The sequence below is a fragment of the Macaca mulatta genome, chromosome 9 (genome assembly GCF_049350105.2).
Source record: "Macaca mulatta isolate MMU2019108-1 chromosome 9, T2T-MMU8v2.0, whole genome shotgun sequence".
In the NCBI taxonomy this organism is placed as follows: domain Eukaryota; kingdom Metazoa; phylum Chordata; class Mammalia; order Primates; family Cercopithecidae; genus Macaca; species Macaca mulatta.
In genome coordinates, this window is record NC_133414.1 from 79,661,565 (window position 1) to 79,803,448 (window position 141,884).

A 141,884-nucleotide genomic window follows, 5' to 3' on the forward strand; every position below is an offset into this window, starting at 1 on the left:
ACCTGTGCAATTTGTTTGCAGCCCCGGACATACTGCTCCTCCCCACGTAATGAGGCTGCTGTTCCTACTTTACAATAAGCACCAAGGGAGGAGAGAGATGAGGTTATCAAGTGAAGATCAGGAGTGTACTTCAACCCACAAGCCTTGTGGGCCAGATACTATGAATGGGAGAAAATACTAAATTTGCTCTAAAGTATTTTCTTTAACCCACCAGGGCCGAGGAAAGATGCTGTTATGAATTTAAAGTCAGAATCCCAAAATTTAAAGTCAAATCACCAGAATGGCCTGGTAACCCTGGCGACCCAGCCTCTCCATCTTAAAATAGTCTCGGGGAAAATTTCCCTCCAAATGTTTGTTTATTCAAGATCTTTCTTTCCTTTGACTGTCCCCTGCCCTTCATTTCTGCCTTCCCCTGGCCTGTCTGTCCTGCCTTCGGTGAGAGTTGTCATTTGTGTTCTGATCATATCCCACTCCCTGAGGTGCATGGAGGTGAGAACAGGGGCATGTTCACCTTTGTTCTCCACACAATGTCCATCTGGCCCTGTGGACACCTGAGGTCACTGGTGAATGGCTGCAGCCACAAGGCACCAGGAGGGACTGAGCTGTTGCCAGAGCTTGGCCTGGAAGGGCTGGAGGATGACGTGGGTATTGGGTCATTGTTACTGTGACCACCTGCTGTTTTGCCAGGTTGACATCTGCTGTCACAGCCTAATGACTACCAGGGCCCCTCTTACTTGCAAAATGTCCTGGATAGAACAAGAAAATATGGTCATTCTGTTCATCGAAGAAGCAGGCAGCAAGGTGGTTTGAGTGTCATGACAAAGGGAGATGTAAGGTGGTTAATTTCCAGTCACTGTCCCTTCAACAATTTTCCTAAAGGAAGAGGGCTTACTTCAGACCCTCCTGAAACTACATAGACTGCTGCCTCCATCCGTGTCGGCTTAGTACTGGCTGGGGCACCTCTGGGCACCGGACTAGATGTGTGAGGCTCCTGGTTCTGAGGACCAGCCCAGGCGCCCAGCATGGCCAGCCGGTCTCGCTCCCGGGCTTCTCTCCTTCGCTATGTTGCGGTTCCGTCCTTTCTAAGACAAACACTCCTTGCTTTTCCAGCTTGGTACATTCGTCCGCTTATGACACTGGAAAGAGCCCAGGAAGTAACAGGGTTGATGGTGGCAGCACCAAAGGAAATTGAAGGAACTCTGTTGAGAAGAGGTGGGAGAGGTGACAGCTGCCTAGCCTGCCTTGGGAGGAGGCTTTCCAAGTCAGAGCAGGATGGTGCTGACATCCCCTTCTGCAGAGAGGTTGCTCACAGAACCACAATTCTTCATGAGCAAGAGGAGTCCGAGAGCCCTCAAAATTGCAGCAACAGCAGAGGGCCCTGGCTGGGGCTGCAGCAGACACCTCAGCAGGCCACAAGAGCTGGAGGTGTGCGGATGCAGGGGCCTTGGCTTTCCTGGCTGAGCTCTAGCCCTAGGAGAGGACAGAGGCCCATCCATGCACTCCTGAGGTCACAACACACTCTGATCATTCCCTCAAACCAGGTATTCCCTGGAAGGATTCGGCCGGCAACCCTCCGTCCGGGGCAGCTTCTCCACCTCCCTCCTCCAAGGCAAGGCGCTTTCCCCAAGGCTCTGGGCTTGCTGGCTTCACTTCTTGGCGACTAACCAAGGACTCTGGCCCTTGAGGAGGTATAGAGAAGGGGCATTTGAGAAGGAAGCTCTCTGGTGATCGGCACATCCGGGGGTGCCTCCCTGACCAGGACATCCCCTGCCCCCAGCCACTGGCTGCCAGACTCCCAGCCCATCAGAGTTGGGAGGTGCTCTCTTTACCCTCTTCCTTCCATCACCATCCCACTTGTCCTCCCCTACCTGAGAAGCGAACATGGCCCAGGCTCGAGCTCACTGGAAGGTTCTATCGAGGAAAGGAGCTTGAGCCCAGGGTGGGGACTGCCTGCATGCAGGACCAGCTCCTCCGTCTCTGCTTTGTAACACCCCTCCCAGCTGACTCGGTCCTCTGCTCATTCTATCCACACTGGCCATCGCAGGAGCTTCTGTCATCAGCAATCCTGCCCTAGCTGGCTGCACCCCTCACTTGGCACACTCGTCCCTGATGGGTGTGCCCCTGGTGGTTCTGGTGAAGCTCCTGGAGGGTGGATGAGTGTGCTCTTTGGTGTGCTCTGGTGAAACTCCTGGAGGAGCTGGGTCTTACAGTCCTAGGGGCCTCTTCCCTCTCCTTCCCAGCCTGGCAGGAAGCACAGTGTCTGCACACAGCAGCTGCTTAATGAAGCTGGCTGATAACTCAGCAGGTGGTAGATGTGTATGAGCCCCCATCGATGGCTGGATTGTAGGGGAAACACTGAGCTAGGTCCCTCCTGAGCCTGGGTGTAAGAAAGTTCCTGCCCTTTAAGAGTTCACTATCAAAAATGGAAGAGCCCCTTTGCACACTCTCACATAAAGTAGAGGAAGAAAAGAACACTGAGTTCCAGACAGTTGCAGGGAGGAGAGACTCCACCAACTCTGGAGCCCAGAACTGTCTTTCCAGGGTCATGGGGTCTGAGCTGGGCCTTGAAAGGAGGCAGATAAGAAGCAATGGCATCTGCAGGTAAGGGTCTGGCTCGGCCAAGCGTGTGGAAGGACAGCAGAGTGCATGCGCAAGGCGAGTGGCAGGCCTTGGAAAGTTGGTGGGCCCGCTGGGGTGCAGGGGGTGCAGGGGGCCGTGGCCTTCTACCTCTCTCTGAGTCTCCTTCCACAGGTGCTTGGCTATTCTCAGAGATGAACTTTTCTAGCAGACAGCGGTCACTTTGCATATGAACTGCACCGAATTCTGCCTGAGTGGCTAAGACATGGCTCCCCTCCCTGCACCATCCTCCTGCTTCCTTCACCGCAGTAAGGGGCACCCTGCTTCAGCGACCCCTTGGGAGTTCTGCTCCTTTGAGAGGTGAGCAGCTGCTCCTGCCCTTGCTTTCCTTCTCTGCTCCACATCTTGGTGTGGTGTCCTCTTTTCTGAATACTCACAGGGAGCCTGCTCTTTTTTTTTGAAATGATGTGGCGTCTTGGGTGCTCGACATCTCAAGCTGGCTGACAATGTGTCCAAGTCCAGGGCAAGAGGAGAGACATGCTGGGGGAGTGTGTGGGGTGGTGCATGGGAGGGACACAGAGGGCCTGAAAGGAGGGAGGTGGGTGGGCCTCCCCATGCCAGTGCAGTGTCCCTGAACGTTTGTGGGGCTTTGGGGATTCCCGCGTGTGTCAGGTGGCCAGTGCTGTATTGCTTTCTCTCTGATGCATCCTCAGTGTTGAGACCAATGTGAGAAACAAGCCCTACAGCTGTTCTTGCCCCAAGGCGAGCTGACCCCACTCACCCTACTCCTGGATGGCACAGGCCTACTCCGAGTTTTGTTATTCGGGGTTACAAAGCACACACATGCCACACACAGTTTTGCAAAACCAATGCCATGCATAATACTGTCACAGCCAAATAACCCTAGGTGGTGGGGGGCACGGAGTACTCCAGCCTCCACAATCCTCCCAGGAGATGACCTGCCTGTGGGGCCAGAGGGCCTCAGGGTGTCGGAGCTGGAAAGTTTTATGGAGGTCACCCATGTCCAACTTCTTCACTTGACGCTTGGGGAAACTGAGACCTGGAGTAAGGTGCCCAAGGCAACACAGCAAGGTAATGGTAGAGAAAGAACTAGAAGCTGAGTCTCTGAACTTGTTGGCCAGTGCCCTCCTCCTCTTGTGGGCTAATGGCAACCCTCCCCAGCTCCATCCTATCCCATTCTGCCAGGTGAAGGCAGGGCTGGGGAAGGGAGGCCAGCATTGGGTGGGGCTGAGATGCGGCGGGGTGGACATGTGTGGAAGGAACCTCCTCTTCCCTCAGGAAGCTGTGGCTTCCCTTGGCCCACATAACCACAACTACATAAATCTCAGCCTTGGGGAGAGGCACCATTTGGGCCCAGACGACCCGGTCACACTGTCACCCATGGGGTACTGGCTCATTCTTTGCAGGTATCCAGGTGGACAATGCTGGGCATGTGTCCTGCTGTGCCAGAGCACAGAGCCACAGGCACTGGAACGAGAGAGGAACCACAGGACACAAACGGCCTTAAGACCCAGTGCCTTACAATTTACAAAGAACTTTCACCAACATGCTCAGTGGGCAGGGCTGGGTGCACCTCTGGCTCCCTGGGCAGGCAGTTTTCACCAGGAGGTGCCGCACATCCCCCAAAACAGAGAGCATGTCTTTCTCCTCTGTGAGCCCTCTGTGGCCCCTGTCCATAAGGCTGGCCTTTCCCTGGTCCCTCCTGCAACTACCTGCATCTCCCATTCCATCACTGGATTGTTCCTTCTTGCCTGGTTGTCCTGGTCTGCTGGGTGTTAGTATGGACTCCCAGCTATGTGCAAACCCTTTGACCACGTGTCTTTTTACTTCTCATCTCCCTGTACTGCATTTGACACACGGCCAAGATTCAAGTGGAGAGGCTTGGGGGCAGAGGCCTGAAGTCAGGATCCCGGGGTGCAGTCCAGTGATAGGGTGGGTGGGGTCCTGGCTGAGTACTATGTCAGCAACAACCGTGTGGGGGGACAATGTGTTTACACACACAGGGCTAAACCTCAGCAGGCTGCAAACCGCTGGGCAGGGCAGTGTAGGCTCTGAAACCAGGCCGAGCCTTTTTTTTTTTTTTTCCTGTGACCACTAGGTAGCCTGAAGTGATGTGTGTGACCCTGCCTCAGTTATGGCCAGGACCTTCTCCATCCCCTGGGCTTCCCAGCCACCGCTGTCTCCTCTCTACTTGTTTTCCTTGACTCTGACTTTTAAACTTCTCTTTACACACATTTCTATTTTATTACATAGATTCTTGTGACTTTGAATCCTTTGTGGCAGTAGCTGAAGTGTCGTAAGTAAATGAATAACCTCAGGACTGTAACAAAAGAGGTTTCTTTGCCCATTTACCCAGGATATTCAGCTAACACCGGATCTCCCCTTTCCAGGTTCCAGAGAATGTTCTGCTCTATTCTGAGATCATCAGTGAGCTGTGATTTCCCTGGCCAGAGCCTGAAAGGGAATCAGGGAGGGGGTTAGAAGAATGGGGTCATACCCTGATTGCTCGGGACCTCGCCTGGGAGGGGAGGAGTGTGGCCTGGAGATGGGGACACCCGCAGTGAGGGTGACTGTGAATTCTAAGGGGCAGAGGATGTGGGCTGGGCTGCATTATGACTTTTGGGGGCCCTGGGCAGTTTTGTCTTCCTCCATCAAAAAAATATAAAAAATTATATTTTACAATTATGTTGGTAGAAAGACAAAAAACAATCCTGGCTGGATTCATTGTTATATATTCACTTTTTTTTTTCTACATTTAAAAAGGTTAAGAATTAAAATATTTTTGTGGCCTCTAAAAGTACTCCGTGGCTGCTGGAGAAGTTGTCCCTGGGCTACAGGGCCATGAGAATCTGGCCCAGGGCAAGAAGCATCCCTGGGTTCACATGAGCCCTCCTTGTGTCCACAGAGATCAACTCTTGTTCACTACTGCATGGCTTCACTTTTCTTTTTTCTTTCCTCCTTCTTCTTCTTCTTTTTTTTTTCTTTTAAGGGAGGGTCTCACTCTGTTGCCCAGGCTGGAGCGCAGTGGTGCGATCATAGCTCACTGCAGCCTCAGACTCCTGGGCTCAAGCAAACTTCCCACCTCAGCCTCCGGAGTAGCTGGGACTACAGGCAAGTGCCACCACACTCAGCTAAATTTTGAAAAATGTTTTTGTAGAGATGAGGGTCTCACTATGTTGCCCAGACTCGCTTCACTTTTCAAATGAGGAACTTGGCCAAGACTTAGAGGAGGAAGTTGTCCAAGTTTTAAGCTAACCTAGTGACGTTTAGAGTAAGAGTGTCAGTATAGGCGTTTGGGGTCTGAGCTGCATGTGATTTCATTACCATGAATGCTTGTGAGTGTGACCTCATCCCCACACATGGCAGGGGCTGTCTAATGACTGTGAAGCCCACTAATTTAGAGTTTTGTGTGACAGCATGTGGACAGAGTCTGAGGTTAAATTTCCCCTTGCGTTGTCTAGGAAGAAAGGATGTATAAAGAAAATGCAAAATGTAAACCAGATGGGGATGTATGTAAACTACTGGAGGAATTTGTTGTTTTCAAGCTTTTAGAAGCATGAATTTATGTTGTCAAACAGTTAACAACAAACCTGTATGCTACACCGTAGGTAAGACTTAACTAGTCACTAAAACTAGTTTCCTGAGACCTTTTCTAAGCAATGCACTAAATATGGAAAGCAATACAACATTATTTCTTAAAAAAATAAAAACAACTTCAGATTGGCCCAGCCCAAGCCCCGATCTAGGCATGTTTTCTGAATGCCGTTTGCTGGAGTGGAACATCATATGAGGCAAAGCTCCTTCAAATGCTAGTTGTGAGTGAACCCACAAACTCATATCAAGTCAACAGCCATGATTAGCAATAGCTGGTACTAGGGACTGTCGCTCAAAACAAAACAAAGCAAAACAAAGCAAAACAAACAAGCAAAAACCTACCATAACCCAACAGCAAGAGCAAATGGCTCCTTTGAAACTCTGGGGGCCCTTAGCACAACTGAACCTAAATGCTCACACAGCAAGCACTGTGATAAACTTGGGATCTGTAACAACATACATTGCTCAATAAAGTCCCCCTCCCTCCCTTTGTTGAACTTCCCATTTCAAAACCTTACTCCATACTTCTGAGAACCCCTACTTCTGGGAATTTCTGCTTTCACAGGAGAGAATGTATTTAATATAATGATTAATCAGGATCATGAATTGCCATGTTTCATTTTTTTTTTAATAATGAAAATGCATAAGGGTTTAAAATACTCTTCGACACACCTAGCTTAGCAAATATCATGGACCTCTACATTTATGTGAATTCACACATGAGCTAGCCAGCACCTCAGTTCTGGCTGGCCCCCTTTGGCACCAGGACACAATAATTTATTAAGCTTCAATACTTAATAAGTGTGCACAAATATCATGCAGACATTACGACCATACTCACAAACAAAAAGTGTATTAGAGACACAGGTTTATACAAAACATCTTGTAAACAAAAGGGAAAAGGGAAGAGGTTGATATTTTCTGTACAAAATATGCAGGTTTTTCTTTCTTTTTTAATAATCTGTAAGATGCATCATCCTTCTGGCATTTTCAAAAAGTGAAAACTGTATAAAAATAAATATTCTATGTACAAACACACACACAGGCCAATCCAAGGTTAGAGGCATCACTGCAAAACAAAAACAAAACAATGTTCTGTTAGTTTCAGTGGGTCTGCAGAGGTTTATTTCCTTTGTGGGAAGGGAGGGAAATCTTGTCCTAGGTTGGGTGGGACTTCTGGACAGGGGAACTGTGGGAACCCTGAGCCCCTAGGTGGAAGAAACTGGTGGCTACCTTAGCTCCCTGAAGGGAGGAAACCAAGTTCACCTCTCTGTGAATCCCCTTTGTGGTCACTAGAGGGCACTCTCTTTCTCTGCTGCCTTTGGAGGCCTGATTGTTGTAACCCCTGCCTTGTCCCAGATTGGACTTAAAGTGTAAATGAGTAGTCTTGAAGCTCTCTGGTTGCTTCTCCAAGACATTGCAGCTCTTGGTAGTGGCTGTTCTTCCCCTGCTAATCTCAACCATTTTTATCTCCTAACCATTGGCAGCAACCTTAAAAAGGAAATTTTTTTTAGGGGGCAAGGGTCCAGAGGTCTTATGACACCTCTGACCTGCTTTTGTGGTGCTTTAACTAGGTCTAGGTGGAGCTTGGCAGGAGGACGAGGCCAGGCTCCAGGGATGGATTCTGGGGAGGCATCTGTCTTGCATGTTGAGCTCTTCCTTCTTGGGTTAGGGGGCGCTTCAGGTATCCGGGCAAGTAGGTGGTCAGCGTTGGCCTGGGGTCTTGGTGATTTCACCACTTTTACCCAACCCAGTGCACTAATGAGATTCTGGCATCTTAGTACAGGGGAGTTTGTTCATCTCATTGTAAGTGTGACTCTGCTGTCACTGGGATAGCACTGGATTCGTTGAGCACAGATTCTTGAACAGGTTGGAGTCTCCAACCCTTTATGAGGATGAACCTTGAGACAATGGTGGTGGGGGTTGGTGAGAAGACTTGGAGTGAGAGGCAGGGTGGAGGGAGACGGTATGGGGCAGCATAGCGACTGCCACCGTTGCTGGGGACCAAGGTGGGGCTTCTGGATTAGTTAGCAAGCAGATGGCCCCTGTCAGCCTGGGCAGCCCTGTGCTCTGGGGAGCCATAGTTGAATGGGGTGATCACAGGCAAGGGCACAGTCCTGTGATGTCAGACTGCTCTAATGATGGCAAATGCTAAGGCCAGTGTGAATCAATGAAAACTCATTGTCGGTAGGAACTCGGGGAGCCCAGGAGAGATTGGGCTGCAGGTCACAGTGTTGTGGCATGAAATTCTGCCAGATTAAATGCAAGGGGAGTGGTAAAGTGGTGAGTAGCACAGCCCCTATGAACTTACACTGTAGCTGCATGTGACCGTAGCCAATGGGAAGCTCACAGTGGCATGTGAATTCAGAGTGTAAGCAACTGAGATGTCCTATATCTAAGACATGTCATCATGTGGCATAAACGACCTCAGAGGAACTCTATGAGTGATGGTCTGGAACTCCTTGGGGAATTTCCTTGGGGGAAAGACACTATGTACATTGAACACACAAAGCATAAAGAAGTCACCTGTGTGGCTGCATGGACATCCCGTGTAGGGTTTGCTGATGTTCTAAGAAGCATTTTTAAATGTTCTTTAACAGCATGCAGTGTATGGGATGTTTAATGGGCACCCTGCCTTTGAGACAGTGACTTTTTGACCTGTGTCTTGCTGCCTCATCTGTAGCAAGGCAGAATGGAAATTGTGGAAGCTTTATGGCACTATTGAGAATGGAGCCCCAATGCAAACCGATGGGAAGCCTTACCTTGTTCCAGCAGCCTTGGACTGGCAAGCCATCTTCGCCCTGCAAGGAGAAAGGAAGGCAGAGGGCTCAGACTCCCTGCAGTGGTCCACCAAGCGGGCAGGACCGGGGTAACGAGGGCCACACACATTTTAGCAGCTGATCAGGATGTGGTCCACCCACTCTTGTCTATTTCTTTGCTCTACTCCAGGTCAGAACCCCAGAAGGAGGTGGAAACAAATCCGTCTATTTTCCTATTGGCTAAGGTCACATGCAGCTACAGTGCAAGGCCAATAGGGGCTGTCCTCTCCTGTGGGACGAGCAAGCAGAGATGTCCTTGTGTGTCATGAAGGAACAGTCTCTGCTGTGGCCCTGTGGAGTGCTGGCTGCTCACAGGCAAGCCACTCAGCACAAGGGAGCCTCAGTTTCCTCCTCCATAAAACCTTGGCAAGGGCAGTTGCTTGAAGTGACCTCTAAGGGCCTTCCCAGCCTTCTCATTCTCTTATTTGTCTCTCTTCCTAAGCAGAGGGAGGAGGACATGTGGACAGTCCTTCTTTGATGATCAATCCTGGGGTGGGGTGAGGGGCATGAAGGGACAGGCAACCTCATGAGTATTGCAGCACGGCTCTGAGATGCCTTTGGCAAGAACACAAGTGTTCCTGGGGAAGCCTTAGACCTTGCTGGGAATTTGGGGGTGAAGTGCAGTAGCAACATGGGAATCAACTGCACACTGTCAGTCTCCTTTGTTGGTAGCAACCATGCAGCCCCTTTAGCCTCAAGATGTTCGTGTTCTGCCCTTGGTGATACAAACCTTCCTGAGTTTTCTTGGGCCCTCATCTCCTCTCCTTGCTGGCATACCCTGTGGGGAATCTAGAAATCTAGAGACCAGGTGGGGAAGGCGAGGCTGGGCCAAGGGCAAAGATCTAGTTTTCAGCCCAAGTCTGCTAGACAGGCAGGGCAGACAAGGAGATGGACACGGGGCTTCAGGAGACCAGAGCAAGTGCTCAGTCCTGAGGCTGCTTGTGGAATGAGAGTCCTCTGCTGTCCTGGTCTAATGACATCCACCCATGCCAGGGGCTGAAACCTCTCATCACCTGGCATTGGGCAGGGATTGGTCCCAATATGGAGGGCCTAGGAAGTCTGGTTATCTTGTAGTAAAAGTCATGAGTAGTAGCTACCCCTGCCCCCCAAGTCCATAATAACACAGAGGAGGAGGCAGAGTGAGAAACAACAAGGGGAAGACACTTCCCCAGTAAACTTAATAGAAAAATGACACATTGATATGGGATGTATAATCAGGGTGACCTTCATTTTCCCCTCTGGGTTGGGGAGGGGATTGCAAGGGGAGGTGGTGCATTCCACAGTTTCAGGGTGACCCTGTGCCCTTCCCCAGCCTGCCACGGTGCGGTATGACACACATCACGTGGATGCTGGGAGGGAGAGGAGCCTCTGCGGGCCAGAGCGGCATTCCCATTGGTGTGTGGATGGTGGCAGCGGGGTATGGAGGGCAGGGCAGGCAGAGAATGAAAAGTAATGTATGATGAGAAACAGAGAGGCCAAGGCAGCTGCTGGCAGAACTAAAGGTGCCCAGATTGCAGGGGGGGGGGATTGTGGCCGAGGGAAGACCTGGCCGGTGCTCGAGGGAAGACCTGGCCGGTGCTCAAAGGAGCCTCTGTGGGCCAGAGCGGCATTCCCATTGTTGTGTGGATGGTGGAAGGTCCCGATTAAGAAAGGTGGCTGTGCAGGCTGCAAGCGCGGGGTTTGGCAGGACCAGCAGGGACAGGAAGCATGCTACCGTCTGCTTGCTCTGCACTCTTCTTCTGTTGCCTATGCTCCTCCTAAAAAGTCCCTACTGCCCTTCAAGGGGCTCTAGGGCCCCCTGTCAGGGTCACACAGCATAATTTCTTATATCTTTTCCTCTTTTGTTCAAAGAGAATTCCTGCGTGACCCCAGGGCGGGGATGTGAGGCCCCAAATTCTCTTATTACTGGTATGATAAAATAGCTCTTGAACTCCAAACCAATTGGGGAAATTTGGGGAGAGCAGTAACCCCTTGAGCCTTGGAGTGAAGTGTTCCCTTCAGCTTCTTTTGCAGTAAGAGGATGGAGGCCTATACTGTCCATGCCTAGAGAGGGACCGGGCAGGCAGGAACAAACTGTTACCACTTCGCCTGGGACGTGCTTGGAAGACGGGCCCTTAGCTGTCTCCCTGCCTCCTCCTTAACTGCACTCTCGACCTTTCCATCTCTCCCAGACTCTTCAGTAAGAAGCCATCCGACCATGAAAGAAAGGGACAAGGAAGGGTCTAGTAATGTCTTTGGAGATTTAAGCAAAAAGGACAAACCCTTTAGGATCCAAAAACCTAATGCTGGACCATCCCTTAGTTCTGATGATGTCACCTGGGCAGTGACACACGACCCAACCTGGAAGAACAGGCAGGTGGCCCCTCCTCCACCTCACTTCTAGCGCTTCTCAGTCTACGCTGTAATCATGCCATTCTGTCCCCCAAATCATGCGATGGAGGGGGCAGGGGACACAGGGCTGACTCAGGCATCTCATTCACATGTTTTGCTACGTGTTCAGCCCGTGCGTTCTGAACTAACTGCACTGCCTGAAGGAAAAGAAGTAAGTCATGGTTCTGAGAACCAGTCCCAGAGGATCCAGTTTCCTAGCTGGTCTCTGGTGGCAGCTTTGTCTGGAATCAGCTTGGAGATGAGTATCAGAGGCAGCAAAGCCAACTTCAGGGTGGGAGGTCTGGCTCGCATCAGGTGGATGTGCTTTAGAAGTAGCTGCAGCAGGAAGCCAGGAAATATCCTGGTAAACTTTGCATGCAAAAGGGTGGCACGGCTGGGAGACCCCGGAGTACTAGCCAAGGCGGGGTGACCCTGGGCATTTACAGAGTGAAGAAGCGAGAAGTGGATACTGGGGGGGATGGAGGAGGAGTGTGGAGGGTGGCTGGGGAGGCACGCAGTATGAATCACACACATGGGGAAGCCCAAATCGGCCATGCAGGCAAGCAAGGGCAATGCCATACCAATGGGCATGGGGCATCCAGTCCGTCCAGCCCTGGTAACCCCGGCTCCCCTTTCTCTCCTTTAAAACCTCGGTGGCCCTGTTCACAAAACCAACCACGATGATTATTCAGGTCTAGGCTGGCCCGCTCCAACCATGGAGTGGAGAGGCCCAGTCCTACCCTGGCCAGGATGCAGGACCCTTGAGGCATCTACAAACAGCGGCTAAATCCCAGGAGATCCCCCACCTCCCAAATCCAGCTTTTGTGCTCTCTTTGTGCTCTGGAGAGTTCAGCTTTGCACACGTACAACCTGCCCCCTCTCCATTGATCCCACTCTCTTTATAGACTCACTTAGTGTAAACACAGACAAACTTCAACTTCAGTGCATCATAATTTTTTAGAACCTTCAAATGGATTGAAAAGCACTTGAGAAACCCAGCAGATGTGCCTCATCATTAATTGTTGGCTGTTTTGAGAAGGCTTCCCATGGGGTGTCTGACTACCGACTCTGGTCTGCAGCTTTACAGGTTTTAGCTGGATGGCTGGTGAGTGTTGGTAGCTTGTGCATTAGAAGCCCCTCATCTGGCTTTGTTCTGCCCAGTTTTGACATCAGTGGCCCTGAGGAGACGCTAACTCTGGTGTCCTGCATCCTGACCAAGTGAGGATTCAGACAGCTTGAACTACTGGCCCACAGAGATGGCCATGAAACGAAGAAGGCAAATCTGTGGCTCACAAATGCTACACTGGCTTCCAAAGCCATCCTGGAGCTAAGAGCTGAGGCCTTCCCTGAAAATCCCTTTCCTAGTGGTTTCTTCACTGCCACACATCAATTGCTCTGCATCTTCAAAGGAAAAGGATTCAAAGGCGAGGGATTTAGCCAGAATTACTTGCAGCTGTGGTTACAAAGCAACTCCAACAGTGGGCAGAATTTCACCGGTCAAATGAACAGATTTTGGTAGCATCAGTGTAGACATTTGGTTCTCATCTTAGTTTATTTGCCTTCTTTGTTTCCAACTTGCAAACCTCAAGGACAAAAACCAGAACAATGCAAGTGATAAACAAAAACATACCAATGGGCAGGGGGCATCTAATCCAGGCGCTCCTTGGTCTCCCTTATCCCCTTTAGGCCCTCTAGAGCCTTTCTTCCCCCTCTCCCCCTGTAAATAATGGTTTAGTCCGGGAAAAAAAAAAACATCAAAACTTTAGGATCATTCATGTGTTAAGGTTAGAGACAGAAAAAGATAAATAAAGTTAAAAAGGGAAAAAGAGGCTTTAAATTAGGATATTCTCCCCCACAGGATTTGGAGTGAATACCCACCTCCTCCCCACCCCGCAGGAACCTGAGAATTTGGCTAAGGTGGGTGGGAGGGGAAGGGAGGACAGGCAGAGGGCTCAGAGCTGCAGGTGGAGGGAACCACAGATGGAAGATTTGTGTGGCCAGTTTTGCTAATACTAAGCCCAGGGTGGGTCTGTGCTGAACACAGTGGCTAGGGACCAACTTCCTTCTCTCTGAGGGTCTATTTTTGAAAGGCTTTGGGGTGACAACTTTTTTTTCCCCCAATTATTGTTTATCCCTTTGACATTCTATTGGGAGGCAAGGTGATTTTGCTTGGAGCCATGGGATATGTGTCAACATAGCGTGTATGAGTGTATGCACATATGTACTTGGGCATGTGTGTGTATATGTATGTACGAGTATGTGGGTATGTGCTTGTGTGTATGTGTGTGTGTGCACGTTTGAGTGTGTGTGGGTATGTGCTTGTGCACGTGTGTGTATATGTATGTATGAGTATATGGGTATGTGCTTGTGTATATGTGTGTGTGCGTGCACGTTTGAGTGTGTGGGTATGTGCTTGTGCACGTGTGTATATGTATGTATGAGTATATATGTATGTGCTTGTGTATATGTGTGTGCACGTTTGAGTGTGTGTGGGTATGTGCTTGTGCAAGTGTGTGTATATGTATGTATGTATGAGTAGACAGGTATGTGCTTGTGTATGTGTGTGTGTACGCACGTTTGAGTATGTGTGGGTATGTGCTTGTGCACGTGTGTGTATATGTATGTATGAGTATACAGGTATGTGCTTGTGTATATGTGTGTGCACGTGCACGTTTGAGTGTGTCTGGGTATGTGCTTGTGCACGTGTGTGTATATGTATGTATGAGTATACGGGTATGTGCTTGTGTATATGTGGGTGTGCACACGTTTGAGTGTGTCTGGGTATGTGCTTGTGCACGTGTGTGTATGTATGAGTATACAGGTATGTGCTTGTGTATATGTTTGTGTGCACGTTTGAGTGTGTGTGGGTATGTGCTTGTGCACGTGTGTGTATACATATGTATGAGTATACGGGTATGTGCTTGTGTATATGTGTGTGTGTGCACGTTTGAGTGTGTCTGGGTATGTGCTTGGGCACATGAACACATGTGTGTGCCTGTACGCATGTGTGTCCATGTGCACATATGTATGTGTGTGTCCAGAGCTCACGGATGGCCCCTGGGTCTCAGCTGGGTTCTCCCGTTCTATGTGTGTCTCTGCTTCATCCTGGTCTGAAGTCAGACGGTTATTTGTATATGAATATGTTGGTTTAAGGAATTCATTTGTTTCTGAAAAGCTACAGTAAACATCATTTTTCTAAATTGAATCCTGTATTGTATGTGTCAGAGTCTATTTAAAGAAGGGCTGTGGGGAATTCTTTTTAAAAGGGAAGCATCACCTCTGTAATGAATTTGCATTTGCATTTTTATATGTGTGTTTCCTAAAAAGGGGGCCCAGTATGCCCCTAGGGAGTCTTCCTGGGACCTCCCCTCCTCTATGGAAGGAGGATTATCTAATGCTTGGGGACTTCAACAGTGTCGCTCCAGGGTGACATTGAAGGCTGGGCAGCATATTAGAACAAAGGCTTGAAGTCAGAGTTGGTTCTGACAGTTAGCTGTGTGACTTTGTGAATCTACTTCTTTGAGCCTTAGTTTCTTTACCTGTAAAATGGATACAGTAATACCTGCCTCAAAAATTTGTTGTGAGGCTGGGCATTGTGGCTCATGTCTGTAATCCTAGCACTTTGGGAGGCCAAGGCAGGAGGATCACTTGAGGCCAGGAGTTTGAGGCCAGCCTGGACAACAAAGCAAGACCTCATTTTTGCAAAGAATAAAAAAATTAGTCGGTTGTGGTGGCATGTCCCTGTAGGCCTAGTTACTCAGGAGTATGAGGCAGGAAGATCACTTGAGCCAAGGACAGGAGTTCGAGGCAGCAGTAAACCATGATTGCACCACTACACTCCAGCCTGGGCAACAGAGCAAGACTCTGTCTGGAAAAAAATGTTGTGAGGTCTTTGTGCACATTAAATGCTTTATAATGGCATATAGTATGTGCAAAGTAAATGACAGCTGCTTCATAATGATAATAATGGTTATGATTTCTTTTTAGCCAGTATAGGAGCCAAAGGTTGGGGTCAGAAGTTGTCATGTGCAGTGTTCCTGCAGTGGAAGGCTGCAGGGTAGATGTTCATTAGAGGAAGGCAGAGGATAGGAATATTTTTGGCTGGGCGAGGTGGCTCATGTCTGTAATCCCAGCACTTTGAGAGGCCAAGGCAGGCAGATCACCAGAGGTCAGGAGTTCGAGACTAGCCTGGCCAACGTGGCGAAACCCTGTCTCTACTGAAAATACAAAAATTAGCTAGATGTGGTGGCACAAGCCTGTAATCCCAGCTACTTGGGAGGCTGAGGCAGGAGAATTGCTTGAACCCAGGAGGCAGAGGTTGCAGTGAGTCGAGATTGTGCCACTGCACTCCAGCCTGGGTGACAGAGCGAGACTCTGTCTCAAGCAAACAAGCAAACAAAATAATATTTTTGATGTTTCTCCAGATCTTCAGAAATTATTCAAATTTCTCTATTTCAGAGGTTGTCTGCAATTGCCAGTGCATTATTCTAAATGAATGTTCTGAAAATGCAAATCGTTACTTAGAAAATGCCATGTGTTTAAATATGTATGCACATACTGGGTATATTCCCATCGGCCTGAAGTTTTGTCTGCCAGCAAGAACATCATGGCACAAATCATCCCCAAATGGTAGATCAGCAAAACCACTAGCTATCTGGGTGTGGAAGCCCCCTGGCAAACTCTCTCAGGAGGGTGGCCCCTCATTCTCTGGGTCATGAGCAATTTCCTAATGAAGAAAGTCGGCAAATCTGCCAGAGTGGGGGATCCCAGGTCCAGGATACCCCGGGTGTAACAGAGGGTTGGCGCGTTCCAGACTTTCACAACAGGTAACGGACACTATGGGACATTGTGTTCTAAGAATCTGCACAATTGCCCCAAATCCGGTGTCCTTTGAGGCTATTAGAGTAGTAACGTCACCTGCATTCTCCCTGCCTGCCACCCCCAGACAGTGACACAAAAGAGACCCATTGCAAAGAGGGAACCCTAGCTGGTAAGGAATAAAGGGGCAAATAAAGTCAAGGGGCAAAGGCTTCTTAAAAACATAAGTAAATGTCTAACAGTGGACTTTGGAGGAGATAAACTGAAAGCTGGTGAGGGGGAGGGGAAAGGATGAAGGACGTGGGATTATTATAATGGAATGAACATATCTGGGGGGTGAAGGAGTAAAGGAAGAGGCCAAAAGAGATAGTGGAGGAGGAAGAGGTGAGGAGACAAGACGGACTTAGGAAGTGAGACATACACACACACATGCACACACACACACACATGCACACACACACGCACACACACACACAAACATGCATGCACCCCCCCACCCCCCAAAGTTGGGCATCTCAGATTGCAGAAGCAGCCTCACTGCATGCACACAGACCTTTTCAGCTGGCTGGTTTGCAGGCAGCTCCACAGTAACACCCAATTTTCCTGAATGATTTTATTGCCAGATTCATGCCACCCTTTATCCTTTGACTGATTTCTTAGCCTAAAGGTGGCTCCTGGGCCAAATTCACAGAGCTACTTAGGGGAAAGGGGAAGCACCCTTAGTGACAAGGTCAGGATATTCTTTCCACTGGCTTGTGTGTCCTTAGAAAGCTCCTGGTCTGGGGCTCTGGGCCTTTGCCCATCATGACAAGGACTTTCCTTCCATGAACAGGAAAGAGGTTCTGAGGCCATCCTTTGGTGGGACATGGAGAAGCATACTTTTAAGGTTGTATCTTGGTTCACTGTAAGATAAAACAAATCTCAGGGCCACGCGTGGTGGTTCATGTCTGTAATTCCAGCACTTTGGGAGGCCGAGGCAGGCAGATCACTTGAGGTCAGGAGTTCGAAACCAGCCTGGCCAACATGGTGAAACCCCGTCTCTACTAAAATCCAAAAAAAAAAAAAAAAAAAAAATTAGCCAGGTGTGGTGGTGCACACCTGTAGTCCCAGCTACTCAGGAGGCTAAGGCAGGGGAATCGCTCGAACCTGGGGGGCGGAGGTTGCAGTGAGCCGAGATCGCGCCACTGTACTCCAGCCTGGTGAAAGAGCAAGACTCCATCTCAAAGAAAAAGAAAAAAAGGTCAGAATGGGGAGGCAAGACTGAGAGGGGACTCTTTCAGGACATTCGGGCATCCTGAGAGCCAAATCCCTGGAATGAAGAGAACAAGCTGCCCTGGAGTTGGAAACCTGCTCTTTGGGAATAAGTCAATTGGCTCTTCATGGTGTGCTCGAAAGAAAGGTGCGTGCCACCTCACTGTTTTCTGAACTTGATTTTTACTAAGGGACACATTCCTAATTTGTAAAGGGGATGGAGGAAAGTGTGTCACACATCAGGAAGGGGAGGGGGAATAGACATACTTTCCCACTGATTCCTGGGGCCTCCACGGATGACTCGATAACCTCAGCTGCTGCAGCATCAGAGCCGCCAGCCCCCTCCCTCCCTCTGTGTGTGACAAGGGTACTTGTCCTGCCTCCACCTGTAGAGCAACATGGTCACCGTCCCTCGAAGGGCCAATTTTGCAGCCTTCAGACGGCTCAGTGTCTCCAGCCAACTGAAAAAGTCTGAAGAAGGAGGTTTAGAAAATACTAATTGAATTTAATAAAGAAAACTAGAACACGTCCGAAAGACATTTGAAAGGAAGTTAGGACGCCAATGAAGAGGTGGAATGATCAAAGATTTTAGAAGCCTAAATCCTTTGATGTCACACTAAGGAAAGTCCTTCACAGCGTGCCTTAGAGCATCTGGAAGCAGGTCTGTTTATTCTGGCGGTTTCCAGACCTGGTCTTGCCATGGGCAGGGGTGGCGTTGCTGCTCCCTCTTGTTTATAGAAGATGAGGGACAAACTGAGTTGCTTTTGACCAGCTGCCAGTGGAGAGCACTTAGGAAAATGGGAGTGCTCAGTAAATAGATCTTGAATTGAAGAGAATGGAATTCACTCGTCAGATGAGCATAGGCATTTGCGCACTTTCTGTGCATGAACATGGTGTCAGTGTGCAAAGATCAGCCAAAAGACCTGGGTTCTGGAGACCGTGTGCTCTGCCTCTAACTCTCCATGGGAACCCAGAACACATGATCATCGTCTGGGCCTTGTTTCTCCATCTGTTCCTTCTCCTCTAAGCGCCTGGGATTTTAGGACCCGCTAGAAGACATACTTGGCTTGTAGGGGGTGTGCCCCCAACTCCAGGAAGCCCCACGATGTGGCAGCAGATGAGACCCTCCAGAGGGGAACCCAAAGGCCATCTCTTGGTCAAATGTAGTGAAATTCTCCCTGCTGGGCCCAAATGCTGAAGGTCGTGGCAGGTGACATAGCCCATTACGTGGCTGTGGGTGCCACGGGCATTTGGTAAGTGTGTCCTGGCGACGATGGCAGAAACCAAAGGGACAGCAAGAGTCTGAGAAGGCACATGTCCTTTCAGAGCCCTGCCGACTCTTTCCAAGAGAAATAGTGGCTGTAATATTTTTAAAAACGGTTGGCTGCTTCCAACAGCTGTCTGCTTGTTCTTGGAGCTGGAATTTATTTTCTCTCACCAGTGGCCCGGAATGCCTGGCAAAACCAAGTTTCAGAAGGCGAGGACAAGGTAGCAATGGATATAAAGTGATCATATAGGGGGCCACGATCAGGGCAACCTAGAAAGAGCTGGACACATGGCTCTTGTTACTGGATAGCAATGCTAAGCTGTGGCTGCCGTGGGATTCAGTCTCTCCTTGCTGTGTGGAAAAATATGTGCTTCCATGTGAGGATCAGGCCCTGGGCTCCATACATGCCACGGGTTAAGGCCCTGCTTGTAAAGCCTTTCAATTTAGCATGACTTATCAGGAAAAACTGTTTGCTATGTTGGTCAGGAATCACCGATTGATCATTCCACCCCAGCATGAAGACATTAGTAACCAGAGTGCGAGTGCGGGGGCTCAGACTCACCCGGTTTCCCTTGTCCCCGGGTGGTCCATGTAAACCCTGCAAGAGATCGGAGGAACAAAGGCATGTTAATGAGGACACACAGGCCGGCTGTACAGTGCTTTCTTCCAGGTTCATCAAACTCCCGATGCCTCACTCACTGGAGACAGGTTTAATTATTCCCATTATACAGAAAGGGGACAGAAGCAAATCTCTCAGAAAACTTGACCTAGAGGCAAATGATGAGTTCTGGGCAAAGCCAAGAACACACTTCAGGCCGGGCGCGGTGGCTCACGCCTATAATCCCAGCACTTTGGGAGGCTGAGGCAGGAGGATCACGAGGTCAAGAGATTGAAACCATTCTGACCAACAAGGTGAAAGCCTGTCTCTACGAAAAATACAAAAAAAATTAGCTGGGCATGGTGGTGGGCACCTGTAGTCTGAGCTACTCTGGAGGCTGAGGCAGGAGAATCGCTTGAACCTGGGAGGCAGAGTTTGCAGTGAACCGAGATCATGCCACTGCACTCCAGCCTGGTGACAGAGTGAGACTCCATCTCAAAAAAAAAGAGAGAACACAGTTCTGGTTTTCTCGCCTCTCCAGCCCAGGTCCTGGACTGTGACTGGGTTCTCCCGAGGTCACTACCTCGGGTGAGGGGTCAGTTCTGAGGATGCACTTGCAGGGGGCCAGGAACGCTCTTGGCAGAGGGGAGTTCCCAAGGCATTCCTGCCAGGCTCTTGCTAGACCCTCTTTTCAAGGTGCAAAATGCTCTTCATTCTATAGCTAGGGGAATTTAGCATGAGGCAAGCCTGGCCCAGAAGTGTGTACCTGGCCAACACACACAGCCTCCAGTGGATGGGAAACTAAGGTATGGGCTCTTGCAGGCAGACACCCAACTTCTGTAACATAGTGGTAGGAAAGCATGCTGCGATGGAAAGCCAGGTGTCCCCTGCAAGGCCCAGCTCCCCTGGGAAGCTGCTCCGCTCATGAAGCCTCTCCTATCACAGGGGTCTGGATTTGATTCTGCCCCTCCTGAGGGCAGGGGCCGTGACACACTCATTACTGAGGCCAGGCTGCACTTAACACAGTGGGAGAGGCTCACATCCCATTACAGGGTCCACGTGGCAGAGCCCTGGTCCTCTCACAGCACAGTGCCCAGCAGGGCATGCTAGCCCTTCACCAGTTGCCTCTTGGCAGCTTCCTCTGTCATGGAAATGAGAGTTCTCCCTCGGCCCTGGATTTGTGCTGCTCCAGGCCCTGGGTGTTTGTTTTTTTTGGTCTGTGTGTTTGCTTTTTTGAGGTGGAGTCTTGGTCGTTCACCCAGGCTGGAGTGCAATGGTGCGATCTTGGCTTACTGCAACCTCCAGCTCCTGGGTTCAAGCGATTCTCCTGCCTCAGCCTTCCGAGTAGCTGGGATTACAGGCGTGCACCACCACACCTGGCTAATTTTTGTATTTTTAGTAGAGACGGGGTTTCACCATGTTGGCCAGGATAATCTCTATCTCCTGACCTTGTGATCCGCCTGCCTCAGCCCCCAAAGAGCTGGGATTACAGGCATGAGCCACTGCGCCCAACCGCCGCTGGGTGTTTCTAATGGGGGCAGGGGTGGGAGGAGAGGAACCTCTGATCCCAAGAGACTCACAGGAAGCCCAGCTGCTCCCGTTGGTCCTGTCATCCCAGGGTCTCCTTTGCTGCCCTGAAATGGGAGAAAGAAATGCATGAATCCTCCCAGACATGGTAACAATCTTTCTTGCCATTTTCTACTTTGGTATGAAACACAAGAAACCTCTCCAGTCCCCTCAAGAGCCCTCCAGGAAGCAAGGGCTGTGGGAAAGGTGGGGCGATGCTGATGCGAACACTGCCTTGGGGAGGGGGCTCAGAAGCCCCCCTCACTCTCCCTCCAGCACAGCCTATCCCCTAAGGCCCCCCAGAATGACCAGTGGGGTCCTGGGCCTGGCTGGCCTGAGGCAGAAGCAGGGGAGAAGAAAGCCGAGCAGGAAGGCAGGGGAAGAGAAAGGGAAGAGAAAGAGAGCTTTGCTTCTTCTCCGGAGCCTCAAGGGTCAGAGCAGCCTCCTGATTTCCCCAAGCTAGTGGTCACAGAGAAGCTTGCGCCCTCTGCAGAAGCTCCTGCCCTCACCATCTGAGACACAGCCAGCAAGATGGGCAGATGGGGAGTGCAGGGAACTGCCCATGCAGGCAGAGAACTCGACGGATGTCCACGCAGGGACCTCTGAGCCCTGAGTGTGTAGAACCCAGGGGCTGGCTGGGAAGAGCTGATATAGAAAGACACACAACTCCCCTGCCTCCACTCAGCCGACGCCTTCCACCCTCATCCTTGGGCATGCCCATTTCAGCAGGACAGGCCTGGAACTGCAAGTCCTATGACATGGCCAATGTCCCTTGACAGCGACCATGGGAGCCTGGCCTATGGCTCTGGCCTCCTGACTTCTTGCTGTCCTCCAGGAATGATCTAAACACCACCTGGCCCTCTGTTCCATGCTGTTTCTCTAAATCATTACAAAGTTGAGGCATGTCCAGTGACAATGGCACCCAGGGCCTTGCCAGACTGAACCTGAAATGGACACAAGGTGGCTAGAAGCCAAAGTGGAGGAAGTTCTCCAATTCCTTTTTTTTCTTTTCCTCTTTTTTCTTTTTCTTTTTTTTTTTTAAATAGAGATAGGACCTTGCTCTGTCTCCTAGGCCGGAGTGCAGTAATACAATAATGGTTCACTGCAACCTCCACTTCCTGCGCTCAACTGATCCTCCTGCCTCAGCCTCCTAAGTAGCTAGGACTAGAGGTGCGCACCATCATGCCTGGCTAATTAAAAAAAATTTTTTATAGAGTCAGGGTCTCACTATGTTGTCCAGGCTGCTTTCAGACTCCTGAGCTCAAGTGATCCTCCCACCCTGGCCTCCCAGAGTGTTGGGATCACCGGTGTGAGCCAACATGCCCGGCCTCTCCACCTCCTTTATCCCTCCAAGTCTAATTGACTCATAACTACACAACCAGCCCCCCTGTCCCAGGCTGCTGTGAGGATGACAGAAGAAGAGATGTAAGAAGGAAGGCATGAGGGCTGAGACCCCTGGTGTTGGGTCCCAGACCTGCCCCTCCCTACTGGCCGCCTGGGCCCCTGGCTCACTGCCCCTCCCTCCTGGCCGCCTGGGCCCCTGTGGTTCACTAACACTCACCCTCTCGCCCTTTGGTCCTGCTGGGCCTGGAACTCCAATTGGTCCTGGAGTACCCTGGGGAGGGGAAAGAAAGCAGAGGTGAGGGTCCCCACATGCTGGGGAGCCCTGGGTGCCCCACCCAATGCCTGGAGATGAGCAAGGTCCAAGGCCCAGTTTTCAGGGTTGGCGAGGCCAGGCTCGTTCAGGGCAGTCATTCGACTGGGCCGTGATCCTCTTTGGGTTCAGGGGCTGTTGGGGAGAGAGCACCTCCCCATGCCTCAGAGCCAGATTCGTGGACTGAAACCCTTTTGCTTCACAACCAAGCTTGCCAAGGCTGAAAACGGTGGGAGAATGGTTGCTTAGTTTTGCTCCCAGAAGCACTTGGGAGGGAGTGGACCCATCCCGGGGCAGGGGCCGGGGACTGGCACCCTCTTTGCTGTTGCAGCTCCACATGCAGCGGGAGGGTCTTCATGCCACAGAGATGGATGCAGACGCACACACAGGGGCAGACGATAGAGGGTGGTTCAGCCAACGCCCACCCCGCCCACCCACCGCAGACCCACAGCCCTGGCCTCAGCCTCTGGCCGGGGCCTTCTCGCCCCACTCGCAGGCCTGCGGAACTGGCTGGATTGGGGGTGAATTAGGATGCCTCAATGTCTGCACCGACACTGGCCTGGCAGGGGGGTGTGTCATGAGCTCTGCCAGCCCGGGGCTGGGGGCGCTGGAGTCATTGGAGCACATGGCTTAGACATGGAGCATCAGGGCTTGCTCTGGCCTCATCCAACATCTTCTCAGGTACCCAATTCACAGCCTGGCCAGACCAAGTCTTTAGTTCAGCATCTCCTATTGGCCTCAGATGAGGACAGGAGGAATGGGTTGGGCTGTGGGCAGTTTCCGGTGCTCTGAATGCATCTGCGAATGGTGGGGCATGACTTACTTCACAGGAGACAAAGAGTGGAGTAAGACGACCTCAGGGCCCTCTTTCCAACCACAAGGGAGGAAGGAAGGCTGTAGGCATCCATAATGGCACAGCAGAAAGTAAAAGGAGGCCGGGCGCGGTGGCTCATGCCTGTAATCCCAGCACTTTGGGAGGCTGAGATGGGCGGATCACCTGAGGTCAGGAGTTCAAGACCAGTCTGGCCAACATAGCGAAACCCCGACTCTACTAAAAATACAAAAATTAGCCAGGCATGGTGGTGGGTGCCTGTAATCCCAGCTACTTGGGAGGCTGAGGTAGGAGAATTGCTTGAACCCTGGAGGTGGAGGTTGCAGTGAGCTGAGATTGCGCCACTGCGCTCCAGCCTGGGGAACAAAGCGAGACTCTGTCTCAAAAACAACAAGGAGTCAGCTCAAGCCAGCTGTTCAGCGCAGCACCACGGAGTCACCTGGCTGGCCTTGCCTCGGAGGCCTACAAATTCCTGGGTATTGGAGAAGCTCCTTAGCCTTGCCGAATGTCAGTTTCCCCGTCTGTACCACATGTGTCTGCCTCCTCGACTGTGCCAGGTTTCCATGCATGAATGCATAGCAAGCATTTGGTGCTGAGCCTGACGTGTAGGAAGTGCCCAGTAAATGTTAATATTGGCAGGGAAGGCTTATTTTTCCCTCACATTTTCCCTTAAAGTTAGGATACTGATTTTATGAGGAAAATAAAGCCTCAGTTCCAAAGGGATGGAGTGTGTGAATTTGTACTTCTTCCCTCAGTCTAACGTAAATGGGAGAAGCCATTGAGAGGAAAGTGTTGGTTTCTCTGATTGCAACCACAGATCATCCCCAAGCCCTGCCCCACACCTGAGACAGGCGTGCTAGGTGGGGGAAGAATGGAGACGGAGGGACTGTGGCGAAGGAGCAAAGCCACAATAACGCCTGGAAGCTGGGGCATGCTCTCCGCATGTAAGGGTTTAGGGTGTGAACTCCATCAGTGCAGGGAGGTGGGGGGCTCTGAAGAAGTCTGTCATCTTAGGCAAGCTATGCACCTCCTATGTATGAGGGCACAGAATAGGCTTCAGTAAGACGGGGCTCTCACGGGGGTCACTCTTGACCCCCCTACCTCTAAAAGCTCTGGGCTTCTCTTGGTGCTAGTTGCAAGTGCCCCCGGCCCCCTGGGAAGACCCGTGAGCCTGTGCTTCAGCGCATCCCCTATGCTCCACACACGAACCCTGGCAAGGTCTCGCCTCCCCTGAGGGTGGCTCTAGCCAGCTAACTACAACTGCATGCAGGCCATGGGCAGACATGGCCTTGAAAGCCCTCTGTAGGACAGAGCAAGATCTCCCTGGCTGGAAGCAAGTGGCTGGGTACACAGAGCTCTCGTGATGGTGCCCGAGCAGGGACTCGAGACTTGAGGGCGAGTGAGCTCAACACCCTGCGAAGGTTGACCTCAGAGGGCGCTCAGGGGAGGGACCCGAAGGTGGACAGGAGGGATGTTTCCTCCGATCCTTCAGTTGTTAGTCATAAGCAGAAGGGCCAGGTGCTTTCTGGTCAAGAGTAAATGATACCTGTTTTCTGGAATAAGAAAGAATGGAGGAAGAGAGGACCCAAGTGTGCCTCACTTGCTCTGTAATGAACCACCTTGTTGGGTTGCAGGGCGGCTGTGGTGTCATAGGCAGTGCAAGAGTGGTCAGAATGTGCATAAGACACAGAGCTGGGCCTGGCTTCTGTGCACCTACAGGCTACTTCTGTCCTCAGCCTTCAAAGCTGTCCTACCCCACAAATACCAGACTGGTGGCTGCACAAAACTAGGAGGCCCTCGTGGGAAGACAGGAGATGGACAGAGCTCACAGCATGAAGACAACACAGCATGACGGGCACACACAGACACTGGTGTGTTTGGTGAGGAGAGGCCATGGCTCAAACCTCCAGGGCTGGGCACCCAGGCTGGACTCAGCATTCCTTTGGAATCAGGAGCGGTGCTGCTGGAGTGGCCTCCCACCCCACACCTGGCAGGTTTGAGGTCCCTGGGTGTATTCTGTGGACTGGGGCATTCAGATGAAGGCCAGCCATATTTGGTCAAGAGGTCGGAAAAGGCCCTTCAGAGCATCGATGGCACCTTTCTGGTGTCGGAGGTGGGACAAGGTATGATTCACTGGGAAAATGAGGTCACAGTGGGACAGACAAAAGGGATCACAGGCCAGGTGTGGAGTGGGGTGGGGTGAGGGGTGATGGAGAAGTGACACTCACCGGTGGCCCAGGCCTGCCGTCCAAACCTGAAGCTCCCTGGACGAAGGGCACAGTTTGACCAAAAGAAGGGGAAGAGAGGATTGGGAGGGAGAAAAAGGGAACAATGGGGAGGGAAGAGGTGAGTAAAGCAGTGACTCTGGACAGACATAAATGCTGGTAATCAAACACAACTGGAGAAATAAGCTTGGGAGGACAGGGGATGGTATTCACATGGAAACCAACGAAAACATGGAGACACTGAATGCAGTGGCCGGCTGCTGAGCAGGCTGGGTGGAGGTCGGTGCGGATGGCCACCTGCTCCTCCCACTCCCACCTCTCCTTTCTCCCTTTTTTCCCTCTCAGGAACCCCTCTCCCTTCAGTGTTATGGGGAAAGGGATGCAGAAAGGAATGCTTGGAGAGATGTCTTGGAATCAGAGCTGTGCACCCTTCCCAGGACAGGTTTCACTGGGGAGGGGCCCCAGGTGAGGACGGCTCTCCCATCCTCTTTGCGTTCCTGTTTGGATCAGGCCATGCTGTGGTGCCCCTGAGGGTCTCAACCCTGGGTGACAGCACCCAGTTGTGAAATCTGGGTAGGAGTTGGTCTGCTTATCCTTCAGCCTGGGGAAATGAGTTGGCTCTTAGATGATATTACAAATGACACTTGACATTTCGCTGGCACTTTACAATCTGAGACGCTCAACCCAAACTCGATCCATTCATATGCTCCCAGACAAGGGCTCTTGTGTAGGCAAAGGCTTTGGAGGCAGCGGACTGGGACAGAGGTCTAAGGCCATGCATTTCCCGGAGCAAATGGGCAGCAGGTGGGAAGCTAGGAGACCAACCTGCTATCAGCACCCTCACTCGCTCTTGTCCGGTGAAACACATGGTTGGTGGTGGTGCCAGGGGGCGGGGGGCACTCCTGTTCCAACCCTGGGTTATGAAGCTGCCTCTGAAACCCACCCAGGAAAACCCAGGGACCCTTTTCTAATGATTTCAATGTGACAAGTCAGGGAGAAAGCAGCGGCAATACTCTGGCCCAGTAAGGACTGAGTGCTTGAAAACTGCTTCCAACTGAGTCTCAGCCTCAGAATTTCAAATGAAAAGGAAGTCCCTAGAAGAGGGAGGCAACGAGCTGCTTCTTCATGGAAAAGGTGTTGGGTAGGACTCTGCAGGGACTCTTCTCACATTTAGGACCACACGATTCTGGGACCGACCTTGACTCACTGGGCTAGAGAGCTGTGGTTCTCAGCCCTGGCAGCACATTAGAATCTCTTGGGGGCAATGTTAAGTAAAACATGCCTGGGTCCCACCCCATCCCAGCCCGATCCAATTCAAAATCTCCAAGAGCGAAGCCCGGGGTGATGGTAAGTTTGAAAAGCTCTCAGGGGATTCCAGTGTGCAGCCAGCATTGAGAACTGCTTCTGCAGGGCAAATGGGGGAACACTCCAGGATATGCCTGGAGAAGCAGGCTGCTACTACGTGGAATAAAACATTCAGGTGAAACCTGGAAACAGAATGGTAGCTACATATCCATGTACTTTAAAAAAATGCAGCATTAAAACTCAGTTGTCTTGTAGGTCTGGAGCAGAAGGCACAAATTGGAGGCTTTCAGGGCATATGTGGGCCACTGACATATTTTGTATGGTCTGCAGTGTTGCAAATAATTTTGGTCTAATGTTAGAAATGGAAAGATTTCACATAAAACACCAGATGTTTAGCTTCCTTTGAAAAATAGGAAGATCCAGAAATACCAGCTCCGCCTTCCTCCAAGGCAACAGTCAGCTGAGCTGAGAAGGGACGGTTCCCCTTAAAAAGGGATAAACGGTCTCTAGTGTACCACAATCCCCTCCATTCCCTAGTGTCTCCCTCAGGTTTGTGTTAGTTGTCTTGTATGAATATGCTTGTTCTGTTGTTTACTTAAACTAAAAAAAAAAAAAAATACTTCTTTGTACCCATGCCTCTATCAAAAGTGAGAAAATTAATGATAGAGTAGGTACTTTGTCTTTCATCTGGCACTTTCCTTGTTTATATTAATATTACTTGCTTGGTCTCCGTGCCTTTTGCATTTCAACCCCTGACTGAATTCTCCAGTGTTCATCAAGGGCGTCGGGGCCGTGAATGTGGATAAGGAGAGGTGTGGTTGAGTGGGGCAGGAGGCTCTTTAATAGTAAAGAGCACTTAATCATTCCAGACACAGCGTAAGACATGGGAAAATGCCTGCTAAAGTCATCAGTTTTCTGTAGTCTGTCAAGCAAATTGGCTTCTTAAATATTCCTACGTCGAATGCATTCATGAGGGTATAATTATACCTCCTGCATTTGCTGTTTGGTTGCTGTGATTGTATTAACCAGGCCTTCAAGCTCTGCCAGGTGGGGGTAACTGGGCTTTCCATTGTTTCTCTGCTCGTTATGGCTACCTGGGGTGGGAACTGGCCTTGAGCCCAGGACAGAGGAAGCCTGAGTGGTTGGAAGGAGTTGCTTTGCAAGGCCATGGCCTCAGAGCAGCCTCTGGCTTGGCCACCAACTTTGTATGTGACCCCCAGTGACCCACTTTGTTCTCTGGGACCATCAGTGAAATGATGAGATGGATTGCTAACATCCCTTCCAGCTCTTGGAAGAATGCCAGAAGAATGCCAGCCTCAGGGGAGGGTTAGGGGGCATGGAGCCCCGGCTCCAGGGAGGGTGGTGGGATGCGCTCACCTGCACACAGGTGAGGCAGTGAAGAGGCCATCAGCCCTAACCAGCCCAGCCCCATATCATGACATGTGGACACCTTCCGAGCAGCTCCCCACCTCTGACCTGGGGCCTCTGGCTCTGGGCAGGCTGATATCAGAGATCTCCAGGAACCCAGGAGATGAATGGCCTGGGCCTGCTGGGACCACAAAGTCTGACTTTGTCTGTGCCTTTCTGCCATGACCAGTGCTTAAGAGGGGAGAGCAGGAGTTCTCTTGGGGTCCCTCTGGGAAAATGACTGTAATGGAGACTATCTCCTTGTCCTACTACTTCCAAACCCTCCAAGCTTGGTTCCCATAAAGGCAGCAGGCTTTGATTGCTTCTGAACCAGTCTCAAGCAGGGCCTGAAGCTGCCCTACCAGCTCAGTGTCCCTTGGGGTGGGGGAGCCTGTCCTCTTCAGCATCGCCTTTCCCCAGCACCAAGGTGGGGCCTGGGCCCACAGGAGGAAGAGAATCAGAGCCTGCGGTCTTGCCCAGGTGGGAAAACCAAAGCATGTGGAGCTCTGCATGCTCAGACTCTAGAAACTTAGCTTTCCAGTGGCTGTCTCCTGGTTCCAGCCCACACCCCTGCTGGCCCGTCGAACCCACCAGTCTTGCTGGGTCCAAGGTACTTACGGGTAGTCCCAGGGGACCACGGTCTCCTTTTTCTCCCTGGATGCCTTTCTCTCCTTTTGCTCCATCTAGTCCTGCTTCCCCCTGGAGGAAAGGGAGAGGGGATGAGATCACACAAGGGCATGTCCTATACAATTCATTCTTGCATTCTGGGGTCCTGGAGACTGGGGTGGCATTTGTAGAGGAGGGAGGAGTCAGGGGTGGCGGGCTGAGGATACCAAGAATCCCTGAATTCTTAGCCTACTCCCGCCTCAGTGTGTAGCCCATGTATCCTGTGGGAGCTTTGAGAGCCCCATAGAGAAAAGGACTAGGTGGTGGGGGGATAAACCCACAGGTCAGGCCTTGGCACAGGTGCCCAACTGCATGGTAGGAAAGCGGGAACCTTACAGAGATTTGCTTAGTTGCCTGAGATGCTACCTCCAGATCCCTGAGGCCCACAGCCTAGTCGGGAGAACAAACTGCCCCAAAGTCTCTTGAATACTGGGGCACGAGGAAAGGGCCATTGTCACACCAACAGCCTCCAGCCCCCTCATCCATTTGAAATGCTTGAGGGGAGGCCAGGAGAGCCCAGTGCAGAGTCCCCCCAAGCTTGACCCGGGGAGGGGTCCCACCCTATGTTGCTATCTGTCTCCCACCTCTACTCAGCATGAGTGAAGGGGCTGGGGCAGGTTTGATAGGAAAAGGATTTTAACCATTGGCTAAGAATCTAACCTGTCACTTTGTGGGGTGGTGGATGGGAAGCTTCTGAAGCCAAAGCATGCCAGGTGTCAATGATGGATGCTAAAGGGAACCTAGGACTTCCCCCTGCCCTGACTGGACCCCCTTGGCTGGAGTGTCACATAATGCCTTCTAGGAAAAAGGGTCAGCTGGTCTCGGGTGCATTTTCCCTCTTTTCTACTAGCACTGACATAGCGCCTGTCATGTGACTTCTCCTTACCTTTGGTCCAGGAACACCTTGGAGCCCCTGCATTTGGAATAAAACAAGGTGCATTAGAACTGCATCTCTAGTTAACACAACTGCCTTGTCCACAAATGGAACACAGAAGAGCAAGGGTTTTGGGTGCAGAGTGTGGTTTGGGGTCCCTGCCCATAAGAGGTAGAAGGAAATGCTAAGTGGAGGTCATGCTTGGGGCTTCCTAGGGAATAGTCTGAGCCAGTCTTTTCCAGCCAGGACTCACAGAAAATCTCTCTGTGGTCCTCATGGTTGACCCAGAGTCTCATGAAAGAAAGATGCAGAGGTAACACAGCAAACATTAAATTAATACATGCAAAGTGCTTGGAACAGTGTCTGGCATCCAGTAAGTTTCAATAAACATTGGCTACTATCATTATTCCTACTGCTACTTCTACCATCCACAACAGAGGACACCAGTGCCTTGGGGACCACGAACCACACAGAGGCATGGACCAGCATCTGTTGCTTCAGGGTGCTTGGGGACCCTCTAGGGGCAATGCACAGGGGTCCAGTGGTTATATTTCTGTAGCCAAGGAAAGTCAATCCAGTGGGGCTGGGTTTCTTTCCTTCCTTCCTTCCTTCCTTCCTTCCTTCCTTCCTTCCTTCCTTCCTTCCTTCCTTCCTTCCTTCCTTCCCTCCTTCCTTCCTTCCTTTCCTCCATCCCTCCCTCTCTCCTTCCCTCCTTCCTCTCTTTCTTTCTTTTTTTTTGAGACAGGGTCTCACTCTGGTTGCCCAGGTTGGAGTGCACTGGTGTGAACTTGGCTCACTGCAGCCTCGACCTCTGGGGCCCAGGTGATTCTCCCACCTTAGCCTCCTGAGTAGCTGGGATTACAGATGCGTGACACCACACCCAGCTAATTTTTTGTATTTTTAGTAGAGACAGCATTTCACTATATTGCCCAGGCTGGTCTCAAATTTCTGGACTCAAGTGATCCACCTGCCTCAGCCTCCCAGAGTGCCAGACTGGTATCACGGGCATAAGCCACTGTGCCAGACCGATGGGTCACTTTCAAATGAGGATTGAGAGAAGCAGACGTTTGATGGCAAAGGGTGAGGTAAATGTTGGGCGGAGCTTATAGACAAGGGATCCTGGGGCTGCCCTACCAGTCAGCTATTTCCAGGAAACCAAGCAATGTGGTGCCCCCAGGATGGTGCTGTTTAACATGGGAGGGAAAAGGAGTGGGGAGCGGGGTTTGTAGACTAGGAAATCCCTCCCTGGGAGGAGGAGGTGATAATGACTAAGGATCAGGTTGAGCCCAGTGACTGCCATGGAGAAGGGACATTAGTGGACTGGCCACTGACAAGCCCTCTAAACTTTCTGGAGGTCCGGGAGGCCCCTCTGGCCCCGGCGGCCCAGGAACCTAAAAGCCAAAGGGGAGCCCTGTTACACTTGAAGTGGCCCTCCCTCCTGACAGGGACTAGGGCCCAGCTGGAGACTGCAAGGCCGGAGGAGGACATGGTTGCCCACTGGAGGTCAGCTAGTGACTGCCCAGCACAATATCCCCCGAAAAAGGCTCAGAATAGGTCAAAAACTCATAGCAACCCAGTGGCCTGCTCAATGTTGAAAAAAAATTTCCAGGTAATCTAAAGATCTATTCTTGATTTTTCTTGGAAGTAAAAAAGACAGCAAAACACCAGAAGATCTAGCAGCACTAGGTTCTTGTTCATGCATGGCAACAATTGCCTGGAGTGGAATAAGAGTTTTCCCCTCTAGGTGGGGCATGACATCTTCAGTTTACTCCAGTCCCCACCACTCCCTATTGTCTTTGACCCAGAGCTCTTGCAGTCATTTTTTTGCATGCCTGGCCCTTGTAGATATTTGAGTTTGAGACCCTTGGCTTAGAGGAGCAGAGATTGGTTATCTGGAATGTGGGGAGACTGAGCTGTTCCTGAAGATTGCTCCTCAAGTCCCCAAGGTTTGTTACAGTCAGGATGGGGACTGCTGGTCTCTGTTTCCCTTGAGAGCAGATGCAGATTGTGGTAGAGGAGATTCTGACTGGACAGTGAAGATGGAGGAGCTCAGGGCTATCTCCTCTATGGAGGGTGGTGCCCATTGCAGCTTCTGTCTCTGATGAACACAGACATCCTTTTGTCCACAGGCAGCCATTGCTGGGTCCTTCTGAGCTTCTCACCCCGCCTCGGCTTCGGGGCTCTCCTCAGGTGCCTTGTCTTCCCGTGGGCAGAATTCCCTGGAGCATGGCCAGGGGAGTGACTCCTGTGCCAGGCCACGACAGAGGGCACCCCTACACTGGGCAGAAAGGAGGTCACTATTGTTTCCTGGACCTGTGGACTTTGTCGCTCCATCACAGTCTCCTTGCAGGGAACACAATCTTTGGAAACTCTGCCTTCTTAAAAAAAGTTTCTCATTTTTAATAAAAGTTTACCATTTTAATTCTTATTATAAATAAGTGGTTTATGTATCCTAATCATGGTATTGATTATACAAATATCTACATGCATTAACATTCACAGAACTGGACATATTCCTGAAGTAAATTTTGCCTGTGTGGTAATTTTAAAAACAATAAAAAGGTTTCAAAAATTTAAACACTTTCTTGATATATCAGATGTGCTTGAATATATGTGTATACTTTTGATATTTATATATAATAAGCATATAATTGTATATACATATATGTATATGCTTATGATTTCATATATATATAAAATTTGGTTTTCTACTCTTTTTCACTTAATGTGAAACTGATTTTTCCATTTTTTATATGTTCCCCACCAGCTTCCTGGTATTAGTGCTGTGCTATTCATTGAGCGTAGTGAAAATGAGTTGTTACATACCCAGGGCTTAGTGCAGTGCTTGGCACGAGGAAAGCACTCAGACGTGGTGACTATTACTACTATTAGTATTATTACCATAAGTTATTTAATCCTTTCCTTCTTGATAGAAATTTAGGCTGTTTCCAATGTTTAGTTTAAATACTTCCGGGAGGGACAGTGGGCGTATAATGCTTTTCCTGAATTAGGATCATTTCTTTAGGAGGCTCTCCATTTCGAAACAAGTACCATGCACATTGTACAATCAGGTCTGTTTCACTACATTCAGATGGGGCTTGGCAAGGTGAACCCACCCTGATGGGGAGTAAGAAGGCTTGGTGGTCCCTCCCATGGGTCTGAGGTGCTATTTGGGTTGCCCAGACTCTGCCACCAAACATCCTGTCTCTCACACATCCTTGATCTCTGTTGCTTTCCTGGTTCTTGCCCCTGAGTCTACAAATATGCCTGATTTTCCGCTGTCTTTTGAAAACCTTGCCTCCATCCTGACTACTTCTCACTCAGTTGTTCTGTCTTCTCCTCCTTTCACCATCTCACTTCTCAAAAGAATAATGCCTCTATCTGGAAAGCCTACCTCTGAAACTTTGTGGCAAACTCCTACAAAGCCATCAAGATTCTGCCCAAATAGCACGTCTTTGGGGATGCTTGCCTGATTCCCTAAGTTGCTCCCATGCTAGTGCCCATTATGGGGTACTGTGAACGGCGAAGGGACGGTTCTGTTTATTTTCTTCCTTTTTTTTTGTTTTGTTTTTGTTTTGTTTTGAGGCAGAGTCTCACTCTGTTGCCCAGGCTGGAGTGCAGTGGTGCAATCCTGGCTCACTGCAACCTCTGCCTCCTGGATTCAAGTGATTCTCCTGCCTCAGCCTCCCAAATAGCTGGGATTACAGGCGCCTGCCACCACTCCTGGCTAATTTTGTATTTTTAGGAGAGACGGGGTTTCACCATGTTGGCCAGGCTGATCTCGAACTCCTGAACTCAAATGATTCGCCCGTCTCGGCCCCCCAAATTGCTGGGATTACAGGCATGAGCCACTGTGCCTGGCAAGTTCTGTTTACTTTCATATCTCCAGACTCTAGCACCAGGACGGAAGCACAGGAGGTGCTCTGTGAAGGTTGCTGAGAGATGTGGTTTGAGAAGACTGGAGCAGTCCAGAGGCTCAGTGCCTGACCCACGGTGGTGCTCAGTAAACGTAAACGTCAGGCAGTTGCAAGCTTCATTCTAAAGCATAGAAACACTGTGCATTCTGCAGAGACTGTCGTTTGATGGGTCTCTATCAGATTATCTCTCATGTACCTCTGCTCCTGGATCGCCCTTCTCCCCGGCTTCTCCTTTCTCTCCCTGTGGGCACAGAACACCACTGCATGAATGCCAGCCCTTGGGAAAGGCTGGGACAGGCGTACCCTCACATCCGTGACAAACTAGACTGGGACGCGACTAGTCTAGGGGTCAGCAAGGAACACTGTGGAGGATGTGGAGGTGTCAGCCTGCAGGACAGAAGACTGGGCAGGGACTGTCATCACTGTCTTGAAGAATCTGAGGCTCTAGTACAGGAAGGAGAGGCTGATACTCTCTATGGACTGTGCAGCAGACAGGCCTTAGGGTGACCTGTGACTTTTTTCTTAGCCATGGAGTAAGGCACATGGCAAAGGTGATGGAACCTCACTTCTATGATTACGTTGCAGATTATAACATACATGCCATACAGATGGTGACATATAACATATGTTAAGATTATGTTACAAATATGTTACATGAACACACAAACACACATGCACACAGCTCTGTCTTGCTAGCACTAGACACTAGGGAGACCCTACTGCTGGCCTTGGCCTTGAAGATGCCAGTGGCTATAATGTGAACTGTCTACTGTGCAGGGGGTGGGGAGGGCGGGGGCGCAGGTGGCAGGAACTGTAGGTGGCCTCTAGGAGCTGAGTTCTGTTCCAGCAAGGAACTGGATTCTGCCAATACCAGTGAGCTTGGAAGGGGATCCCTAGCTCCAGATGAGAATGCAGTTGGCTGACACATTAATTGCAGCCGCATGAGACCACGGGCAGGGGACCCAACTAGGATGTGCCTGAACTCCTGACCCACAGAAACTATGTGCCAATACATGTGTATTGTCTTAGGCCACTACCTTTGCAGTGATCAGTTACGCAGCAATAGATAATAAATATGGCTCCAGAGGCTCTGAGGGGTCACCCGGGGGAGGCTGACGAGGGAGCTTCCACACCATATCCAGGAGTGCTCCCTCCATCCTGGGGCTGCCCCATGGCGCAGTGGACAGGTCTGGAGGCAGTGAGCTGCCCGCCTGTGCCAGCTGAGTGAGGAGTCCTGTACTGGGTCAGACTTGGGACTGGTTGACCTCTGAGGCTCTTTCCACTTCCTAGAGGAGAGTTCTGAGACCAAGCTTCTAGAACCTTCAAACTAGGTTGGTGCTTCTAGAGGCCATCATACTGTGAGCCGAGGAAGTTGCAACTCCTGTTTACACTCAAATGCGGTAGCCACTTGTTAAGAGGACCCCCTCTGCCTGCTCCCAGGCTGGGTAGGCAGGCTTGGGGTTAGGGCAGCCTCATCACAGTGCCAGGCGCCCGCTAGGCTGGTGGCCGCAGGGAGGACCCTCGTCTGTGGCTGCCTGCAGACAACCTTGACACCCAGCCCTCTGGCCTCACTGTAAACCTCAGAAGCCCAGCTGGACTAGGCAATCCTGCCACTCTGGTCTGCTGTGGCCACCAGGTTCTCCTTCTCTCCCCAGTTGGGCTGTCTAGACCCTACAAAATGACAACGATTTCTGTTAGTGGAGCTCAAGGTGGTCTTGCTGAGTGTGACCAACTGTGGCATGCACAAGATGTGGCTCCCTTGCTTCAAGGGTAGGTGCCTAGGATGGCACCCATTTCACAGATGGAAACCCCTGAGACCCAGAGAAGGCTCCCAAGTCAAGTTGGCAGCCTAGTGGACTGGGCGAAGGCCCCGTTTCTGTACATGCAGCCTCTCCTGGGTATAGGGCTTCTGTACACTTTCCAAAGAGGCAACTCTAAACCATGACTTCATCTCCTTCCCAGCAATCCAGTGAGGTATCCAGGGAAGACATTGTTATTGCCATTTTAGAGATGAGGAGATGGAGGCTCTGCAAGGCTCAGTGGCTTTCCCAAGGATACAGCTGACAGAGCAGGACTTAGGTCTCCTGAGTTGGGAAATTGGCCTTCGTAAAGTGAGTGACTTGAGGGGAAGCTGAGTGAATCCCCCACCCCTAAGTCCTGGCCCCAGGTTTCTAGCCCAGGCAGCAGCTGGCACCATGCAAAGTGCAAAGAAGCTCGCATCATGCTTGGGAGTGGCGTATGCACGGAAGGGCAGCCAGCCGTGCCACTCACCGGCGAGCCTGCTTGTCCTGTCTCTCCTTTCTCTCCCTTTTCTCCTGGGCTCCCTGGGTGCCCGTTTTCTCCTTTCATTCCTGGAGGTCCATCCTTTCCTGGGGGGCCTTGGGGACCAGGAGGGCCCATGTCTCCTGGTTTACCGCGAGGTCCCTTTAGAAAATACAAACAACGCTTCTTAGACACATTAATGGAGAAAAGAGAAGAGAGGGAGAGAGAACAGAAAAGTCCAAAGGCCTTGGCTCGTTGGTGCTTGACTGGGGCAGGCAGAGAGAGCCCAGCCTGGGTCTGCCTGGCTCCTCCTGGGGCTTGCAGGGTGGGTCCCTCTCCCTGCCCCTCCCCATCTCCCCTTGCCCACTGGGCTCACAGCAGGGCCAGTTCTAGCGCCATCCTGCCCCGCCTCCTGCCCCCAGGGCCAAGACTGTCTTCAGAGGTTTGATTGGAGGATGTCTGTTCATACCTTCTCCCCATCGTGTCCTGGAGGGCCTGGCAGACCAATCTCCCCCTGTAGCCAGAACAACTAAAGGTGACTCTCAGGGCAGAGACCATAGCAGCCATCAATTACACATTGCTTAGTGCACCCGGCATCCCTCTCCACACTTTCCCATAGAGTTTGCTCATTTAATTCTCACTGTGTTGCTGGGAGGTATGCACTTGCAGCCGCTCTTCAGTAGACAAGACTCCAAAGCACAGAGTTGTGTGCCTGAGGCCCACAGTCAGTGAACTGGGGACCAGGATCCCAGTCTGGACACTCTGGCTCCATGTCCATGTTTTAGCCACAACCTCCCACTGCTACCTCTGAGAGCCCTAGGTGCCCTTAGCTCCCTTGCAGAAGGGTTCTTGCCTTCCTGTTTTCCCTGAGTGCAGAACCCCTGCCCTGGCTGCTCCACAGGGTGCTCCTTTCATCTTCACACAAGCCAAGCCCCTTCTTTGGGTCAGGTAGGGAGTTAAGGGAGGTGGGAAAAAGATGTAGGTCCTACCCAGAGGAAAGGGCAGGGAATTCTGCCTGACAGATCAGGGGAGGCGTCAAAGAGGAGGTGGTCTTTGAATTGGGCTTGAAAGATGAGAAGGGCTTTGAAAGAAAGGGAAGAGGGAAAGAGACTTGCAGGGGAGAGGACATCATGAGTGGGAGACAGAGGGGCAGACCTTCTGAGAAAAACACAGGTGGGTGGAGTGTAAAAGGAAAGCAAGGGCAGGGACTGAGGTGGGAGGATTGGGGAGGGGCTCAAATGCGGAGGTCCCTGATGGGGTCCTCATTCCTGCTGTGGGTCTGGGTGGGGCAAGGGCAGGGGTGTGTCTAGACCCAGACCCCACCGCATCAGAAAGCTCTGTGAATTACAGGAGCCCAAGCAGATGGCAAGGGGAGGACAGAAGAGCAACAGCGGCTGGGAGGTGGGTGGGTGGGGCCCTTGGTGCTTTGGAGCAGCAGGAGGGTATGGCGGTGGTGCTGGGAAGATGAGAGGGTCACAGGAGGAGGGGAAGCCCTGGGGTCGCTGCCCTTGCAAGGTCTTCACCCCCTTTGTCAAGACAAGATTTACCTTCTGGCCTGGAATCCCTGGAGCTCCAGGTGGGCCAATTTGCCCAGGAAGACCAGGAGGCCCCTAGGAAAGAAAGGAAAGACACATGGAGAACTATCCCACTGAGGAGGGTAGCCTGTCTCCTCGAGGGCTGTATGTGGAGGCTGGCTTGTAGAGATAAGTTGTTTTCAAACCTTTCTCCAGTGATAGAAGCACATTTGTTTGCAAAGAAAATAACATGGGGAACCCAAAATGCAAAACATATAAGCACCAAGTGTGACTGGGTTGAAGTGGAGGTGGGGTTTGGAGAGCCACGTCCAATACCCTCTCCTCCTTCTCTGTAGGGCACCTCTGGCGACCCTTTGGGTTCCAAGAAACTAAGTCTGACCTTCCCCAATAATGACTTAAAAACGTCTCCAGGAAACAACCCAAATGCCCATCAACAGGGGAATGCATAGTATGTCCATACAATGAAATACTACTCAGCAGGGAAAAAGAACCAAGTGCTGATGGCGAGAGTGCATCTCAAACACATTTTGCTGAGCAAAAGCAACCAGACACAGATGCTGTGTGATTCCATTTACACGAAACTGTAGAAGAGGCAAAAGACACATCTAATCTACAGTGACAGAAGTGACAGCAGAGCAGTGGCGGCCTGGGGCTGGGAGTGACTCCCAAGGTACATGAAGAAATTTTCTAGAGTGATTGGGTGGTGGATACCTGGGTATATGTACTTATCAAAATTCATCAAACTCTACACCTAAAATGAGTACCTTTTATTATGTGTTAAGTTACACTTCAAGGTTGATTTTAAAAGAAAAAAAAAAGTTTCTGGAAAAGTTTTATTTCCAATAGCTATTTCACATTATTATTATTATTATTATTATTATTATTATTATTAAGACAGAGTCTCACTCTGTCACCCAGGCTGGAGTGCAGTGGTGCCATCTCGACTCACTGCAACCTCCACCTCCCGGGTTCATGGGATTCTTGTGCCTCAGCCTACTGAGTAGCTGGGATTATAGGCACCTGCCACCATGCCTGGCTAAGTTTTGTATTTTTAGTAAAGACAGGGTTTCACCATCTTGGCCAGGCTGGTCTTGAACTCCTGACCTCAAGTGATCTGCCCACCTCAGCATCCCAAAGTGCTGGGATTACAGGCATAAGCCACTGTGCCCTGCCAAATAATATATGTTAATGTCTCCAAATGAAACTCATTGATTCCAGAACCACGTCATTGATAGCAATTTCTGGGATTGGGACGTCACAGAAGTGGTGTTTGATTTTGAGTTTGTGCCATCCCTAAGTGTGTTCTGTGTCTCATAGCCATGAAAAAATATTAGGTGAATTGAAATTTCAGTAGTCAGAGAACCACATGATTTCTCCTCCTTAGAAGTTAAACTTGGTGGTAGTCATTTTAACTACAAATATTTACCAACAGCCTGTCACCAGTAGGCACCTGTACAAAACCCAGGCTTGAAATTCCCTGGTTTTCCAAGTGCAGATAATGAAACTGATTTCTAGGAAAGGGGGATATGTGGGAGGTTGCTACTAGTTTTTCAGGGTAATGGATTTAATTAGCTAAAAGTTGGGAAAAAAGAGAAACATTAGAAACATCCTCCTCAGTACTGCTATTTCCTTGACATAGCTGTAAATAGAATCCAGCATTTGTATTGTCACCAGAGAGCACAGCTGTATTGGTGAAGAGCCTCTACATGGAGGACAGCCATGACCCAGGGCATGGGCAACTCTCGAGGCCCACCTATCAGTCCTGACCCATCACCTCCAGCTCAGATCATCGTCTGCCCCAGCCCTGTTGGGTTAACCCTAATCTGCAGCCCAGGGCCTTCTTTCTGGAGGGGAGAAATCAAGTCCTTGCTTCCAGGCTGCCGTCCCCAGCCCCCAGCCCAGTGCCCAAGGAAAGCCAGGAGGAGCAAGACTTACCATCAAGGCCAGTGTCCGGATCTCCTAAAAAACCAACACCAGGCAATCAGTTGAAGAGCAAACCAAGAGCCAACTGGAAGGTTCTCACTGCACAGTCATGGAAACAGGGGATCTGGGCCCCTCAAAGGAGCATGGGTGGAGGGGGACCCTCGCAGGTGGGCTCCATGGTCCCCAGACTCACACCACCCCCACCCCCACCTCTCGATGAGGTTTGTAATCACTGGACAGAGAATATGCAGCATCTCCTAAGCATGATTATACTCTAAGGTTGTCCTACAATGGACTCAGGCACACCCTGAATGGACTGCAACCTCTACTTCACTTTACTGAAAGGGAAGGAAGCACCACCTCTTATTCTTTCTAGTCACCATCTGAGGACCCTCCTGTGTTCTTTCCTCTTCTCCCAGGACCCAGATTTCCAAGTTGCCACGCACCTCCCTTTAAACAGGCACAGGATAGCAAAATATGGAACCACTCAAAAAACAGATCAGAGAGATGACTTTTGGCTTTAAAAGAGGATTTTACACCTTGTAAATGGAGTCACACATGGACACAGACTCCTTTGAAGAAGTGATTCTTAAGCAGGGGCAATTTCTTCCCCCAAGGGATAATTGGTCATGTCTGGAGACATAGTTTGGTTATCACAGCTGAGGCTGGGGTGCTACTGGCATCTAGCAGGTAGAGACTGGGGACGCTGCTGCACATCCTACAACACACAGGACCGCCTCTCCCCCCACCACAAAGATTCTCCAGCCCCAAATGTCAACAGTACCAAGGCCGAGAAACCCTGCTTTAAAGGGTGGGGAGCGGGAGCTCATGAACTGGAAACAGGATTAAACTGACATGAAAGGAGATGCGTTCCAGGAAGATTTTCTGCTGTGTGAAAGGGGGTTATGCATACGTTAAAGAAATGGGGCCCCAGTACCCTGGATGGGCCATACCTTGTGGGGTGCCAGGATAATTCCACTGTGGCACTCAGGGGCCCAGAGGCAGGATAAATGGCCAGCTGGGCCCAGACAGACAACCCGGCCACCTGGATGCCAGTAATGGGGCCATTTGCCAGGAGGCTACACAGCGGGAGGTCGAAGGAGAGAAAGTGAGGAAGCAGCTCTCCTGGAAGCGCTGCCTGAGGGCCTGAGGGCAGGGCTCCTACTCAGCTGTGTGGAAGGGCCCCCTGATCAGGGCATGGTGCAGAGCCCTGAGGTCCATGAGGATCCTGGCCTCTGGGCTGGACCCTGCTCACCTGGAGAGCCTCATTGATGTTTCCATTGTAATCCACCATCTCTCCTTTCCCTGGTTCTCCCTTGGAGCCCTAGAAGGCAAATGAGATCTCAACCCAGGGCCTGGACCAGGAGGGCCTGGACGAGGAGGGCCTGGAGAGCGACTGTGGCCTGCTCTCTATCCGCCCACACTGGCTGCACCTGGCTGCACACACGTGGACCCAGAACAGCCAGCGGGGCCCTGGGGATTCCGAACACTCTCAGAGGATGCTCAGGGATTGCAGAACAAATGGAGGACTCCATGTGAGAAGTCTGGGCTAGGCCGAACTGGGAAGGTTGGGTCCACCTGTCCTGCCAGTCAGACCTCCCACCTGAGGGCCAGAATGCTCTTCCCCTCCTTCCCTGTCAAGACCCCAAGGTCAAGCCTGTGAAAGGAAGATTAAAAACTTGGGACCCCAGTTCACTCGGCCAAAAGAAAAAAAAAGTTAAGCTGAAAGCTGAGTCATGCAAGAAGCTGCCTTTCCTTTTGTTCCGAAGCAGAGAGCTACAGATAAAAGGTTCAATATCCCTACAGGTAGCTGCTCCACGTTCACCTTAGCTTACGTAAAGTGCCGATTTACTGAGCGTGAGACTAATACATAATCAACTATTCTGCTACTTGCTCCTTTTTCCTTGCAATGTGCGAATTACCATACCCTTCCTCTTTCCCCTCCAGCCTGCTTTTCCCCTTTAAATATCGAAGCCCTCAAAATCATCTTTGGCAAAAGGCACAGACATGTCTCTTGGGCATGTGCCCTTAACCTTGGCAAAATAAACTTCTAAATATTAATTGAGACCTGTCTCAGATGCTTTTTGATTTACCAGCTGCTTCACACTGTGACTCCAGGCGAGAGAGGCACGTACCTTGGGGCCAGCTGGTCCCTGTTCTCCAGCTGCTCCAGGCTCCCCCTGTTGCATGACAAAATTGGAGCGAAGTGGGGATGAAGTTGGTACAGAGAGCCTGATGTCCCTAGATGGGCCATGTAATAAGGGCCAGGAGGCTCCTCTTAGTTCTTAGTTCATAGAAGTGCAGGTTCCGCCCTTTCAGGAAACATCCAGGGAACACCCACCCACACTCCTCTGTCCCTCTGAGTCCCTCTGGGACTCGGTTCTGAGTTCTGGGTCTGAGTTGCTCCCACTTCAGACTCAGTGGCATTCTTTCTGCCGCTGAGTCTGTTCATTGTTAGTGACTCCCCTTGGTCTCTCTCGCACCTTTTCCCCAGTCCCCTGAGTCAGTTGCCTCCATGGGAACAGGGACATTTGCTTCTCTTTAATTCTATTCTGCTCAGGTATCCAGGGCTCAGCAACTTTTTGCCAATTATCTGGGTGTCAGTTGCCATCGAGAGCCCAAACGGTTCTTTTGCTGCCCACTCTACTCGTGAAAGACCCAGAATGCCGAGTGAAACGTGGAGGGCCAGGAGGGTCTCAGGAGGACATGGGTGTATGAGCACCCACCTCCCAGAGTGGGCAGGTAGAAGGATTTGTTCCTGTTGCAAACAGGACAGAGCCATGGGGAATAGATGAAAAAGCGGTGTAACTTGTGAAAAACCAAGCGCAGTTTCAATTTTTCTGGGATAATGAAAGACAATTGAAAAAACCAAGATAGATAGAAAGTAAAAATAAAGGAAACAAGAACCCTTTGGTGTGACTCCTGATGACCCTGCTCATGGGACGTGGAGCCACTGCTGCCTCTGGGTAACCCGCTGTCTTTCTCCTCCACTGCCACAGCACTTTAGCCACTGTGAACTCATGAGGGACGCAGCAGCCTTTCATAGGGAGTAGCTGGAGAGAAGCAAGAGCCCCTCATTTACCAGTGGCTTGGGAAGCTCTGTGTCACTCCCTGGTCAAGCGTCCCATCCCTAGACTGGCTTTTGCATGACTGCTGTCTCAGTGGATGACTCTCTAAAGCCCAAGCCAACCAGGAAATAGGGAAGCCAGGGGTCATGGCCAGTCAGCCATGGGCCCTGAGGGATACCCTGAGGGCTGGCTGGGACGATTCTTGACCTCCCAAGCTGACCCTCATCTTGCAGCTCTGGGATGTGAGGGTCTCTGTACCTTGTCTCCTTGCCGCCCTGGGGGGCCGACCTGGCCATCGACACCCGCTTCTCCCTGGGGAAGAGGAGAGAGTTGGGATGAGGGCATGCTGGGCACCTGGACAGCTGCTTCTGGGGGAAAAGATGGTCTTGCCGCTCATGCCCTGGGTGTTGCCTTTGGGCCTCTCTTTCCCCGATGGCTTCAGCACCTCCCACTGTTCCACCTCCCTGACTCCTACCCACCCTTGGGCCCAGCCCAGGTCTTGCTTCCTCTGGAAGCCCATCCCTGCTTTCCTCCCCTGCATTCTGTACCCTTTACTGGTGTCCACTCTGCCCTGCCAGGCCCTCCTAGGCCCACGCAGAGCCCAGCCCGTGGCAGGTGGATGCGGGCGGAATGAATGAGTGTATTGCCCCAGGTCATGTAGAGTAATTCACGCTTTCCTTCTGAGCTAAGAAAGAGACCCCCTTCATTTCTCAGGGCTGCTAAAGTAAACCAAGCAACACAGGAGGCATCTGCTTTGGGAAACCCAAATCTTACCATTGCACTTTTCAAGCAGCAAAAGGAAAGTGAGGGCAGTTTCCATTTGCAGCTGCCTCCACTGCTGCCACCTACCAGATGTGCTGGTACCAGGTGGGGCCCAGCTGATAGTTGACCTGCAACCTACTCAGAGCCAAGGTGGGGGGCCTCTTGGCTGTCCTGAGGCCCTGAAGCCATCGGTCCCTCGCTCAGTTACAGCACAGCCATTGAGGTCCTGCAGCCATTGCGCCCTGACTCAGTTACATCAGAGTCATCTGAGTCACTGGGACTATCCATCTGCCCCAGGGAAGACCTCTCCTCTGAAAGGTCCAACTGTTATCTGCTTGGAAGCAGGCGCTGGGTCCAAATGACCTTTTTGGAATCCATGGGGAAAACCACACATCTGGAGCAGGGGAAGGCTAGAGAAGGCGGGATGTCCGGGATGTAGAGTCCCCGAGAACGGGCTGAAGACAAAGTCCCCAGGTAAATGCCTCCCCGACACTGATTCCAGGGAACACTCACCTTTGGCCCTGGGGGTCCAGGGAGCCCTGGAGGGCCAGGTTCCCCTCTGCCTCCTCCAATGGAGTTGCCAGCATCGCCTTTCTCTCCCTGAGGGTGGAAGGTGGAGTTAGCGTCCCTGGTGTGGAGGAAGGTCTAGGCTGAGCACTGGAGGGACACTATGGAGTGTGGGCCCCAGGATGTCTGGGGACCGACCAGGGGCCTTCAGAACCCCAGACTGGTCTGATCCAGCCGTGGGATTTGAAGAGAGATTGGAAGTGTGTACTGAAGGGCAACAGGTTTAGAGCTGACACAAGGGACCCTTCGAAACTGGGTCTGGAGCAGTGTTTCTCAAAGCGTATTCCATGGAACACTGCTCAGTGGGTTGAGAATATTCAAAATGGGGAATAACATTGTTATTGGTGGCCAAACTATGTTAAGCAATGCAGCATTAAATAAGGCTTTGCAGACCCCGCCACTGCAGGGTGCTCCAGCCTCTAACAGGCTGAGGAGCACTGCGACTCTCCAGGAGCCCATCTGATTATGCACACCTCCCCTAACTTATTTTGGCCTCATCTTTTTTTTTTTTTTTTTAAATTTTTAAATTAAATATCTTACAGAGCTCATGAACTGTGGGATGCATTTGCAGAGCTGGTACAAAGAAATCTGACCGGGTCATCGCTACCGAATTCTTTACATTTAGACATTTTATTTTTGCCAATCAGGGCCTGCCTATGGCCCCTCTCCCCCAACAAACAGAATCTGTCTGTGTTCCAGCTGCCTTTCCTGCAGTCTGGGAGACAGACACATCCAATGCTGGGGCCCGTGTGGATGTGCAGGGCTGGGTATGGGATGTGGGTGACAAAGGACCTGAACCCTCATTCAGAGTAACACCTACCTTCTGCCCCAGGAGGCCAGGAAGCCCAGGGGAGCCTTCAGCCCCCTTCTCACCCTGCAGGGAGATGCAGACAGTGGGGGGGTTAGGAACTGTCTCTGCAGCAGGTTTGGGAAGCCACCAGCCCCACAGCTTAGGGCCTTGCCTTCCCTTGCTCCTGCCTCCCTGCTTCTGCCCCCGGCTGGCTTTCCGAAGGGCTCCACTTCCTCCTGGCCCCCATCCAGGCTGGCTACTTCCATGGGCTACTTCGCATTGGTGACATCTGCATGACTGCTTTCCTTATTCCCATGTGACCCGGGCCCTTGTCATTCATGCTGGGGAGAAGTCACACGGGCCACAGATCATAACAAAGGTCAGAAGCATCTAGTCTATCCTGGGGATCTCCTGGGAGAGGTGAGCAGTTCAGAACACCAGTGGTTGGGCAAGCAATTCCTTTTCACCACTCTGCTCTTCTTCAGATTCTTAATGCTTAGCAACTAAGGCCCCCGCGTCTTTTCTAACACCCCCTCTCTGCCTCTAGCTATAACCAGCTCATCTTATTTGGACATAGGGTCATCGCAAATGTAATGAGTTAGGATGAGGTCCCACTGGAGTAGGGTGAGCCCCTATCCAATGTGCTGATGTCCTTATAAAAGGGAGAAATTTGGGCACAGACATGCACATAGGGAAATGCCATGTGGAGATGGAGGCAGAGATTGGGGTGATGCGTCTATAAGCCAAGGAATGCCAAAGATTGCCAGCAAGCTCCAGAAGCCGGGAGAGAGGCCTGGAGCAGATTCACCCCCTTGGCCCTCAGATGGAACCCACCCTGCTAACACCTTGCTTTTGGACTTCCAGCTTCCAGAACTGTGGGACAATGAATTTCTTCTGCTCAAGCCACCCAGCCTGTAGTACTTTGTTACCACAGCCCTAGCAAAATAATACACTTACCTACTCAGCTTCTTCCAGTACAGAAGAACTCCTTTCTCCCCCATGACATGAATCATAGAGCCCCTTAGAGATACTGAACCCCATTGTCATTTCACAGATTTGGCGGGGGAAGCCCCAGGAGGTTACGTGACTGGTGGCCAACCCCTTACTAAGTCAGTGGCAGAGGCGGCTTGAGCCCCTGTCTCCCAGTTGCTCTGCCTTTTGGGACACAAAGGCTTCACAGAGCAGCTGTCTTGGTCAGCTCAGGCGGCTATAACAAAGTCTGGGTGGCTTTGACAGCAGAAATGTATTTTCTTACAGTTCTGGAAGCTGGAAGTCTGAGATCAGGGTGCCAGTATGGCCAGGTTCTGGTGAGAGCCCTCTTCCTGCCTTGAAGATGATGGCCTTCTTGCTGTGTTCTCACAAGGCAGAGAGGGAGAAAGGTCTCTCAAAGCTCTCTCTCTCTCTTCCCTTTCTTCTAGGGTCACCAATCCTATTGGATTAGGGCCTCAACCTTATGGTCTTATTTAACCTTACTGACCTCCCCAAGGCCAAGGCCCTGTCAAAATACAGCCACACTGGAGGCTTCAACATATGAGTCTGGGAGGGACATATTCAGTGCATAGCAGTGTCCAATATCAGGTGAGCTTCCAAGAGCACCCCACCAGCAGGGCTGGGGTATCAGGTCAGCACAAGAAGCTTTGCTACCCAAGGCCCAGGGGAGAGGCAGTTCTCATGTGTAATAATGTGAGCTCAGGGCTCTGGGCTTATAATTTGGTCAGATGTCTCAATGAACATTCATTCCAGCTGGAGCCACAAAAGGTACCACACCAAGTCTTTGGGTGTCTTCTCCTTGGCACCTGCCCCAGGGTAGCAGCTGAATGGTAAAGTGGCCTGAGGCTGGCCAAGAGGGGTTGTGGAGGGCCAGGCAGAGGCCCTGGCAGTGGGAGGGAGTCCCCGCTGCCCTGTCTTGCCTGGGCTGCTCCTGCAGATGTGCTTAGTCTGGGCATCCTTCAGAAGCAGGCCAGGTGGAAAAGGAAAGGATGTGGGTCCTGACCTATGGAGATCCTCAGGGAGCAGAGGTGGAGGGAGGCAGGTTCCTCCTTCTGCTGGGCTTTCTGTTGGGTAATCAAGGCTGCCCAGGAGAGTGGGTGTGCTCTTGAGGTGGGTTTCTGAAGCTTGGCCAGGCCATCCTGCCACTCCCCTCATCTTGGGACACATGCACCAACAGCACGCTGCAGGCGACACACCAGCCACGGAGGAAGGCCAGGGAGCAGGGGACTGGTGAGGCCAGGACGAGGGGGCACACGCTCAAATACACGATATCCTACCCTCTGCCCCCTCTTTCCCAGCAAACCTGGGGGCCCCGGCTTCCCTTCTGCTCCTGGATCTCCCTTTGGGGTAAGAAGAGAAAGTCACTGATAAGAAGATGGGGCAGGGAGTGAGGGGTAGGATGGGCAGTGATCATTGACCAGCATTTCCAGAATACTTGTCCCTTAAGCTCTTCCTCTTTAAAAAAGGGTGTTCTGGTCAAAAAAGTTTTGAAAATGCCACATAAGATATTTCCTTTTGAGAGCTCCTCAATGCACATTTAGCAAATTAAAGGTTCTGAGAAGGTCTGCAGCAAAGAAACCTGTGTAATATTTCTAACCTAGTATTTCTCAACTTTTTTTCTTGTCACATCTCTTATTGTCATACAAGAGGGAAAGAGAACCCTGTAGGTGCAGGGGACAATAGTCACTGCCTGCTGCCGCTGGCATGCCTGCAGGCCAGGACCCAGGGAGGGGGAGGCATTTGCAGTGTGCTCCTGACCAGTGGGCCCTTCTCTGCTCAGCCAGGTCCCCAGCCCCAGGCCAGCCTCAGGGGGACCAAGAGCAAAACAGCAGCAGCGCCTCCCACCTCTGCCCATGACCAATGCTCTGTGCAGCCCAGAACATTCTCTCTGTATCAGTACCTTGGTTCCTGGGATCCCTGGCTCGCCCTGTGTGGAAAAAGAGAAACAAATGTGAGACACAGAAAAAGCAGAAACAAATGAGCAAGGCACCTGTTGGTGGAGGTGGGGTGGGGGGCAGTCGGGGTGGGATTAGTGAAACATCTGGCCAGCCCCGGCTCTTCTCTGTTCAGGCATCAGGTCCCAGGCCAAAGGAGGCCTATCAGGCTACTGACCCTTAGAAGGTTCGGCCGGGCGCGGTGGCTCAAGCCTGTAATCCCAGCACTTTGGGAGGCCGAGATGGGCGGATCACGAGGTCGGGAGATCGAGACCATCCTGGCTAACATGGTGAAACCCCGTCTCTACTAAAAAATACAAAAAACTAGCCGGGCGAGGTGGCGGGCGCCTGTAGTCCCAGCTACTGGGGAGGCTGAGGCAGGAGAATGGCGTAAACCCGGGAGGCGGAGTTTGCAGTGAGCTGAGATCCGGCCACTGCACTCCAGCCTGGGCGGCAGAGCAAGACTCCGTCTCAAAAAAAAAAAAAAAAAAAAAAAAGAAGGTTCTGTTCTTCCCCAGGTGAGGGGCGTGGCAGGTGGGAGCATAAGTGAGGCAGCCCAGGAGGAAGGAGAGGAAGGAATGGGCATTTGGTTTGGACATGGTGCCCCCTGGAAGTGCACCTGCTGTGAAGATTGAATTTGAGCACTTGTTTTTCCAGGCTATCCTCGCATCTGCCTGCCAACCAAATGGGCAGTCAGGGTGGGGGTTCTGGAGATGAACTCCTGCTCTCTCTGAAGCTTTGGAAGCATATAGCTACTGAATTACAGAGCATAAAGGAAAGATCTGGGCTGCCTTCCTGCTGCCTTGGTGCCTTGGCAGGCTAGTGAGTTGAGGCAGGAAACCTTCGCTATTTACTTGCAAGGCTTAGTCACACATCTGTGGCTCAAGGTTATGCACCTGGCACAAATGTTACTTTGAGAAAAATGTTTCCAAATCCTGTATGCCCCCTCATTGGTCTGCCAGCCACCCCACTGAGCCTAAGATACCCAGCTCTGCCCGCTCACATCTCTCCCACCCTGTCCCTGATGTGTTGGTTGCAAAAGTCCACTGACCTTCATCCCAGCCACGGCAATTCCAGGAGTGCCCTGGCAGAGAGAGACAAAAAAAGGTCCAAAGACATTCTGCAGCGAGGGGGCAGCGGCGGAGGGTAGGGGGGGGCGGTGCAGTGGACAGCCTCCCCATGGTGCGATGGGAAGGAGGACCGCTCATTCCTCCCAACCCCACAACCACCAACCCCCGCTGGGAGGTGGGGGTGCTGAGCTGATGCCATGAGAATGGACCCTGAGGAAGGGGCTTTGTGCAGCTTAGTCTGCAGGGCTCCCTGGGCTTCCCAACCACCTGCGTGGCTCCTGGCCTCTCCTAGGAGGCACAGTGGGGACTGTGGGGCACCAGATGGGGCTGGGAGGGGGTCCCTGGGGTGGAAGGGGGAGCTTCATTGGAATATGAAAGGAGGAGGAGATGGGAGGGGAGAGGGCAGGAGGATGGAAAGCCACAGGAGAGGGGGGCAGAGTAGATGACAAAGTAAAGGGGCTGATTTCACCAGGACAGTCGTCCCCAGTGTCTGATTGACATGACCCTCACAGTCAGCTCTGCGCATCTCTGCCCTCACAGACTGGGGAGTGGCTGGAGTGAACCCTGTTTTCGTATCAGCCCAAGGCCACCTACTTGGAGAGATATATGATGCCCAAAGTGCCCCTTAGTAAATCTCAAGTGGAGGTGATTTTTGGGGGTCCCTACTCTCCACTTGGGTCTTAGGACTGCAGTGGAGCTAGGGGTACCTGAAATGGCTTTTTATGACCCAGAGATACCCAGGAGGAGGCCGCCCACATCAGGGCGCACTGATGAGAGACCACAGTGCTGCAGCTGGGAGAGCCAGGGCAGGCAGAAGGAGGCCCAAAGAACTGGGACTCCAGAGTGTCCCTGGAGCTGGGGAGAGAGGGATGGGCGCTGGGGGAGGGGCCTTGGGGCTGCTTGGGATGCGGGGAAGGGGGAGGTACCTTGGCTCCATGCTTGCCGGGCATCCCTGGCATGCCCCGTTCTCCCTGGAGGAAGAAATGAGAAAGCATGAGGAGAGGACCAGACTCGGGGCCTGTCAGCCTGCAAAGACATTGGTGAGAATGGCTTGTCTGGAGGCTGGGATGGCTGTCCCGCTCATGTTGAGCTCTGAGGACCCTGCTGGTGGCAGCTGTGTGGGCCCCTGCCCTCAGCTATGTGAACTTCCAGGAGGGCCCAAGTTACAGGTCACAGAGCAGGAAAGGCCCCCAGAGAGAGAGGCTCACTTAGTGGAATGCAAGTTCAGCAAGGGAAGCGACTGGCCCAAGATCTACCTACCACTCCGTGGTTGAGCTGTACCTGGAACTTGGGCTGTGGGACGGGAGCAGGGGCAGGAGCCACCCATTGGCCGCTTACCTACTGCACACCTTCCCTCCGGTCCCTGCCTGGGACTTCTTGCCTCGTTTTCACTCCAGCAGCTTTGCTAGGATGGTACCTTCTGGCTGAGCCAGACAGGAGCTCTCTTCTCTTTTCATCTGGGGTTCCTTTCCCTTCCAAGTCCTCTGGGTCTAACTCTTCCCAAGGACATGTGTCGCTGCCCATTTATCCGCACCCATTTCTGACCCTACCCGTCTGGAGGCACAGGTAGGGTCACCTGTCCATTGTTGCTTCTCTGGGAGAGCATAGGGCTGCTCTACCATCTTGGCACTGCCCTACCTTTATGTTCAACATCTTTACTTCCCCAGGAAAATGCCAAATCTGTGAGAGTAGGGTGAGATCAGGATGAACGACACACCGCAAGGAGGTGGAGTTGGAGATGACAGCCAGGGACAAATGGGAGGCCAAGAGCAGGTAAGTCAGGACTATCATTGGCTACATCAGGGGATGGGGGGAGGGCAATGCCTGGTTCCAGTTGAATCCTATGTAGTGCCTGAGCACGAAGCCCCAGCTGGGGCCCGGGATGGTGTCCAGCAACAGGTGACTGCAGCCAGCCTGCTGCCACTTCCTCCATCTGAAGGCCAGCACTGTGGACGGGCAACACAGAGTGTGACAATCCTGCTCCCGGCCCAGCTGCCCCATTGGGTGTGACTGCTGTGGCTGCCAGGCCAGGCTGCAGTTCCCATAGGCTTAAAGGCAGAGGGGATCTGGTGTTCCCTGGCTTCCTTCTCAGCTGTCCACACTCTCCCTTTCCTGCCATCTTACAGGAGGTCCTGGTCCCTCCTTCTCCTTACCAAGGCTAGAGTACTTTCATCCTCTTCCTCGGTGATGGGTCTTCCATGCAAGTGTCCAGTTAAGCTCCCTAACACACAGGCTGGATAGCGAGACCCCTGCCTTAAAACATCCCTGGCCTGCTCTTGACAGTAGGAAAAGGACCAGGTTCCTGAGCATGACGTTTTGACCCCCGCTTCCTTCCTAGCCTCATCACCTGATATCATGGGGTGCATCAACTAGTTTCTGTGTCCCTGAAAACACCAACTGTTTCCACAGTTGTGTCTTTCTGCCATTTCTTCAACTGAAAACCCCTGCATCGTTTGGATTCTTGGTTGACAGAGCAGCCAGTGCTTGAGAACCCTGGGCTGCGCTGCCCTCGCACACTGACTCCTGCACCCTTAGGGGCCACAGACCCGAGGGCCTCTGAGTAGAGAGAGGCTCTGCCCTGTTTTCAGCCTGAAGAGGCTGTTTGATGGGAGTGGGGCCCTTTTATCTCTTCTATGAAGCTTTTCGCTATCCCCTATTACCCAGCACTGCATCCTCAATGCGGCAGGGACCACTTAGCGTTTGTAATCTGCACACACAAATTTACGTCTGCCTGAGATAGCTTTGCTTTTATCCTCTTTGGGCCAAGTCTCTAAATTCTACAAAAGGCCTAGAATCTTTAGTTCCCAATGCCAGAGCCCTCTCTCAGCATGACTCCACCAGTGACCCCTGAACCACAGGTGGGATGGCAGAGCTAAACTCAGGAAGTTACCACAGCTGAAAATCCAGAGCCCAAGGCCTGCCCTAGACATTAACTTCCTTCTTGTGGGACTGAGAGAGAAGGGCACAGCCACTTACTGCAGCTGCCATGTGTCTGCCCTGGACTGAAAAGCTTTACAACCTTCCTCTATTCCACCTCCAACAATCCCTTCCAGTGTGGGAGTGGATGTTATTCTCGTTTCACAGGTAAGCTAACCGTGGCTCACAGAGGCCAGGTAAGATTGCCAAGGTCGTGCAGCCTAGGGCTTTGGATAGTTTGTTGTCCGTATGCCAAGGTGCTCACTTCTCTTGGCCAACCCAAATATCAGATGGACTGATGTTCTGTCTGCTTCCATCAAACAGCCTTAAAGCAGAGCAGAGCCCCTCTTTGCTTGGGGAAGGGGGGTCCTTAGGTCTGTGGCCCATCAGAGTGCAGGGGTCGGTGTGTGGGGGCAGCTCAGCGCAGGATGCCCAGAAAAGCTCACTGCCTGTGTGCACAGCTGCTCTGCGGCCGGCAGAGGGCGCGACAGTACCTCATCTGAAGTCTGGCTACTCAGGCCACAGCGGTCTCCAAGCCCTCTCAGTAGTACCAGCTGAGGGCTCCTGTCATTCTTTCCTTTGGAGGGCCCCCTGCTAACATTCTGAATGACTAAACCAGTTTGACTCAGTACAGAGGCCTCCACAGTCCTCTGGTGTGGGTGCAGGTGGGAGGTCAGCTTGGGAGTCCTTGACTATTCCGAGGCCCCCGTCATCCCTCTCTTCCACTTTCTCTATCTTTTCTCTTGCTTTCCCACCAATGCCCCTGCCCTCTTCTTCCCACCTCCAATTCGGGGAGCTGGGCTGGGAGTGCAAGTGACCACGGATAAGCCACTTTCTCCCATTGGTCCAGCGTTCTTGGTTGCAAAGTGCGGTTAGATCAGATATCTCCTATCCACTGGCGCTCCTGTCTCTTCCCACCCACCCCAGCCCTGTCTCTGCTCCCCTGCACGCCCTTTGGAAGGAGAGAGGCCAAAGCTGGAGAGGTGCCATTTGGCTTGGTTGGTAGCTCCAGAAAAAGGATCTGTGGAGTGGGAAGGGACTCTTAGCTTTGGTTAAAAATGCAGCTCTAGGAGCGGTCTCAGTGGGTCTCTGCTCTCCCCTCCTCCTACCCACAGGGGTGCTCCTGCAGGGAGGAGGTGGCGTCTGCTTCAAGCTTGTCTCTGGGCTTCTGTCTCCAGTCCCAGAAGAAACTGTGCAGAGCAAAACCCCGGAGCGTGAGAGTCTCCAGGCTAATTGGGGTTGTCCTCAGCCCCTGTTGATGTGAGTGTGTAAAGACACAATCAGGCACTCGGGGAAATCAGAGCCCCGGGAGCCTCCTCGGGAGGCAGCCCTCCTTGTTAGGGTGGCTGACCTTCGCCCCTTCCCTCCTTTCTGGGTCAATTCTCTTAATTCTGCAAATGACCCAGGCTTCCTTGATCCCCATCGCAGGGCCTCCGTCCCTCCCACCCCCTTGCTTGGCAGGAAGCAGGGGCGCCCCCACTGGCCTCCCCCAGCTGACCTCGCTCTGCTGCTCACTCCACTCTCATTAGGCTCACTCCCCAGGGCTTGTCTCTAGGGACCTGCCCCTGCCTGACCTCTGAACTGGGGAACGGGGCTTCTCCTAAAGCCAAAAACATTGGTTCCTGGAAGACGGTGAGGTGAGAGTCATTATCAAGGACTCCAGCATCGCTGTGGCCGGGGCCCATGTGCAGGAGGCAGGAGGCAGGGGGAGGAAGTGGGGGTGGTTGTTGCCCGAGGAGGATGGTGGCTCACCTCTGTTCAGAGGGCTGTTCCTTGGGGCATGTCTTTGTGCAAGCCTGTCTAGGGGCTCCTTCTTTTCTAATTCCCCTCCTAGGTTTTCCTGTTTAAAAAGTGTCTTAGTAACTGTGCTCAGTTTCCATCCACTTACTCATCACTGTCTTGGTTTTCGGAGGGCCTGGCTCACTCAGTCCAGCAAAGCCCACAGGCCTCGATTCACCTCCTCTACCTCTGCCTCCTCTTGTCTCCCCAGAAGGGACTCAGAGGTTCCTCTGGGGGCTCTCAGCCGCCTTACTTGGGCTGGAGAAGTGGGTGCTCTGAGCCTTACAAAAGGTCTCAGCCATGTGCATGGTGTGATGGCAGAAGCTGTGACTCCCGGGCCAACATCCAGCCACCCCACTGCAAGGCTGGCTTTTTAACCTCAGTGCCAAGAACCAATGCAGGAAGGGGTAGATTGTAGTCACTGTGCCTGAGAAGGCTCTAGGGGAGCACAAGTGGGTAGAGAGGCATTTGCTTTGAATGGCCTTGAAGGCCTGTCCCATCCCTGATTTTGAGGCTGCCACTCAGACTCCCCAGCTGGGCCCTGCCCCTGAGCACCACACAGCATTGATAGGTCCTCTGTTCTGGTCCCAGATTCCAGGTGGGAGGATGCGTCCTTTACAGGGATGATGGAACGGAAGGGAGCTCCTTGGAGCATAAACCAGCCGTGCTCTGCTCCTGTGGGAGTAGCCTCTCAATTGGCGATTTACTGTTTGTTGAACAAGCTGGGCAGGGACTTGGCAAGAAAGCACAGTCTAGAGGAAGGAAGGGGGCTTTAAGGTCAGCTCCCAGCCAAAGTCAGGCCAGGGAAGCACGGGGAAGTAAACGAAGTTCTCTAAGATTAGGCCTGGGTTCTGCTGCAGCCAGGTCTGGGTTGGAAGGCCCTGAGCAAATGCATCTGGTGGCACAGGCTCTTTGTTCTCTGTAACGGAGGAGGAAGGCCTGCCTGAGAGTGTGGGGAGTTTGCAGGGAGGGGGTGGAGGGATGGTGGTCGGTGGACGGCTCAAGCCTGAAGCCTGGACCAGGGTCTTTTCCCCAGGCCAGAAAAGCCAGGTGTGGAGGGCTAATGGTTTTCTCCCTGTAAAGAGTTCCCAGGTCTTCCTTCCGGGAAAAAGGCAGCTCAGTTCCCGCTTCCCTGCTCCAGCCAGCTTCCACACCAGAGAGGACCAGAACTGCGGAAATTCCAGGTCCTCTGGTAATTAGGGCCGGCAGGAAGTGATCCGGGGAATTACCGGGGTTGGGTGCCCCATTGAAGGCCAGGGCTTTGGAAGGGCGGCTGGCTTGTAATCTCAATTTGAGATCGGTTGATTTTGTAGTTAGTTCCAAAAAGAAAAGTCAGCTCTAATTAATCTTGGACTTTGGAGTGCATGAAAAACAGAGCCCAGAGTGCTCAGGGTGGGGGCTGGGGTCGCTTTAGTCTCCACAAGGTCTCGGATCAGAGGCCCAGATCTTAGTTTTCTTATCTTTTATGCGAATAGTCTGGATGTCCCCACTAGGATTTCATAGCTTTCAAAGAAAATGCTGTCCCCGCACTAGCAGGCTCCTGCATCTATGGCTTCCATCTGCACGGAGCACTCAGTGGGAGTGGGAACGGCATGGGCTACTCAGGTCCTACAAGAGCAGGAGGGGTGCAGGAAGGTTTCAGGAATAGCTGTCGTGGAAGGTTGGGGCAAACTGCCTCCTCCAGGCTTTACTGGAGTCCTGAAACCATTCCAACTCCCTGGGGGACTCATTTGGGTGGAGTCAGTGCCAATGGGTAAAGCACTCCACTTCCTTAATTCTTTGGCAAGAGCAACACACCAAGTACACCCCGTTCTCTGCCGCGGACTCTGCAGACACTGCTCCCAGAGAGCCTGGAGGCTCAGAGAAAGACCTGAATCCAGCCTTCTCTTACAAGAACGAAAACAGCTCAACTGCTACATCCTTTCCTTCCATTCATGGAGGGGTCTGGGGGAAGGTCTACTGGAAATCACCATGGCGTCCCTAAGGGTTGCTAAGAGGCAGATAGTAAAGTCATTAGAGCAAGGCTTTGGGATCACACAGACCTGGCTTCTCTATTTCCTAGCTGTGGACCTTGGGGAAAATGGTCTCTGTGAACCTCAGTATGCTGGTCCATAAGTTGGGAATTGAGTGAAACCTACCTCACAGGGTCATTACAAGGATTCAATAAGTTCATGCATGCAAAGTGCCTAGTACATAGCCTGGCTTGTTGAAGAGGCCAGTAAGGTAGTTACAATTGCACGAGTTATCATTCTACAGAAATGTGTCCACCACACGGGCCCTTGCTCTGGCTGGCAGATCAGAATCCTCATGCCCTTTGGCTGAAGGATTGAGAAGGGGCAAGGAGAAGGGCCAGCACGGCCACAGAATGAAGGCTGAGATGGCCGGGTGGATGGGCTTCTGTCCCCGTGCCCTTCCCCAGCCCTCTAGCCATCTCATCAGAGGGCCCATCCCATCTCCTCCCCAGGGCATCCCTGTTTCTGGAGAGCCCCATTGGCCTCCAGGAGGGGTAGCGGCAGTTGCAAGCAGCTCTAGCTTGAAGCCCTCATGTTCCTCCTCTGGTCTGAAACCCACAGCCTGAAAGAGGGGAATGTGTGTTTCAGCCATGGTCCTTCATGCAAACCCTGAGGCTTAACATCCAGACCACCACAGACATCAAACGCGCCCCCAAAGTGAGACAAACAGACCAGCTCTGATGTACTTAGAGATAAGCGCTCACCAGGTTTTGTGATCCACATACAATCTGACAATACTCGTCAATCCTCTTGACAGAGAGCCAAGGTTGTAATGTTTTAAACACGCTTTGCATCTTGCAACGTATTTAAAGTAGATCAGTGTCATAAATTTGGATCAAATAGATACCACATGGGTGCACAACAATACTCACAGTGTCTAGGCGGGAGGGTTGGCCCCGACTGGGGCATGGGGGCAGCACAGGGGCCACTGACCACACTGGGCTTTTATCTCAAGGAACTGGTGGAGAAGCCTGCCTTGTGGGTCTGGCTGGCCTTTGAGAGGATGCCAGGCCCAGTCCAGCTGCTGGGGGTGGTGGTGGACATTAGCAAACTTCATAGGCTGAGAGGCTATGGTGTCAGAAAGGTGTCCGTCCCTCCAAGTGGGTCAGATCTCTGGGGTGAAGCAAGGAAGCTCATGTTGGGGGCCCATCAGCTACCCCACAGGTCCCGCTCACATCCTGACCTCAAGAGGCAGTCACATGCCCCCTGTCTCAGCTTGGCATCCCCAGCTGCTGGCACTGTTCCTCCCCAGGGTAGTGAGGGAGGGCAAACTCATCTTCCCAGTCTCTGAGACCAAGCCACCCTTCATGTTAGTGCCTCCTCCCTGGGCCTTACTCCAAGCAGAGAGCACAGCATGGAGGAAAGAATTAAAGTGAGGACTGATGGGCAAAAGAAGGGAGGTGGGGGAACATTCCTCCACATCCCAGAGAAACCATTAGTAGGCGGAGGTTGGGAGGGTTGGTCTGTGCAGTTAGCTTAGCCTGGGGTGAGTCCCCTGAGCAGACATTTAACTTCTGCACCAGGGTGCAAAGACAGACTGGCCACAAGGCTTGGACTGATGAGGCCTGGTTTCTAATTCCAGAATGGCTGTTTACCAGCTGTGCAACCTTGGGCAAAGTATTAACCTCTCTCATTTATACAATCAGGATAATGATTGTATCCTGTAACCACTGAGCCATGGTAAGAACTGAGTAAGTTTGAAAAAATGAACTTTCTAAAGTAGAGATGTGAAATATTGCTGCACTGCCCAAAGATGAAAAGTCGCTTCATCTCAAGATTCAGAGGGGAACAAACTTCTGCCTGACCATGGTGATCACTGGCGTCAAGACATTTGCCATCCCGGTGAGGCTGGGGCAATGGGAGAGGCACTTGTAGCCTCCCAAGGAATGACCTCAAGTCCTTGGTGACGGGCCATCTGCTGCTGGTCATAGTTCCCAGTGCCAGCCCTCTGTCCTTTGGTGGACTTGGAGGCAGTGGAGAGTTGGTGGCAAGATAAGAGTCCCAGCAGATAAAGGCCAGCACAGAGGAAAGGGTGCCCAGACCAGCCATGGGCTGTTGGCTTTGCAAGGCTAGTGGCTCCAGTGGCACCTACTGAAAAGACTCAGTGATAGGCTGGGAGAGGTGGAGGCAATGGGAACCTTCCAGTGACCCAGAGAGGTGGTGATGGGGCATGATGGCCTCACAGCCCCTCCAGATTCCATGAGAAGAGGCCACTGGAGAAAAGCAGAGAGGGTGGTTTGGCAGAGAAAGAAGGGTTGGGAGGCAAGAGTCCAGCACGAAGGGGAAGGGTCTTCTCCTCAGTGCCTCGTGAGACCTAGGAGTGGGGATGCTTCTGACAAGCCCTGGATGTGGACGGAGAAAAGGCGTGGACGAAGGTTCAAGGAGACAGAGCCTCCTCTCAAGGTCAGGGCACAAGGCTCAGAGCGGCTCCTCTCTTAAGGGTATGGAGCCGACTCTGTCTCCATGAAGCTATGACTTCCCTGAGCTGGAAGGGATTTTAATCCAGTCTCCCAGCTGATGCAGAGACTTCTCTAAACACATCCTGGACCAGTCATTATCTAGCCTCTAACTGAACACCTCTGGTGACCAGAACTCCCTCCCACCTTCCCAAGGCATCTGGCGATTAGAAAGCTCCCTCTTCTGGAGCTGGAATTGCCCTTCTCGTAGAGTTTATTTATTGGCACTTGCTCTACTTCTAGTCATGCAAAAGAAGTATGATCCTTCTTCCGCACAAGAGCAGGGAGGCTCTGAGCAAATCTCCCACGTCCTGGGGACAGGAAGTGCTCCCCCATCAGCAGGGCTACGCTGGTCTTCTCTGCAAATTCAATGTAGCCTGGGTTAAATGTTTCTTCCTACAATTTGAGTCTAGGATCGCCACTCTCCCGGGACAGGCCCTCTAGCATCAGGACACCCTAACCCCAAGCAGAGGATTCTCCGTACTCAGGACAGCAGACCCCATGCCCCTTTCTGGATGAATCAGTCTTGCAGTTTGCAGCAGAATGCAGACACCTGTCATGGTATAATGCCAGCCAAGGGCATCGCCGTGATGCCTGGAGACCCTCTGCTGCCCTGCAACTCCTTCACAACTCTTTCAAGCAAGAGCTGGCCTGGCTGCTAATGAAAAACCGACCCCGCGTTGCACCAGGAGGCAGTAAATTTTATGAGTCTGTGTGAGTGGATAGAGGCAACTGCGGGGGCTGATTTCCACTTCCTGATACAATACAAATGTCTTAGTTTATGTAGAACTAATTAAAGATCTCTCAGGTCTTGCCATTTCATTCACCAGGCACCCATAAAGCCATGTGGTTATGGCAACCTCCTGACTGCAGCGTGCGAGGAATGTGCTTTGCAGGGAGTGATTCTTCCCCTTCCAACATTTCTGCCCCTCTCCTGCTGCTGCCTTTCCTTCCTGCCTCTTTTCTCCTCTTGGAAGGCTCTAGCAGCTTCCCAGCCAGGGTCTGGAGGGCAGGGTTGTGCTCTTTACAGCAGGTGGTACCATGGGAAGGACCCAGACCTGGAACTGAACTCCTGCTCTGCCACTTATGAGCCAGGAGACTTTGGACAAGCTCCAGTGCTGTAGTTTGAATGTGTCCCCTATAACTCTTGTGTTGGAAACTTAATCCCCAGTGCAACAGTGTTGAGAGGTGGGACCTTTAGGAGGTGATTAGATTATGACAGTTCTGTCCTCGTGAATAAATTAATGTTGCTGTCGTGGGAGTGGGAGTTATCACGGGTTAGTTATTGTGGGAGTGAATTAGTTATTGTAAGAGTGGGTTATTGTGGGAGTGGATTAGTTATCGTGGGAGTGGGTTTGTCATTGCAGGAGTGGGCTAGTTATCATGGGAGTGGTTTAGTTATTGTGAGAGTGGGTTAGTTATTGTGGGAGTGGGTTGGTTATCATGGAAGTGGGTTAGTTATTGTGGGAGTGGGTTGGTTATCATGGAATTGGGTTAGTTATTGTGGGAGTGGGTTGGTTATCATGGAATTGGGTTAGTTATTGTGGGAGTGGGTTAGTTATTGTGGAAGTGGGTTAGTTATTATGGGAGTGGGTTGGTTATCATGGAAATGGGTTAGTTATTGTGGGAGAGGGTTAGTTATCATGGAAGTGGGTTAGTTATTGTGGGAGTGGGTTAGTTATCGTGGAAGTGGGTTAGTTATTGTGGGAGTGGGTTAGTTATCATGGAAGTGGGTTAGTTATTGTGGAAGTGGGTTAGTTATTATGGGAGTGGGTTGGTTATCATGGACATGGGTTAGTTATTGTGGGAGAGGGTTAGTTATCTTGGAAGTGGGTTAGTTATTGTGGGAGTGGGTATGTGATTGCGAGAGTGGGCTTGTTGTAAAAGCAAGCCCAGCCTTCTCTTGCTCGTATTCTCTCGCCCTCTCCTGCCCTTCTACTGTCCACCACGGGATGACACAACAAGAAGGTCCTCACCAGATATGGGCTCCTTGACCGTGGGCTTCCCAGCCTCCACAATGGTAAGAAATAAGTTTCTTGTCTTTATAAATTACCCAGTCTGTGGTGTTCTGTTATAGCAACATTAAATGGACCAAGACACACAGTTTTCTCATTTTTAAAATAGGAGAATAGTCATACCAGCCTCACAGAGTGCTTTTAGGGCTAAAAATAATGCAGTTTGTGTTGAAAGACAGTGCCTGGACCATAGTATGTGTTCAGTAAGTAGTGACTACCATAACATTATTATTGCTATTATAGTTGTTGTAATGACTGCTTCTGGGTCTTTGCTCAAATTGTTTACCTATCTAAAATATTGTTTCCATTCATATTTTCTGGTTGAAGGCCAAAGTGGTAGATTAAAAATGGCCACAACCGGGCGTGTTGGCTCACGCCTGTAATCCCAGCATTTTGGGAGGCTGAGGTGGGCGGATCACAAGGTCAAGAGATTGAGACCATCCTGGCCAACATGGTGAAACCCCGTCTCTACCAAAAATACAAAATTTAATTGGGCGTGGTGGTACGCACCCGTAGTCCCAGCTACTCAGGAGGCTGAGGCAGGAGAATCACTTGAACCTGGGAGGCAGGTTTTGCAGTGAGCTGAGATCGCGCCACTGCACTCCAACCTGGTGACAGAGTGAGACTCTGTCTCAAAAAACAAAAAACATAAAACAAAAAAACAAGGCCACAAATGCTTTCTACTCCTCCAATGAAGAAGTAGAGCCTAAGACTCTTCCCACACCAATAAGACATTAGAAAATGTGATACAAGCAGATATGTGACAAGTCTTTTTGCACTGGGACCTGCCCATTTTGAATGCTGTCCTGGATCTGCTGTGCTGTAAGGAAGTCTGTCTAGCTTCCTGGAGGATAAGAGGCCATGTGGAGAACAGGGGCCCCCAGCCCACAGCCAGCATTGACCACCAGACATGTGAATGGTGCCATCTCGTCCCCTCCCACCCTTCTATCTGTCATTTGGTGTGACTGCATGAGTGAGCCCAGGTGAGAATAGCAGAATTCCCAGACTGTCAAGCCACAGAATTGTGACAGAGAGTCAGTAAACTTGGAATGGTTTGTTATGCGGCAATAGATAACTGATACATCCACCCATTCATCAAGGTTGAGTTCTCAGGCTGTCTTCTCCCAGAATATTTCCCAAACTTCTCTCAATCTGAAATTTGTCTCTTTACCTCCTTTAATCACGCCATGCCTTGTGACAGTAGCACTTAATAAAGTCTGCCTTCACTGGGGTTATTTGTGCAGGAGTGCTTCTGACTCTCTGGCCCGTGAGAGCTGGACCCCTTCATGTCCTACATCCTTGCTCAGCACAGAAAGAACTCTGCCTAGCTGGATCCCAGTAATCTGGCTCCCACTTATCAGGCCCTCCAGGGGCCAGTGAGAACCTGGCCTGCCTCTGTACAGGCACAGCCATCTAGGTTGGAAGGGAGAGACCCTCTTGGGTCTGAGGTCCAGTAGGCCACTGCTTTGTCCAAAGTCCTGCCCCACTTGGATCCTTCTCCTCCGTCTTACCTTCCGGCCATGGTAGCCCTGGATCCCTGGGTCTCCCTGGGGAAATAAAGAGAAGGCCATTAAAGAGGTTTTCCCACTGCCAAACTTTGACTTGTGCCGTTCCCCACGCAATACCATCTCTCTTCCTCTCAATGACTCCAAGCCCCACTGCCCCTTCAACACTCATCTCCAGGTTTCCTAGGAGCAACAGCTCTTAGCTTCCTCTGAGGCCAACATAGATTGTTCTACTCTTGAGAACCAGCTCCACTTTGCAGAGGCTGAGGAATGGTGGGAAGAGTCACTTGGGTAGGGACCCAGGAGACCTGATTCCACTGAACATGGACAAGCCACTTTCCCCCAGGGCTCTCAGCTTCTGCATGTATAAAATAGTTGGGCACAATTAGTGCTTGGCATCTTCTTGTCCCCAGAGCCCCAGGGCCCCCAGCTTCAAAGGGAGAGCCTGTTTGACATTGTGGGCTTCTGGGTGAGGGTTCTCTGGAGACTGGATGACCCTAGAGGTCTCTTTCCATTCTGACTCCTTATAAAACACTATTTTATTTGGATATTGTGACGGTGTTCTGGGCATGAGCTTAGAGTTTCCAGCTAGACACTATGCTCCTCAGATGGTGGACTGTGCCTTCAATGCAGGCCCGTAGCACTTGCTTCATTGGCCTGGGCACACAAGAAGTGAAATTCTTGTTGGAATCAAATTAGTTCGTAAGAGGAGGGTGGTGTTTTGGAAGTGGGTCAAGCTTGATCCATCTCTCAGCTGAGATCCCTCTCTGCTCCTGCCTCAGTCAGGGAATTCTCCCACCTGTTCAACACATCACCCAGAAGGACACTCACCTTTGGTCCAGGAGGCCCAGGTAAGCCCTGTGAAAGAAAAAAAAAAAAAAAAAAAAGGTGAGTAGAGCTGGTTTCCACTGGTAAATGGTTGGGGCTAGCCATACTTACAGTGGACCCTAGGGGCAGAGTAGCCCCCAGTAGCTATGGCAAGAGAATAGGCATGCTAGCCAACAGCGGTAGCGGACCCCAGAAAGGGCTCTGAAACCTGCTGAGGGCACGTGGGGATAACAGGCTTATGTCCCTCTTTGCAGCCATGTGGGCGCCGTGGGCAACTCTGCTGTGCTCGCCCATGGAAAGTAGGTCAGCGGCATCATGCTAAATTGACAGTGTGGTTTGGTCCAGATCCTCATTCACCCACCTCCTAATTGGAACCCCTCCCTAGAAAGCTGGCCTTGCCCAGCAGAGCCTTGGTTTTGCCCTTGGTCCTGCCTGCCGGCGGAGGAGCCCTCTGTCTCCTTCTGCCCAGGGTGCTGTGGGCATGGCAGCTGGCCACAGTGAGGTGGTGTGAGTCGAGGGAGAGGCCAGGGAAGGCTGGCTCCACCGCAGCCTTGGGTGTAGGTGTGGACAGCAAATGTGGGGCTGGAGAAAGCCATGATGCCTGAGTCTGGTCTGTTGCAATTGGTTTAAGAAACATGCTCTCTGGTTTTCTTTTTTTGGTTGTTGTTGTTGTTATAAACAATCTAATAAAGAAAACCACATGGCTTGGGTTCAGTGAGTGACAGCCCAAAGTGTTAGCAGGGGGGTGGGTGGAAAGGGCAGTGGTCGGCAAAAAGTGAATTCTGAGCGCTTTTTGGTTTTCTTGCCTTAGTTTGGTTCCATTTCCTAAGTTTCCCTTCCTTTCAGGTTTTCCCATCTGAAAACTGGTAGAAATAAGACTAATCCCCCTCTGTGGGGTGCTGGGGAGAAATTGTGGAAAAATTAAAAATTCATTGTAGGGGTCAAGCGTTGCAGGGGTCATTGTGCTGGCCTTCCCAGCCAAGGTGGGTGCCCTGTTCGGCCATAGCTATGGCCCAGCCCAGGGAGACCCTATAACAAGCTTCGAGATTGAAAGCTGGGCAGCCAAGGGGCCCAGACATGCAACCAGGCCATCTAGAATGTGGCCGTACACACGGAGTGCTATTTGTTGGGGACATCTGGCCTCTGGGATTCCACCTCTGGGACTCTATTCCAGCAAAACTATCAGAGATGCGCACAAACATTATGTTTCTTTGTCTATGTTCCATTCTTTTCACAATGAATTTATGGTGCTTTTGTCATAAGAAGGAAAAACAGGTTTTGTTTTGGTTTTTCTACCACATGGGAAAAACATTATTTAAAAAGCATTTTGCCCTTTACCTGCCTCTCCAATAACATTAGTCTTATGGGTGGGAGGAAGACCCGTTTTCTCTGAAGTCCAGGTATCCACTGAATTATTCTGTCCTGGGGCTTTGTTGTATAAATTGGGCTGAGAAAGAGTGGAATCTTAGCCAGGGCTTGAACATGGCTGACTTGGTGACCACTGGGCTTGACCTGTCACTTGAATGTGGTCCAGCCTGGAGGGGTGCCAGTTGGCCTCTCTGGAGTCCTCCAGGCAGTGGCCCTGCAGGCCCGGCAGGCTTGATGCATCCTCAGGCTTGGCACAGGGCTCTTGGCTGACTGGGCTTTCAGCTCAGCTGGCAGGTGGCCCAGCAGTGTGAAACCTGCACACACCCCTGGAAGTCTTGTTCATTGGGGTGCCAGGTAGTTGGATGACCCCTCGCTACCTCCTTCAAAACCCACTGCCCCTGACTCAGGTTTTCCTAAGGGGCTCAGGGATAGCCATCAGAAGTGCCCTTGGGAATTCTCTTTCCAAATTCCTCTCTGCTGGGGCTGGGAACGGGGCAGGTCGTTGGCGGTCTCCTCCCTGGAAGGCAGCGGGCATGGCCCAGGCTGTGTTTCAGAGCCAGAGTGCAACGGGTGGTGAGTGTGCTGGGGATGAATAGCCCCTTGCATGGTTCACCCACATCCAATGGCCCTGCCAAGGCATTTCTGCTTTTTGTAGGGGACCCACTGCCTATTCAAGGTTTGGAGGTTTCCAGAGAGTTCTTGGGACAAGTCTTGAAGGAGAGAGGAAGGGAATACTTACGGGTGGCCCCACGGGCCCTGGCAGTCCTGGGTGCCCCAGAGGTCCACTTGGTCCAGGGGGGCCTGGGGGCCCTGGTGGACCTTGGATGCTGGCTTGGCTCTGTTCACCCTGAGGTTCATGGAAACAAATGTTAGAGGGAAGGCCCCCAGAGCTGCAGAGCGGCCCCCACCCTCAGGCCATGCACCCGGTGAAGGCCTGCTGTGATTTCTGCTGGGAAGGCAGTGGTGGTGGGGGGAGGGGTGGCATGTTGGTGATGATGCTGTGGTAGTGGTGATGACATGCAGCGGCTGGTGGCAGTGAGAAGAACGCCAAGATGTTAGATCCCTGAAGGTGGGGCTTCCAAAGAGGACTGGCTGTGGAGAGACACTCTGTGGGGGCAGAAGCAGAGGAGCGAGTGGGAGACAGCCCCTGGCCCAACCAAAGGCCTGCTCCCAGCCTGGCCAGATAGCCTGAATCTTCAGTTTGGGCCTGCCTGTGTCACCATCCCTGTGTGGCGAGGCACAGGTCCCCCTAAGCCCCAGCCTCTCAGCCGTAGAATGGAAACAATAGCCCCCGTTTCCTGTCTCAGCTTTTTGCTGTCTTTGACTGTCTGACCCAGAGGATCAAATGGGATCCTTAGGTCAAAGCCCAGGGAATTTTGTTTGGCTCACTAAACAACGGAGCAAGAGACTTTACGTACAAAATTTGAATTGGTGGCTTCTGATGAAACACTGGGAACCCTGGCTGTGCTGGGCCCACATTCCTACCTCCAAGGAGTGGCTGCCCGTTAAGTGGGGCCTGAGTTCTCTGGCTGCTTTTGTCCTCTCCCTCCTAGCCCTTCTCACACACAGCCTGCTTCTGTTACTTAGGTGATCTGCCTGGCCTCGGAGGGCAGTTGAGCCTGCAATCTTTGGTTTCATTGAAAGAGTTTAGAAGTTGTGTGGAAATGCTTTATGCTATGTGGGGAGGCTGTTCTGAGCCCAGCCTTCCCACCATACCTGTCCCCAGGATGGACTGTGAGCCCAGGGAGGTAGGGATAGCATCATGATCCCCTCCTCCAGGAGGAGGAGACGGCCTAGTGCACGTGACCCAGATCTCAGGGCTGGGGCAACACAAAGTCATCTTAGATCTAAACCAACCCTGGCTCCTTGGTTTGTTATTTTCTAAATGACCTCTCTGGGATCAATCTGGGCTTAGCTCTTGTGAGGAGGGGCCCATCCCTGCAGATGGGCTGAAGCAGAACCTCCTGGCAGGTGTGGGAGCTCCAGGGTAGAGGCTGGGGGATGCAGGCGGCAGAGTTCCAGGCCGGCCCACCTTTCTCAGAGGATCTCAGCAAGCCCCTGTGACACACCGGGACTCCTGCTTCCCCATGTGAGGAAGGCAGCTGATGACGCTTGCTGCAAACTCTAGAGGGAAGTGGTGGTCCTAAATAGGAGAGCACAACCTGGGAATGAGAAACGTAAACTTTCAGCAAGACCTGCTTGCACCATCTTTTGACTGGAAAACCTGTGGGCGGATGGCATCTCGCAGTGTCACTCTGGGGCCTGGGCCCTATCCTGCCACACCCTCTGAGAAGCCACTTTAGGGCTCAGGGTGTCCATGGCAGAGGAGGCAGGTGCTGAAATCACTTTGGCGGCTGCCGTGACTGCAGGTCCCCCACCCAGCTGCATGTTGGTTGTTGATAAGTCTCAGGTGTCAGTGTTTCTTTTGAACCGAGAAAGGCTTCACTAAGCCTCAGGCCTTAAGAGGGGACCAGTGCAGCCTCCTTTTCAACCACATTAAATCTGGTTCCGCTGCTTGGGTCCCAGAACCTCCTCGGAATCCTGTACTTTGTGTGTTTATATTTTTCATGGGTTTTCTACATTCACAAGATGGGGGAAGCTTAGTCTCAAGAAAACTCCTGAGGTCCTTTCTGACTGTGAAATTCTAGAATCTTCACAACGTCAGAAGTCTTATGTTACAGAAGAGAAAACTGAGACTCCAAGAAGTTGAATTCCCTGATCAAAGTCACATGGGAATTCAGGGTGGCGCCAGGACCCAAAGTTGGAACAGCAGACTCTTCCTATTCTTTCTAAGTAAGCCCCCAGCAAAAAGGGCTCACTGTCTACTCTTTCTGCATGTTGGAAATGACCTCCAGCACCATCTGCCAAGCACATCGTATCTCATATAAAGCTTCCTTTTTCAATGACTCTTAGTCCCAATGTTTAAGCGGCTTGCAGAGTCTGTAAAATCAATACTGGCTTATTGATAGAAAATGGACAAGCATTTTTATGTCCCATAGTGGCTGAGAGCATATAAAAACCTGATTCTGAAGGCAGTATCTGCAGCAGGCAGCTCAGAGGTGCCTCCTCTTCTTTCTCTACTTTGGAAACCAGGTCAGGGTAGCACAAAAAGTTCTGGCTTAACCACCTCTTGCTCCTGAAAAGGAGGCAGTAACATGCAGTGGCCTGGATGGGATCCTGCACCCCTCTCGATTTCTGCCTTTGCAAAGCGGGGGATAATGAGGTGGCTCTTGTGGGGAATGCATGAGATAATTTGCATAGAATTCTCACAACAATGCCTGGAACCTAGCGAGGGCTCAACAAAGAACAGCTGATACAACTAAGGCGGGGAGGGAGGTCACTGCTGGGGTCCAGGAGAATGGCTATTCTGAGAGTGTGGACCCAGCTCTCCCGGAATGGGGTCCGGCACAGGCTGGGGTGGGTGACAGAGGTGGGCCTGGTGCTTCGGAGCTGCCAGTGGGCCTCCTGAGTAGCCAGGCTCCGGTGAGTGCTCGGGCACACGGAGGCTCTCGAGGATTTGGCCAGGCGTAATGTGATATGTGGCCTATAGGCTTGGGTGGCATGGAGTCACGTGTCCCTCTGTATTTTTAGCTGTTAATTGGAGGGATTTTTCAGCCTTGTTCAATCAGGTGCCTGAACATCCAGGACCTTGGGCTCCTGACTCCTGAGTCAGGCCGGATGGTTGCTTAAGGCTCTACAGTCAGGCTTGTAGACAGCAGCTCAGAGCCCTGCCACTGCTAACATCCCTGTGCTGGGCGGGGGACCCAGCGCAGCATGAGAAAGGTGAGGAGCACGGGGGCAGCCACGGGCCACCTGGCCTGGAATCAAGCTGTGATCTCTTGAAGAGCAGAGGCCAGATGGCTTTGTTCTTTGTGATCTGCTCCTATCCCAGCCCCCTTGGGTTAGAAGGCAGAAAGAAGGAAGCACTTGCTCACCATGTGGGTTGTGGACTACATTCCCTCCACAAATGCCCTTGCTCCCCAAACTCAGGTTACGAGGGATCAGATGCTAAGCAGTCTGCATTTCTAAGCAGAGAGGAGGTAGGTCCAGCTGAGAGAGCCCTGGATGTGGGGTCTGAAGACCTGACTTCAATTTCAATTCTGCTTCAAGGCCAGTTTCAATTCTGCCTCTTACTGTTAGTATAACCTTGGGCAAATCAATTCACTTCTCCGAGCCTCATCCTTGTCTCCAAAATATGGATAATAGTAATAATAACGGCTAACAATTATATCTCTTAAACTGTGCCAGGAACTATTCCAAGTGCTTTACATATCAACAACAGCCCTGTGAAATAGACACTGTTATTATTCTTATTTTATAGATGAGAAAGCTGGGACACAGAGAGGTCAAGTGACTTTCCCCAAATCACACAGCTAGTAACAGGCAGAGAGACTGGGTACAAATTCCTGCTCTGCAATGTACTGGCTGTGTGACCTTGGCAACTTGGTTAACCTCTCTGAGCCTTGATTTCCTCATCTATGAAATAAGGATGATCATGCCTAATTCATAAAACTGTTGGTGAATGAAATATAAACAGGCCTGCGAACTGGGTAACAGGGTGCCTGGCACACACTGACAGCTTTTGTTGGTGGCTGTTGTGAGTAATCATTGTGTGGTGATAGTTGTGGGTCTTCTGGGTCCTGTGTGTTGTGTATTTCCATGTCTATGGTATACGTGGGCCTATTTTTGTCTAATTTAATTTTGCTGAATTAGAGTGAGGTTCTGGCTTTGTCTGCAGCCCCAGCAGGCTTGCCAGGCCCCTTGGGAAAGCCACACATGGTCTGGACAAACGGGAGGTGTCTACCTGGAATGTCCGCCTTTTTATGACCGGGGGTGGAGCCAGTCGCACTGAATTGAGGAGAGGCAGCAGCTGAGGAGAAAGATGAGTTGGAGGGCCAGAGGGCAAAGGCCAAAGATCACAGGTATTCAGATCGATGCCAAAAGTCACCAGGAGGGCAGGGCGGCCAAGAGGGACCGGAGCAGAGGAAGAGAGAAGAGAGATTAGCGTGCACATGAGGAGTGGGAGGGAAGGAGTGGACAGGGCACTCTCATGGCTTGAGGGTGCAGAGCGGAGCTTGCCCTTGGATGGCACAGCCGTCCCTTGGGAGGAGTTGTGGCCCTCAGTCCACACCCGGCCTCGGCCTCCAGGTCAGAGTTTGGGGTGTTGACCAGCCGCCCCCGGAATGGGACAATGGCCCCCCATGGCCAGGCTTGCCCTCCGTGGCCATGCTGGGCTGCAGAGGCTGCTGGACATGCAGCCCAAAATTGCACTGCCAGCCCCACCCATCCCTGCTTGGTGGACAGAAGGGAGCCAACTCAGAGGGTCTGGCCAGGGAACCACTGGGCCCGTGAAATTGGTACTTGAAGTTGGGCTGGTGTGCGGCTGGTGGGTTCTTTTTTTGGTTGAGCAAGAAAGGCTGGTGTCAGCGCATCTGGGGAGGGTGGTCAAGGACAGTGCCAAGCCCAGCTCCCCGGGAGTTGAGCTGGCTGAGGGTGCGGCCAGTATGGGCACATGCTAAGTGCTGCTGAGGGCTCACCCTGGGGCTGCAGGGCCTGGAAAATAGAGGCTGGGCAAAGATATCTCCAGAACGCTCAACCATGTTTTTGCGGGAGGCAAATTGCAGTCATATTATCTAATGTGATTTTCATTTCTGGAAATTCTTGCAGCTTCTAGTCCCTCTACCCATTGAAGCTGAGCAACCCATGGTTTTAGGAGGCCCTTAGAGCCCATGTGAAAACAAAGATGGCATATACTGTCATCAGCCGCTTGTTTTTGAAAGTACTTAAATCACACAAGACTCCTGGGATGAGTGTTAAGAACCAGGAGCTGTTTGGGCTGTGAATGTGCCCAGCTGGGGATCGAGAGCCCAAGTGTGGCCTTTCCAGGTCACAGCTGCTGCCTTCTTGGACAGTAGTTGCACGCAGACCTCCACCCGCTCCCGCTGCCGGGGCCTGGGGATGTGCAATGTTGGGCTGTATGTTCAGGAAGCCTCTCAGTGGAGAGCAGCCCGGAGACCTTCCAGAACCTACAAACCTTCAGGGCAATTATCTGGCTGGAGCGCAGAGCTGCTGGCATGCTGCTTAGGCACTCCTAGTTTGGGAGGGGATGGAGGTGGCAGAGACAGGGCGACAGGGACCGTGATGGGAGAGCCCACAGACACCAGCTCCCCTCCTCCCCACCCCTCTCCTCTCCCTCCCTGGGGAAGCCACAGGCTGGAGTGGAGGAGGGGCCACCTGGATCTCTTGGTGTCTTCCAGGCCTCAAGACCTGCCACCCCAACCCTGCCTGCAGACCCCTTGGAAAGCCAACAGATCTCTAGAAGCCCCCTGATTTTCTACCCTCTTCTAAATAAACTTGCTCTCCACCTCAGCTGGGACCCCAAATCTACTCCCCCACCCCATGCCTGACATGTTCCCCAGAATGCCACCGTCATGAGGCCAGGCTTCACTGTACCCTGTGGCCAGGGGTCTTCTGCAGCCTTCTGTCACTGTGCCCTTCCCTTTCCTTGTGTTGGGCTGAGAAGCAGAGACCCCTGCTCCCACCCCACCCCAAGCGCTCACTGAGGACGGGTGACACACTACCAAAGCGTCTGCAGTTGTGTTGTCTTTTGTGCTGGGGGATGTTGTCTTTCTTTCGGGTAACATAACAATCCTGTGAGCCTATCGTTTCAAATAAACACAGCTGACCTTCTATTATTGTATCAGGATCAAGCTGGCCGGAACACAAGGGCCCCTGCATCCCTGGAGCACATGCCACTGACGGGCTGGCTCTGACTGCGCTGCTGCTGGCCTGCCTTCCTCAGCCCGGGCCTAGCACCGCCGCAGCCTTAAACCCATCCCAGCCTCTCACGTACCAGACTCGCAGTGGTTCCCTGGCCCAGGAACCCAGACCTCAGGTCTGCCTTCCAGCCTCCTGAGGGTCTGGGCAGAGGCCGGGCCCTGCTAGCATGGCCCTCCTGACGCCCTTCTAGAGTCAAGCTGACGCTGAGCTCCGGCTTATGTCTGTCTCCACTCCCCAAATCCCACCAGCCGGACCTGCGTGGCAGGGGTGGGCAGCCAGGGAAGCTGAGCACCATGGGGCACGTGACATAGGGGAGAGAGGCCTAAAGATGCTCATCCTCCATCCCTGCTGTCCAGGTCTGGGAGCAACGAGGCCAATCCACAAAATGAGGGGCTTTTTTTTTTTTTTTTTCTGGGCCTAGCTCACTGGGGCTCCTGCTGGAGGAAGCTGTGCGTATCTTGCTCTCCCCTGTCCCAAGATCGACCCTGCTGCTGGAACACAAGTTTGAATATTCCTAACAGGACAACAGCAGTCTTTTGGGTTCTGTTTCTTGGGGTGGAGCAAGGAAAAGGAAGGAGGAGGCAGGGGTGGGCAGAGGAAGCATCTCAGCCGGAAATCCCCAGCCTGCTTGGAGAAGGGCTTCCTCTGTTCTCAAACAGGCCAAGGAGAGACTTTATCCTTCAATTGCTACAGTCAGTCCCCGATTATCTCCATCATCGAGGTTTGGATGTGAAACACCATCATCTGATACAATGACTAATCGAAAAGTCCCACTTTTTTGGCCATGGCTAGGCTGCCGGACATCACCCCCCACCGCCACACACACACACACACACACTTGCACACACATGCTGGATGGGTGGGGAGTCGGACTCACACAAGCCACGCTGCCATAGAGGGCCATGTGCAGAGGAGCCACAGAGCTCCACACGAAGCAAGAGACTCCAACATACTGAGTCGGCCGTACGTACAAAGGGGCAGATGTACAGACACGCACGGATGATGAACAGCTCCATACAGCCCATGGCCAGAGAGACACATCAGCTGCTCCCACCAGACGCACTGCCACCCCACACCCTTCTTTCTGACTGCTGCGTGCAGAGGGCACTGGGGGCTCCTGTTCCCCCACGATCCGTTAGGAACTGGAGACCCCAGGGAGATGAGGCTGAGCTGGGGGCTGTGCCCCAGGGATGGATCAAAGGGCCTTGCTCAATTTTAGGGGTTCACTTACCCGGTGTGGGTACTCTCCACACTGACCCTGGGAAGGAGAGAGAAGGGAAAGGGGGTGTTAGGCACTTGTTGGGGGTACCTGTCTCTCAGGGCACCCCCAGAACTTCAGGACATGTCACACATCTCACCACTCACCAGCCCTCCTGCTCTAGCTTTCATTTGAGCCCTCTGAGGCAGGAGAACTAAGTCCCTCCCTTGCCCCTGGCTAGCAGCAGGGAAGAAACTTCCAGGGCCTGTCTGGAAGTTGCCCCATGGAGCCTAGGGGCGGAGCTTCGCCTTACACCACTTGCCATAATGGCAGAGTCGGGAGTTATGCCCCATGCCTGGCTAAAGGTTGACCCTCTAGACAGGCCCACCAGACAGCCCTGAACAGAAGCCACTGGATGGGAGCAGCTGGCACCATGGGGGCCCCCAAGCCACCTTCTCTGAGCTGGGAGCACCAGGCCCCTGTACCAGTGGCCCAAAAGCAAGCACAGCAGAGTCTCTATCAGAAATTCAACAAGACAGAGAGGGCAGGAGGCCAGGCCAGTGGTTGACAGATTGATGCCTCAGAATCCCAGAGGCTCACAGAGGCATCAGGGAACACCATGGGGTGACAGCTGGGAGGGACCCAGAAACAGGCTGAAGAGGGCCAGGCTCCAGGAGGACCCCTGGAAAAGGATGTCACCCAGGCCAGGCTCCAGGAGGACCCTTCACTCCAAGAAAAGGATGTCACCTGGAGCGGCGTCAACTGAATCTATTATGCGACACCTCGGGGGCTTTCCTGGTTCTGTCAATTAAAACTAAAGTTTGAAAATAACCACTATTGACCCCTTTCTACCAACTGGGGGACCGTTTCCTGAGATGGAGACTCTAGGAAACCTCCACTGCTCTTACCTTTTCTCCTTTTTGTCCCTGAGGTCCCTACAAAGAGACGGAGATGAGAGAGTTAGAAACCGAAGCTGAGGTCACAACCACCTGAAGCTTCTCTGCTGGGAAATAGAAGGATGAGGTACCAACCGGCTGTCCTGGGGGACCCGTCAGACCCTGTGGGAAGCAAACATACACAGATCAGTGGGCAGACAGAAGACGGGCAATCAGGGACACCTGCCTAGGTGGAGATTGGGGCTGAATCCTGAAGGCTGGGCCAGCCATGTCCAGGTCTTCCCATGCCCACCACATTCAAGGTGGTGTGGTCTCATCCACAGAGTCTCAGCTTCTTCTCCCCGCAGTGGGCCGGACGAGGGTTGTGATGAAGAACAGATGGCATCTTTCATCCATTCCTCCAACCACCAGCATGTCATGGGCCAGCTATGGAGGGGCTGCACCTAGAGGTCAGGGAGTTTTCTGCTCCATGGGACCCCCTGCCTCACAGGCACCAAGCCTCTGGGAGACACTAGCACATTCCACCTCCTGCCTCCCAGGCTGCAGTGAAGCCCACTGAACCAGAAGAGCTTCTGGCCTGGGGGGCTGGGCCGGTGCCTCAGACAATGGGGGCCTTGGAGAAACCTTCGGCAAAAGAGAGCGAGCAGGAAGTTGGCAACTGAAGCCATGTTCCGGAGTTCTCTAAGAAATATGAGGGATCTTGAGGTTTCCTTCAAGGTTGTCTTGTCCATGCAGGGCTAGGAAAGGAGCTGGGGTCAGGAGGGACCCTTGCTGTCTGAGGAGGGCCCAGCATGCTCTGGCTCTCTTAGGAGGCTGCACCAAGGCTGGTGCAGGGAAGAGGAAAAAACAAATGCCTTATGAGCTGAGGCTCTTCAGGTGTGTGCCTGTGAGGGACATGCTCGTATCCACTCCAGCTCCTGAGCGAGGTGACAGAGACATGGCCCCGTGGCTCAGTGAATGGTGGCACTGGGACAGGAGCCCAGGTTTGTCTGATGGCCAAGGTCCAGCTGTTTCCACTCTGCCGAATGCTGAGAACTGGGCCAGACCTTGGGAGTCAGGGCTTCTAGACTTGGCTAGAGCCATTCTCTTTGGGGCCTGAAGCATCGTGGATCCCCATGGGTGGGTCCATCCGGGAGGTGGCGGCAGCATGCCGTGATGTGCAAGAGCCTTGGTCCTGCTCCCGACTTGCCAACAGGGCCACCTCCAAACTGGGAAACTCCCAAGAGCATCACTGGAAGGGAGAAGTGGCCTTTGGGACCATCCATGTGGCCCTCCCAGCCCATGTGGCTGGCCAAGTGTTTATTTATCTTTTATTGTTTTATTGAGACAGGATCTCACTCTGTTGCCCAGGCTGGAGTGCAATGGTGTGATCTCAGCTCACTGCAGCCTCAGCCTCCTGGGTTCAGGTGATCCTCCCACCTCTGCCTCACAATTAGCTGGGTCTACAGGCACACACTACCATGCTTGGCTAATTCTTCTATTTTTTTTTCTGTAGAGACAGGGTTTTGTTATGTTGCCCAGGCTGCTCTCAAACTCCCAGACTCAAGCAACCTGCCCACGTTGGCCTCCCAAAGTGCTGGGATTACAGGTGTGAGCCACCACGCTTGGCCTGGCAGAGTGTTTAGAATGAAGTTCAGCAGCACATGATTCACCCAGCAGGGAACCCGGGCCCAGCCCACAGGTGACCAGGTCACCCTCTGTCAGGACAGAGATATAAGTGTGATGGGGGAGGGGCAGGCGGAGTTTCAGGACTGCAGAGACTTGGACAATTGAGACCAGACATCCCAAATGGTGGCCCAGGGGACAGTCGTGGTCTTCATAGGGATTTCGTGTATCCCACATGGTTTTATTTCAACTAGTTACCAACACTTAAGAGCAAGCAGAGTGCAAATAAAAATCTGGATTTCAAGTTTCTCTTAATTATGTCGAGGCCCAACAACACATGGTACCAGTTCTCTCCAGCCGGGCAGCGCCTGCCCCTTTAAGGGCCATGGCCCCGGGTGATGTGCTCAGCACTTGCCACCAGCCCTCTGCTAACTGCTACTGAAGCATAGCTAAGGTGCCTGTCCGCTTCTTGTGTGCTAGGCGTGTTGTGAGTGCCTGGCGCTCCTCACTCTTCCGACAGCCCTGTGGGTGGTGGGTGAGATTTGGACTCAGTCCAGGTCTTGCTTTACAGCCCTTATGTCATTCCTGAGTCTCAGAACCCCCAATCTTGTCCACCCCCCAACTGCACTATTGTACAACTGTGTCCTCCCAACACTTCAACACCTTATTTCAGGTTATTGGGAATAATGTGAAGTGGGTGGGGCAGAGGTGACCCCCTTTTGAAGGTAAGGATGCAGGTTAAACAATGAGGGTGAGTGCCAGTGCCCCAGTAGGACGCCAGCAGAGGGGACAGCATCTGGGGCGGGAGACAGACAGATGAAGAGCGGGCCAAGGTAATGATGCTGGACAGCGGTTGGCAACTAACAGCTCGGGTACCCATGCCAAGGCAAACAGGAATCGGATGGCTCTGTGGCCTGCCGGATTTGATGAGGCAGATAGGTGATCTATCCTACTGATGTGGGCTCACGAGAGAGGGGGTGGGCCTGCCTTTTCTGTTGAATTAGCTCTCATCCCTGAACAGACAGGCGGTCAAGTGTGTGGGACAGAGGGATGGTGTGGGCAGAGTGAGGGCAGGAAGAGGGGCCCCATGGAAGGGTCCCTTTCCTCTAGGACAAAGTGCTGGCAGCTGAGAGGAGGTGTGATCCAGGGGTAAGACCCCATAGTATGGGTCTGAATCTCAGCTCTGGTATTTAGGAGCTTTGTGGCCTCAGGCAATGTACTTAGCCACTCTGTGCCTCAATTTCCCCTCTCATGAAGTGGGGATGATAAGCTGTTATGAGGATGCCAGAGTGCTGCCTAGAAGATGACCATTATTATTACTTCTGGGGGGCCATGGGCTACCTTATGGTAGCATAAGGCTGCCAGAGAGGAAAAGAAGCTGGGACTGAAGGGATGAGCACCCCAAACCCTTTATGCCTCTCTAACAATGCAGCATGGCAGTTTATTCCTGTCTCAGTTTCCACTATTCCATACATGTGCACAGCACGCCTAGGAACGGGGTAGGGGCGGGAGGAAATGCATTTGCAGCGGAGGCAGCTGTGATGGAGAGGAAACCTTGCTGGGGGACCTGGATTCCAGCACCAGCTCTTCTGCCACTGCCTCAGGGGCCTTCTGCCGCCAGTGCCCTTCCTCCAGTTCTGCAGACATGTCAAGGATTTTCCTACCTCAGGACCTTTGCACATGCTGTTCTCCCATGTCCAGAAAGCACATTCTCATCCCTCTTTCTATTTTCTCTCGGTTGAATCCTCGTTCTTCAGGCATTAGTTCAAAAGTCTCTTTCTCAGAAAAGCCATCTCCGACCCTTGGCCTGGGTGAGGTTTTTGTTATACCAAGGTTTCCAGGGCACTAAGGATTATCTTTTTATAGCACTCATTGCAAAGCAACTTGTTAGTTACATGAGTGATGATTTAAAAGGATGTCTCCCTGGTCGACTGTGAGCTACAGATGGCAAAGACAGCCTCTCTTGCTCCCGTCTGTATCCCTAGCACCTGAAGGAGTGCGCAGCACATTTTAGATACTCCATAAAAAATGCATTAAAAGAAGGAAGGTGGCAGGAAGGCTGACAAAGAGTGAGGGAAACAGAAAGGGAGGAAGGTAATAAAACGTGGAGGGAAGGAATTTGAGAACTGTGTTTTGATCTTGTTTTGGACACTCAGCTGTGTGACTTCAGGCAAGTTACCTAGACTCTCTGAGACTTGGCTTCCACACCCGCCAAAAGGGATTCTTGTAAGACCTGGAGCACAGTTACGCTGAGGATTGAGACAGTCATGCAAAGTGCTTAGCCCGGTGCCGACCACACGGCAAACCCTCAATAAATGTTAGTTGGATCTGAGTCAAGAGGACAGGTTGGGGCCCAGAGGGAGCTGGCAAGTTAGGAAGAGCTAGGCTGGAGCCCAGGCCTTGCAGCCAACACTCCGCCATCCCCCTTTCCATCCACGAGATTGCCTGCCTCCCTCGGTGCCCTGGCAGTGCCCCAGTCATGGGTCAAGGGTTGTCTTCATACCAGCGCTTGGAGCAAGGCATGAGCCAGACCCCTGCCTGGCCCACTGACCTGTGGAGCAGGAGGTGGTCCCTCGCAGTGTAGGTGTGACCTGGGACTTAGGAGGCAGAAATTGCATCCCAGCCCAGGGCTTTTTTTTTTTTTTTTTTTTTTTTTTTTTTTTTTTTTTTTTTAGCAGGGCTTTATTGAAAACCAAAGTACACTCTACAGTGTGGGAGCAGGGGCCCATTTGCTCTTAATGGCCCATCAGTTCCTGCTGAGACCTGGCCCACTGTGAGAGTGGGCAGCCCTTCATTGCCTTCTGGAAGGGATGGTCTGTGGAGACGGCAAATTTATTTCCAAAGCTCTGCAGAAGGTAGGGGCCAGGAGAAAGGTGGGGCAAAGCTTGTCTCTCCACCTTTTCGGGGCCTGAGGCACTCCAATTCCCCTGGGCAGATCCATCTGGGGGGCGGCCACAGGATGCTGTGACACGGAAGAGAAGGCCTCGTTCCCGCTCTCGACTTGCCAAGTGGCCCAACATCCAAACAGAAACTCCCAGGAAGGCGTGGGGAGAGGAGAAGGGGTCTTTGGGATGGTGCATGTGGCACCCCCAGCTGAGATGATCCACTGGGCACCACCAGCCCCAGTGGGGCAGGAACCCCTGGAGTCCTGGGGTGGCTCAGGGCACAGCCAGCACTGGGAAGGGGTTATGAGGCCTTGAGGGACCTCAGGCTCAGTAGAAATGGTGTCTCCTACAGAAAGTGTCCCCTGTGAGTGCGGATGAAACCTTGTCTCCCAAGGCCCACGCGAGTGTGGTTTGAGAGCACTAAGCTGGACACCGACTTCTGTGTGCCACCGACCAGGTATGCGCTCTCTCTGGATCTCCCAGCCTCATGCTTCAGATGGAGAAGCCCCTGCCCATTTTGCCTCCCTGCATATTGATGTGAGGATCCAGGGCATTTGGTTTACACAGCTGGGGCGTGACCAGCACGGGCAGCCACTCCTGTTGTCCCTGCGGGGCCCACTTTGCAGTGCTTGGCTGTGCCTGTGAGGCTAGGCCAACCCCTACCCATCTTGGGAAGGCAGGAAAGCTGGGCTCTTACCATGTCGCCCTTTGGTCCTGGGTGGCCCTGGAAGGAGAAGAGGGTGAGTACCAGGTGCACTGTTTGCAGCCCAGAAGTTCCACCCCCTTCCCTCGTGCTCCTCCCTGCCCCCCGTGCTCCTCCCTGTCCCCTGTGCTCCATCTGCACCTTCTGGCTTGTGCACTCCTTCACCCAGTCCCTAAGGCAAGGTCATTTGCTCACTGCCCCTTGCTGGGCCTCACTAGCAGCTGCCTGCCCTTCAGAGAGCAGGGGTGGGGGTAGTCTCCCTAGACCCTGACTCTCACCTCATCCACATGTCCACGGTAGCTTCGGGGGATTGGTCCCATGATATGAGTGGAAATGATTGCTGGCGCCCCTGAGCTGCACTTAGCTCGCTGGCCTGAAGCTGGGGAGTGACTGGGTGGTGCTAGGGTCCCTCAACTGAGAGAGGCGAGTGGTGGGGCCGGGCGTGGCTGTGAGTGGGGCTGCATTCCATCCACCCTGAGGGCTTTGGGTGGGGCATGCTCCCTTCCAGCTGACTTGTTCCTAGGACTGGGGAGGGGACTTCTTTCCCCCAAGAACATTTGTGTCAGGGAACCAAGTCCAAAGGATTGAAATGAACGAAGAGAGGCGCTATGGTAGGAAGCAGTCTCCATGTGGCCTTGAGCACACGTGTCGGGTCTCAATCGGGGAGGGAGACCCTGACCTCGAGGACAGGGCCATGGGAGACACAGGTGCTGAGGAGCAGGGGCAATCGTGTGCACAAGTGGCCAGGCTCTTCAGACCAGCTATTTGACCTCCATACCCTCCACTCTCCACACTGCCTACTGACCTCACCCCCACCCCACCCAGAATCACCCAGGGATGCGTCTTGCTTGGATTCTGAAAGCCAGGCTGGGCAGCTGGCGACCTGTGCCCTGGGGAAGGCCACTGGGGTCAGGGGTGACTCAAATGGCCCCCTCCACTTCCCAGTAGTGACAACCTTCAGCCCCAGGACTTTTCCTTCTAAGTAAAGCATTTTCCAAGGAGTCAGGGTCTCGCAGAAGGACCAAGAGATCCAGGATCACTGATCTGTAGTGAGAGGGAGGAGCCCTCCCCTGACAGCGGGTCCACTTACCGGTTTGCCATCCAGCCCAATGGGACCCTGAAAAAAGAAAGGCCAAATGTAAAGACTGAGCATCACAAGCCTCCTGCCAAAGAGGCTGCCTGGGCAGTGGGGAAAAGCATAGATTCTGGATTCTGATAAGTTGGAGCTCAAGGCCCTGCTTGACCACGTACTTGTTAATGTGACCATGGGTAAGCCTAGGCCTCAACTTCCCATCTTGAAATGGGGTTCAGCATAATACAATGTTGTATGCCAGGTACACAGCACAAGAGAAAACCCAATGGGTGGCCTCCCCATTAATGTCAAAGACTTCACCCTTGCCCTGAGTGCAGAGTGGGTGGTGTGTTCCTGGAAATCAGGGGCTGGCCTGCATTGAGGCTGGGAGAAAAGGGAACTTCTCCCTCTGCTCTGCCTGTCAGAACCTGTCTTAGGCCCCATAGGCAGAGGTCAAGGACACCCAGGTGGTCATCCCTCTGCCTTCCCCATGCTGGATCTCCTCTCAAAGCCCGGGCACAGTCTGAGCTGCAGGTATTCTCCCACAGGGCATCGTCCATTCCATATTCCCAGGTCATGCTGGGGTTTATCAGCCTGTGACTTCACTCACCTGGGGCCTGTCCTGCTGCCCCTTAATTTGTGGATTTGCTTCCCTGTATTTATTCCTTGCACTGTGACCTGACTGCTGAGCTACTGTCCTGAGTTGGTGTCCATGAATGGCTGTAGAAGCAAGTCCTTAATGACCAGGGTTTGGGAGAGAAAGAGTGGAACCAGGGCTGACCTCAGATGAAGTTTAACCCAATCAGGCCTACAGACCACCTGGGACATAGCTAACTTCAGCCTTCTCCACTTACCGGAAATCCAGGAAAACCTCGAGTGCCTGGTTGACCCTGAAAAAAAAAAGAAAAAAAAAAAAAAAAAAAAAAAAGAGACAAGTGAGATTGAGCAAGGAGGAGATGCAGCCAATCCCTAGCCCTCTGGTTCGTTTTTGCTTCCATGACTCTCACTCTGTGTGATCGTCCTTGGGGGACACTCACTGTGGTTAGTGGGCTGGGAGGGAGGATGGAGAAAGATGAAATGGAACATCATAGGAAATCTCCTGCGGGTGCTGGGGGTGGGAATGGAACAGGAAGGGGCCAACGTCCTTTGGGTCTACTTCTGGGAAGCGGCCCCTGGAGAGCTCCTCACCACTGTGTATGTGTGGCTTGTAAACAGACGCATGGGACAGTGGGGCGAGCGGAGACTCAGCCCGTAGCACATGGAACTCCTGGACTGCGATCCTCTAAGCCCTTTTTTATTTACACAGTCATTGCTCATGGCCACTTATCTAAGGATGGCTTGGATATCAGAATCTGACCTTCAAAATGTGTATTTTCAGGCTAGACTAGGTCAGGTTGCTCCTGTTCCTCTCACCCTGGCCAGCAGGCTTCTCCTAGCAGTTGGGCAATCTCTGAGCATTCCTTAATCTTTGTGGGATGCAGAGCAATCTATGCCTATTTTCCTGGAGGTGCAGAGTGCAACACAAATAAATATTTAGGGTGGAGACTAGAAGCAGGTTCACTGGCCACAGTGATTTATGATCCAGTGGTTTATGATCAAGATTCAGGACAAAGGGGATGTGATGAGATTAGAAGAAGCACAAGGCTGTGATGATGCAGGGCTGAGGAGGGATGGCCAGGTGGTCAAGGGTGATGGGGAGCTAAGAAATGTAAGTCTTGTCACTCTCCTTCTCAAGAACCAGCAAGGGCTCCTTTCTACCATGTTCAAGGCCAGCCCTCAATCCCATCCCCATCAACCACGTTAGTTTCCTTTCCCGCCACATCTTTCCATCTATTCTATGCTGAGACACACTGGCTCACCCGCCGTTCACCAAACAAATATGCCCAGTTCTCAGCTTGGGGTCTCCTTTGGCTGACGCAGCCAGAATCTCTTCCCAAGCATGGGCTTTCTAGACTGGCAAACTAAATTCAAACCCTGCCTCCAACTATGGCTGTGTGACCCTGAGCAAGTTGTCTAACCTCCCAGAGCCTCAGTTTCCTCATCTATAGAATCGAGATAACAGTATAACCTCATAGGATCATCAAATTACATTTAATTATGTTTGTAAAGCCTATTGAAATGGTAGCTGCCATCATCAGACACTTGTTGAATTGAACTGAACAGGGAAGCTCCAGAATAGAGCAAGGTTACTTTTGAGCCCAATATGTCTTGTGATCAATGAAAGTTTGTCCTTGTCAAGCAGCAGTTTTAGAATCAGACCTCTCCAGAAGATTTCTCTTTGTTATACAACGCAGCAGGCTCCCCCATCCCTGTTCAGCGGGCGTCTGGCTCATGCCTTGCTCCAAGCGCTGGTGTGAGGATTCATATGCTATGACCCTAAAGCATCTCCAGGCTGCCAGGGTCCTCCTTGAAGCCACGAACATAAGTGCCCAGTGGCCTGTGCTCAGGGAACACGTCAGCTGGGTAGGATGGGCACCCTGCCATCAGGGTGGGTGCGCTGGTTCAACAGCGAGTGAGTTGAAGTCTGCCGCAGGCTTAGGATGGGCTTGTGGCAGCCATCCAAAAGGGCATGAGGGAGGAGATTCCACTCATCTATCGGAAGGGCCCCTGGCTTTTTTCCTCTCAAGGATAAGCGATGCTAAGAATAAACCAAGGAGAAAACCCGGAAACCATCCAATGTCATCTCTGAAACCTCCCAGTGTAAACTTTCTGTAAACTACTCTGCACACCAAGAGGACTGAAGCAAAGGTCAGGAGGAGAGGATTCCAAGAAACATCTTCAATCCTGCTAGGGACAATGTTTACGTGGTAGGGATAATCATACAGTTTGTTAATTACAGAGCCTGCCCTGGTAGGAAGATGCATCTCTCCAACCAGGACCAAATCCGGGGCTAACCAAGGCTTTTTCAGAGATCTGGGGAAGAATGTTGTCATGGACCAAGTGGAAACTGGGACGCCACTTTGTGGAGAGGCTGGGCCTGGGGAAGGCATGTGGGGAGACTTGGAACTGGACTTTAATTTATATCTCTTCAATTATATCCTGAGGTTAGACATCTCTTCCAATATTTCTCTGCCCGTTTCTCTTTACCAATGTTTTCTAGTAGGTTGTTTATTTTTTCCCTGCTGATTTGAATGAAGCACTTTGTCAAGAAAAATAACTCTTTGATAGTCATGCATCAAAGAGTTGGGGCACTTTGACTTTAAGGGAGCCTCATTAAATCCAGGGGGAGGCTGGATCCCCAAGATGCTGGCTGGCCCAGCAGGCCCTGGGCAGCGGATCTGCCAGTCCTAGGAAATGCCCCATCTCAAAGTGTGCCCATTCCCTCTCTGAGTTGCCCAGCTTCTCTTCTGGGGCCAGGAGATATCCGAATATTCAATAGTCATGAATAGTGATGACTATTCTTTCTAATTTGGCATTTGTCATTTATTTTGTTTCTGGTATGTTTTATATTTATATAGACAAACTTAATCTTCTCCTATGGCTGTTGGATTTTGTGTGATGTTTAAAAGGGCCTTCCCCAGTTTCAGAATTATAAAATGTTCACTCATGCTTTGTCCTTGTATTTTATGGTTTCAGGTTTTATATCTAAGTATTTTGTTCATTTGGAATTTATTCTGATATAATGAATAAATTGGTTTTAATAATAAAAAACCAAACAACCGTCTTTCATTTTACCTTTTACTAAGTGGCTTATCGGTTGCCCCAGCATCATTTCTTGAACAATTGATCTTTCTCTTGCTATTGTGAAATGAAGCCTTGATCATGTACCAAATTGACACATGCATTTGGCTTTATTCCTGGCCTCCCCATTCTGTTCTGTTCATATGTTTCTTAGATTGTCCTGTTTTTATAATACATTTTTGTATCTAGTAGAATTTTGTTGGATTCCCAGCCTCATAAAAAACGCACAGGGATTAGGACCACATTAAATGTATAAAAAATAGATGTATTTGTACATTAATTCATGGATTAATATTACATCCTTCTGAACCAGAACCAAGGAAATAATCTTTACATTGATCTCTGAAACCTTCTCCCTTAGTTCAAGGTCAGAGTGAAAAGGGAGCTGAAGGAGGTCCCCACTTCTGAAAGCAGACCCCTGTGTCTACTCCTCCCTGTCTTTCTCCTACTTGCAAATACACAGACAGAAGGTTCTTGCTGGGAAAAGCCTACCAGGAAGTCTCCCTTCTCTTATTTGACCGTCAAGAGATGGTCAGTTGTGTCTCTGCCCACGGGCCGCCTCATTCTGCCTCCCTCACCAACAAGACTCCATGCTGGCAAATGTTTAACCATTAGCTGAGTGGGAGAGGGTGGAGAGGAGAACCCTGCCTCGTACAGCATCTGCCAATATCTGTGGTATAAATACACCCACCATTGCTGATTTCAAGCTACCAACATGAGGTCACTGAACGCAGCTGGGAGGAGGCAAGGTGTGCATGGTCCACTCTTGCCAGCCGTCCAAGCTGGCTCCAGCCGACCACTTGCTCTGACCTCCAGCAGCGGATCACAGTTCCCGTTGGACATTACGGCATCTCTAATGCATCACGCTCAAATTCAACTCATCTCCCCTGGCAAAATCTGTTCTTCCTTCTGGGAAAGGGTACTGTGTTACTCAAGTCAGAAATGTGGTGTCATCTTGAGCTCCTGCTTCTCCCTCAATCCTCATTTTTTATCATCACTAAATCCTTCAATTCCACCTCTAAAATAGCTTGCAAGTCCAGCCCTCCTGGCCAGCCCTACCGATTCTGCTCCAGTCCAGGCCTTGGTTGTTGCAAGTGCCTTCCAGCCAGCCTCCCACTGCAGCCTCTTCTAAACATGCTACATGCTGGACCTTCTAAAACCTTTCAAACTGCAAATCTGGTCATGTCCCACATCAGCCTAACACAGCCTACAAGCTCTTCACACCCTCAGGACAAAGCCCAACCCCTGACCATAATGTAAGGGCTTCTCACGGGTCCTTGACTGCAGTTATTATCCCCTTCTCCAGGAAACCTTCCCTGCCTGCCCTCCTTCCCCAAGGCTGGTGCCTCCTCCTTGTCCCACAACTCTCTAACCATCCCCTGGTTTAGCACTTGCTGTCTGCATTGTCATGGATTATGTGATCGCTGGTCTCTCCCACTAGCTCATGTGCCCAGAGGGCAAGCTGACAGAGGTCGGGTTTCTAGGCAGCACCTAGCAGGCACTGGGCTCTTAACAAATATGAACGGAGTGAATTGAGACACACTTAGTAGGTGTGTCTACCTGGTGTGGGGTGGCTCCTAGTGGATGAGGACTGGAAGTTCAGATATCTCCTGGCCCCAGAAGAGAAGCTGGGGAGCTCAGAGAGGGAATGGGCACACTTTGAGATGGGGCATTTCCTAGGACTGGCAGATCCGCTGCCCAGGGCCTCCTGGGCCAGCCAGCATTTTGGGGATCCAGCCTCCCCCTGGATTTCATGAGGCTCCCTTAAAGTCAAAGTGCCCCAACACTGTATTCCAGCGTGCTTCATTAGAAAGTGAACCCTCCTCCGAAGTGTTTGGAGGGGGTCCCTCTTTGCTTGGACCATTTATCAAGCTCCAAGAGGGGAGGCAGGTGGCCCCTGAGAGTGGCAAGGCTGGTTCTTATTAGCAGCATCTCTGCTGGACCCTTCCTGGCTGAGTGGAAAGTCACATGTTCTCCATCATCCCTGGATGCCACCAAGGGTGCGCACTTGACCTCTACCACTTAATGACAAATGGACCCTTTGTCTTCCCCCACCCCTGCTCCCAGTAGCTCAGGGCAGCTTCCTGGGAGGAGCTGAGTGGGCTGCCCCTGCTGTCCAGTGGGGACTCAGCAGGGATGGCTTGAGCCACTGGGTGATTGGGGCCAAAGTTAGAGGATGCTGGGCTTGGTTAAGACTCCTGGTACGATAAAACCTTTCCTGGTGCCAATGTAGGCACCCACCTGGAGGATTTTTTTCTCCTGCAGTAAATATCATTTTAAACAGTAGCATTTCAAACATGGAGCAGGGTGTTGAGGCAAGAATGCAGGCTTTGGGATGAGGCTGACCTGGCCAAACCCAAGCTCTAGAACTTACTAGCTGGGCAACCACAGGCGAGTTAGGAAACTGTTTTCTCCTCTGTAAAATGGGCTGGTGGAGCCTGCCTCACAGCTGTGAAGGAGACCTATTTTGTGACGGGTGCCTGGGAGACAAAAGCTCTCATTGTTACCTGAACAGAAGGTGCTTTTCACTATTGGAGTCAAATCCGGTGCAGTAGGTATGTTTCTGATTAGGTTATCTGTGCTGGGCTGAGGCCAGGAGGGGCAGAGGCTCTACTGCCCTGAACACATCTCCAGCAGTGGAGCTTTTCAATAACTTTTTGGTAGCCTGTTGACATAATTTGCTGAAAGGGTGTTAGAGGACCACCAGGATCCGTGCAATAGAACATCTGTAGCCAGACCAGAAGACAGACAGAGATGGCGGCCTAGGGTAGGCCCTGTATGCTGTGTTACTCCCCTGTCCTCTTAACACACGAGGCTCGGTCCCTGATGTTAGAACCTGGAGGACTGTCTTCTGTTTCTATGACCTTCCCATCACCACCTTCATCAGGACCAATTCGGCCAGGGCATTGGCGCTGCACCTCCTCCAGTACACAGGAGGCTGGAAGCCCATCGGGGCAGCCACCATGTAAGCCCAGGAGCACATGTGACAGTGACATCAGGCCTGTCCTGTCCATGACAGCAGCAGGAATCAGAAGCAGACTGCAGCCAGATGGCCTGGCTGAATGATCTGTTACCAGTGTGGCCACATGCCAGCCCTATGGCCTTGGGCAAGTCACTCAGCCTCTCAGTGCCTCAGTTTCCTCATCTGTAAAATGGAGGTGATCACAGTCCCTACATCATGGGGTTCTTGTGAGGATTAAGTGAGTGAATACATGTAAAAGTCTTAAGATGAGACCACCATAGAGGAAGTGTGAAGCGTGGTCAATGTGGTCTGAGCCCAGAAGAAAACCTTGCTGTAAAGGCCATGTCTACTCAGTCCAGGGCTGCTCAAGTGCTGCCTCCGAACCGGCCCCTGACCTGCCTGCCAGCCTGGCTCTCCTGCCCCTGCTCTCTGCTCTCCTTCCCAAACTGGCTCCACCTCTCAGCTCCCCACACTCACCACAACCCCTCGCTTGGCTGTTCAGCTCAATGCGGCTTGGATGTAACTTAGCCATTTGTTCTCCAGCCCCTCTCCCTCCGATGTGGGTCTCAGTCCTCCAGAGGCTAGCCCTCTGCTCCCATCCCTCACGGAGCATGGCGGGTCAGGAAAAGTGCAGAAGGTGGAGCTGGCAGCCTGCTGCTGTGGTGAGGCCGGGGCTCCTCGGTTCTAATCCTGCCAAGCCTCTACATGGGAGGCCCCTCCTCCTCTCTGAGCCTCAGTTTCCCCTTCTGAGAGGGCTGTATGAGACCATCCCTGGGATCCTTTCCACCCTGACATGTGGTGATTTTATTAAAGCCCCGTGGTTCAGGGCTCTAGGAAAATAACAAGCCTTCCTCCCACAGCCTCGATATCTTGCTGGCTTCATCACCCGCACCCCCGTTTTGGTCCCTAAGGAAGCACATGTGAGGGGAACCTCGCTGGTTTTCTCAAGCTGCCAGCCACGGGTTGGAGGGTGCTAGTGAACACACAGGAACCCGCACTGCACACAGACGCATCTGTGAGGGTGAGTGTGGGCTGGGCTTCTGGCAAGACCAGGACTGCGTGCCTGGGTCAGTGAACCCGGACTCGTATCTGCTCCATGGGCTTCCAGAAACAAAGGCTGGTTCCCGGGAAAGCCGGATCACCCCATCCGGAGGAGAGCAAACTCTTTCTCCCTTCTGTCTGTAAACAGCAGGGCCGCCTCGCAGCTGCTGTAGTTTCGTGGCTAGAGGGCAGGTCCCTCAGAACCCTCCCAAGGGGCTGTAATTTAGGTATATTTAGCCAGGCCACTTTCCTTAACATCAACATCGGCACCCGAGGCCTGGTTGGGCTGACCACATCACATGCAGTGGCCTCCCCACCCAGGGGCACAGCTGCCCTCGCTGCCCCCTCATCCCCAGCCTGAAAGCCCTTTTCATCAACTCACCCATACCCCCCACACCCCGAGGAACAGCAAAAACAACTTACAGGGGGGCCGCGGGGGCCGATGATGGACAGCCCAGCATCTCCGGGGGACCCCTGTGGGGAGAGATGAAGGGGGAGAGGGAGCGAGGGGCAGGGAGGTGTGGAGAAGAGGAGCGGGAAAGAGAGGAGCCAAAGGGAAGGAGCTGGCAGGGGGCCGGGAGCAGGACGCCGGCCCCATGGGACAGGAGAGGGAGGCCGGGGACGTGGAGGGCCACGAAGGGATCAGCAGAGGCAACAGAGAGGGCACAGGGACAAGGAGGGAGCATTTGGGACGGGTTGGGAAGGGCCGGTAGTAGGGGGAAGCAGCAGGAGGGAAAGGAGAAGAGGTGTCAGCGAGAACACAGGACATGGGGTTCCGGGGAGACAAGGTGGTGGGACCCCAGGCCGGGGAAGCAAGAAGAACCGGATCCATTGGAGTGGCAGGAAACAGGGAGACACAGGGAGAGAGGGGAGACTTAGCAAGCCTGCCCAGGCCTGAGTCTCTCCCCCGTCCAGCCCAGGGTGCTTTCCAGCCCCCTCCGCAAATACCCATCTGGTTGCACACCCTGCAACTGCTGAACCTGCCCGAGAACGGGGCTGTGCAAACAGAGGGTGGGGACACAAGCAACATGCGTGCTGTGTGAACTTAGCATCCCTGACCCTGAAAGGCTGAGCTGCCTCAAATTCCCTAGTCCCGGTTTCAGAACGACACGGAGGGGTGAAGCCTGGAGCAGAATTGTCAGCTCTGAGAGGAAGGCAGTTGCTGCTGAATGAGGAGCTCGAAGTGCTGTCAAGGGTGGCTAAGCTAGTTAGACAAGCGCTGTGTGTGTGTGTGTGTGTGTGTGTGTGTGTGTGTGTGTCCCCAAGTTCAAGGTCTTACTCTGCCAGGAAAAGTTACAAAACCTCTCCGAGCCCACATACCTCCTCTGTGAACAGGGATTCTGAGAGCGGCTCTGCTGCCCTTATGGGAAACGCATTTTGGAAAATGTCATACCTCACAGGTAGGCGAGGGGTGATTTCAAATTAGTAACTGTTTATGTCATGGAAATGATACAATAATTTTTATACAAGGAGGTGTAGTGTCACGGTTAAGAGCCAGAATGCTTGGGTTTGAAGTCCAGCTCTGCTACCCACCAGCTGTGTGACCTTGGGCAAGCGACTTAATGTCCCCGTGCCTGTTTTCTCGTCTGTAAGGATACAGATAGCGCCTGTCTCATAGGATGGATGAGAAGATGTCACGTGATAATGTAAAGTACTTAAAACAATGCCTGGTCCATGGAAAGGGTCATGTGTCTTTCTCCTAGGCAGTTTAGCCTCATGCCAATGTGGAGCTGACAGTCTGGTTCCATTTTGGGGACAGAATAGTATGGTAGCTAGGGCCCCAGCCTTGGAGTCAGACCACTGGGGCGTCTCTCTAGCTCCGCCACATTCTAGCTGTGTGACCTGGGGCATGTGACTTGGCCTCTCTGTGCCTCATGTGAATGAGAATATTAAACTTCCCTGAAAAGGTTACGTCGGTGCTAGTTGGGAAAACAGACAAAATATTTAAAACTGCACCTGACACAGTTTGTGTTTAATACATGGCAGCTGTATTACAATTGTTGAGATTGTTATTTTGGAGACAGAAAACTATTGCAGAAATACTGCATTACAGACAGGGAAGTACAGAGCTGGGCACTGGGAGGTCTGGCTTAGAACCCCCGCTCATCACTATTGCTGTGCGATCTTGGGCCAGCCCTGCTCCTTCCTTGGGCATCAGATGAGTTTCCTCATCTGCAGAGTGAGCTCCTTAGAAGTGTTGTGCTTGGCCAGGCATGGTGGCTCACGCCTGTAATCCCAGCACTTTGGGAGGACAAGGTGGGCGGATCGCCTGAGGTCAGGAATTCGAGACCAGCCTGGCCAACATGGTGAAACTCCGTCTCTACTAAAACTGCAAAAATTAGCTGGGTGTAGTGGCATGCACCTGCAATCCCAGCTATTTGGGAGGCTGAGGTAGGAGAATTGCTTGAACCCAGGAGACAGAGGTTGCAGTGAGCCAAGATCTCGCCACTGCACTCCAGCCTGGGTGACAGAGGGAGACTCCATCTCAAAAAAAAAAAAAAAAAAAAAAGAAGTGTTGCTCTCAGAAATCTCTCCAGAACCCCGCAGGGCTGATGTTCCAGGATGGCTTCGGGGTTTCTGACTTCCCAGGGTCTATTCCATAACCTTGGGGGTCCCCCTGGGCAGTTCCAGCTACACAAAAGAGCAGTTGGCCAGAGTGATGCGGCCTCATGCTGTCAGGGCAGGGCAGGGCAGGGGAGACCTGCTCAGCCGGGAAAGCTGGGACCGCCGCCCAGGAATCCCAAGACTGCTGCCCGATGGTATGGAAGCTGTTAGGAAACTGGGCTGTGAGAGGCTGTGAGGGCAGCAGGCCCAGCCAGCACCCTCTGCTGAGGCTTTCATCGGGGGAGGAGGGCTAAGAGTCTCCCTGTCAAGAGTCCACCTGGAGGAGGAGGCTGGGTGCAGGGCAGAAGGGGAAAGCGTGGACTCACCTTCTCGCCTGGTTGGCCCTTTACTCCCTGGGGCAGCCACATGCAACACAGGGTGCAAGAAGGGAAAGGGAGGGAGAGAAAAAAGAGGGGATGAGAAAGAGGCACCCACACGAGAATCCATGTTTGTGGCACAACAACCAAACAGAAGAAATCACTGTGAAATAAGAAACAAAGCAAAACACAGATGCTGACACATGACAGGTCCACGTCCAACAAGCACAGCATGTGGCATGTGGAAGGCAGCGGCTGCAATGTGCAGCTGCTCCAGATAACTGAGGAACAGAGGCTGGGGCTGTGAGAGGCCCTCTTGAGGCACGTGTGTGTGTGTGTGTGTGTGTGTGTGACAGAGAGAGAGAGAGAGAGAGAGAGAGAGAGAGAGAGAAAGCCAGATAATTGGAGAGAGACAGAGAGAGAGAAAAGATAACAAGATCCCACCTAAGTCAGGAAGTCTTCCCCAGAAGCCATGGCCCCAGCTGGCCAGGACACTCTGAGGTTGGGGTGGGGATGGGGGGAATTGCCCCAGGACTGTGTTGTGATGCTGGTGTCTAGGAGGTTTGCAGGTCCAGCTGAACACCAAGAACAAAGCTTTGCCAAGCTAGACAAGCCTGGAGTCCTTGGGCCTGGCCAGGCAAGGTGGAGGGAGGGGGCATGGAGAACCACAGGAGGCCAGAAGGCAGGACACACATCTCTGGAAGGATGGAGCACGGGTCAGTGATGCAGAGGAGGCTGGTTAGGCGGCCAAGGATCCCTTGCAACCACAGTGACCAGTAGATGGGCAGTCCCAATCCACCCTGCTCTGGACAAGCCAGTGGGGCCACCTCTGGTAAACCCCAGGGATGACCCAGGCATGTCACACCTACTGGCCACCTCACTGCTTATCAGGTGGCTCCTGCCAGGACCCCTACTGGGCAAACAAATGGGCCCATTGTCACATTTAAAATAGCACCAGCAGCCAGAGTGGCTTCCTTCCTAAGAAGGAAGTGGGGAGACCTCCTGCAGCTCCCCTCCTTCTTCCTCCACTGCTATGGGGGAGAAGTGTGGACGCTTCCTGGGGGAAGGTGTCCACAAGGTCCAAGAAGGAGGACAGTACGGACAGGGCGGGGAGGCCCAGAGCTGCCACTTTGCATTTTGCAGCCTTCCCTGTGGCCGGTCTCTGCACTCGGGAGAGGCTCCTGAAGCTTCCCTGGGAGCAGGGACTTTGGGGTCCCACAGTTGGCTTGGGTACAAAGCCCAACTCCACCCTATCTCAGGTGCAGTGAGTCTTAACATCTTCATTTGGAAGACAGGGGCTCAGAGGGCTATGGTAACGCAGGTGACTGGCTCAGGTCCACATGCTCAGGCCCTCGGGAAAGGATGGCTGAATCATGTTTCCCCGCTCTGTTCAGAGCCTGTGACGGCTTGGGTGGACTCAGGATCTGGAGTTAGAAAATGGAAGAAAAGAGACAGAGCCAGGCAGCAATTCCACCATGCTCTGCTCTGGGAAGTGGTGGGAGATTCACGTGGGGCAGCCCAGTGCTCCCAGCCTCCATGCCTCCATAGACAGGCCTTGGGTGGGCCCTGGAGAGAGCAAAGCTCCGTGACATGGAACTTTCCCTGAACTCTGAAATATCCCAGGCCTCGGGGGCTTCATTCTAAGGATCAGACCCTCCTCAGAGCTGCAAGGCCAGGAGGGGTGGGTGGTGAGCGGGGAGTAGTAATAATGTCAGGATCAAGAGTGCAGGTTTGGAGTTGGGCTGTCTGAGTTCAGATTTCTGCTCAGCCACTTCCTGACTGTGTGAGCTTGGGAAGGACATTTAGCTTCTGAGCCTCAGTTTTCTCATCGGAAAAGTAGGGGTGGAAACCGTTGTTTACCTCATGCAGTTCTTGTGAAGTCTGAGTAAGCTAATACAAGGCTCTTAGCACAACACCAGCAAGCAGTTAGAACTAGCAGGGGTCAGCTTCCATTTGGATGCCTTTTCTCAGCCTCCGAGCACTGGCAGGCTTACACCAGGCATGCAAATTCACACAAGGATGTGTGACCCACTCCTACAGCCAATCCCATGAGATTCTGAGGCAAAGCTGAGAATGACATGGGGGTGGTCAGGGGTCTTGGGAAGCCAGGGGAGGCAGGGGCTGATGGCAAGTTAGGAGTCACATGGGGAGAGCGGCTGAGGCCCTGTCCCAGCCCAGGCTGGGGAGTGGTGAGGGTGGGGCATGGCCATCACTGCCTTAGGCTACTGCCTTTCTAGCCCTTTGTAGACACTCAAGGGCTGCTGCTGGCCTTCCCATTTCTGGGAAACACCCTCTCCATCAAACATTCTCATCTACCCTTCTCCATCCTCATTTTCCAGCAGGAAACAGGGAATGTTTTAACTCTCGGCCTCCTAGTGAGGACTTGGAGGTGCCACCCGGGGCCAAGCCCTGTCTTCACCATCTCTTAGTGCATCTCTGTCTACAGAGAAGGCCTCTGGGAACCCTGGCTCCCCCGAGGGGTTTGCAGGAGCAGCTGTGAATCTGAGGGTGAGCTGCCAGCTTTGGAGGGTGGAGTGGGAGTCCTTCTGATGTCGAGGCTCAGTTTGTTCCTCCCATTCCCAGCAGGTAACTGGCAAAGGGCTTTGTTCATGCAACTTTGTTGGGTTTTTCCTTTGCTGTGGCAGCTCTCTGGAGAGTAAAGCCATATTGTGAGGTCTGAAGGACTGGAATACAACTTCCCTTCTCCTTCCTTGTCCCTCCCTGAAGCATACTGGGGCCTGGGGAAGGGAAAGAGCTGACCCTCTCCTTGAACCTGGGGCAGACAGCACATTGCCATGGTTTAGAGGACAGGCCAGCACGGAGAAGCAAGCAATGGCCACCTGAGCAGGTGCAAATGGGCCAACTCACCACACGTCCAGGCATCCCAATGGCACCTTTGTCCCCCTGATGATGAAGGAGGCAGAAACAGTCAGATGTGGTTGGAACCAGGCTAGCATGTGAAGGACCCTATAGGCAAGCTGTGCACCTGATTTAGGGCACAGCTAACCCGGTTTGCAGTGGGGACAACATCCTGTATGATGCCCAAGCATCACATAGGTGCACTCCCTATGCACCTCCCAAGGACTATTCAGCAAGCAGCCACCGCTATGGCACTGAAGGAGTCTGGTCCCAGGCTGGGCCTCAGTTTCCCTATGCCTTTCCAAGGCCTTTACTCCCTTAGATTTCACTGTTGCATCGATTCCAGCAATGGCCAGGATGTGCCTCATCTTTATCATGCACAACTTCAAGGCACAGAGCAGGGTGACTGGCAGCTCCCATGTGACAGATGGGTGAATCACTTTCCTCGGTCTGTCTCTGCCAGGGCTGGAGAGCAGTGCTCCACCCTAGCCCCTGGTTTGAGAAAGCAACCTCTGGAGTCTTTCTCCACTCCTCCCTCCTCTCGGCCACCTCCAGTACTGACAGGAAGGACCATGAGCCATGTGGATTCAGCCGAATCACGAGTTGCAGATGCTCCAAGGGAAATGCTTTGTTTTGTAGCCAGGGGTTACATCTTCTCACTCTGGAAATCTGCTTATTAAGTTTTGTTCCTCCCCCTTTTGGTAGAAAATATTTTTTTGCCATCATATGCATGCAGACATCATAAAACCTGGGGTGGGGCCTAAAGTTTGCTAGGAGCCTGGACGGATGGAAAGCAATAGGGTGCGGAGACTCAGGTGGTTTTCCAGCCTGCTGGACAGGAGGGGACTGCAGGGGCTTTTCTGGGGTGACTCTGCATCTGCTAACCCCACTGAGGCACAATGCCTCGAGGAACAATGCGCATCCACAATGTATGTGGGGCACACCTGAAAGAAGTGACTATTTCTGAAGTTAGGCTCTTAAAATTAACGCATAAGGTCAAGACCAATGGTGGCTTTGAGTAAAATGTTCCACTTTTGCTAAAGAATGGCAGGGTAGCAGTGCAGATTAGAAGCACTGACTCTTCCTTTAACCTCCCTGAGCATCAGTTCTGTGGAGTGGGGGTGATAAGAGCTTCTTTCTCATGAGGTTGCTGGGAGGATGGCACATGATGCTGTCTCTGAGAAGCATGTGGCCAGTGCCTGGCCTTTGGTGTTGAGTAAATGGCATCTGCTCGTGTAAAGCCTACCACAGCCGCAGGCAGGTGAATTTCATCAGCATGTTTGTACTCCACACCTTTTGCTTTGTACACCAGGGGCTCACATCCATAGTCTCTTTGAGGGTTATTCCTAGGTCTCTTCACATGGAAGCGTCAACAGGACCATGACCTGTGGATCCAAAATTGGCTCTGCCTGCGAAGGACCCCGGGCCAGGGCTGGTCGTCGGCTGTGGCAGCCCCATGGTCCACTCACTCTTGGGCTTTTGAATGATATTTCAGGATGTTTGTTTTGGTTTCTTTTTCATTTCTTTTTTAAAACTAATGCTCTTTGCAGTCCTGGCCATAAAATGCTTGGGTTAGGGATGGGTGTGGAATGGCCAGGGACTGGAAACTATGTGCAGCAGCCCCTGCTCTGTCAATTGCCCCCTAAATGCTTTTTAAAGGTGGATGTTGTAAGAAAAAAACAAAGTCTGCCCACATTCCCCTCGGTCATCTGATGTTTCCCCTCCTTGGATTTCATGGGACCGATCCACTCGTCTTCCTTTGCGCTGGGGCTCTTACTGGGAGAGTTTCCATTTGCAAGTCTGAACATTCCCCCACATGCATTTCATTAAGAAAGCCACTGCTAGGCATGAATTTTAGAAGCTGTTGGATTAGTCCAAAGGTTACAGTATAATCCATGTCTAAAAGGGGAGTCATTAGGTAAGAGGGAGGCACATAAGGGTCTGGAATCTCATAGATGTGACCTTTGGTACGGGGAGACAGGGCAGACTGGTGCCAGCCCCAGGCCAGGGTGCTCTCCATACCTGATTCCGGCCCCCTGACAGGTTGCAGCATCTTGCCTGGGTCACTCCCCATCTGAGGGTCCATGGAACACAGACCCAGTATTCCATTCATCCATGCCCTGGGCTAGACTCCACAGAGCAATGTCTTAGAATACTTTAAAGATGGGTTTTGAAGGTGGAGCACAGACCACAAGCAACAGCAGTCCGGAATGGTGTGTGATGATATGGGCCTCTAATAGGTCCCCACCTGAAGCTTGGACAGATGGACAAACTATTTCACCTTCCTGACTCTCATGTATAAAACAGGTTTATAATCATCCCCATTTCACTGAGGTGTTGAACAAGCCGAATGTGTGAAAGGTGATCAATGCAGTACCTGGCTCCTCTAATGGTTTCAATAAGAGATGGCTATCTTTTTTGTCCCAAAGTCCCCGTGGTTATTTGGCACAGTAACTCTCTAGAATTGGGACATGGTAATTGGGGGAAAACAAAGTTTCTGAGTCTGCTCTCTCACCAGCAGGCATAGGAAAACAGTGGTTTGAATGTCAGCTGGTATGCAGGGGGATGGTCAGTGTGCCAGTGGGCTGCCCATCCCTGCAGCTGACCATGGTAGGGTCATCAGTCTGGAAGTCAGCCACAGTTTTGGAAGGATCTGCATGCTGTAATTTGTCTGCCTCGGGCAAAGGGGCACCAAGGGCTGCAGCTAAAGATGCCCCAGCAGGGTCCTCTCTAGATCTCAAAGGAGGAGGGAGCTGAGGTGACTTCACCCTAAGCTATAGATCGGGGACTCTGGAGAGTGGCCTGTACCCAGATACACGTGGAGAAAAACCAGCCACCCAGCCTAGCCAGTCTTCACTGAGAAACAGCATGTAAAAGAGATGCAAAGGAAAGAAGAAACAAAAGTTACTTACTGGGAGTCCAGGTCTTCCAGTGGGACCCTAAATGAAGAGTGAAGTTTCCATAGGTCAGGCAGGGTATTGTAACACCTAACTGTTGAGCACTGTCCCAACCAGCTGTGTGACCCTGGCAAGCCACTTGGGTGGGCCTTTGTTATTTTATGAACAAAATGAAGGGGGAGGCTTGATCACTAAGGCTCATGAAGCTTCCTTCCAGTTCTGGCCCTGAAGACAGCCCACCTGTGTTCACCGCTTGGCTCTGCCACTTACTACTTGGGTACCCTTCAGCAAGTGCCTTGGTCTCCCTGTGCCTCAATGTTCTCATCTTGAAAATGGAAGAATAATCATTACCTATCTGTTAGGATCAAACGAGAGAATGTATGTAAAGCACTGAGCACAGCGGCTGGCATATAGCAAGTCCTAAATAAATGCAGCTATTACCATGATTATTAGAAGAGAAGAGGACAGGCCAGAGACGGCCATGGGGCTGGCCTTGGTTTCTCCCTCCAGAGACCCTGCTGTCACATACAGTTCCTCTCTTTCCAGACGTCCTGCTCTTCCCATAAACTGAAGGCAGAACCAGGAGTGGGTCTTGGGGTGTTCCCTGGGAGACAAGTCCCTGTAGGGCTGCTGAGAAAAGTTCAGGCAGCACCAGGAGTAAGTCACCCCTTCTAACCTCTGTTCCTGAGGACATCCGCTCCGTGGTGGTGCAGTGACGCCCGCCAGTCACGGGGGAGGGGGGTCCTTGGGGAACGTGGGGCTACAGACTTCATGGGGACAGGACTTGTCGCCATCCCGTCATGTTGCTGGTTTTGCCCCATAGCACTAAAATGTGAGCTCCTGAGGTAGGGACTTTCCTGTTTCATTCACGAATGTGTCCCCAGTGCCTCAGCAATGTGGAGCTCACAGTAGTCCTTAAGACACATTTACGAATGAATGAATCTGCCTGCGGATACCAGGAACCTGGCAACAGCCCTGCTTTCCCAGGCCCCCACAAGGACAGACCAGGCACTGCGTCCCTTAAACCAGAGCTTTAGTGCTGAACCAATGCCCTCTTCCTCGTGCTTCTAAACTGCCTGTCCCCTAATGTCACAGAGTGGGCTGAGAAGTGGGGCAGTGACCTCCCATCCCAGGGAAGGGAAGGGGCCCAGGTGAGGAGGGTCCCAACCTCATGCAGTGGGTTTACTCTGAATAGGAACAGAAGGGGCAATTTGCTTGCTGTGTCCTTACAACCGACACCATCCATATCGTGCCACCCTTACGAGGACACATGAGGGAAACTGATTTCAGGCCCCATTCTCAGGAAAAGCTGTGCCTTGCCCAAGCATCAGGCACGCTCCTACCTTACTGCACTCCGACCCTTGCCAAAGCTCTGCTTTCCTCTTTGCTCTGACCACCGAGAAGCTCAGAGCCGAGTGTGTGGCTCATCTGCACAGGATGCTGCGGTACCATGGCTCTGGATTCCCCTTGCTTTCCTGCCTCTGTTCTCCACCCCTTACCTCCTGTTTCCTTAGATAGCTTGTAAATCCTCCTAAAATGTTTCTTGGAATGGGATGGGGTAGAAATAAATAAAATAATAAACTCATTAACAAAAATTCACAAAATCATAATTTCTTCCTTAAAATGTAAGGTTTACCCAGCCACTTGGGAGGCTGAGGCAGGAGGATGGCTTGAGGTCAGGAGTTCATGACCAGCCTGGGCAACATAGCAAAACCCTGTCTCTAAAAACAAAATTAAAAAAATTAGCCAGGTGTGGGGGCACACGCCTGTAGAACTAGCTACTTGGGAGGATGAGGCAGGAGGGTCACTTGAGCCCATGAGATTGAAGCTTCAGTGAGCTATGATCACACCACTGCACCCCAACCTGGGTGAGAGTGAGACCCTGCCTCTAAAAAAAAAAAAAAAAAAATTAAAGGTTTGCAAAAAATCTTTGGGCATCATTGAGGGAAGCCTTATGCTTTTAGGATTAAATGAATTAATATGTCCTAAGTAAAAAAAAAAAAAAATATATATATATATATATATATATGTGTGTGTGTGTGTGTGTGTGTGTGTGTATATATATAGATATATAGTACACACATACATATTCCTTACAACACCCATATGAAGCAGATATCATTACTGTTCTAATTTTACAGATGAGGGGACTGAGGCAGAGAGAGGTTAAGTAACTTGCTAAGGTCACAAAGCAAAAAGTGGCAGTGCCAGGATTTGACTGCAGTTGGTCCGGCCCCAGAGCCCTTGCTCATAATCACTATGTTACACTGCCTCCATAAAAACATAACAGTGTCTAACACACAGTAAGTGTTAGCTACTATTTCAGCAAGGATCATATTCAGCAAGGCCTGGCAGCTGCTGGCAAATATTTCGCTGTATTCCTTCAGAGAAAGATACATCCCTACTTCCCTTGGTCATCTGTTTTCAGTCTCACAGTTCCCAGTATTAAGAAATTCTCCCTTAAATCGAATCCAGGGATGGCCAATAGATGTCAGCTCGAGCACTGACACCAATGGATTGGGAGTAACAGACTAATGGGTTATGTTAAAAAAGCCTCCTAATTGATTAGCAATGTCTGCCAAGGGCATGATGGGTGGGGCAGTGGTGGCTGCAAATTTGCTTCCTCCTAAATGGTTCCTGCTGCAGCTTTAATCCATTCTGCATGGTTGTGTTCTCAGGCACTGGCTGACCTTGTGCCCATAGGAACCTGGGTCTTCCTGTTGGAGGACAGAGCCAGCCCCCAGGATACACCCAGAGGGCAGCAGACAGGCATCTCAGAGCCCTTCTCTCTGGCCACCAGCATTCTTCTTTTGCAGGAAGCAGAGATAACAGGGCTGAGGAGATGATTCCTGCCCTGGTCAGCTTCCCATTTCCTCCTCCTCTTGCCTTGTGGTTTCAGCCAGCACTGGGCAAAGGTTCAGGGCTCCTCTTCTGCGCTGGGCTCAGAATGTGGGGAAAGCTACCTGGGCCTTTCTCCTTCACTCTGTGGACAGAGACTGAGTGGAGACTCACCCCTTCCACCTCATGGGCTCCTTCAGCACAGACCCAAAGGGGTCTGGGAACAGTCCCTGGGTTGGGCCAGCACCAGCTCTCAGAATGCAAAATTACTATTGAGGGAAGGACCCTCAAGTCAGGCAGGGACTCAGAGCTGTCCTGGCATCCCAGCCCTGGGGGTGAGGTGTGTGCAGGAGGCCCCAAGGCAGGGTGGGAGCAGTTGAAGGCTCTTGTGGCTTCCTCGGAATAAGACAGGGAAAAGCAGCACATTTCCAACAGGTGAAAGCTCTCTATGGCAGAGTTTATTTTGGAAGATGGATGAAGGGAATTAAGATCTGACACACCAAACACGCCTTAATAAATTATCCTTCCTTTCAAGCAATGACATGACAGATCCTGCTTCACTGTGATGTGTCAGGGGGCATGGGATCCTCAGCATGGGTGCAAGGGCCTTTCAGGGCACAAATGGAGTCTTCAGTAATGGCCTTTACTAAAAATTAAGCAGGCAGCTCCCACAGGTACACATTAAGAGGAAAACAACTATGGAAATGACTTCTCCAAGGAAGGGGTGATGATAGGGTTGATTTCAGCAACCTTGAGAAAGATCTGATGTGAGGGCTGGGCCCTTTCAACTCCTATCTCCAGCTCCCCCAGCGCCCTCTGGTCTTTTGTTGGGATATCAAAGACTGGTGCTCCTGTTCTCTGGATCCATTACTTCAGGGAGGCAGTCTCCTTGGGCTCTTCTCAGGTTCTCTGGAAGTGGCTCCACCCCGCGCCCCACCCTGGGCTTCCTAGCAAGGCCAGGAAGGAGTGCGGTGTGCTGCCTATAACTTATGTACTGTCTCCCAGTCTAACCGGCTGACACCGCTCTCCCTCACATAACCACTGCCACCACCACCACCACCACCTGCCCAAAGTGACTTGGCCAGAATAGAGCTGCCCACTCAGGGGTGTGGACATGAGTCCTCTGGAGCAGACCACGCTTGGAGCCAGCTCGATGGCCTGTTTTCTGAGACTTTTCAAGGACAACTGAGGAGAGATGATCTCTTTTCTTCTTTCTAATGCCTGGTGCTTTTTCTTTTTTTGACTCCAATAGCTTCTTTGGGGGACAAAAGAACTGAGCTAATTAGAGAGAAAGCCATTCTTTTCGATTGAAACTTGGGGCCTGTTTTGCCCTGGGGGCAGCCATTGTCTTGCCCTGGAGGGGTGCAGAGGTGGGTGAAAAGCAAAATGGTAGCCTCCCCCTTATAAGAAGCCTTCTGGAGGGACCCCTCGGGAGCCCGCATAGGCCCTCCCCAAGACAGCAGGGGCCCAGCTTGCAGTGTCCCCACCCAGAACCCCATTACCAGCAAGTGACACAGGCCTTTCAGATGCATGAGACCCTCGGCTTGAGTACTTACAGGAGGTCCTGAAAGAGAGAGAGAAAATGCCTGGGTCAGTGTCATTGCTGCAGGGGCGGTGGGGAGGCTGCCTTGGGAGCAGCGTCCAAGGATTCCTCAGCGGAGGGGTTTCCATCTGGTCTTCGAAGTTTGTCTTTTCCTGGCCCATTTTCACCAATATAGTCTCTTCCCCCTTTATTTCATCTCCATATTTTCATAACTGGATGAGAAATCCAGAGATCTGGGCCCCAGGCTCAGCCCTGCTGGCGACCTGCTGGTGGCCCTTCTGCCTCAGCTTCCCACCCCACAAAATGGGCTTTTCGTGACCTGCCTGAACTTGTGTACAAGGCTGCTTTGCAGAACACGGGACAGTGGGCACACTGAGAAAGGTGGAAATAACAGATCCTGCAGAGATGAGGATTGTTAGCATGCCGGTGTCCTCACTGGGCCATGGCAGGGAGGGCCAGCAGGCAGGCAGGGGTGGGCATGGATGGCCACTGTGCACCCTGCCTGAGGCCCATCGGCCCATCGGCCCACCCTGGTTTCTGTTTAACAGTGAGTTAGGCACTTCACCCCTCCAGGGTCTGCCACCCACAGCCTGTTTCTCAAAGTCCCCTCTCAGGCTCCAGCCCCACCTCCTCCATGCCTCTCTGTTCCTTTCTCTTTCTGGTGTCCACTCCCCACCTCCCTCCCACGGCCGCAGCAGCAGCCCTATCTCATTACTAGCAACAGCCAAGAATGACAAATTCAAGTGTTCCGAGAGGGAGAAAAAAGGAGTAGGGTTGGGGAGCGGGAGGGAAGGTTTAGAAAAGCAGCCCCGAAGGATAGGGAAGGAAAGGCACTTCTGCGAACATGAGCCACGAAACCCCGCCCTCCCGGCAATTCCCAGCTGGGCCCGGTGCGTCTGCCCGGCCCCTAGTGCCCTGGCCACGTTAACTCAGCTGCGACTCCTGTTGCTTCTTTTATGCTCAGCCAATAAAGGCGCCTATGTTTCCCCGTGCTCCTCCCGTTCCCAGAGCCGGCTTCCTTCTTTCCTCCTTCATCTGTCCGCTTCTCTGCCCTGGTCACCATCCAGGAAGAAACAGCCTCTTTCATGCTGGCCTCTGTCAAGCCATCATGTTAAGCAGGACAAAATGTTTTAGATTAAAAGCAACAGAAAAAGTCAAGAGGTGTAGAGCCTGGGTGAGCAAGCCCCAGGCCCGGGCCTTGCATGCACGGCCCAGAACAAGCGGGAGGGAGCACGGGGCAGGGGGAGCATCTGGGAGCCATTAGGCTGAGTGGCAGAGGAATGTCACCCAGAATCTGAAAATATCCCCTGAGCCCAGCCAGCCAGAGGGACCAGCCCAGCTGGGAAATCTGTTCCTCCTGGCTGGGGGAGATGTCCTCTGCATGAGAAGCAGGCTGGTGACAAAATTCAGCCTGTGGCAATTTTGGGATGCTTCAGCCACATGGAGGGCAGATGCCTTGCGCCTGCCAGGCCTGATGGGGCCCTGGCTCCCACTGTGGCAGGCTCTGGTGAGGCCCCCAGTGACACAGGCTGGAGCTCTGAGGGCAGCCCTGCCTGTTGTTAGCAGTCTCAGCTGCATAGCTGTCACCAGATGCAGCCAGGTAGCTGGGACAAGACTCGACACTCAGCCGGATGGCAGGAGGAGCAGTTTGCTGGGTCTACCCCTGGGAGATGTAAATTCTACTGAAGATTTTGAGGGTTTTTACATCACCACACTGCCACCACCATTGTCACTGCATAGTCCTCTATGGTCCTTATCAGGTGCCAGGCACAATTTGAGGGATTTTCCATTATGCAGTAGGTTCTATCGTTCCCACCTTACAGATGAAGAAACTGAGGCACGGGAAGGTTGAGTGACTCCCCAGGCCCATGCAGCTAGTAAATGGTAGAGCTCTGGACCCTTCTCTACAGTGCCTCTCTCTCTGTCTCTCACTCAGAAAGCAACCTACCCCCGACACCCCTATTGCCTGCAGACCAAGTCCTCTCCAGGCCTCCCCCTGGGATGCCTGTCATGGTCAGCCTCCAGTCCCCTTCTCTAGACTCAACCCTCTCTTCTGTCTTTCACAGGCACCTTTGTCCTATGGAAGGGAATCTGGCTCTGCCAAGCTCAGTCAGGCTGCCACTCCCCATACCTGTCCCTTACAGGAACTTCAGAAACAGGAAAATCCTCTTTGTGAGCTAATGCTGTGCCATAGGAAGGGGAAGAGATATACGGGTGCTATAACATAAGGCTTTCTCTCTCACAAACCATTTTTTCCCCTGTTAAGGATGGTCTTCATGTGTCCCCCTGGAAAATCTTCAGGTGCCTTGGAAAACCCAACTGCCATCCTGCCCCTGCCAACTTTCATCAAACAGGCCTGCACTGGGACAGCCCCGGGTTTCCAAGCAGATGCTTCCCCTGATGCTGTGTTCAATGCCTGGCAGCTCTAAGATGCTGGGGAGCTGATGGCTTTGCAAAATATAGCAGTGCCTGGATGTCACTAGTTGCTCTCCCATGTGGGCCACTTGGCTGTTCCCATTACCCTGGCTGGGCACCAAAGGATGGAGTCACTCCAAGGCATTACCAAGTCCCCACAGTACAGATGGAGGAAGAGAGGCCCAGGGAGATTCGTGACCATCCAGGGCCACGTTGTGGGCGGGTAATGGCGGTGGGACGTTCAATCTCCTGACTCCCCATCCTGGGGTCTTCCTAACAGAGCACACCATATCTCATGCTGATCCTGCTGAGCTACAGCCCACACTACCACATCTTGAGAGAGGAGGAAGACACCCGGACTCTGACCATGCACCTGCTGCTTCGTCAGGAGGACACCTGTTTCTTGCAGCAGGGAGAACTATGAAGATTGTCCCTGCCCCCTCAGGTGGGCTGAGCAGCCTGCAAGTAGGGCTGTCAGGGGAGGATCACAGCAGCCATCCAAGGTGGAGACATTCTGCCTGAGACCTCCCTGCTAATGTCTGTCACCCATTGCTTCAGCTTCCTGCTAAGGCCACTACCGTTCTCCCCCGGGGTTTGACCCACCTCCTCTGAGCAAGCCGGCCATGCTCCCCCAAAATGGACACACAGGGATGGACCCCCATGAAGAATTCTGGGGTAGCATTCTGGGTCGTGCCTTTTTTTCCAGCCACTTTTTGTATGTTCGTTCATTCAACAAACACTTAACAATGCCTACTGTGTGTGAGTCACTGTGCTGGGCTATGGCTCTCTAAACATGAATAAAGTATACTCATTGTCCTCTGAGGAAGGAAAACTTCATTTTTTAAGCACTTATTATCTACCAGGCCTGATGCAAAGCTCTGATGATACAGAGATGAATAACTCATTTCCTCCTGCTGAGAAGTCAACAGTTTCCTATGTTAGAAAGCTGGAGAAATTCCAGAGATGAGAACTAAAACAAACATGAGGGTTTAAGTGAGAAAGGTTTGCTGTAGGAAGGTTCACGTTTTCATTCCTTCATTCATTCAATCAACATGTCCTGAGTGCTCATTATGCGGCAGACATAGACACGGTGCTAAGTATGGGAACTATAACCCCGCACTTGGTCTTTACGACAACCTTGTGAGGTTGGCATTGTCACCCCTTCCATAGACTTGGAACCTGAGGCTTAGAGGTTACGCAACCTGCCTAAGGTGGTCACCTTGCTCTTAGATGATGGCATCTGATTCTTAAAGTTTTAAAAATTTAATTATTATTATTTTTTGAGATAGGATCTCACTCCATTGCCCAGGCTGGAGTACAGTGGTGCAGTCACGGCTCACTGCAGCCTCAACCTCCCTGGGCTCAGGCAATCTTCCCACCTCAGCCTCCTGAGTAGCTGAGACCACACACCTTCTTCACTGAGGGCAGCCCTGCCTGTTGTTAGCAGTCTCAGCTGCATAGCTGTCACCAGATGCAGCCAGGTAGCTGGGACAAGACTCGACACTCAGCTGGATGGCAGGAGGAGCAGTTTGCTGGGTCTACCCCTGGGAGATATAAATTCTACTGAAGATTTTGAGGGTTTTTACATCACCACCACTGCCACCACCATTGTCACTGCATAGTCCTCTATGGTCCTTATCAGGTGCCAGGCACAATTCGAGGGGTTTTCCTAACAGAGCTACTGGCTCTGTTAGGAGCCAGTAGGCTCTGTCTACTAGCTCTAACAGAGCACTGGCTAATTTCTGTATTTTTCGTAAGGACGGAGTTTCACTATGTTGCCCAGGCTGGTCTCAAACTCCTGAGCTCAAGCTATCTGCCTGCCTCGGGCTACCAGAGTGCTGGGATTATACGCATGAGTCACCATGCCTGGCCTAATTTTATTGTTTAGCTTTTACTTCCATATAGTAGGGCCTGGATTTGAACCTGGTCTCTCTTGCTGCAAAGCCTGTGTTCTCCTGGTTGGAGGTCATGAAGTTCTCACGGGTGGAAGGGGCAGCTGGGCCCTCAGCCCCTTCTAAAGTGGGCAGGTAAGTCCCCTCCCCCTCGACCCTGGACTTGGTCCCATCCAGTCTCTGGATCCAGTCCTGGTCCTGGACATGCGACATCAAGAGTGACAGGGTGCCCTCTGAGCCATCTGAGCCATCTTCTGACCCTGCTTGACTGCTGGGCTCCCAGAAGCTGGGGTCCTAGCCCCCACCTATGCCTCCTGGTGCCTGCAGCTGACCACCTGCCACCAGCTCTGCGACATGCCCGACCCACCCATCTCTGCCAGGACAGGTGCTCTGCATCATGGGCTCCCCTCAGACCTTGGGTGACTAATGATATTGGTTACACTCTGCCTGCTGGAGCAGGGGTTCTCAGCTAGGGGGGATTTGGCTCCCCAGGGGATAGTTGACAATGTCTGGAGACATTTTGATTTCACAACTGGGAAGCTTCTACTGGTCTGTAGTGGGTACTGGCCAGGGATGCTGCTAAAAAGACAGCGCACAGAGCCTCCTGCCACAAAGACTCATCTAGGCCCACATGTGAAGAGTGCTGAGGATGAGAAACCCACGCTGGACTAATGGCACCAGACCTGCCTCGGGGCTCTCCCTGTGCCTCAGGCCCCACAATGCACACCCTCACCCATGGCCCAGCCCTCACCGACCTGTGGTTTGCCAACTCTTCAGCTCCCATTCTTCTACAGTTTGGCCTGTTCCACCTCCACCCAAGACCTCATCAGGACAAATAGTAATTTGTCTGTTATTCATCTATTGAACATGTACTCTGTGCCGAACACTATGCTAACACGCTTATTTCACTCGGTCTGCCCAACAACCCAGTGACGTATCGATGGTTATTGTTCCCACTCTGCAGATGGAAAAGCTGAGGCCCAGAGAGTTTATGGTGTGTTCAGGCTGCAGAACACATGCACTACTGGGCTGGTACTTGGCCCCAGGTCTGCCTGCCTCCCAGGACCATGGGCCCCCGAAGCTTGCAGGAGGCACATGGAGAAATAAAAGGAACAGCCTCTGCCTCAAAGAGCAGTGAAGAAGGGAAACACAAGTAGCTTTAAAAACCATGAAAAGCAATTTGTCAGGGGCAGGCATGATGGCCTGTGAAGGGACACTGGTGACCTTTAAGGCAGCCTCTGTCTTCTGGGGTTAACCTCAAAGAGAACACCCAAGCCCTGTCTCGTACAGCCCCACAGCCCAAACCCTGACTTTCTAGGGAGGCCTGAGGCAGATTTCTGGGGTAGACCATCTGAATTTATTTGATGTTCCGGGAGCATGGCTGACAAATCATGCTTTGTGACTGATAAAGCACTTCATTATATCACAGTTCACCACAACCCAACTCCCATTTTATAGATGAGAAAACTGAGGCTCTGAGAAGGATGTAACTTGCCTATTATTCATGGCTGGTAAATGATCCTGAATCCTGGTCTAGTGCTTTTCCCAGAACAGCCCACCATTAGCAAAGCTTTGAGAAGCTTTACATTTCTTAGGAAAAATGTCTGACTATTCAGACAGAGCCAGTTTGTGCAGTCTTGCAAAAGCCAACTGTGCACATCTCTTCCTATCTTGGCGCCCAGTGACTTCACACTGGCGCTGGAAATTGGCCGTGGTGGGAGTATTCACACCACAGAAATTGGCAAAAGCTACACAGCAGCCCCACCTTACCCCGAGAGCCACTTATTAAATGTTTGCCAGCACGCCACAGCTCACATCTGTCCTGTAATGACGTCTCTCAGCCACAAGACACCCCCAGACCTTTCCAGTCCAAGTTGATGGGGTGTAACAGGTTCTGGGAGAAGTAGGCAGCAGTTTAAGTCACACACACCTACAGTCTCTCTTCCGGCACTCATGGCTGACATTGATAATCAATCACAGCTCCTTAATGAGCCTAGACAAGGTTTCACAATTCTTTGCAACACAGCCACTATCAATCAGCAGAAATTGGCACATGATATGGAACCTATTAGTCATCCTGGAAACTAGAGCCATCTGGAGGTGAGACTCGGGAAGCAAGTAGGTGAAGCAGGAGGACCCTTTTCTAACTAATCAGGCAGGACTGGGTCTAGCCTTGGGGAGTGGCAGAGACAGAGGTGGAGAGGCTGGGTGTCCTGGACTCCCCAGACACATCTCATACCAGGCGTGGGGACTAGCACTGACTGCAGCCCTCTCTGCCATCCCTGTTCAGCTGCTAAGGTTGGCAGAGAGACTAGAAGGTACGAGCAAGGAAGGGACAGGAGCCAGTAAGATCCCCTCCAGCTTAGTTCATGCCCTGGCCCCAGGAGGTCCTCAGAGGACCCCACACTACTAGCTGTGCCACTGCCACCCCTGGAGCCACCCGAGGGCAACCTGAGTGGCCACCTTCCTGTAAACTCCATGGAAGTGGACTTCATGCCTGGCAACCTGGTGGGGCACTTGGTCCGGCTCCATGGTCTTCTGGTCCGGCTCCAGGGTCTTCTTGACACTCTTTCCTTGGCTAACCCCTGCTTTCAATCTGGAGGTGCCCCCTTCACTTCCTTGCTCCTTGCACTGTTTGGCAAGTGCCTGAGGGCCGGTGGGACGGGGGAGGCTCAGATGCCCAACACCTGGGGCGACTCCTCTCTGTGGACACAGGAGGGTGTGCCTGGGTAGCAGACGTTCTTGGTTACCTCCTCTGCATCCATTCTCCCTTTCTCCTCCCATCAGAACCTTAAAGTCCCTCCGGCCTCCTCTCCTTCCTGATGCAGTCCTGTGTTTCCAGGGAAGCTGTTCCCCAGCCTAGCTAGCAACGGGTGAGGGTACATGCCTGGGGCCAGGAGGCCTCATGGAGATGGCTCTGGTGAGAGATGGTTTGAGCAGGCAGAGGGACAGGAGGTCCCCTTACCACCCCTGCAGCTCCCTTGATGCCAGAGTCCCACATCCCTTGGAATGGGGGCTAGCAGCCCTGGGGCTCAGGAAAATGGCCGCAGAAGGCCACAGGCAAGGAGGGCATGGGGGACCTGGCTGCAGGGTTCTGCCCAGGAGGATGGAGGCTGATGCCCAGCCCCTGGAAAGAGGAAGGACAACCCAGACAGAAGATGGCGCCAGGCCACCCCCGTGCCCCTCCTGAGCTGGTCCCCTCCCCCACCCAGCTGTAATTCTGGGTGAATAAAAGGGAGAGAGGGGAATGGTGTCTCGACAGCTGATGAGAACCTGAAAGGCTAAGGGTTGAGCAGGAAGTGGCTGAGTTACCCAGGATTATTTTTCTCATTCTTCAGCAGAAGGCAGGCGCTTGGAAGCATGGCTCAGTGCAGTATGAAGGGGTAAAGAAGATTGTGTCCTGGCACACTGGAGCTGTATCTCCCTCCTGCCCGTTCTCAACACCTGCTCAACACCAGCTATGCATGGCTGCTGTGCAGGAGGCTGTAAAGGTCACCCATTGACCCTGACCTTGGGGGCTTCTTTTCTAGCTCAGGAGATCGCCCCATCTGAGTCCCCTGACACGTCATCCTGGGGGACTGTGGCAGCTTTTCCCCGGAGCATGGCTCATCTGCTGGTCACCATGCCTACTGCTTCCTGCAGACTGAGGCCAGGAACCCCAGAGTGAGACTGCAGCCCCCAAGTTGCCCACGAGGTGCAGGCCCCCTGACTCTGCCTTCCATCCAGCTTAGAGCCGGGAGTGCAGCTGGTTCTGGGGTGAGGCTGGCCCCATGTTGGTCTCCACTCCCAAGCAAGCTCCTGCCTGGGGGCACTCTGTGGCTGACATTCAGTCCTTCTTCCTTCTCAGGGCTTTGTTGTACCTTTTCTCATTTGAGTCACAAAACAGCCCTGAAAGGCTGGGGCAGGAGTCAGCAGCCCCATTTTCTGAGTGAGGGACTGAGATGCAGAAAGGAAATGTGCTGTCTGGAATTCCCAAACTCCAGTCTCCTCTGGCTGCAGCCCTCTGGGCAGCTCCCCTGCCTGTGGCTCTGGGCCTTGTGACCAGTGACTGGACTGGGAGGGGCAAGTGGTCCTTTACAAGACCCTTGACCGCCAGCCCCAGCCCTTGAGTCCCAAGTCAGGGCTGCTTTCTTCCACTGAGGTGTCACTCAGGTCCCTGAAGGGAAGACAAGTCTCTGGGCATCACACCTCTGACCCGGGACTTCTTCCTGACACCGGATCTCGCCAGTGTTCCTGTGCAAGGACCTGACTGGGGAAGCTCAAACGTCACATCATGGCTCTGCTGGCCAGGGCCCTGCCAGGCGACTGCCGGAGGAGCAGAGAGGAGGGGCTGGCGAAGGGTCACAGCTCAGGTCAGACTCAGGCCGAACACCACCCCTCAGAGGCCTAGGAGGGGCTGCAGGCTTCATAGGTCTTGCTTTGACAACCAGGCCTGTATCTCTGAAGGACGAGCTTTCTGATTTTAAAGTCACATTTATTATGTTGCTATTAAAAGGAATGGCAAAACCCGCAATTACTTTTGCATCAACCTAATATTAATAACCCATTTTGGTTTGGCATCATGCTAACCTCTAACCAGCGCCAAGCTCCTTACACATCATATAATTTTCTCTTCACAGTAGCCCTATAAGGTAACTATACAAGGTGTGCTATTGTCCACACTTAACGGAGGAGGAAACCGAGCCACAGAGAGGTCAAAGTTCTGGCCCATAGTCATACAATTGAAATCCAGGCATGCCCTTAGCCCCAAAGACATGCATCATCTCACTGCCCTGACAGGCAGGTTTAGTACTATTATGCGCCATTTTGCAGATGGGGCTCTTGTGGCTGCGCAGAGAAGTTAAGTAATTTGTCCAAGATCACACAGTTAGTAAATTGGCAGAGCCACATTTGTAATCAGCTACACCCTAAAGTTTTCTTTCTTAACCTTTACATTTATTGCTTCAGCTGCAAAAGCAAATTAAGAGTCAACAAGACTTAGTGGTGGGGGGAGATGGTTAGACTGCTGAGAAGGAAAACTTGCAATGAGTCCTTTCAAGTTCCTTTGAGGACCATGTGACCTCATTCCTGGGCAAAGTTCAGACCACGCTCGTCTCTTGCCTGAAGTTGGCTCCCAGAGTCCCCCATTGAGGACTGATCACGAACCCCATCCGGACACTGACCATCTTAGGAGGAACTTCAACCAGACACATGCACACAGTCTCAGTTTCACTGTTCTTCCTTTTACTTAGAAGGAATGGGGAACTGCCCAGAATCCTGGACAAGAACACAGGTTTTGCAGCCAAACAGCCAGAGGTTCGAATTTCTACTTTACTACTTACTAGCTGTGTTACCTTGGGCAAGCTGCTTAACCTCTCTGAGCCCAGTATCCTCTGTAAAATGGGGGTAATAAGAGTATCTACCTCACTGGATTTGGGTGATAAATGAAAGAATACAAGTAAGATATTTAGCACCGTCCCTGGCTTAGAGTAAGCACTCAATAAACATAACTATGACAATTGTTATGGTTATGAGGTCAGAAATAACGGCATCCAATCCCAGAAGCATATGATACTGCCCTCTGTGTTCTAACCAGAAGAATGGCTAATAAGAGCTCTTCTCATGTGCCAGGCACCAATTTTTTTTTTTTTTTTTTGAGACAGAGTCTTGCTCTGTCGCCCAGGCTGGAGTGCAGTGGCACGATCTCAGCTCACTGCAACCTCTGCCTCCCGGGTTCAAGCAATTCTTCTGTCTCAGCCTCTTGAGTAGCTGCGACTACAGGCATGCACCACCATGCCTGGCTATATTTTGTATTTTTAGTAGAGACAGGGTTTTACCATATTGGCCAGGCGGGTCTCGAACTCCTGACCTCATGATCTGCCTGCCTTGGCCTCCCAAAGTGCTGGGATTACAGGCGTGAGCCACTGCGCCCAGTCAACCAGGCGTCAATCTTAATGCTTCACAGGTATTACCATATGTAACGCTTATAAGCCTTTTAAGGTGAACATCAGGAGGCTGAGACAGAGAGAGGCAGCATCTCCTGCCTTGCATCCCAAGCTGGTGAGGGGCAGGCTGACTCTAGGGCAGCAGTCCCTAACCTTTTTGGCACCAGGGACTGGCTTCCTAGAAGACAATTTTTTGGGGTGGCAGGGATGGGTTCAGGATGAAACTGTTCCACCTTGGCCCATAAGGATTGTGCAACCTAGATCCCTCATATACACAGTTCACAATAGTGTTCTCACTCCTGTGAGGATCTAACGCCTCCCCTGATCCGACCGGGAGCACAGCTCAGGTCATAATGTGAACAATGTGGGAGCAGCTGTCAATTCAGAGGAAGCTTCGCTTGCTTGTCCGCCGCTCACCTCCTGCTGTGTGGCCCGGTTCCTACCAGGCCTTTAATCACCCTGTTGCCCTGCCTCTCAGATGAGCCCTTAAAATCCTGGAACCCGCAAAGAACACAGGCAGGGCTCAGGGTGTGCTGAGCAAAGCAGAGCAGGCTGGACGGGGCTGGGTGACCATGTGAGTGAAATAGTACAGATTTAAACCATCGGCTTTGACCTGTTGGGACAAATTGCACATTTTCTTACTTCCTTGGGCCCCTGTCGCTTCCAGGTTGGGGTCAGAATCATTAAGTCCTGAGTGTGGAAACCTTGGGGGTAGGTCTTGCTGGTAGAGACTGCAGTCCCAATTTTGCAGATTCAGGCCAAGGGCAGGCATTGTTCTCAGGCTGAACAGTTTCCTGGCCAGGCCTCCAGCACAGGGCAGAGGGGCTGGGCTGCCACACACAGATAGGGACGGTGGGCCCAGGGAAGGTGGAAAGGTTCTCTCTCAAGTCAGCCCTTGTGTGGGCGAGGTGGAAATCAATCAGAGGCGGGCCTCGCCCATTGCACTGTGCTGGCTCTGACCCCTCAACTCTATTTTGATAACAATCTGGAGTCTCCATACTTGAACTTGTCATCCTTGACTGAGTCTCCCAGAAACAGTGAGATCCTCCCACAGGACCTAGAGATATCTTCTTAAGGGGAGGGACTTCCTGCTCCACCCCCAGCCTCTCACCTCAGGCCTTTCCCAGGAAATCAGTGTTTATGCAAGCCTTGCTCCCTTTTCCACATCCAAAAGGCATCCACAGTTCTCCAGCAGAGGTTGCAGTATGCACATCACGGCTTAACATCCTCTTCCTCACTCAGCTGGCTTTGATTTACCACAACCCCATGACATCAAAATATTCAGTGAATTATTCTCATTTCTATGTGTAGATCTCAGTTCTATGTTCCATGTCCATGTTTTTCTACCTTGTCTGTTGTTAAACTGTAAGACTTATCATGGGCACAGTCCTTAATTCTTTAGTCACTACTCTAAGAAGAGTTGAGGGAGATTAGGTGCCACAAACTCCAATGCCTACAAGGAGCCAGGCAGGTCACATAAATGAATGAAGTAGGCCAGATGTCGTGCAATAGGGCATGGTGGAGACTGGCAAAGTGCTAAGGGCTTGCCTGTGTGCCTACAATGGATTGGATACCCCTCAGCTGCAACCAAGTATTGCCAGTTGAGGATGTAGACCTACTATTGGCAGATCTTGAAACTATTCAAGAAAAGTTGAGAATCAGATATTTTCTGCAAAATCTTATTTCTAAATGCTGATACTAATTTAAGAACATTTAAAAACCACTCTGCAGGCCAAACAAAACCTGTGAAAGAGCTGCATTTGGTCCTCAAGCTGCTAATTTGCAATACACAATCTCTGGGGACCTTCCAGGCCTGAATTGCTCCAATTCCACAGCCCAGAACTTCTGGCCCAGAGGGTGGGCTCAGTCAATCCTTGCTGAATGCATGACTGAGTAATTAAATGAACAGATGGGTGGGCCCACTGGTTATCATCTGACTCCAGATCTGTGAAGGAGCAATGTCATAACAGTGTTTGGACACTGAACTAGTACGTGTGAGTTAGTTTGACCAAGAGTGGAATTGTTTGGGTACACCACCTTCAAGCGTGCTTGCATCCCTCCCTCTTGCCTCCCTCCTTCTACTGGGCATGGGGCCCAGAGCTGAAGACAAGCCCCACACAAGTCCCCCGCCCCAGGATGCCAGGTGAGTTAGGAGGCTGCTTTCCTCAGGCCCGGAGGTAAAGCAGGACTCCGTGAAGCAGGGACAGGGCATAATTAACAATTAGTAAGGTACTTAATCACACCTGGATATCTATTTTTCTTAAACCTTACTTTAAATTGCACACAATTAAAAACATACACAGCAATTAGGAATTAGCAAATGTTATAAGTTCATTATAATATGGAGTGTTTAACTTATAATAGCACAATCAAGTGAAACATCATTTTTGTCCCTGTCTCTCAATGAATCCTGTCTCAGGCAGCTGCGTCATTAGTCCGGGAGGGCATGGTGAAGGCGTGCATGTGTAACTGTGGGCCAGGAAGAAATAAAGAAACACACAGCCTCATGGGTGGCAGCCTGGCAGCCCCATGGCCTGCTTCCACGCCACCTGGCTGAACAGCACCACCAACCCCTCTGAATGTCACAAGTGGCCAGGATAACAGCTATCCTAACACCTACTGTGTGCCAGCAGTAGACTGGGCACTGTGTCTATTTACTATTTCTAATCTTTATAACTCGGCCTATCTTGGTAAACACCCAGGCTCCCTCGGTTACACAGATTGCCCAAGGTCAAATCGCGAGTAAACGGTGGAGCTGGGATTCTTGCCCGGGTCTATGAGACTGCAGAGTCCATCCTCTTTCCAGACCAGCACACGGCCTGGAGAACGGGGAGCCTCCGCTTTTCCTTACGCACATGACAAAGCTGTACAGTACCCAAGGTTCTCCAGGAAAGCACTGGCAGGGTTGAGATGAAAGCCCAGAAGTCCGAGCCCTGCGTTGAGTACCTGTCTATTCTGGAATGGCAGATACCACGGGACATATACCATTCCTCTATCTAGGGCCCATGGCAGACATAACTAATCTATTTCAGCGCTGTTTCTTGTACTTCTTGGCAACCGCAACCAATCACAGCTGGTCCCTGTGAGGAAACGTAGTTGGTATCCTCAGCAGGTCTCAGTACAACTGCAAATGAAAGAATTTTCATAACTGAGGATGTAGAACCTCTAACCAGAGTCTGGTGACTTTTTTTTTTTTTTTTTTTTTTGAGACAGGGTTTCAAAAGACTGGAGGGCAGTCGCGTGATCTCAGTTCCCTGCAGCCTCAACCTCCCAGGCTCAAGCGACCCTCCCACCTCAGCCTCCCGAGTAGCTGGGACTGCTGGCACACACCACCACGCCCGGCTAATTTACTGTTTTAAAATTTTTTGTAGGGATGGGGTTTCGCCGTGTTGCCTAGGCTGGTCTTGAACTCCTGAACTCCAGCGATCTACCAGCCTCGACTTCCCAGATTGTTGGGATTACAAGCGCCAGCCACAGCACCGGGCTGAAACCACTGTCTTTTGAACAGAAAGGGCCTTAAGCATGTGGCACGAGAAGGGGCAAAGGGAAAACGAAAGGATGAAGCCAAGTTCTGATGTCTCACACGCCAGACCATGTAGGCTGAAGACTGAGGCCCGGGCTGCACAGTGAGCTGCATGGCCTCCTGTGTACCTGCTGGGGATGTGGGGTGCTCAGGAGGCCAAGAAGTCCAGAAACTGGATCCATCTAAGCTGAGAAGAGTGGAAACACTTTGGATTTTACATTTGGCTTTGCTTTAAAAATTTTTTTGGTTTGTTTTTCTGACATATATTTATTGTTCAAACAGCTCTGTAAGAACATTAAAGGACATTTTGTGAAAGAAAAGCCATCATCCCTAATCCCCCACCTCCACTCTCACACAACTGTTTCCATTTTCTCTTCCCCCCTGTGATCCTCATCCACACGCATACCTATGTTCACAGAGCAGAAATCGGTATGCACGGAATACGGTCCGCTGCTTCCTTCATTTACCATGACAAGGCAGACACATTCCTGCATCAGGGCAGCCTTGGAAATGACACCTTTAACATGGCTGCGTTTAAAGATCACATACCATAATTTACCTTTGAGTTGCTTACTAGATCATGAAGTTTCTGTGTTTTTTATATTCTATGCTGCAGTGAATATCTTTGTGCATCTAGCAGTTTTCCTTTGATAAATTGTTTTCTGAGCGTAAGGGAGTGAGCCTATACGAAACTTTTGTATGAACATTGTTATGGTTTTTTATACTTGCATTAACCTCACATGTATAAAGTCTTGAAAGTTGAGAGCATCGTACTTCCCTAGATCCTATGGCAATCATAGAGGGGCACATGTGTTCCCTCACAGGAATGAGGAATTGGAGGCTAGAAGGTTAAGAAGCTGAGTCTGGGTCACCCAGCAGATAAGGGGCCTCATTGGAAATGGCAGTTGTGTTTCAGGCTCCTTGTGCAAAGCTCTCTCACACCTAGAAGCCTGGGGTGCCGGGTAGGGGATGGGACATGGGGGGTGCAGTATCCATAGGAAATGGAAACAGCAGGACCAAGAGGAGGGTGAGACCTCTCTGGTGGCTTCCCCTCCTCATGGAATGTCCCTTCCAGACAGAAGGCCCTGTCTGACTTTTTAATTAAGAGAAGATGCTTTTTAGAGGAGGCAGGGGCACCCTGGGGAGACCAGACCGTGTTATCAGATGCTGATCGCTAGGAAGATATCTCCCCACTGCTGGGCTGCACAGAACTCCTTCCACGCCCCCCTGCAGCTGGACAGCCCCAGGCGAGGGCTCTGCTGGGGAGGCCAGGCGGATGTCAGAACTCTCTGCAGACGAAAAGTCTGGGTGGTCTCCGTAGCTCTGGTCCCTTTCTGTCAAGGCACCGGGAAAGCCGCAGCCCCAGCCCCAGCAATGGGCCGAGTCCACCATGGCCACTAGCAGCATTCACTGCCTAGGAGAAGGGTTTGCCAGTTTTGCCCAGCGAGGTCCGTTCCTCTTCCCTCCCAGCCCAGTGGGCTCTCCCAAAATGGGACAAGTGATCGGCAGGCCACACTCAGCACCGCCCTTGTCCTTGCCCCCAGCCTACCATCCCAACCAGGGGTTCCATGGGGCTGCAAGGCTGATGCCCACGCCCAAGATCAGAGGGTTTCCTGGGTCCACACCAGCCCAGCCACCCCACCCTGCTGAGTCTTAGCCAGACCGGCAGTCAAGGGCCACGTACTGAGCCGTTGCTCGCTATGTCTGGCTCTGCTCTGTGTTGGTGCTGGGACTACAGAGGTAGAAAAGACATCTTCTAGCAGGTGGCCTTGGGCAAGCCCACCTCTGAGCTTTACTGTCCCCGTCTGCAAAATGGGGACAAAGCAGCAACTCTCCTGTCTCACAGGAGAGTTAAAGGAATTAGATGAGATAATACACGTGAAGCGATAAACCAGTACCTGACACACAATAAGCACCATACAAATATTGGCTTATATATTATTATTATTTCTAGCTGTAGGTGATAGACAATAAACAGAAATAAATAAATGGGAAAATGTACACACTGATGACTGCTATAGAGTGGAGGGGGCTGGAATTTGGGAAAATGCTTTAGCCTGGATGACTGAGGAAGGCCTTTCCGAGGAGGTGGTGTTGGAGTCGAAACCTAGATAATGAGGAGGTGGCACGAGAGAGTCCAAGGGATGGTCACTGCACACCAGCACAGCAAGTGCAAAGGCCCTGGGGTGGGAAACTGAAAAAAATCCTCTGTGGTTGGAGCTGTGATGTCTATTAAGTACCTGCCAGCCACCTGTGGCCCTTCAATAAAATTGAAGTAGGCCAGGAACGGTGGCTCACACCTATAATCCCAGCACTTTGGGAGGCCTGGGTGGGTGGATCACTTGAGATCAGAAGTTCGAGACCAGCCTGGCCAACGTGACAAAACCCCACCTCTACTAAAAATACAAAAATTAGGTGGGGATGGTGGTGCAAGCCTGTAATCCCATCTACTTGGGAGACTGAGACAGGAGAATCGCTTGAACCAGGGAGGCGGAGGTTGCAGTGAGCTGAGATTGCACTGCTGCACTCCAGACTGGACAACAGAGTGAGATTCCGTCTCAAAACAAAAACAAAAACAAAACCACAATAAAATTAAAATAAGATAAAAAATTCAGTTCAGTTCCTCAGCCTCACTAACCACATTTCAAGTGCTGAATAGCCACACGTAGCTGTGGCTACTGTATTAGAGAGCGCAGGTAGAAAATATTATCCTTGCAGAAAGTTCTATTAAGCAGCTCTGCCCTAGAGTTTCAGGAGAAGAAAAGAAACGGACATGAAATGAAGCAGGAAAGGCAGGCAGGGGCCAGACCTTAGGGAATCTTGAAGGCCAGGGCAGGGAGGAGCTTGGCATTTTTCCCAACGGCACTGGGAGACCTTTGGGGTGTCCAGACTTTGGCAAAATTATTTTGGTTCAGGGGTGGAGGGGGAGCTCCCTTCCTGATTTCCCTGATTCTCCCACTTCTCTGAACCTGAGAAATCTTCAGAAATCAGAGCCAAAGTTGAACAGATGTCTTCATTGAGCCCAACACTCCCATTTTCTCAAACCTACAGTTGTGAAGTATACGCAGGAATGCGACAGAAACTCCTAGGACCTCGATTCTCCTGAGGGGTGCATGGCTCCCCTTAGTGAAGGCGGAGATGGAGCCCTGCTCTCAGGACCCCCGGCCCATGTGCTGGTCCCTGTAGAAAGGCCCCTGTAGTGCCTGCTGTGCCGTGCCATCCAGGTTCCCGTTTAGGGAATGAAGGACTTGTCCCTTCATGTGCTAGGGTGCTGCCTGCAGTAGCTCTCGGGCATCAGTCCTCTGCAGGAGCGCCTTGGCTAAAGAGAGCCACCTTGTCCAAGAACCCCCTTCATGGCCTCGCCCCCTTGGGGCAACTCTGAGGGGCCATCCCAGTTCCAGAGTTACCTGGGTGGGCTGAGGCCATCACTGAGACTTGGCACAGCTCATTGTCTTCCATTGCCCAGGTCTGCTGCCTTTCACTTCTCTCTCTTCCCCTCCCCTTTCAATGGTGTGTACGTAGAGTCTGTTAGCTGACAGTCAGCTTCCCAGGGAACGTGGTCTGCCTCAGCCCCGCTCAGCATCACAAAGAGAACAGCCCACCCTTTGCCCATCGGTAAAAGACAGCACTAAGAAGCGCGGTACCCTGAGCAGGATGGCAGAGACCTCTCAGTAGGTGGTTTCCTTCAGACGAAGGAGGCCGCTGGAAGGCCCCTGCATTACACATGCGCCGTGGGGTAAGAAACCCTGTTTCTCGAGTGTCACCTCATGCCAGGCAGTTTAACGTGTGGCTCCAGGTCCTCTCCTGATGTCTCTTAAGAGGATTGTTATCCTCATGCCACTAGAGACAGGGCCGAGGCTTTGAGAGAACCCAACTTCCTGCAATTTCTTGATACCATAGCTGGGATTTGAACCCAGATCTTATGGATTCCAGAATCTGCCTTTTGCCCTGTATTGTACTGTGTCACACAGTCTAAACTTACCTAGAGTGCCAAACTCAGTGATTTCATGAGTTAATATACAAATTCATTTTAGAAACGTGGACATTTAGATCTTAGCCGTGGACGTTTGGATCTCGTCTGCCTTTGCTGTAGTTGAGAACCAAAGTGATCAGCGCCTCCCTCCACCTCCAGCTCACCCAGTGGGAGTTTTATGGCTCCAGGGCAGCCACCAGCTAATGTCTGTCACAGTCACTATGCATCCAGGATCTGCAAATCCTGCTTTGATGTGCTAACAGCTCCTAATGGGAACAGTGGCTAATAAATCATTAAGAGGAGCCCAGGATGACCAACTCGTCCTACTCTCCTGACCTCTGACCTTACTCAGGAGCTGGCCATGGGGCCCCGTTTCAGCCCCATCCCAGAAGGCACTGGGTTCAGGGAAGTTGGAATCACCTGGGCAGCCCACACCGGGTGGGGAGGCCTGGAAAAAGGCCAAGGACATTGTGACTTCTGCAGATGAGAAAAATACCTGTAAAGGAGTCACTAAGGGAATCGCAGCAGAGGTCTACCCTGGGACAGGTCGAGGCAGCCTGGCAAGACAGCAGGAGCTGCCATCATTGTCTCTAGCCCCTGAACACAACAGAAGGCTACACACAGTTGGCCCCACATGTTGTGAGGGTCAGGGAGTCCCACAGAATTGGGGCCAGGGCTAAGATCAAAAGGAGATGTGAGAAAGAAGGAAACAATATCCTCTCTTTTTCTTAAAAGTAAATAAAAATAAAAACATGCCATTGTGCGGGCATCATACGACCACTCTCTCCAAAGACAGAGCAGAGAGGCTGCCGAGCCTGCTGGCGACTGTGGACCATGGGCCTCCATGATGGGGCAGTGGGAAATGATCAGGGGACACTGCTGCCAAAGCGCCCCCCACCCCCGCTCCCTGTCCCCTGCACCAGGCTAGGCAGCTGGGCCTCTGTGACAGCCCCAGGACCCTCCTGGAGGAAGCGGGAAAGGGACTGAAGGCAAGGGCAGCTGCTTCTGTCTCTGATGGGACAGAATAATGGAGTTGAGACCTGGAAGTGACCTTCTACCAGTTTAGGGTCAGAAACCTGTTCTCTGTAAGCACTGTGATGTCAGAACCTTTGAAAATTCTAAGACATTTTAAAAAATGGTTTAAACACTTCTCTTTGGGTTTGGTAAACTTGTTAAGAGAATTCCAGCCTGTCTGAGCCAGAGGGGAGGTGGAGATGAATTGCCCACATGGGTCAGGTGGAGCACGGGGGTATCAAGGCACCCTGGGTGTCAGTACAGAGGCAGCGGCAGGAAATCCCATGGGGACAGCACCACAGAAGCAAAGGCAGGCTGCAGGCTGCAGCCCTTGGCTATGCAAATGTCCATGCTAGGTAGCACCTGAGCCACAAGGAGAAGGTGAGTTGTGGAGGGGACTCTTAGGCCCTCACTTTTCCTTAAGTGACCCCCTTGGTACCAGCTGGCTTTTCTGTGGGGAATGCTTCCACTTGTTTTCATAAGGGGAGGGCATCCCTTTCTGGTCCAAGAAACATCCTTGTCCATTTGCCTCCAGAAAGACACAGCAGAAGTGTGGCATGGGGAAGGCAGGTGAGTCAGGCGACAGGTGAGAGGATGGTGCGTGGGTCCACACCTGTTGGCTGCTCTTGCTGTCACTCAGTAGTGTTTTGCTTACACACTGAGTGATCTTCTGTATCGGAGGTTTTCTCAGGGGTATCCTCGGGGATGAGCTTCGGAGCCAAACAGACCTAGGTTCAGATCCCAGCAACTCTTAGTAGCTGCAGAGCCCCAGGTAAGTTTCTTTTAATTTCTCTGAGCCTCAGGCTCTTTATAAAGTGGAATTAATAGTACCAGCTTGCAAGGTTGTTGGAAACATATACACATACGTAAGGGTCTTGCACTTAATAAGTGCTTGGGAAATGGCAGCTTTGCTTCTTATTACTAAGCCACCCTGCGGGTATAGGATGATTTTAATTCAGCTCAGGCCGGCAGCTTGCTCACACTTCGCCAGCAACCTCAGCTGGACTTCTTCGTGACACTCAGATCAGATGTGGCCATCTGATCCATCTTCCTGGCAACCTCTGCAATTGTACTGACCCCTCCCCCAGAGCCCCTCAGCCTCAGCTGGTGCCAGAGGCTTCTTCACCTCCGTGACTCAGAGGTCTTGAGCAAATGACTAGAGACTCTATCTGGCCAGACAACCCCCATTCTAGGGACCCAGACAAGCTGGGAAGAGGAAGGAGGTGGGCCAGGGGGCAAGAAGTGCAGTTTCCTGCCTGTGTTCTGAGCATGCTGGGTCTCAGAAGGGTCTCTTATGCCTTCGGGTCAGGGTCCAGCCCTTTGGAGGAAGGGGAACTCCTCCCTCCCAGACCAGCCTCACACCCACTGAGGACCTTGACGGCAAAGTTGTTAGATTTTCTTCAGGTTTCTTTGCTGTCTCTGTGGGGCCACAGATGGAAAGGAGAAAGAGAGTGAATCAGAGGCTCTCCCCTGCTGCTTCGGAGGGAGGCCCTTGTCCCTTCCTCCCAGGACTCCTAATCCCTCCGCCAGCAAACGCCATTCCTCCCAAGCTGAGATGCTGCAGAGCCGGAGGCTTATATACAGACCTCGTTATTTATTGGGAGGCTTAGGGCCAGGACAAGGTCTGTAGGCCACAGCCACATTCCCTTCTGTCCTGGCTCTTCTCACCTGTGTCATAAGCCTGGAGGCAAGGAGAAAAAGCAGGAAGAGAGAGACAGAATGGGGAGAGAGATGAGGGGATGGGAGGGAGGAAGGGGTACTCGTGCTGAGGGCCTACTATGTGCCCAGTCCTGTAAGAGATGTTTATGGGGTGACCTAATTTAATAGATCGCAGTAGGTCACTTTTATCTAATGTGCGTGCATGTGTGAGCAGTTCAGAAATGTGTGATTTAGAGACAGAATGGTATGGTGGTCAACAGCAACAGTGTGGACGGTGGTCCACACCCCAGCCCTAACTCATATGGGATTACCTTATATACACAGACACATCATTTCACTTCTCTGAGCCTCAATTTTCTCATCGGCAAAATGAGTATAAGAATTTCTAGCTGTTAGGGTTCTGAAGGAGCTGCGGTCAGGCCCTAAGCATGCCGTCTGGCACCCTGTAAAGTAGATGGAAGCTATAATGAGGAGGAAGAGAAGGAAGAGGCTAAAGAGAGACACAATAGAGAAGATGAAGAAGCCGGTGAGGGTCAAGAAAGACTGTCCCTCTGCTGGGCTTTACCTGGGATTTGGCTAACTTCAGTTTTCTAGCAGCACCCTGGGGTGAGCCCCTAATGAGGGCAGTGACTCCCGCTGGGAAGCACCCCCACTTGAATCAGGGGGTTCTAAGCTGCCAAGCCTCAGGTTCAGCTGCAGCCGCCGTCACTGCTCCTGCCCCATGTGCCTGCACACCGCGGCTCACCAGCAGCCTCGGCAGAGGAGGGGCCTCCAGGGAAACTTCCTCTGCCCCTGTAGGGATTTGATCCCTCCTGGTGCTCCCCTCTGAGAATCAGAAAGCACCCTGTGTCTTTAAGGAGGCGCCTATTGGGAGCACAGGAGGGAGGAAGGTTAAGACGATTAGCTGGTGCTAACAAATTTAGGATGTGGAAGAAGTCTTTTCTTGGCTGTCCATCAAAGGAAGGATTGAATGTCTCTGAGCTTGGAGAGAGCAGAAGAAGGGGAGGGCAGGGTGGGGGAGGGGAGCAGAAGGGTGTTCTGAGCTCACCAGCTGAGCCTTCTCCCTGGATGCACCTTCCCAGGGCAGTGGGGGTGTGCGGGAGTTGGGCGGGCAGGCGTGCTGGGCTGGTCGTCTGTCCCAGTGCTGGCCTCCCCATCAGCCTGTCTGTCTGTCACCGCCCCTCCCCCCAACCCCAACCCCAGCTCGGGTTATGTCCAAGCAGCTGGGCTGAAAAGTGATCCTGGAGGCAGAGGCCCTTCCTGTTGATTAAGAACCAGGACACTCTCCCCCAGCCCCTCCAGTGCCACCAGACCCTTCTTCATCCAGGACCCTGTCCTGGGGCCACCCCCAGTCCCTTGTTACCAAGGGCTGGGCTGCTCTTCCTCTAGGTTCCTCTCTTGGTTAAGAGAGACATGCATGGCCTCCCAGAGAGATCACAGACTACTCACAAAAGCCTTCATAAAAGTTTATTTCCGGCATGGGCTGGAAGGAGGGAGGGCACGGGAACCGTGTCATGTCCAGGAATGGTTCATTCAGAACTGCCTGGGCACTGGCCTTGCGCCAGGCCTTGGGGAAACAGACAGCAAGGCACTATCCCTGTCCCCGCCCCCAGGAAACCCCTGTCTAATGGAGGGAAAAAGATGCAAACAAAAAGATATGCTACAGTGAAATTGAGCAGTTCAGTGACTTTCTGAACTCATTGAGCAAAAGGATTACCTGAATTGCTATCTAAATGCAGATTTGCAGACCACAGGATTAGAGATTTTGATGTTGTAGGTCTGACCTGGGCATCTGCATTTTTATTTGAGCAGGTGATTCTGCTGCAGGTGAGGTCAGAATTGGTTTGGAAAAAGGCTGAAATGTCTTTTTCCAAATCAGGAAGCAGGGTTACTGCTAAGAGGTGATGCAGGGGCCTTGTGGGAGGCAAGAAACGCTTCCCAGGGAGGCACCTGAAGCTGGTTCCCACTGGGGAGGGGCTGCAGGCTGAGGGACGGGAAGTAGTGACGCAGGCTAGTGGGTTGGGGATGCCTACTTTGCTGCAGCTGCAGGGGTGGGGGTACTCAGGAGGTATAAGAAAAGAGGACGAGGGCCGGTGTGGTGGCTCACGCCTGTAATCCCAGCACTTTGGCAGGCTGAGGTGGGTGATCACCTGAGGTCAAGAGTTCAAGACCAGCCTGGCCAACATGGTGAATCCCTATCTTTACGAAAAATACAAAAATTAGCCAGGCATGGTGGTGGGTGCCTGTAATCCCAGCTACTTGGAAGGCTGAGGCAGGAGAATCACTTGAACCTGGGAGGCGGAAGTTGCAGTGAGTGGAGATCATGCCACTGCACTCCAGCCTGGGTGACAGAGGAAGTCTCTGTCTCAAAAAATAAAAGAAAATAAATAAAAGAAAAGAAAAAGAGAAAAGAAAAGAGGACAAGGCTCAGCAAGAAAGCACAGTGAAGTCTTGGAGGCATCTTGAGGGTGTCAGATGTCAAGCAAGGCAGGTCTGGATGGGTTTTGTCTCTATCGGATAGAGAATCCTATAACTAGTTAGGTACAGGACCTTAACATAGTATGGTTCTCTTGCTGGCCTTTCCAGCAAGCTCCTACTCATCTCTCAAGATCCTGAGGAAAAGTCACCTCCTGGATTTCCCAAAACAGAGCCCAGGCTCTCCAGAGCAAAACCACTGCAGACAGTAAATCAGCTCAGGAGCAAACCTCAAACCCATCTGCCTCCCCATTGCTGCTGTAGTTGACAGTCTGGGGCACCACCCTCTCCAGTCTGCATTCACCCGGCATATGTACTTTATGGTCTCAAAAATCCTTTAAGGCAGGCGAGGTGTGATGGGCCAACATGATTTTAGGAACTTTTAAGTCCTACTCAAACGGGTCAGCCCACACTTCCCTTCTCCATGACAAAAGCAAGGATATCTGTCGTCGCCATGCCAACATTGCTAGTTGATCCTTCTTTAGGGTCACTTTGTACTTGCTACTGTTCTAAACATGCCACTCTTAACTCTTTTAATCCTTACAATGGTCCAAGGAAGTGACTACTATTATTATCCTATTTTACAGGTGGGAAACTGAGGCACAAAGTCAGACCACCTTATGTTTGTGATGGAAGCATGTTCTCGTCTCATCTCTCTGTATCTCCACAGGCTTGCTGGGGCCAGGGTGAGAAGCTGGTGAAGTGTGAGCAGGCAGGAGGCATAGGGAGGTCAGATAACTTGCCCAGAGTTACAGTTATGAGCTTCATTCCACTCGCGGATCCCACAAATACTTACGGAGTGTCTGGCATTTGCTGAGCACTGGGCCTGTGGCCCATCCTCCCTGGACAGCCACTCTGAGCTGGCCATCATTTCCAAGCACAGAGAACTTTTCAGGCCCTTCCTGACAGCCCATGCTGTTCCCTTTGTTTGGAATGTCCTCCTGCCCTCTCCAGCTTAAATCCTACACCTCCTTTAAGACCTAGAGCAAATGCCACCTCTTCTGGGAAGCCCTCAGGGCTTGCTATTCCTTTCCTTTTTCTTCAGACTCTCCTTGGGTGTTTTCTGCATTCTATACTTTATTTGTGGGCATCTCTCCTGGAGGATAAAGACTATGTCTTGTTTGACTTTGTGACATATCACAAACCTACCACAGCACCTGGCCCACAGTGTGTGATCACAGTGCCTGGCCCACAGCAGATGATCAACACCTTCTTATTGATACATAAATCCAGGTGCACGGCTGCCTAACTCTAGCACGTTTGTACTGGGCTGTAGCACCTCTCGTCGTGGACACAGCAGGACACTGAAAATGTACACGGAAGCAAATGGACTTCACCAACCCCATCACCACCATCACCATCATAGCAAACATTAGCTGAGCACTTAATATATGTTGGGTGCTATGCCAGGTTGCTTTATGTACATTATCTCATTTAATCTTCACCACAGTCCATAGAACAAACCTTCTCATTATCCTCATTTTACAGCTCAAAGCTGTTGGATAGAACCTTTTGCAATAATGGAAATTGTTCTATGTGTGTGCTATCCAATATAGTAGCCACTAGCCACAGTAACACTTGAAATATGGCTGGGGTACCTGATGAATTGCATTTTAAATTTTATTTAATTTGAATTAATTTAAATGTAGAGTCGCGTGTGGTTAGTGGCAGTCATAATGAAAGCTGCAGTGTAGATGAAAAAAGACCCTAGAGGTTGAAAAATTTGCCCAAGGGGCCACAGCTGACAAGTAACAAAGGCAGGATTTGAACCCAGGGTTGCTGGGATCTGAAATCCAGATTTTGCACTCTCACCGTTTAACTCCTCCTCCTCTTCTCACTCCAAGGCTGTGGGTGGAGGGGTAAGAGTTTAACATTATCACACCAGCTATCACGTAGACCGATGGCCTCCACGTGGAAGCTGAATTTTCTGACCACTTGAGCAACATGACATGGTGCGAATCTGACCTCTCTGGGCCCCCTCTCCTGCTGTGACAGTGGATGCCGGAAGAGATAGCCACCGCTCCAGCACTGACAGCCTAAGAGCCATAATTTCTTTGCAGAAGGCCTTTAGTCCCAGGCTCAGCAGCCGGAGAACATAAACAGTTTACTCTCACTGTGTTTCTGCAGCCCAGGCAACCTGGAGGATTAACCTAACTGGGTCCTGACACCAACTTCCACGAGTGTAGATCCGAGGCATGTAAAGGCTGCTGCTCTGGCATAAATGCTGCTGCTGGGCCACTGCCGGGACCCTGTCGGAAACCCTCACACAGTGGAACCCAGCAGGCTTGGCAGGGAGCTGGGCTCTCTGCTCTTCAACGGAGCAAACTCTGGGTGAAAAAGTCCTCATCCAGTGGGTACTGGTGCTGACTATGGCCCCTGGCAGCACACTGAGGCCAGCATTTGGGCATGCACAGCCTGTCCTGGCTACTGGAGACAAGCGTGTAGTGTACACTACAGCCTCATGGAGCACAGTTGTACCAAATGCCCAGGAAAGCTCGCACTGAAGCCCAGCCCTCGCCTTTGGGTGGGGATGATGTCAGTGCCAGAATGAGCATGGGCAGATCAATGCTTTGGAGTAGGGGAGGTCCTTGGAGATGTAGTGACCTGGGGTAGGGAGTAGGGCTACAGAGGCTACAGAATATGGACATCCTATAAGGGCTTAGTGTCAGAGCCCCTGGTTCTTGTTCCTGCTCTGTACAGAAGCCAGTGTATTGGTCCGTTTTTACGCTGCTGATAAAGACATACCTGAGATTGAATAATTTATAAAGAAAAAGAGGTTTAATGGACTCACAGTTCTACATGGCTGGGGAGGCCCCACTACCCTGATGGAAGGCGAAAGGCACGTCTTAATGTGGTGGCAGGCAAGAGGGAAATGAGAATCAAGTGAAACGGGTTTCCCCTTACAAAAGCATCAGATCTCATGAGACTTATTCACTACCACAAGAGCAGTATGGGGGAAACCACCCCCATGAGTCAATCATCTCCCACCGGGTCCCTCCCACAACACGTGGGAATTATGGGAGCTACAATCCAAGATGAGATTTGAGTGGGGACACAGCAAAACCATATCAACTGGTCTGAGCTTTCATAATACCAGTCTAGTTAGGTCATGGCCCTGCTCAATACTCTTTGGTGGTTCCCCACTGCTCTTAGGATAGACAAAAGCCTTAACGTGGTCTGCAAAGCCCTGCATATTCCAACTGAATCTCATCTCATACCAGTCTCTGCCCCGAAGCTCCCTGCCGGGCCACACTGCTCCTGCCTCAGTTCCTCATCCTCCCTTCCCACTGCAGGGTCTCTGCCCTTGCTGTTCCCTCTGCCTGGAACACTTTCCCTGCCCTTTACCTGGTCAATTGCTACTCCCTTGCCAGATCTCTCTGCTCAAGGATGCTTCCTTAGAGAGACCTCCCTAGGCCTCCCTAGGCCTCCCTGACTGAGGATTTTTTTCTAGTTTCTCATAAAACCTTGCATTACCTTTTGGTGGTGCTGATCGCTATTGCAATTTTACATTTGCTGGGGCAATCGATGGAGGCTGCCTCCCTGACTGAACCGTAAGTTCCATGAGGGCAGGGGGCACGTCTTGCTCACCCTTGGGTTGCCAGCACCTAGTAAAGGCGTGGCATGGAGTGAGTGCTCAATAATATGTGTTGAATGATATATGAATGATGCTGTGTTTTTGTGCATGGCAATTCCATTCTCTGAGCCTGACACCTTAAATGATTATCATTGAAGAGCATTTATTCCATGCCAGGTGCTGGGAAGACACAGAGCTAACTGTACAGAGGGGAGACAGATGTGAAACTAGTCCTCGATGACACAGCGGGATAGGTTTATGCTTAGAGGCCAGGCTGGCTCTAAGGAAGCTTTTGGCTGTGGCAGGTGACCTGAAATTGGGGAGGTGGGGGCAGGGGTGGGAATCAGGGATGACTCTCTAGGAGTTTACAACTAAGGCCAAATCGGAAGGGTAGGGGAGAGTTAACAGGCAAAGGTGGAGATCCCCCTGGCACAGGGAAGAGCAGGGGCGAAGGCCCAGTGATGAGAGCTCTGCTCCTAAGCCCCAGGCTGGCTGTGCTGCAGGGAGTCCAGGGAGGTGGGACAGGGGGGCCGTCGGGAGGGACGGGGCCCAATGGGGCGTGCTGGATGTGGTCGTGAAACCACCGGCGCCACTGCGGGGCTGCAGGCTGAGGGGAGACAGAGGAGTGTTCTCCTGAGTGACGGAAAAGGACTGGATGGGGCAGAGCCTGGGGCCGCTTCCAGCTCTGCCGCCCAGGGTTTGAGAGCCAGAGGGCAGGGGAACACTGGATTGGATTAGGATGGTTCCCGACTCTGTTGCCAGCAAAAGCCTCAAGAGACCAGTTTCCCTCCCTGACGTCAACCTAAAGGTCACACAGATCCCAGGTTTCCTCTCAGGGGCCTTTGAGGGCCCCTCATTTTGTTCTTTTACCCGGATCCCTCAGGAATCCCATGACATTCCCAGCCTGGACCACCTCTCAGGGTAATGAGTCCCCTGAGATCCTAAGTTGCTGTGAGAAGCAGGACTTCCTTTAATTTGTCCTAAACTTACCTCACTCAAGTTTCAAAGGGGGCCCCATCATCCTAGTATTTCAGGATTTAGTGAGCAAGGAAATGCACTGCGAAGCTGCTGAGGTGGGGAGGGGAACTCAGGACATCTGACTCCAGAGGGCCCCCCTCAGCCAGGCAGACAGGCCACAGGCTCTGCCTCCTCCATCCAGCCCCTCTCGATCCTAAGCTGGGCAGGAGCTGGTGAAGTGGAAAGGGAACCAGCAATTAAACAAACTGTTCACTCTAGCAAGTGGACTCCACGCTGGGGGACGCACAACTTACAGGACCCCGAGTCCCTGAGTCACCAGGCTCCTTCAATGCCACTGTCTGTCCCTCCAGCCCTGTCCCCATCTCTCCAGGAAACCTGCCCCTGACCCCCAGCACCTGGGCTAAGCATTCTCCAGCTCTGGTGGCTTCACAGCCCAACCCAGTCAACAGCTCAAGTCAAGAAGCCTTCAGCTCTGGCTGGCTTCTCTCCGTCTTTCACCTGACAGCCAGCCCATCAGCAAGGCCTGCCAGAGTCACCTCTAGCACATACCCCAAGTCTGCACACTCTCCCCATTTCCTCTGTCACCGCCGCCTCTTACCTGGACACCACAATTGTCCAGGACACCTGTTGGCTCCTCTCCACTCTGCCTGTGTAATCCATTCTCTGCCAGTGCCAAGAGGACTGGAAAATGTAGCCCAGAGCCTGTGGCTCCCCCTCCTAAAACCTTCCCGTGGCTTCCTGGCTCATTGAGGGTGAAATGTACAAATGCCACAGGCCAGAGTCACACAAGGCGCCACAGGACTGGCTCGTGCCCTCCCTGAGCTCTTTCTCTGCTCTCTCCCTGTCACTCATTTCACCTGGCCACTCTGACCTTTCTCTTCTTCAGACACGCCAAACTCATTCTGACCTCGGGGATTTTGCACCAGCTGTTCCTGCTAACCAGCATGCTCATTCCCCATCCTCTGATTTAATTGTCTCATCAATTTATCTCATGGACACTCTTCTAATGCTTTATGCTATGACAAGTTCAGGCACAGCACTTCTCATGCTCAGAATCATCTGTTAGCTCTGTGTGGTAGGCTCCCCTTGTCATTCAGATGTCACCTTCTCACAGATAACACTGCCCCCCATCATGCCCTATCGAAAATATCCCCCAGATCACATGGTCAGCCTTAAATATATGCAGTTTTTAATTGTAAATTGTACCTCAGTAAAGCTGGGTGTGGGGGGCGGAAATCCTTTAAAATTATCTTTATTTTCTTCATAATAATCGGTGGATATTTTCTTGTTATTTCTTTATGTGCTTATTTTGTTGATTTCTCTCATTACACTGGAAGCATGAAGAGGTCAAGACTTCTGTCAAGCTGGTCCTCATATCACTAGAGTTCGGTGCCCCTGCATATGGCAAGCACTCCACAAGTATTTGTTGAATGAATGAATGAATGAATGAATGAATGAATGAATGAATGAATAATGGGTCACATTTCCCCTGGAGGCTTCGAAGACCATCGCATTCTCCAAACACCACAGCTGGCACATCCAGATTGCAGGATATAACTGGTGAAATATTTCCTGTGGACACTGCTCAGAGGCCCAATCAGGGGATGGGTTTCTAGAGACAGGGTCAGGTCTTGTCCATTATCGTGTAAATGCAAAAATAACAATTGGCATATGTGTAGCAGATAGCAGTCCACTCGAGCTTTCAGTGGAGCTTCATACACAGGAACTCACTGGCTTCGCTGAGCTACTCAGTGAGGCTGTCTCAGCCCCATTTTACAGAAATGGGAGCTGAGGCCCAGAGACTCAGGGCCACACAGTGTGCACAGAAGCCACGCCTCACCCCATTTCCCAAGGTGGATCTGAACCCTTGTACAAAGGCCTGTAATACCCACGTGCCTGGTGCTCTGTACACAGCAGGGGCTTAGTGGAGGTAGCAGCATTTGCTGCATTCAAAAAGCAGCTTAGAGAAGCCCCTGTCTGAACAAATTCCTCTGGAAAGGGCCAGTCCCCAGGGCAGTGGTGTTTCAGAGGCTCAGGAGGAAGGGCAAGGTGTGTGGTCAAGAGAGTCCTGGCCTGGGGTTCAGGAAAGCTGACTACCAGCAGTTCAATACCAGTGATTAAACTCCTCCCCATGCCAGGTACTGTACCACGTGCTTTACATACATCTCCTTCATCTCAGGATGGTGCATGGAGGTACAGGTTGTCATTATCCCCATCCTAGATAGAGGTAAGAAAGCTGCGGCTCTGAGAGGTCAAGTCACTTGCCCATTGTAACACAGTTGGATCCCAGAACTCAGCCAGCAGATAATCCTGCCACTTTGTTAGTCTAGGTGTTTCCAGTAATGGCTGGGTGACCCTAGAAGAACCTTTGCCTTCTCTCGGCCTCAGACTCTGTCTCTAAAGCCCAGGCTCCTACCAGATCCTGTCTAGGCCTGTACAGCTTGGACACAAGTGGGACCGGGAAGGCACCAGGCTGCGGCTGCTGCTGTCTCCTGTGGCCCCTTGCCACATGAGGAGGGGCTGCCTGGATGCCTTGGAGCAGGGGCAGACCTTGCCCTGCACAAGGCACTGTGGGTGGAATGTCCAGGGGCGACCAACCCACAGGGCCCCGGCCTCCTGTGCTCACCGGGTGACAAGACCAGGATGGCCACGGCAATGGAGAAGGGCTGGGAGATCTTGGAGCTTCCCAAGATTGAGAAAGTGGCTCGTCACATCACAGGGGCTTTTAAAGTGGGCGAATTCTCTGAGGAACATCCAGCCCCACTACAGTGTCACTAAAATGAACATCAGAAATGGCCCCAGCTTCAGCTTCCTTTGGATAATGAAATCTGGCTGCTTCTCTGCGTTTATTTATTTATTTGGCAGGATTTGCTGTTCCACAGGAACATGATCCCACTGCCTTAGGGGGCCACTCCACAAGGGGGACAGCATGGAGGATGACGAAGAGGGAGGGTCAAGGCCCACTTCCAGCTCCCCAGGGATTCTGCCATCCTCCACAGAAGCGAGGAGAAGAGGCAAGGGGAAAATGCCCCAGGGTAAGTGCAGAAGAGGCTGGATCTGACTTCATCCCTAGAAATAGTTGCGTGGTGGGTGGTGGCTTCGGGCTCCAATCAGTTTCAGGGATGTGGCAGCATCTTTTGCTCTCTTTTAATGAACAGCAGTGGTGTCACCTGTCAGGAAGGACAGGCTGTCTAATGGACAGATGAATCCGGAACCAGGTGCCCAGCTTGGCTGGAGCTCTCAGCCTCAGAAGGCGTCAGGAGCTTGTGGCGTTGGCTGACGTACCAGTGCCTCTGAGTGCCAATGGGCAAAGAACGATACAGCCGGAGCTGATGTGGTCAAGCATTTGGAACTAGAACTGTACAGAGACCCACCAATCAGAACCGACACCAGCCAGAATCATTGGTAAGGTCCCCCATGGGATGTAGATGGGCCCTCATTGTCCAGATTCCCGAACACCCTGAGGGAAAGTAAGTTCTTCATTGAGAAGGACTCACATCCAGGTTCTAAGCCTACAGGACAACAAAGAGGACATTCAGGCTGTCAAAGATCTTGTGCCCTGGGCGCCTTGGAGCCGGAGCCCTGGCATGGAGACCCCTCCATGCCCACGAACAGGCAGGTCTCGGAAACACACAGCACAGCTGCCCAGTACATGGTGCCGCTGGGAGGTTGGGACCTGCCCCACCCTCCCTCCAGCCTGTCGTGGTATGCCAGGTCACCCCGTGACAGCTCACATAACTATGTGGGGAGCTGGCATCCACTTATACCCCCACCGCCTGCTGGGCATCTTTCTGTGGCTGGCATTTCCTCCCCAGTTGGGGTTTAAAGAGGCAGGCAGGCACTGAGGGAGACTTTGCCCATGCTTGGTCCTCGTTCTAGGTTCCAGGAGGCTCCCTAGGTCTCCACAAGGCTGAGGAGCCAGCCTGCCAAGGATGGAGCTCGGTGTGCCCCAGATTTGCCCATCTCCAGCTCTGTCAGCCACACACCTTGCCCACTGGAGACATTCCAACTGTGCCCTGCCTGGCGTACCTGCGACACAGACAGGTGGCAAAGGCTGGAGGGGTGGGAGGAAGTAAGTTTGTGAAGTGACCTGGAAAGAGAACGAGCAACTGGAGCTCTGACCCTTGCCTCCCTCCCCTGCCTATATGTGCACAGCCAGCTCCCCTTTGCATGGCGGGGGTGCCTCTCACCAGGAAGCTGAGCCGTGGAGTTCCTTCTGAGCCCCAGATCTGATGTCTCAGGGCCAAATGCCAGCTGCACAAGCCACCGTCACATCACACAGGTTCTAGACCTGTGTCCCTGCCTTGGCTCTGCCTTGCTTGGGGCCAGACTCACAGGGCTGGAATCCTAGAGGATGCAGCCCTAGGACTGTAGCCCACACTGGGCACCGCCTGGCCCCACCGGAGCCCTGGGTCTCTGCAGCAGCCACTGCATTACCTGTGTGTTCCCCTCCCTGGACTGTGAGCTCTTCTCTGTCTCCTGAGGATCAGGCACAGCACAGAGCCAGTGCTCAAGAACAGTTTGGTGGCGAGTGAGGGAGTGAGAGAGATGGTGAGGGGTTGGCGGGGGCACCTTCTGTTGCTGCTTTGGTTTGCCCAGACTCAGACTACTTAAATTCTGGCTTCAACACACACTAGCTCTATGGGCTTGGCCCCGTTACAGAACCTCTTTGGGCCCCAGTCTTCTGTGGAAATGGAGATAATAATAGTACCTGCCACATAAAGTAATTATGAGGATCAAATGAGACAATGCAATAAAGTGCTTATCACAGTGCCCGGCACAGAGTAAGCCCTTAATAGATGTTGTTGTTATCATTACTAATTAACATCCTCCAGCCTTATCTGACTCCATGCTCCCTGGACAAGCATCACAGCCACTGCCGAGTCCTCGGTTTCCTACTGTGTTCCAGGGTAGCACTCAGGTCCCTGGGGGGCATTTGCCTTCTGATGTTTCAGAGCTTATTTCCAGTCCCAACCGTGCCACTGCCTAACCAGATATCCTCAAGCAAAGAATTCTGAGCTTCAGGGTCCTCATCAGGAGAATGGGGCAGTGTGAGTCATAACCTGGACAGCTGGTAGGAGGGTGCAGTGAAGAGGGCCAGGTGTGTGGGGACAAGAGTGCCACTGCCAGCAGGGGCCACCCAAGTCGCCTCAGTGGCTGAACAGGAACTTGCCAGGGAGTAACAGGGGAGAGGCTGACTGGGTTATGACAAGAGTGGGGGTAGACATCGAGAGAGTGGGCAGCCTGGATGGGTCCAGGAGGAAGAGCCAGGGACTGCATCCATGGGTCTGGCATGTCCCACCTTCTAGTCCCTTATAACTGCCCAAGCAGAGGTCGTGGGCTCTTCCTGCTTGCTGCCCCTTTCCTCCAAAGGAACATCGGGCATTCCTTTAGCATCACTATAGCAGAACCTTCTCCTTCAGGGCAGAGCTGGTGGTGGCAAGATCAAGGGACCCTCCACTGGGTCTAGGGCAGGGAGCTCCTCTGCCCCCAGCAGCCTGGGACAAGCTGCACAGCACCCATGGGTGCTGTGGGCAGGATCGTGAGTCCTGGGTGAAGGGGCAGAGGGCCCTGGGCTCTGGGCATGTCCTGGGGCAGAAAGTCTCCCACCTCGGTGCTTCTGGCCAGCTCTCCAGCAAGATGCAACCCTGTTCTCTCTCTTCCGTGAGCAGTGTCACATGGCTACCGGTAAAGCATCTTCCCTGAGCATTGTCCCTGGACCATGGCTACAGGTAAGGTCTTTCTTCTCTAAGTCCACAAGATCTGAATGGGCTTCTCACCCCTCTCCCTCCAGACGAGCCATTCCAGGGCCCTCAGCACTTCCACAAGGCATCCTGCATCCCCCACCTCCCAACCTCCAGCTTGTCCCAAACAGAACTTTGACCCTTCCTCTCCAACCCACCCCCCTTCTGCTCTGCCTTGTCCGGAAGGCAAAGGTGCTGGCATTCAAAGTCCTGGGTTCAAGTCCTGCCTCTGTCCCTTAGCCGCGGACCTCAGGCAACCCCTGAACATCTCTGAGCCTCAGTTTCTTCATTTTTGAAATGCAGATAACCATAGCCTTACATCACAGGCTGCTTGATCAGAAGGTAAGTGATATTGTATTTAAAGCACAAGGTCCAAGGTCATCTGTCGAATATATGCCATGGTTATTATTGGTTACCTGGGCTCAGAGGCTCATAATTGCCTCAACCCCTCCTTGGCCCACACCTAGTAGGTAGCTAGAACTTGCTAATGTTACCTCTGCAACCTCACTCTCGTCACCCCCCCACCTGCTTCCTCTGCTGCTCTGTGTCTTCTCTTAGGGCGGGGTCCCCAAGCGCTGGGCCATAGATCAGGACTGGACTGTGACCTGTTAAGAACCGGGCCTCACAGCAGGAGGTCAGCAGTGGCAATACATTCTCATGGGAGCACAAACCCTATTGCAGACTGTGCATGCGAGGGATCTAGGTTGCATGTTCCTTGTGAGAATCGAACTAATGCCTGCTGATCTGAGGTCAATTTCATCCTGAAGTCATCCCCCGATCCCTGTACATGGAAAAACTGGCCCCTGGTGCCAAAAAGACTGGGGACTGCTGCCTTAGAGAGGCGATTGCTGCCCATTCCCAGCTTCTTTCCTGCCCCTAATTCACCCTCTACACTGAGCTATACATAGCTGGATACATCACATCCCTCTGAGAAAACTTCCGTGGTTTCCTGCTACCCACCGAATAGAAGCTGGCCTTCTATTATGGAGGGCTGGTGTCCAACTCTCTCCACAGTCTGCCTCCCCAACCCCCAACTTTTCTTTCCAGCCATACCTCCTACTCCATCCCTCCACGTGAGCTTACTACAACCACTCCAGATGATTCCTCATTTCCCAAAGTGGGGTGTGGGGTGCGGAGGTGTGTGTGGAAAAAACACAGTTGTTCAGGTCTCTATTCTTTATTGTGCTGTTTCATTGTTTTAAAATGTCCTTATGTACATTCTCATTTACTGAAACCTTACTTGCCATTCAGGGATTCCTTCAAATGCCACTTCTTCCACGCAGCCTTTTCTGATTCCTCCCTTCAGGAGTAGTCACTTCTTGTCTTGCATTTTCCAAATGAGATGGCTATGCTTCCGTTTAGCACTTGCCCAGCCCTGGATTGAGGAACTGTGCCTGATCATCTTGCAACCCACGGCACTGAACACAGGGCCTAGTGCAGTCATCTACCCACAAGTGGACCTGGGCTGCTTGTTGATGTAGCCCATGTTTATCCTGGAGCCCTAAAGAGCACATAGCCAGTCCAGAAGTCTGGCTGCTGATTCCTGGCCTGGGCTGAGGTGAGGAGCGGAGAGGTGGGGGTGCACAATCCAGTTATTGTAACTTCCAGTTATTGTAACTGCCCAGAAGGGCAGTCCTTCTTCACTTAACTCCTCTGGCCACAGTTTCCACCCTCACAGGGCAGGTGCTAAGGGAAAGGCTTCTGATGGGTGAGGATGTGATACAAACACGTGCAATCATCGCAGGAGTGAATGACGCCCTCAGGAGCTGAAACAGGATGGTGTCTTTCTTCCCCAGCTCTCCTCTGCTGGCCTCTCTGAGACAGGCAGCCTGACAGATAGGGAGAGGTGACCAGGCAGTGCATGCTGTGGTCTACCTTCGAGGCACTTGCAGCTGCCCCATGTTCTCCTATTGACTCTCCCTGGAGAGTTCCTTGGACAATGGAGTTCCTGCAAAATCCAGAATCACTTCCACCCCAACTACAACTGCTACAAATGTAGCCCATTCCCTCTCAGGATGCGGAGAGAGGATGCTCGACTCTGTCTGGAGAGGGGGCACAAACACAGCCTTTAAGGCATGTCCCGCTCTCCAGAAGCTCCTGCTCTGCATGGTGGTTGGAGGGAATGGGGAGAAGGAGGGCGAATCCTTCTTCATAAACCAGGGGTTCCAAAGCCCTCCAACACTAAGTATCACCAGCAAGTTCCAGTGTCCCCTCCAAAGAATCAATGGTCACCTGCACTTGTAATTCACCCTTCCCCTGCACTGTCCACAGCCCTTTGTTTATATCCCACAGCACTCAACAAGGTCTACCTTCCACAAAATAACTGGATTGTGCACCAGTCCAACTCCCCTCCCATAATATCCTCCATCTGGAGTCAGACGCACTACCATTGTGCCACAAGGTCGGCCAAATATCCTCTATTTGTATCTCCGTGGTTGACCAAGAACTTTCACAATAACCCTGTAAGATCCTTATTTACATGTAAGAGTTGAACAAGTGAAAACTCCAAGAGGGTAGGTGGCTTTTGTAGTGTTGGAGAGCTAGACAGAGCTGGGATTCCAACTAGGCCTCTAACCTTGTGACAAATTCCACATCACATCCTTAAGGGCGGGTATACCTTTCACCCATCTCTTGCCGTGCCTTAGCACGTGTATCATAAATAGGACATCCAGCATTTTTCGTAGTGTTGGAAGGGCCTAGCCTTCCACAGGGCAGACAGGGAAGTAGGAGTAAGCCAATGCTTTGAGCAGCCATGCCACATTACCTCCTTGCATTCAGTGGCAAGCGTGGCATTGCCTTCGGGACCTCACATGACTGAATGCAACTGGGCAAAGGCTGTGATCTCTCCTTACAGCCCCATGTCACCCAAAGCCCTTTTCCACTCATGTCATCATCACCATCATCATGGCAACTAACAATCATTTCCAGCCAAGTGTGTGTCGGGCCCCACATTGAGCCCATCAGCCCAATAAGGTAGGTGCTGTTATTCCCATTTTACATGAGGTCAAAAGAGTAACCCATCCACAGTACCATGACTAACAAGGAGTGGAACTGGGACTACTGGGATTTACTTGGAGTTCAGAGCCCACACCTGTAACTGCCGGGTTAGCCTGCCTCTGCCAGGGCAGTGGGTATTGCAACTCCTGAAGCCAGTCCATTGCTCCTTCCTGCAGACAGCACAGGTCGTGCCCAGGACAATCTTCCTGTCCAATGAGCGGGTCAGAGGCATAAAAGCAAATCCTTCACCACCCCTGAAAAGTTCATACAAAACTTATCTCCCTACCACCTCCAGTCTATCAGGCAAGCACCAACATCTTCATTTTACTGGGGTGAGGACTGATGCTCAGAAACTTAAGGAGCTTGCAGGGCTGTAAGCCTGGCTGCTGCTCTCTCACCAGGGGACCAAATAGCCACCCCATGGTGAGTTAGTTTTCTAGCTCTAGGAACTGAGAAAAAGGGCCCCCAGCTGTGTCGGGGAGATTCAAGGGAGACATCTCAGAGGAACTGACACTGACCACGGCAGAGGAAGAGAAAGGGCACTTCAGAGCACCATAGAGGGGGTCAGGTGTTGGAGTCCAGCTGAGCAGGGCTTGACCCCCTGGATCTGGGTCCTGGCAGGGTTGGAACCATTGCTGCCAGCCCACAGGTGGCCAAAGGCGCACACACACGGGATTTAGGCAGCAGAGCAATGATACATCCTTGCTGGTGAAGACTGCCAATTAGGTACGGAGGCAGGCATGAAGGATTCCTTCAACATCCCCTAATTCAACAATATCCGTTCATTAACTCTATGCTTTAAAGATGTTTTATCTTGAAATATTTCAGACATTGAGAGAGGTTTAAAAGCAATATAATGTATTATTTGGCAATAAAAAGGAATGAAGTACTGATACATGCTACAACATGGATAAACCTTGAAAACATTATGCAAAATCCATAAAGATGGAGAGTAGATTAACGCTTGCATGGGGCTAGGGGTGGGAGGGCGGGCAAAAATGAAGGATGGCTGCTAAAAGGAATGGGGTTTCTTTTTTGGGACGATAAAATGTCCTAGAACTGATTGTGGCGATGGTTGCACAACTCTGTGAATGTATGAAAAACCTTCACATTTTACACTTTAAATTGACCAACTGTATATGTGAATTACATCTCAATAAAGTTATTACAAAAAATGTATACTGAACCTGGTGTACCCACCACCCAGCCTAATAGCTACCCATGGAACTGAACCTCCCTAAGCCCCCCAATCTCTAATCAATCCCGCCTCCCTGCTGAATTTGATGTTTACCATTTCCATGCATTTCTTTACATGTTTACTATGTGCACTATATATGCATATAGTGATTGAAGATTGTATTGTATTGTCTTTATGTTTTTAACTTTAGATAAATGACTTATATTGTAAATATTCTCTTGTCATTTGCTTATTTTTCCCTCCAGAGGAGGAGATCCAGCCATGGAATTGCTGGATCTCAAGGTCTTGTGTATCCTGTTTACTGTGTGTGGATTTTCATTGATGAAAGTACTGCAATTTAATACTGCACAACATATCTCTGCACACTCCTGCTGACAAATATCTAGGCTTTTCTTCTCTTTTCGTTTTTTCTTACTACAAATAGTGTCTCAGAGAGCATCTCTTCTTCTTTTATGCACAGATGAGTGTGTCTCTCAGAAGTGCCTAGGAAGGGAGCTGCTTTATTGGACGCGAATCTTTACCAGATACTGCCAAATGATTTTTCAGTCATTCACCTTTTTATATCAGCGAGGAAACCAAAGCCCAGAGAGAGGAGAGCAGTCTGCTCAGAGTCCCTCAAGGTCTGGGACTGATTCCCAGTCCAGGGCTCTTCTGGCCTTTCCGGAACCCTCCATTTCCTTATTTTTATTTCCCTACAAATCTCAGCCGACCACCCCGGCGTTATCAGAGCGGATCTAGGAGAAACGCATTATCAGCAGCGTCCAGGAGGGCTGGGGATCTGCAAGTGCTTTTGGGAGGAAATGGGGAAGAAATGAACTTTGGAGAATTCCCCAGGCATTTCTGAAACCCAGAGCCAGAGGGCCTTGAGAGAAAAGGCTCTTCCAGGGGCAGATGGTGGAGCATTTTAGCAGCCGCGCAGCACCTGGTCTCCCAGCAGCTGTGGTCATTTTGGCATCACCCATGCCAGTTACCTGACCCTCTACCCCATGAGGGGCATAGAGAGCTATGGCTGTGAGGGGTCGGGGGTGCTCCTTAAACCCAGGGCTCTCTCCAAGGTGACGGCCAACCTTCCTTGTGGAGCAGGCCAGTTGCCTGAAACGGGGCTACAACGGCGAAGGAAGGGCCTTCATTTGGAGCCAAGAGTCTAAGCTTTATGGATTGGCTGATTTCTATTGGCCAGGGCTCCCTTCAGCCATAGTCTGTCACTCCAAATGTGGTCAGACAACCAGCAGCACCAGTGCTGCCAGGGGGCCTGCTGGGGATGCAGAAGGGATCATGGTGATGGGGGTCAGGGTGAGTAATAAGCTGTGTTAGGGATTTATGGCTTTATCCTAAGAGTGATGGAAAGTATTGAAGTGCTTTGGTTAACTGGAGTTATGTATCAATGTTAAAAATGCCATTCTGGCTTCTGTGTAAAGAAGCGTTTGGAGGAGGTCAGTTGGGGGCCAGAGCAACGAATAAGATGAGAGGTGGCAACAGCCTGAACAAGGGTGATGACGGTGGAGATGGAAGAAATTGACAGAGTGGGATGAATGAGACTTGGTGATTGACGGGATGTGAGGGAAATGGTGGTGTTCAGCCTGATGCCCAGGTCATGGCTTAGATGCTGGGAGAGGTCAGGAGTGTTGGAAAGGGCCAGGTCGGGGGAAGGTGCTGGCTTTCATCGTGGGCCCTTTGAGGATCCAGGCAGAGATGGCAAGGAAGCTGCCCAGTGTGATTTGTAGGTGGGAAGACTCTCCCTGGCTAGAAACCCACAAAAGCTACTCTCGCTGTGTAAGAGACTCATATTGCAGGCTGCTCTCCAGCACCTACACCGTCTAAAGCAAATGGTTAATGCTAGCAGCCAGGGAGAAACCTCTGCAGGTGTGTACATCTTGGTCTGTTTGCACTTCTCATTTTAGGACAAATTACTTGTCCCAGTAGGCGGTTTTGCCTGGATTGTACGTTGAGCATACACCAGGCATTATGTTAACATACTCATCAAATAGCAGAACTCACGGCCAAGGCCAAGTGGGGAGGAGAGGATGGAAGGAGCTGCAGGGATGATGTAGCTTACGTGGAGGAGTCAAGAGTTCACCAGGTAGAAACTGAGAACAAAGATACCAGAATAGCATGAGTTGATGTGTGCAAGTGGGACACTGTAGGGTCCGGCAGGGGAGCAGCCCAGTTTTACTGAAAGAAAAGGAGGACAGCAGAAGACTGGTCAGAGATCAGGCTAGAGAGCCAAAGTGGGTTTATCTTTGGGATGGGGGGTATGAGCACTGGGGAGCCATGGATGGTTTTTGAGCAAAGGAGTGGAGTTGACAGAACCTGGCTGATGGAGTGCAGTGGATGAAGGTGAAGGGGGCACTGATGTTGCTATTGTGGGTTTGCACCTGGGTGTCTGGGAGGCCAGAAGGGACATGCGGCGGGGCTGCAAAGTCAGGAGGAAGAGATGGGGGTGGGGAGGACTGAGGCTAACATCGCAGGGGAAAGCACACCCCTCTGGCTGCAGCAGAACAAGGGGGAGTCTGAATATTGACGATAACAGCAATCAAACAGTAGGGTCTCTTAGGAGGCTAGCCCCAGGGGATCTGCTTTAAGAAATAGCAAGAATGACCCCGAAGTAGCCCATCAATTATTTGCATGTAAAGCAGGATTTTAGAGCTACCTGAAACAGCATATCTTTAGTTTAAATATTCTCCCTAAAATAACCATCAACTCTTGAATCTTTTCTTCATTGATGGAAACAAAGGACACTTTGGTCTGCAGATTCCTGAGATCTGAAATAAGCCAAGTCTGAAATAAGAAGGACCACAAAGAAGGGGGGCTATGGATCTGCTCTGCTGCAGCACAGGGGAGGTAAGAGGAGCCTGGTTTGTGACCAAAGCTCTGGCTACAGGTCCTGCCCATGTAAATGTCATGAGGCTATTGGGGGCAAAGTCTGGTGCCAGGGAAAATAGGGCAAGGCTAGCCAAAGAGTAGGGTTCAGGATGTGTGGGCATCAGCTCTCACCAGCTATGGAAAAACAACCGAGGCTGGAGAGGCCATTACAACCTGAATGTAAATAGCAGCTCATAAGAAAATAAAGCCCTATGCATAGGATTGCAGACTTTCGTTGCTGGAAGGGGCTGCTCTCCCCTCCAGGCCAGCCTCCACATCATTGCTAGTTATTGTTCTAGAATACAAATTGGATCAGGTGACATCCCTGCTTCCCAAACCTTCTTTGATGCCACATCATCCACATCATGTCCTGTGAAAATAGCACAGCCAGGGCAGAGGCAATGCTCTCCACCACTCCCGCATGCAGAGCAGACATCAATAAGCGATTACCACATTTTCTGCTGAACCTGGATACAGCCTCAGAAGTTGACTCAGCGCAGTTCCCCAGTCAATCAGTCAGCCATTACCAATCAATCACCCTCTGGATGAAATCATTTGCCTCCTACTGGACAGACAGAGCCGGGCAGCCTCAGCCTGGCCCTTTGCAGTCTTGACATCTCCTCCCACCCTCTTTTCTCGTTACTGCTCTGTGATCCAGATTTCTTCAACTGCATGTCATTCCCAAACTTACTGCCTTTATCTCGCTCCTCAGAGTATTTGTCCATGACAGTCCCTCAGCCAGCCTGGAATGTCCTCTGCGCAGTATGCTAGTTGTTCTTCGATATCTGTTCTCCCACCCACCATTGTAATAAAGTTCTATCTGGGCATATTGCCACCCACAAAAAATATTGCCTGGCCTCCCTTGAACCTGGGGGTAACCACATGACTAAGTTCTGGCCAATGGGATGGGAGCAGAAGTGATCGGTGTCTCTTTTTTCAAGTTTGGCTCTTGAGGGTTTGAGCACATACTCCACTTGTCCCCTTCCCCTTTTGTGCTGGTCATGGGGTGGCGAGAACCGAAGCACCTGCCAGAGGAGGATGCCACAAGATCAACACAGCAGAGCCAGCTCTCAGCCCTGGCCTGCTAGGGAAGGAAGACCTCCACCTCCGCCTTGTCTAAGTCCTTGTATTTGGGGGTCTCTTGTTATGGTGTCTATGCGGACGCCATAGGGAGTCTATGATGCCCTAAGGATACGCCTTCCCACTTGCTTATTTGATCCTTATAAACAACCTCCAAGGCCACTCCTCGGTGAAGTTTTCCCAGAGCCCCCAGCTCCTTTGGCTCCTGGGCACTTCATGCACCCCTCACCAGCACACTGACCCGGAAGGCAGCTGTGGCCTCTCCCATTAGGCTGGCTGAAGGCGACTTCTCTGCTTTCATCCATCCTTTCTGCAGTGCTGGTCGTGGCGCTAGTGCACAAGCCTGACCACATCACCCCCATGCCACCACTGCTGCAGTCCAAGCCCTTTGGCCTGGCATTCAGGGTATGACTCTGGCCTACCCTTTCCCTTGGAGATGAGGCTCAGACAGCGAAGTGATTTCCTTTAGCAGCTGAGCCAGCCATTCTTCCCTCTGGGTGCAAAAACGTGTCATCCTTCACACTGCCTGCCCCACCCTGGACTTGACAGAGGCCAGCCCCACCCAGCCCCAGCGCGGCGGGCCTGAAGTAGCTGCTTCCTTGCTGGCTAGACCTATAATGTCCTGCTCCTCCTTTGTTAATAGGAAAAGGGACAGAGTGGGAAAGTTTCCTTGGTCTTTGTATTTTTCTCAAGTGGCCTAGGAAGTCTCACGGTAGGTATATCTGTTCCCAAGACCCTTCTTCTGTCCCACCAGGCCATATGCTTTGCAAATGGCCCACACCTATTCCTCTGAACTTCTAGCAGCCATGACCCTCCTAACTGAGGTTGACCTTTGGCATCCCTCTCAGGCCTGCAAGCCCATCACTCCCTTGGCAAACAGCGCATGCAGCCCAGAAGCAGGATACAGCCAGATCTTAGCCAGTAGATGGCTATTTTTGGACTGGGAGGATCCCAGGAGGATGCTGGCAAGGTCAGATAGAAAGGGAAAGAGGCAGGTTTTCTGCCCATGATTATGTGTCCCAGGCCTTCTGGGTGCCGCCCAGGGGCCCAAGGCTGCCACAAGGAAGAACACACCCACCGCAGGACTCCGGCTTGGCCTAGCTGGCCACAGAGGGCAAGCACCGGTTTGAGGATCCAGGCTTCCATCTCAGCAA

The 141,884-nt window shown here is 51.8% G+C and overlaps 1 protein-coding gene across 1 annotated transcript; it reads right to left on the bottom strand.

Moving 5' to 3' along the window:
- Window positions 1-6,928: 6,928 nt before the first annotated feature.
- COL13A1 (collagen type XIII alpha 1 chain) lies at window positions 6,929-99,440 on the bottom strand. Its single transcript, XM_028826552.2, has 36 exons — window positions 99,436-99,440; window positions 95,057-95,083; window positions 92,154-92,189; window positions 89,295-89,321; window positions 86,788-86,838; window positions 79,535-79,570; window positions 78,699-78,725; window positions 77,603-77,629; window positions 72,551-72,577; window positions 72,428-72,454; window positions 71,553-71,579; window positions 68,346-68,411; window positions 64,281-64,388; window positions 62,177-62,203; window positions 61,352-61,387; window positions 49,589-49,633; window positions 48,644-48,676; window positions 47,559-47,585; window positions 44,699-44,752; window positions 43,825-43,911; window positions 42,808-42,861; window positions 41,617-41,661; window positions 40,737-40,805; window positions 39,494-39,517; window positions 37,571-37,633; window positions 36,493-36,537; window positions 36,033-36,185; window positions 33,958-34,002; window positions 29,857-29,883; window positions 28,923-29,003; window positions 22,443-22,496; window positions 20,896-20,949; window positions 19,280-19,315; window positions 13,012-13,098; window positions 8,955-8,993; window positions 6,929-7,261 (listed from the first exon to the last, which is right to left on the bottom strand). Exons 3-36 carry the CDS (start codon window positions 92,166-92,168, stop codon window positions 7,259-7,261), a joined length of 1,626 nt encoding a protein of 541 aa, XP_028682385.2. The 5' UTR covers window positions 92,169-92,189; window positions 95,057-95,083; window positions 99,436-99,440; the 3' UTR covers window positions 6,929-7,258.
- Between the last annotated feature and the right edge of the window lie 42,444 nt (window positions 99,441-141,884).

Bases quoted from the DNA above. Each gene is read 5' to 3' on its own strand.
- COL13A1 (XM_028826552.2), bottom strand. The intron at 36,538-37,570 runs GTAAATCTTGTC...TTCTGGCTACAG, and splicing joins CAGGGATTCCAGGCCAGAAG to GGGGAGATTGGTCTGCCAGG. The intron at 36,186-36,492 runs GTATGAACAGAC...TATTTTCTAAAG, and splicing joins CAGGACACGATGGGGAGAAG to GGACCTCGCGGTAAACCAGG.